The sequence below is a fragment of the Scyliorhinus canicula genome, chromosome 5 (genome assembly GCF_902713615.1).
Source record: "Scyliorhinus canicula chromosome 5, sScyCan1.1, whole genome shotgun sequence".
Lineage (NCBI taxonomy): Eukaryota > Metazoa > Chordata > Chondrichthyes > Carcharhiniformes > Scyliorhinidae > Scyliorhinus > Scyliorhinus canicula.
This window is the reverse complement of record NC_052150.1, coordinates 121,165,953-121,299,977: the sequence shown is the minus strand read 5'-3', so window position 1 is coordinate 121,299,977 and position 134,025 is coordinate 121,165,953. Positions and strand designations below refer to the sequence as shown.

Here is a 134,025-nt window from a genome sequence, read left to right as displayed (position 1 = left end):
ATTGCCGGGGGGGGGGGGGGGGGGCAGGGGAGGCTGTGTGAATCTCGCCCCGCCGCTCCAACGCTGGCTGCCGAATTCCCTGGCGCTGGTGTTCGGATGGGGGTGGGGATCGCACCGCACCGGTTGGGGGCTGTTGGCAGCGGACCCCCGGCAATTCTCCGGGCCCCAATGGGCCGAGCAGCCACCCATTTCCAGACAGTCACACCGGCGTGAAATGGACATGGTTCATCCCGGTGGGACCTGGCTTGTCGGCCATCTAGCGGGGTCCTCGGGGAGGCGCGGGAGCATCCGGCCCCGGGGGGGACCACCATGGTGGCCTCGCCTGCGATTGGGGCCCACCGATCTGCGGGCTGGCCTGTGCCGTGGGGGCATGTGCCAGAACACATGGCAGTCCTGCACATGCAGCAACTTGTGCCGACCGATGGCAGCCCTTTGGCACCAGTTGGTGCGGCGCCAACTCCTCCAGTGCCGGCTTAGCCCCGGAAGTGCAGAGGATTCCACAACTTCCGGGCAGCCCGACGCCGGAGTGGTTCACACCGCTCTTGGCATCGTTACGGGAGAATCCCGGCCCAGTTCTCTGAAATTCTGATAAAAGAAAAAGGCGCTAAAACACACCTCAAGGCCGACTACGTTCAGAGAAATGCGCATTTCGGCTGGCAACCATAATGCTCATGCGCATACCCAACCCCTACATGCGTACTTCAACAAACAACGCAATTTAGATGAAGACCGTTCTGTGCATGCGCGAAAACAATTTGCGCATGATGAAAGCAACATCATGACGTGTGAACATTGTGGACATGCCCACCCACATACCCAGCAATTCAAAAAATTTTCCCCAAGTGTTGCAAACAGAATCACTTTGCTGTTCAATGTAAAACTGCACTAAAAGTGACACTTTAAATCTTCAAAATAATGAAGACACTCATGAATATACGAAGTGTTAATACAAATGCAGACACCTGCAAAATTGACAACACTAATAATGATATAGATGCTCATAGTCTAGAAGGTTCCTTCTTTGTGGGAATTATTGAGAAGTTCCACACAGCTGTGAAGAACACTTCCAATCCACAAATAGAACAATCGATTAACACGGAACCTCAGATGAGCGAGGCTTTTGGATCTCAGTACAGAGAGGCTGACCCACCCCGGAGATTAGTTGGAGGAACATAACAGAATCTCTGGCCTCGAAAGGGGGCTGTTGCAGGTGAGAGCATAAGGCTCCATGATAAGCCCTAGTCATTGTCACGATGCGTTTTATATTTGGCAGATTACTGCCTCTTGTAGGAGATGAGGCATAGCTGCTCAAAGTGAAGCCTGCAATTAGCATGACAACATGCAAACCTAGAGGGTACCCTCCTTCTCCCATTTCACAGTCCTACACACTTATTCTTGATAGATAAACTTCCCATGCAAGAAGGAATAGAAATTCAATAGAGCTTGACCCCTTGGTCCAAAACAGTGCTGCCTGCATTTGGGGTTCCACTCACAATTCAGTTGTGCTTCACCAAATGAGAGGCTCTTCATTTCTCATGAGGCAGTAATGAAGCCCATTTCTGAGATCCCACTCTGTCCTTGCAGCCTTGCCTCTCATGGAACCCCAACCAGTAACCTCACAGTCGCCTCCAGGGCTGACCCTCAGTATTCAACTCCTCCCACCCACTTTCCAACTCCCAATATGGACGGGCACTCAGTCAGCGCTGATTTTGTCCCAATCCCAGCAAGGAGGACACAGGGGGTTATGCTTGTATGCCAACATCCAGAACCCCTTAAAGCAAGGGGCCCCCCAAAGTGAATGTAAGGGAAGGAATGTTAGTGACCCCTCCCCAGCCCCGGCCACGAGTTGAACATATCTGTGTCCCCCTACATCCTCTCCGGTGCACCCTGAGTAGCGAAGAGCCTGGCGAATGCCTAGTAGCACAGAGGTTAGCACTGTTGCTTCACAACACTAGGGTCCCACGTTTGATTCCCGGCTTGGGTCACTGTCAGTGCGGAGTCTGAACGTTCTCCCCTTGTCTGCCTGATTTCCTCCCGGTGCTCCAGTTTCCTCCCACAATTCCCGAAAGACGTGCTTGTTAGGTGAATTTAACATTCTGAATTCTCCCTCAGTGTACCTGAACAGGCGCCAGAGTGTGGCGACGAAGGGGTTTCATAGTAACTTCATTGCAGTTTCATGTAAACCTACTTGTGACACTAATAAAGATTATTATTAGAACCTTGGCTGCCTGGCTTTTCACCTCTGATATCACCTTTGGAGGTGAGGCCACCAGGTTAACATTTGTGTAGACCTGTTGTAAATGGCCCTGGCATGTCGTCATGCCGGTGCCCGGTGAATATTCCGTGAGGGCAGAAGGTCTGGGGAGAGTGCTCGCTATTGACATGCTAATATATGCAAATGAGAGTCCTTGGCTCCCACAGCACGATTCACACTACTTCATCGGAGATTTGGGGGGGGGGGGTGCAAAAATTGAAAACCCCAATCACATCGGAGAGAATCGCGTTTTTCATTAGCTGTTCCTTCTCTTCAAGCAGTGCTGCAAAGTAGTTTGAAAAGCCCTTAATAGTCTATTTAAATGTAAGTCTTTCTTTCTGCAACAGCATCCATATTTGATGTGTGATTTATGAATTTAAACAAATTAAGCATTTTAAGAATTTTGAAATGAACTGCTGAGAAAGTTCTCAATTTTTTGTTGCAGGCCAACTTTCCTGCGCACTTTTATGCCTTATGACGTCCCCACTCCTTTCCTGTGTACATCACCATGGGCAGAGGGCAGAACAAGGTACCACCATGCCATCTCGGACACCCGGACATCAGCCAGATCCATAGTGTTCTGCAGGGATTTGGTTTAGTTGTCGGAGACAGTCGGTGATGACAGATAGCTGATTTAGTAACTGGAAGCCAGTGTCTAGTGGCATACTACAGGGAACCGTTCTTAGAATTTTTTAGAATTTTTCTTTTTTACAGTGCAGATGGAGGCCATTCGGCCCGAGTCTGCACCGGCGCCCGGAAAAAGCACCCCATCTAAGGTCAACACCTCCACCCTATTCCCATAACCCAACACTAAGGGCAATTTTGGTCACTAAGGGTAATTTATCATGGCCAATCCACCTAACCTGCACATTTTTGGACTGTAGGAGGAAACCGGAGCACCCGGAGGAAACCCACACACACACGGGGAGGATGTGCAGACTCCGCACAGACAGTAACCCAAGCCAGAATCGAACCTGGGACCACAGCTGTGAAGCGATTGTGCTATCCACAATGCTACCGTTCTGGGTCCCCTATTATTGATAATTTATATAAATGACATAGATGACGTGAAGGGTAAGATCAGTAAGTTTTCGGATGACACAATGATTGGCCGGGTGTTTAACAGTGAGGTTGAGTGTCTTGAGTTACAGGAAGAAACAGACGGGATGGTCAAATGGGCAGGGAAGTAGCAGATGTAATTTAACACTGTAAAGTGTGAGGTAATACATTTTGGAAGGAGAAATTTGACAAGGAAATATTTTAATAATAATCTTCATTCGTATCACAAGTAGGCTTACAGTAACACTGCAATTAAGTTACTGTGAATGGTATGACACTGGGAAGTTCCGGAGAACAAAGGGACCTTGACATATTTGTCCATAGATCTCTGAAGGCGGGAGGGCAGGTTAATAGGGTGGGGAAAAAGGCATAAGGGACACTTGCCATGATCAATTGAGGCATAGCTTACAAAAGCAGGGAGGTCACGTTGGAATTGTATAAAACTTTGGTGAGGCCACAGCTGTAGTACTGTGTGTAATTCTGGTCACCTCATTATAGGAAGGATGTGATTGCACTGGATGGGCTGCAGAGGAGATTCATCAGGATGCTGCCTGGGATGGAACATTAAAGTTATGAAGGGAGGTCGGTTGACTTGGGCTTCTTTCATTGGAGCAGAGAAGACTGAGGGGGCGACATAATTTAGGTGTACAAGATTATGAGGGGCATGGACAGGGTGGTGGGGGAGGCGACCGAACCCCCATCCTGCACCACCTGTCAGCATCCATAATGGCCGCCATGGCTGGGTGCCCTGGACACGAAGGCTACCAGCCACCCACCATTGTGCTGCATGCGTCCGACTGTCTAACACTGTGCGTTTTCTGTCTTCCCTGCCACCACCTCCTCCCCCGTCCCCTCCCCCAACCCAGGAGAAGTCAGCGAAAACTGGAGGAGGACTGCCAAACCAGCGGCCACTCACTTCAACTGAGCAGCGGGCACGAGACCTGACCGGTGGGCCCAGGGAGAGGGTGCACCCTAGGCAGAGGTCGGCATCAGGCAGACAAGTGAAGCACCAACCGTACAACCCGGACACCATTTCGAGGATTCCAGAATCGAGCTAGCCTTTTCTCTTGAACCATTGACCTTTAACCTTTTGGCAGAATTCCTCTCTTTTAGAAAGAGTAATTATGATACCTTCATACTCTACACTATATGTTACTCACCTTTGGCTCAGCCAAATAGTCTTGTTGCTTATTGAAGAAACTTGGGCATTGAGTAGTCCTTCTAAGATTCATAGGGAAAGCACATGTTTGGCTGTATAGTTAGCTAGATAAATCATTTAAATAGATGGTGTGACCAGTTGAGTATTGAAACTGGAGAGAGACAATGCATTCCTCCCATCTGTCAGAACAAGTAAAACAACCTGGATGTTGTCAGGGCCCGTAGCCTTTGTTGCATCCAGTGCCTTCAGCCTTCAGATATCACATGGAGTGAATAGATAGAAGATTTGATTTGGTCAATAAAATGCTGCAAAAAAAAACCGAAGTTATGATTTATGCTTAAACTTTCAAGCAAGGGATTAATTTAGGATATAATATTTGTTTCTATAACTTTGGGAATGACAAATGTAAGAATTGTATGGGTGTTCAATGAAAATGTAAACAGGATAGTCTTTCTTCAGAAAGCGTATGAACTGGAAAGATGGATGAGTACAATTAAAGAAATTTCGTAGGTTAGGGCAATTTTTCCGGGTTGCAATTAGCGTTCGGAATCCTACATAAGAAGTTAAGAAATAGGAGCAGGAGCAGGAGGAGACTATTTTGCCCCTTGAGTCTGCTCTGCCATTCAATAAGTTTATGGTGGATCGATTTGAGGTTTTTAATCCACTTTCTGACCTGCCCCAACATCTGTCCAACTCAGCCGTGACTTTGACTTTGTTGTATTGAAAGATCCAACAGATGTGGCAAGACTACATTGAAACACCAGCCATAATGGTAGAACATATTAGTGCAATTTAGAGATGCTTGTATCTAAAATAATCTGGGTTGAAGAGGAGAAAATTGAGCTAAAAAGTACTTTTTCTCTTTCAGAGAATAAGCAACTGGTACATTTGGATGGAAGATTGGTCAAAATTATGATTTATAGATGTTTTGAGAAATAGTTTTGGAAAGTAATTATTGCTGGAGAGGCAATACAACTAATGTTTATGTCTAGAACTTTGTGACCAGATCATTGTGTTCACACACTGTATTAACTTCTCAGAGGAAGACACTACCTGTACTATTCTGATTTTATAATATGTTAAAGACAGAATTGTCTATTTTTTAAACAAAGATTTTCAAATATTACCAAAAGTTTTTGTCACAAGATCTGCATAGTTATTCTGTCTGTCTAAATATGATCAACTGACATAATCAAAAATGGTATTGTGTTAATAATATGTGAAGATAATTTTACTCAACTCAAAATATCTACTATTAGTGATTTCTCTCAATGCCGAGATGATCATAGCATCAGAGAATGCAGCAACTCAAGAAGAGGACATCCGGTCCATCATGCTTGTGTTGACTCTTTTATTATGATCCCGGACCAGACCCCAACAGTGGCTAGGATACTGGACAGAAACCCCAATATTTTATTTTTGTAAGACTATGAGGAAAGAATACTTCGCTCCAGGCATGGTTTCATGAAAAATAGGGGCATGGTATATTTAAAACAAACTGTAGTACTAACGCAATATTAAAAGATCTTAAACAGTGCTAATCAATATAGTGAATACAGGGTCACAATAACCCTTAACTACTATCTTTACTCCTACTCTACAATCAAAATGATCTGAGCTCTCAATCCATTGCTATCTACAATTAACACTCAGGAATATTTGAGAGATGTCTGGATACTCTTTTGACACTGTTTTAAAGAAAATAACTGAATCCTGTCAGAACCATGCAGAAACTCTGTCTGTGCTCTTTTTGAAGATGCTGTTCAGCTTGTTTCAGCTCACCTTCTACCCAAACCACTCTGAATTGCTTGGAAAGACTTCTAATTTGTCTACAGACATACCTTTAACTGAACTACAATGAGAGCACAATGCTTGGCTTCTGCTCACAGCTTCATCTCGAACTCAACTAAACCTTGGTTTTCTGCAAAGTCTTGTGACTGAACTGCAGTGGGAGCAGATGTTTCACTTTTGCTCAAATCTCCAGCTAACACTCAACTAAACAGTTTTTCTGTAAAATGCCTGATACCTTAGTTATTTCTGATGAATTATATAATCTTACCAAGCTAAAATCTAATTAACTCCACGGGGAATCCCCTTAATCCAAACACAACTCCATTCGCCCAAGCTTTTATGATGGCCTAATTCCTACACTGGCTCACAAAACCTTTCAAACCAAGATTCTTTAAAAACACTCCTGTAACAGTCATACACAAACTAACCCAGGTTCTTTTCTGAACAGATATATGAATGGGTGGGGAACAGAGAGAAGTAGACCTTGGAAAATAGGAAACAGGTTTAGATAAAGGATCTGGATCGGCGCAGGCTGGGAGGGCCAAAGGGCCTGTTCCTGTGCTGTAATTTTCTTTGTTCTTCTTTGTTCTTTGTTTAACCCTTAATACCTATCATGCAACATATCTGATATTCCTACATTTGTCACAGTTAAACAGCATCTTTAATGTAATAAAACATATCAAAGTGCTTCACAGGAGCTTAATCTGCCACAATATTATGATGAGCTACATAAAGGGCTGGTTTAGCACAGTGGGCTAAGACAGCTGGCTTGTAGTGCAGAACAAGACCAGCAGCATGGGTTGAATTCCCGTTCCAGCCTCCCCGAACAAGCACCGGAATGTGGTGACTAGCGGCTTTTCACAGTAAATTCATTGAAGCCTACTTGTGACAATAAGCTATTATTATTAGTAGTAGGCCAGATGACAAAATAATTGTTCCAAATTAGGATGGTGCGTGGCTTGGGAAGGCATTTACAGGTGGTGATGTTCCCATTATCCGTGTTCTTGTCCTTCTAGGGGTTAGAGATCATGGCTTTGGAAAGTGTTGTTGAAGTAGCCTCGGTGAGTTGCTACAGTGCATCTCGTAGATGGTACACACTGCTGCTACTGTGCGTCAATGGTGGAGGGAGTGGATGTTGAAGGTGGTGGATGGGTGCTAATCCGAGGAAGAGGAAGAATCGGCAGTCCGGGAGGATGGGAGAGGAGTCAGGCAGGAATGGGGCTCAGTCTGGGAGACAGCTCAGTCCAAGAGGGGGTGAGTCAATGGTAGGTCAATTTGGGAATGGGGGTATCGGACCTGGTCGCACTGGGAGTGGTTATTGGGTCAGGCCAGGAAGGGGGGGCGGGGGGGATTGAATAGGAGTGGGATGGCCAAGGGGGAATCAGTCAGCAGGGTGGGGGCCGGATCAAGTGTAGTGTGGTCCCCTGGGGACCCATGCAGGGTGTCCGTGCAAGGTTGGGCTGAGTGTTTAGTTACTCCAAAGTTAGAAGTTTTTTTTCCCCTCTAATTCTTTCAGAGTAACTATCTGGGTAAAACTGGCAGAATAATATGACAATTGTCCAGAGGAATTAGCACGTCTGGGCAATTACCGGGTAAACTCTTACATAGAAACCTCCCATGGCGATTCCCAGTGCATCATAGGGGTAACCCCCAAATGGGACACTGGGGAGGTTGGATGGTTTGGGTACAGTCAAGTTCTAAATTGGTTCATGACTGAGAGAGGTGGACCCAGGTTTGGGCAAAATGTGCATGTCGGGAGGGGAGGGAGCAGTGAGTTTAAGGCCAAAATATTCTCTGTGAGAGGAGGAAGTTGAGGGACAACATGATATTGAGGCCTGAATTATTGCCCCTGGGTTCAGACTGTACAGATGGGAAACTCCCCGTCTCTACAAACTTGACCTGAAGAAAGTGCCCAGAGCATCAGATTTTCTTTCTTAAAAAGCTACGTTTTCTGGGATTTATATGACAAATGAACCCAAAGGCAGTTAGGTGCAGAGCTGGGCTGGCCGGAAGGCCTGACTCAGCACTCTGACAATGTGTCAAAGTTTTAAAACAAAACATTAACCTTCCTCCACCCTGCCCCTCTCAAACCACACACACACACTCCCTATGCCAACCTAAGCCACTTCATGCCCCCCACCCACCCCATGGCACCTCATACTGTCTATGCCAACATATGCACCTGTATCAATCTGTATGGCCCTTTACATCCCCATACAAACTTAGTTCTAACCATTTGCCTTTACATAGATCATGCTAATTCACAAAGTATCTACCATGGGTAGGACGTGGGAGCAAAACCTCAGGCCAATATATCAGGTTTTACCAAGACTCCCTCCTCCCAGAGAACATTTTGGCCTTCAGCCCACCCCTTATGTTATTTATTGTTAACCAGCAGAATTTATGGCGATTTGGAATTCGGAGAAGTCGGATTGGTTGGAGCAATGCAGGTTGAGGAAGTGGGAGATGCAAAACAGACACTGCAGTGTTTTCACTGGCAGGAAGGTGTCATTACAGATTGGCAAGTCCCAATTAGCATTAATAATGTGGATGTTGGAATTAATAACAGATAAAGTTAACATAAAAATGTTAAGAACAAAATTTGAAACCAAGTAACACTTTTTCAACATCCATCAGGTATTTTGATGGTAAGTTTTCTTTAATATAAATTCTGTCTGGTTTGTAGTTGGGAGCGAGATATTTTTAATTTGAACAAGAACAAAGAACAAAGAAAATTACAGCACAGGAACAGGCCCTTCGGCCCTCCCAGCCTGTGCCAATCCAGATCCTTTGTCTAAACCTGTTGCCTTTTCCAAGGATCTACTTCCCTCTGTTCCCCACCCGTTCATATATCTGTCCAGATGCATCTTAAATGATGCTATCGTGCCGGCCTCTACCGCCTCCGCTGGCAAAGCATTCCAGGCACCCACAACCCTCTGCGTAAAAAACTTTCCACGCACATCTCCCTTAAACTTTCCCCCTCTCACCTTGAAATCGTGACCCCTTGTAATTGACACCCCCACTCTTGGAAAAAGCTTGTTGCTAGCCACCCTGTCCATACCTCAATCAGGTCCCCCTTCAAACCTCCCGCTTTACAACGAAAACAATCCTAATCTACTCAACCTTTCTTCATAGCTAGCACCCTCCATACCAGGCAACATCTTGGTGAACCTCCTCTGCACCTTCTCTAAAGCATCCACATCCTTCTGGTAATGTGGCAACCAGAACTGCACGCCGTATTCCAAATGTGGCCTAACCAAAGTCCTATACAACTGTAACATGACCTGCCGACTCTTGTACTCAATACCCCATCCGATGAAGGCAAGCATGCTGTATGCCTTCTTGACCACTCTATCGACCTGCATTGCCACCTTCAGGGTACAATGGACCTGAACTCGCAGATCTCTCTGTACATCAATTTTCCCCAGGACTCTTCCATTGACCATATAGTCCGCTCTTGAATTAGATCTTCCAAAATGCATCACCTCGCATTTGCCTGGAATGAACTCCATCTGCCATTTCTCTGCCCAACTCTCCAATCTATCTATATTTTGCTGTATTCTCTGACAGTCCTCCTCGTTATCTGCAACTCCACCAATCTTAGTATCATTGGCAACCTTGCTCATCAGGCCACCTATACCTTCGTCCAGATCATTTATGTATATCACAAACAATAGTGGTCCGAGCACGGATCCCTGTGGAACACCACTAGTCACCTTTCTCCATTTTGAGACACTCCCTTTCACCACTACTCTGTCTCCTGTTGCCCAGCCAGTTCTTTATCCATCCAGCCAGTACACCCTGAATCCCATACGACTTCACTTTTTCCATCAACCGGCCATGGGAAACTTTATTAAACGCCTTACTGAAGTCCATGCATATGACATCTATAGCCCTTCCCTCATCAATTAACTTTGTCACTTCCTCAAGACATGGCCTTCCCTGCACAAAACCATGCTGCCTATCACTGATAAGTCTATTTTCTTCCAAATGTGAATAGATCCTATCCCTCAGTATCTTCTCCAACAGTTTGCTTACCAGTTTTTATGCTTCTTGGGGGAAGCTGCAAAACCAATGTCAACACCCTCCCCCGGTGCTGTATAATTTACAGAATATAACACAGTCTGTATCAGTATAATCCAATAATTGAGTTTATTTTGCACATGCCTTATGAACAAAGTCTACATTAATGAAAATAAATTCCCTCTTTCATTCCATTTCTGTATCATGTGACTGTATCATGTGACTGTAACACCTTTGCATTGAAGCTGTCAGGTGAGGAGGGGTCGAATGGCTCCCCTGATTTCCATTTGACCACACATTTTTATTTGAAAAGTATGTACTCGCCAATTAAGGGGCCACTTAACTGTTTACATGCTATGATCATAAAATATAACAAAGCAGCAGGTTTTCTTGAGTTTAACGAAGAGGTTAGTTTTATTATATTTAAACCTAAGTACAATAATAAAATATACACCGACCTTCACAAAAAAATACAAATCACGGAGTGGAGAAGGATAGGTTGCCCAAATTAGAGTCCATAAAACAGTAAAGGAATATACAGTTTGTAATTTGGTGAGTTGGTTGACTTCAGGTTGAATTCTTGATGCTTAAAGACGAAGACGGCAGAGTTGATTTTTGTTCTGGAGGTAGTAGATCTGGGTTGAATTCTTTTTAAAAAGTCACTATCTGTCGAAGGGCATCCTTGGATGATTATAGTCAACAAACAAGTCTCAATGTTTACCAGGCAGTTTCGAGAAAGGAAAGAGGCAGGCAGGACTAACCCTACTTAGAGCTTCTCCATAAGCAGTTCGTCCTCAGTTCTGCTGAGAAAACATAATCTTATGGCATTGTCATGTGACCTTCCTTTTCTAACTGGCAGGTGGATTTAAAAAATACATTGCCCATGTATTTGAGGTGGCTTGATTAGTTTGTGATGTGGAGATGCCAGTGGTGAACTGCGGTGGACAAAGTAAGAGGTCTTACCACACCAGGTTAAAGTCCAACAGGTTTGTTTGGAATCATAGCTTTCAGAGCCCTAAACAAGCCTCCTAACAAACCTGTTGGACTTTAACTTGGTGTTGTAAGTAAGACCTCTTATTGATTAACTTAAGTCTGGAAGCTAATTTAGCCAGAGTTCTGTCATGTGAGAGTACCTTTAAGAAATGAATGTTTAAGCAATGTACCTTTAAGAAATGGAACAGCTCATATTACTGAAGTGATGTAAGAGGATGGGGGGAGCTGAGCTGAGCTGACTTCTGTTTTTTGGTTTCAGTTTTGAGGAAAAGAGCTTGGGTGTGTCTGTGTTTGCAGTGAGCTGGATCTGCTGTGATCTCTGCCATGAAAGACTATCTCTGAATTATTTGGATGATTTAAGCTCATAATAGTAATGTCTTTAACCTGATGTGTTCCTGTTTAAAGATGTTAAGTCTCTTGGATGTTTAAAGGAACAACTGAAGCATTATTTAGTGTTGTATTATTTTCGGGGTTATCTTTGAAGTAAGGGGCGTTAAGTGATCCAATATTTATTTAAAAGGTTAAGTTGAATTCATGGAATAAACATTGTTTTGTGTTTAAAAACCCACGTGTCCATAATTGTAATACCACACCTGTAGAACAAGCCGTGTGCTTCAAAATCAACAATACATTAAAAGGGAGAGGTTGGTTGAACTCCATGATACATTTTGGGTTTCTGAAAACACCTCTCCGCTAACAGTTCCATTGTCCAAGTGATTAGTCTCAATAGCCTGTGTCCAACAGTTGAATACCTCATGGATACATGTCATGTTTATAAGACAGGAGATGCAAGTCATTCACACACCCCTGTACTCATTGTCTTTGATGGATTTTGCACACAGACCGACTGCACTAATGAATTGTAAAGGGCAACATATAGTAATCCAAATTGGGGTTAGCCATTTTGTGCTGACCGTTCAAGTCACTTTAGTCTCTGCGCCTTTAAAAAGTCTTTTTAAATGTTCAAAGTTTCTAGACAATGGATTAAATATCATTTGGCATAAAACACATCTTCATAATAGCATCTTAAGTCATGAGAGTGCATGGAAATATTTATTTGTGAAATAATTATTTTAAAAAATCTTTCTGTGTGGAGCCCACAACAAAATCCTTAAAATACTATAATTATTTTAAATGTTCATAACTTGGGGCATCCAAAAGTGCTTTACAACCAGTAAAATGCTTTTGGAGTGTAGTAACTGTTGTCAGGTCGGTAATGATGCACCCAGTGTGCTTCCAATAAACTCCCAGAAACAACATGATAATGACCAAATTGTTGTTTTTATTTTATTGGTTGAGGAACAAATGTTAGCCAGGGCATTGGGTTGAACTCTTGTCATATGCTATTTATGTGAAAAATAAATGAAATCAAACTTTTGCCACAGAAGAATTCCTGAAACAATTCTGCAACACAATAAATTTATAATAGCTAATTACAAACTTTACTAAAGTCACCTTTCCAAAACTGAGGTTTATAAAAATGTTTGTCCATCGATGCTTGTGAAATCACCTTTACTTCCACGATCCTTTTGGAAAAATAAAGAAATGGGCATTTCAGTAGCAGTTCAATAGATTTAGCAAGCACTGTGTTTGTTCTGTTTTCACAATAACAAGCAAATACATTGCTACATAGACCTGTCAACATCCGTGAAAGTGTCTGAGTAACATAGACTTTGAACTCATTTACATTCAATTTAGCAGGTTGAAAGGCATTTTTTTTTAAAAAAACGAACTGCATCAAAACAGGTTAAACTTTAAACTCAAAATGCACATGTCTCACTCCATTTAGTTGCAATCGAGGTTTTGCAATATATGATTTACCAGATTTTCATTAAAATGCATAGCATGTTTAAACCACCATCTCCTAAAGTGTGGGTCCCATTCAGCTATTGGCAACCGCAGTGTAAATCTGCCAGAGTTGCAATGTTAAGAATATTTTTTTAAAGCAGGTATGCCCTGCTGTCAGATTTAGTAAATTTACCAGATTACATTGGGATTGTTGCTACTTTTGGAATGAGCATTGCAAATTGCCTGTATGCACAAAAGCAGTTTAGTTCAACGCATAAGAGAATCACCTACCTCATATTAAGTTGATCTTTTCTCTACACCCGAGCTGTGACTGTAACATTACATTCTGGAGTCTCCTTCCCTTATGTACGGTATGTGTTGTCTGTGTAGCATGCAAGAAACAATACTTTCCACTGTATGTGTAGTGGGCAGCACGGTAGCACAAGTGGATAGCACTGTGGCTTCACAACGCCAGGGTCCCAGGTTCGATTCCCTGCTGGGTCACTGTCTGTGAGGAGTCTGCTTGTTCTCCCAGTGTCTGCGTGGGTTTCCTCCGGTTTCCTCCCACAGTCCAAAGACGTGCAGGTTAGGTGGATTGGTCATGATAAATTGCCCTTAGTGTCCAAAAAGGTTAGGAGGGGTTATTGGGTTACGGGGATAGTTTGGAAGTGGGGGCTTAAGTGGGTCAGTGCAGACTCGATGAGCCGAATGGCCTCCTTCTGCACTGTATGTTCTATGTTCTAATACATGTGACAATAATAAATCAAATCAAAGCAAAACCAATGTAGTTGTTTTTATGTTGTAGTTTTGATCTCAGGAGAGCATGTTTCTCATTTATTTTGTAATCGGCAGTCAGTTTTTTGTATTTTCTCGTTGGTCTGTGAACTCCAACATGTGGTTACTCAGCAGTGTGGCTGTGCCAAGTTGCTAGAATTTAGACTACATCTACATATTGGCAGCAAGATGCCAATGCTGGTCTTAACATCAAATTCAACTTGCTCAAGCAAAAAAACACAGCCCAATTTCCACCCTGTTGTGTCAAAGTTGGAAGAATGTTTTGTGTATACCATAAAACTACTGCTGGAAGGCACTGCTTACTGAAACTCATGACAACCTCCATGCAGACCGTTCTAGCTGTCTGTCGGGTCAAAATAATTTTTTTCCACAAGTCTAAACCATTTATAATAATAATGTTTATTGTCACAAGTAGGGGCTTTTCACAGTAACTTCATTGAAGCCTATTTGTGACAGTAAGCAATTATTATTATTAAGTAGACTTACATTAACACTGCAATGAAGTTACTGTGAAAAGCTCCTTGTCGTCACAGTCCGGCGCCTGTTCGGGTACACGGAGGGAGAATTCAGAACGTCCAATTCACCGAACAGCATGGGCAGGATTCTCTCACCCCGGAGCCAGGCTGGTGAAGCGCCGGGACTGGCGCGCATCGTGCCACGCTACCCCAACGCCAGTCCGTTGATTCGCTGGAGAGCGGAGAATCGGCGCTGGTCGCGGGCTGCTCGATTCTCGGCCCGGGATGGGCCATGCGGCCCCGCAAAAAAAGACGAGTCCCGCCGGCGCCGTTCACACCTGCTCTTACCCGGCGGGACCTCAGCGTGGACGCATCCGGGCGCGGCCTGGTGGGGGGCCTCCGCTGAGGCCTGGCCTGCGATCGGAGCCTATCGATCGGCGGGCCAGCCTCTTGGGCTGGGGGCCTCTTTTGTTCCGCGCCGGCCCCTGTAGCCCTACGCCATGTTGAGTCGGGGCCGGTACAGAGAAGGGAGCCACTGCGCATGCGCGCCGGTCCTCCTGTGCATGCGCACATTGCCGCCAGTCCCACTGCACATGCGCAGACCCGTTGAGCCCATCTGACACTGGTGATCAGCAGGTGCAGCGTGCTGGTCCCCTCTAGGGGTCAGAATTGCTGCTCCTGAGGCCATGGTGATGCCGTCGAGAAATGCGACGGCATTTATGATGGCGTAAACACTTAGCCTCAGGATCAGAGAATCCTGCCCCTTGTCTTTCAGCACTTGTGGAAGGAAACCGGAGCACTCAGAGGAAACCCACACAGACACATGGAGAAAGTGCAGACTCCTCAGACAGTGACGCAAGCCGGGAATCAAACCTGGGACCCTGGCGCTGTGAACTAGTTGTGGGAGATTCATGGATTAAAAACAGCTGCTCAAGAATATTATGAAAGTAGCTCTTGACCCTCGAATATGTCCAGGGACAAAGATTATGAATATACATTTTTAACACTGAAATAACGTTAGTTTCAATGGTGCAAATAACAAGTCGTAATGTCGGTGCCTGTTCCTGTCTCACTTCTTTCAGATGCATTTTCACTGAACTAAACCCTAGCACAGGGGCAGGAACTCTCCCCTGCCGTAGTGCCAAACGTTGCAAAGTTCCTCTCCTCACGGCCTGGTTCCTTAGGATGATGTCCCAAACCCTGATCTAAGTTCATGCAGTGAGCCTGATGAGACCAGCAATTCACAAAACACGTGATTGGAAGTGAACAGTGGTTTTAATAATCAATCAACTGAGCCTGCCTGCGACGAGATGAATTGGCAGCAGGCTCACGACTGCAGAGCTTTATACTTCCGGTTAGTGGAAGGAGCCATGGGCGGAGCCAAGGGTGGAGCCCAGTACAAACTCCTCATCTCACCCTATGGGCAGAGCCGCGCAACGGCTCGTATAGAGAGCCCACAAGGACACAATACATATAATAGAACACAGTGTGAATTACTAGATTTATAATTCGCCACATTCACCGCCTGTAAAAAAAATTAAGTCCGGCGGGGCTGATGGGTCTACAAATTGAGCCGGTCCAACGGCCGAGTCATCCTTTGGGATCGACGAAGCACCGGGGTTGCAGCCTCTTCGGGTGGCTGGGTGATGACGGTTGATGAGGGTACGATAGTGGACTCCGGGGGTGATTCGGTCCGAACTTCGTACCCGACTGGTTCGACGGGCGACAGGGAGCACCGGAAACCTAGAGGCGCGGGGGCGCGGAGCACGGGCAGTGAACTTGTAGGTGCGGGGGTGCAGGGCGCCGGAGGGTTGTGTGGGGTGTAGTGTGAGGGGTACCTCGACGGCAGCGGTGGTGGAGTTGGATCCTGCAGGTGCCAGGTCCCGGAGGGAAAGTGTCCTGACGGCCGTCAGGGTATTCGATGAAAGCGTATTGGGGGTTCGAGTGGAGTAGGAGCACTCTTTCTACGAGTGGGTCAGTTTTGTGTGCCCGGATGTGCTTCCGGAGGAGAACCGGGCCTGGTGGCTTCAACCAAGCTGGGAGCGAAACCCCTATGGTAGTGCTCCTAGCAAAAACAAATAGCCGTTCGTGAGGGGTCTGGTTGGTAGCTGTGCATAGGAGGGACCTAATTGAATGGAGCGCGTCGGGGAGGACCTCCTGCCAATGGGAGGTCGGGAGATTCCTGGACTGGAGGGTCAGTAGGACGGTCTTCCAGACCGTCGCATTCTCCCTCTCTACCTGCCCGTTCCCCCTGGGGTTGTAGCTGGTAGTCCTGCTCGAGGCAATGCCCTTGTCGAGCAGGTACTGACGCAGCTCGTCGCTCATGAAGGATGAACCCCGGTCGCTGTGCACGTAGCTGGGGAAACCGAACAGGGTGAAGATAGTGTGCAGGGCTCTGATGACTGTGTGGGAGGTCATATCGGGGCCGGGATAGCAAAGGGGAAGCGGGAGAACTCGTCAACGACGTTCAGGAAGTACACATTCCTATTGGTCGAGGGGAGTGGCCCTTTGAAATCGATGCTCAGGCGTTCAAAGGGCTGGGAGGCCTTTACCAGGTGGACCCTGTCTGGTGTATAGAAGTGCGGTTTGCACTCCGCGGATCGGGCAATCCCTGGTGATGGCTTTTACCTCCTCGGTGGAGAAAGGCAGATTTCGGGCTTTGATGTAGTGGGCGAGCCGGGTGACCCCCGGGTAGGAGAGGTCATTGTGGATAGCTTTCAGGCGGTCGTCTTGCGCAATGGCGCACGTGCTGCGGGACAGGGCATCAGGGGGCTCGTTGAGCTTCCCCGGTCGATACATAATATCGTACTTGTAAGTGGAGAGTTCGATCCTCCACCGCAGGATTTTATCATTTTTAATTTTGCCCCTTTGTGAGTTGTTAAACATGAAGGCAACCGATCTTTGGTCGGTGATGAGGGTGAACCTCCTACCTGTGAGGTAGTGCCTCCAGTGTCGTATAGCTTCCACGATGGCTTGTGCTTCCTTTTCGACTGAGGAGTGTCGAAGTTCCGAAGCGGAGAGGGTCCGGGAGAAAAGGTGACTGGTCTCCCTGCCTGATTTAGTGTGGCTGCGAGAGCGACCTCTGAGGCATCGGTCTCTACCTGGAAAGGGACGGATTCATCCACCGCCCGCATGGCCGCTTTGGCGATGTCCTCCTTGATGCAGGTGAAGGCCTGACGAGCCTCATCTGACAGAGGAAAGAGTGTGGCCTTAAATAGTGGGCGGGCTCTGTCCGCATACTGAGGGACCCACTGGCCATAATACAAGAAGAATCCCAGGCACCTTTTGAGGGCCCTGGGACAATGAGGGAGAGGGAGTTGTATACGGTCCGGGTCGGGGCCCAGGACTCTGTTTTCCACGACATAGCCGAGGATGGCTAGCCTGGTCGTGCGGAAAACGCATTTCTCCGTGTTATACGTGAGGTTGAGTTTCTGGGCAGTCTGGAGAAATCGATGGAGGTTAGCGTCGTGGTCCTACTGATCATGGTGACGTTGTCCAAGTACGGAAACGTGGCCCGCAGCCCGTACTGGTCCACCATTCAGTCCATTGCTCGTTGGAACACCGAGACCCCATTCGTGACGCCAAAGGGAACCCGGAAGAAATGGAAGAGGCGGCCATCTGCCTCGAACGCCGTGTAGTGGCGGTCCTCCGGGCGGATTGGGAGCTGGTGGTATGCAGACTTCAGATCCACCGTTGAGAAAATGCGGTACTGGGCGATCTGATTCACCATGTCTGCAATCCTGGGGAGGGAGTACGCATCGAGGGGCGTGAACCGATTAATGGTTTGGCTATAATCCACTACCATTCGGGATTTTCCCCCGGTCTTGACGACCATCACCTGAGCTCTCCAGAGGCTATTACTGGCCTCTATGATCCCCTCACGTAGGAGCCTATGGACCTTGGTTCTGATAAACACCCTGTCCTGCAGGCTGCACCGCCTGCTGCGAGTGGCTACGGGTTTGCAGTCCGGAGTGAGATTAGCAAAGAGTGGAGGGGGGTCGATTTTTAGCGTCGCTAGACTGCAGATAGTGAGTGGAGGTATGGGCCCACCGAAGCTGAATATGAGGCTTTTGAGGTTGCACTGGACGTCGAGTCCCAGTAAGAGTGCGGAGCAGAGTTCGGGGAGTATGTATAGCTGGAAGTTTGATTAGCTGGCGCTCTGAATCATTAGGGTCGCGACGGTGCGCCCTTGGAGGTGAACAGAGTGTGAGCCCGAAGCGAGGGAGATAGTTTGCCGTGCAGGGAAAATAGGGAGCGAACAGCGTCTTACCAGATCTGGGTGTACAAAGCTCTCGGTGCTCCTGGAGTCAAAGAGGCACGGTGTACTGTACCCGTTGATTTTAACGGTCATCATAGAGTTGAGGAGGTGCTTTGGACGCGACTGGTCCACCGTGACCGCGCTGAGTTGCGGGTAGTCGGCGGCTCGATCAGCTGTGCTGGAGTGGTCCCGTGATGACTGTCCGCTGAGGTCGTAGTCGTCGAGGTGAGTTTCAGAGGTTGAAGAGGATGGATCCCAAGATGGCCGCCCCCGTGGATCGCACGTGGCGGGCAGCGAGGAAGATGGCACTCAAGATGGCGGCCCCCATGAGTCGCACGTGGCCGGCCGCGTGGAGGAGGATTGCCAAGATGGCGGCCCCCATGAGTCGCACGTGTCGGGTGGGGGCGGAGTCAGCATATAGGCTGCAGCATTTCGGGGCCTGCGGGTCTGCGGGTTTGGGAAGCGAGTGCTCTGGGCTGCGGGAGAGTTTGGAGTGGTGGATTTCTTCGCCAGGCAGACCCGGGCATAATGTCCTTTGCGACCGCAGCTGCTGCTGTCGCGTTGCGGGCCGAGCAGTGCTGCTGTGGGTGTTGGGGATGCCCACAAAAATGGCACACTGGGGCTGCGTAGTGGGTGGGTAGCCGCGCGGCGCAGGCCTGGGGCAGTCGCTGGTCGGGGGGCCAGGATGGGGTCGCTTGGTCCGCGGGGAACGAGGTGAGGCTGCTGAATGAGACCTCCATGGTTGTAGCTAACTCTACAGGGCCCCTTTTTCAAGCAACCGCTGGCGCACATAGTTTGACCTGAGCCCTGCCACGTATACATCTTGGACAGTGAGCTCCATATGCTGGGTGGCTGATACAGCTTGATAATTTCAGTCCTGAGCTAAGGCTTTTAAATCGCGCAGGAATTCGTCCAGCGACTCCGCGGGGCGCTGGCGGCGGGTCGTAAAAATGTGGCGCGCGTAGACCTCGTTGATAGGCCTCACGTACATTCGATCAAGCATGGCCAGGGCCTCCGTATACGAGGAAGTACTATTAAGTTGAGTAGAGATACGGTGGCTCACCCTTGCGTGCAGTAGGCTGAGTTTCTGCTCCTCCGTAGTTTCTGAAGTGCTTGATTCAGCCAGGTAGGCCTTGAAACATCGGAGCCAGTGTAGAAAGATTTCTTTCGCCTCTGCAGCCTGCAGGTCGAGTTCTAGTCGGTCAGGTTTGAGGGTTGACTCCATAGTAGTTTTCTTCAAGTTTCCTAAGACTATTAAATTGATGAGACCATCAATTCACAAGACATGTGATTGGAAGTGAACAGTGGTTTTAATCGTCTGACAACTGAGCCAGCCTGCGACGTGATGAACTGGCAGCAGGCTCACGACTGCAGAGTTTTATACTTCCGGTCAGTGGGAGGAGCCATGGGCGGAGCCAACGGTGGAGCCCAGTACAAACTCCTCGGGCGCGATTCTCCGCTGCCCACGCCGATTGGGAGAATAGCGGGAGGGCCTCCTGGCATTTTTCACGCCCTCCTGCTATTCTCCACCCCCTTGCCTGACCCACGTCACGTTTTTTACGGCGAGCGGCGATTCTCCGCTGCCGATGGGCCGAGCGGCCAGGCCTTTACGCCAGTTTTTTCATGGCAACAAACACATTTTGGGGCATCCAGAGGCCCTTTTGGGGCGGGAGCACCACCGTTGTGCTCGGGAGGGGACAGGCCCGCGAACGGTGCCCACCGATCGTCGGGACCTGCGTCCAAAAGGGACGCACTATTTCCCCTCCGCCGCCGGACAAGATCAAGCCGCCACATCTTGTCGGGCGGCGGAGGAGAAATGCGGAACCGCGCATGCGCGGGTTCCGTCAATGGGGTGATGACGTCACCCGCGCACGCGTGGGTTGGAGTCGGCCGTGTGTCATCTTGCCGCGCGGCCTTAACGACGGTCGTTAAGGCCGCGACGCCGTGATTCCCGGGGTCCCGCTCCTTGCCCCGATGGTGAGGAGAATCGGGTCCCGGGAACGGGCATGAAGGCTGCCGTGAAACACGGCCAGTTTCACGGCAGCCTTTACGACTCTCCGCATTTGCGGACAATCTCGCCCCTCATCTCCCCCTATGGGCAGAACCGCGCAACAGCTCGTATACAGAGCCCACAAGGACACAATACATATTATAGAACACAGTGTGAATTACTAGGTTAATTCACCACAGAGCCCACCCTCTATCTGCATTAATACCAGCAAATGGAGTGACTGTCACCCCAAATCACAGTTTCCCAGCACCAACCAAATCCCTCTCCAGTCCCCCCCGCCTGCGCTCACCCCAGTCTCTCTGTGCTGGGCTCCACTCCCGTCTCTCTGTACTGATTCCTGTCTCTCTTCACTCATCCCTGGCTCTCTGCACTGACCCTACCTCTTTGCACACACCCCGTCCCTCTGCAACGACCCTGTCCCCCTGTCTCTCACTCTCTCTCTCTCTGCACTGACCCTGTCTCTCTCTCTGCACTGACCCTGTCTCTCTCTCTCTCTCTGCACTGACCCTGTCACTCTCTCTGCACTGACCCTGTCTCTCTCTCTCTCTCTCTCTGCACTGACCCTGTCACTCTCTCTCTCTCTCTGCACTGACCCTGCCACTCTCTCTGCACTAACCCTGTCTCTCTCTCTCTGCACTGACCCTGCCACTCTCTCTCTGCACTGACCCTGCCACTCTCTCTCTGCACTGACCCTGTCACTCTCTCTCTCTGCACTGACCCTGTCTCTCTCTCTCTCTGCACTGACACTTCTGCTCCTTCCTCCCTGTCTCACGGTCTGCGCATGCCCATTCGCCGGCACCATGGCCTCCAGCTGCTCCCGAGTGTTTATCCGGAGCCGGAGCCCTTTTCCTGGGTTCTGGTCGCGTTGCTACTCCGCGAATGCTGCCAGGGAAACAATTCCGATCTACACTCAGGAGCATTCCAGCTTGAGGGAGTCCCTCCGAAAGGTACCGGGGACGGGAGGAATGTGGCAGCGAGTGGGGGTGGGGGGTGTGGGTGTGGGTGTGGGGGGGTGGGTGTGGGGGGGTGTGTGGGGGGGTGGGGGGGTGGTGGGTGGTGGGGGGGTGGGGGGGTTGGTGAGGGGGGGGTGGGTGGTGAGGGGGGGTGGTGGTGGTGGTGAGGGGGGTGGGGAGGGGGGTGAGGGGGGTGGGGAGGGGGGTGGGGGTGGTGGTGAGGGGGGGTGGTGGTGGTGGTGGTGAGGGGGGTGGTGGTGGTGAGGGGGGTGGTGGTGGTGAGGGGGGTGGTGGTGGTGAGGGGGTGGTGGTGGTGAGGGGGGGGGTGGCGGTGGTGAGGGGGGTGGCGGTGGTGAGGGGTGGCGGTGGTGAGGGGTGGTGGTGGTGAGGGGGGGTGGTGGTGGTGAGGGGGGGGTGGTGGTGGTGGTGGTGGTGAGGGGGGGTGGTGGTGAGGGGGGGTGGTGGTGAGGGGGGGTGGTGGTGGTGGTGAGGGGGGGTGGTGGTGGTGGTGAGGGGGGGGGGGTGGTGGTGGTGAGGGGGGTGGTGAGGGGGGGTGGTGAGGGGGGGTGGTGGTGGTGGTGGTGAGGGGGGGTGGTGGTGGTGGTGAGGGGGGTGGTGGTGGTGGTGAGGGGGGGTGGTGGTGGTGGTGAGGGGGGGTGGTGGTGGTGGTGGTGAGGGGGGGTGGTGGTGGTGGTGGTGAGGGGGGGTGGTGGTGGTGGTGGTGGTGAGGGGGGGTGGTGGTGGTGGTGAGGGGGGGGTGGTGGTGGTGGTGAGGGGGGGTGGTGGTGGTGGTGAGGGGGGGTGGTGGTGGGGGGGAGGGGGGGTGGGGGTGGTGGTGGTGAGGGGGGGTGGTGGTGGTGGTGGTGAGGGGGGGTGGTGGTGGTGGTGGTGAGGGGGGTGGTGGTGGTGGTGAGGGGGGGTGGTGGTGGTGGTGGTGAGGGGGGGTGGTGGTGGTGGTGGTGAGGGGGGGTGGTGGTGGTGGTGGTGAGGGGGGGTGGTGGTGGTGGTGGTGAGGGGGGGTGGTGGTGGTGGGGGGGGTGGTGGTGGTGGTGAGGGGGGGTGGTGGTGGTGGTGGTGGTGAGGGGGGGTGGTGGTGGTGGTGGTGAGGGGGGGTGGTGGTGAGGGGGGGGGTGGCGGTGGTGAGGGGGGGGTGGCGGTGGTGGTGGTGGTGAGGGGGGGTGGTGGTGGTGAGGGGGGGTGGTGGTGGTGAGGGGGGGTGGTGGTGGTGGTGGTGAGGGGGGGGGGTGGTGGTGGTGGTGAGGGGGGGGTGGTGGTGGTGGTGGTGAGGGGGGTGGTGGTGGTGGTAAGGGGGGGTGGTGGTGGTGGTGAGGGGGGGTGGTGGTGGTGGTGAGGGGGGGTGGTGGTGGTGGTGGTGGTGAGGGGGGGTGGTGGTGGTGGTGGTGGTGAGGGGGGTGGTGGTGGTGGTGGTGGTGAGGGGGGGTGGTGGTGGTGGTGGTGGTGAGGGGGGGTGGTGGTGGTGAGGGGGGGGTGGTGGTGGTGAGGGGGGGTGGTGGTGGTGAGGGGTGGTGGTGGTGAGGGGGGGTGATGGTGGTGGTGGTGAGGGGGGGGTGGTGGTGGTGGTGGTGAGGGGGGGTGGTGGTGGTGAGGGGGGGTGGTGGTGGTGGTGGTGGGGGGGGTGGTGGTGGTGGTGGTGGTGGTGGTGGGGGTGGTGGTGGTGGTGGTGGTGGGGGTGGTGGTGGTGGTGGTGGTGAGGGGGGGGTGGTGGTGGTGGTGGTGGTGATGGGGGGTGGTGGTGGTGGTGGTGGTGGGGGGGGTGGTGGTGGTGGTGGTGGTGAGGGGGGTGGTGGTGGTGGTGGTGGTGGTGAGGGGGGGTGGTGGTGGTGGTGGTGAGGGGGGGTGGTGGTGGTGAGGGGGGGTGGTGGTGGTGGTGAGGGGGGTGGTGGTGGTGGTGGTGAGGGGGGGGTGGGGGTGGTGAGGGGGGGTGGTGGTGGTGGTGAGGGGGGTGGTGAGGGGGGTGGGGGTGGTGGTGAGGGGGGTGGTGGTGAGGGGGGTGAGGGGGGTGGTGGTGGTGAGGGGGGTGAGGGGGGTGGTGGTGGTGAGGGGGGTGGTGGTGGTGAGGGGGGGTGGTGGTGGGTGAGGGGGTGTGGTGGTGAGGGGGTGGTGGAGGTGGTGAGGGGGGTGTGGCGGTGGTGAGGGGGGGTGTGGTGGTGGTGAGGGGGGGGTGGTGGCGGGGGTGTGGTGAGGGGGGGTGGCGGTGGTGAGGGGGGCGGGTGGCTGGTGGTGAGGGGGGGGTGGCGGGTGGTGAGGGGGGGTGGCGGGTGGTGAGGGGGGGGTGGCGGTGGTGAGGGGGGGGTGGCGGTGGTGAGGGGGGGGGGGCGGTGGTGGTGGTGGTGAGGGGGGGGGTTGGTGGGTGAGGGGGGTGGTGGTGGTGAGGGGGGGTGGTGGTGGTGAGGGGGGTGGTGGTGGTGAGGGGGGGTGGTGGTGGTGAGGGGGGGTGTGGTGGTGGTGAGGGGGGGTGGTGGTGGTGAGGGGGGTGGTGGTGGTGGTGGTGGTGAGGGGGGGTGGTGTGGTGAGGTGGGTGGTGGGGGGTGGGGTGGTGGTGGTGGTGGTGAGGGGGGGTGGTGGTGGTGAGGGGGTGGTGGTGGTGGTGAGGGGGTGGTGGTGGTGGTGAGGGGGGGGGTGGTGGTGGTGAGGGGGGGGTGGTGGTGGTGAGGGGGGTGGTGGTGGTGAGGGGGGGTGGTGGTGGTGGTGAGGGGTGGTGGTGGTGGTGAGGGTGGGTGGTGGTGGTGGTGAGGGGGGTGGTGAGGGGGGGTGGGGGTGGTGAGGGGGGGTGGGGGTGGTGAGGGGGGGGGTGGGGGTGGTGAGGGGGGGGGTGGGGGTGGTGAGGGGGGGGTGGGGGGTGGTGAGGGGAGGGGGTGGGGATGGTGAGGGGGGGGATGGGGGTGGTGAGGGGGGGGTGGGGGGGTGGGGGTGGTGGTGAGGGGGGTGGGGGTGGTGGTGAGGGGGGGGTGGTGGTGAGGGGGGTGGTGGTGAGGGGGGTGGTGGTGAGGGGGGGTGGTGGTGAGGGGGGTGGTGGTGAGGGGGGGTGGTGGTGAGGGGGGGTGGTGGTGAGGGGGGGTGGTGGTGAGGGGTGGTGGTGGTGAGGGGTGGTGGTGGTGAGGGGGGTGGTGGTGGTGGTGGTGAGGGGGGGTGGTGGTGGTGGTGAGGGGGTGGTGGTGGTGGTGAGGGGGGTGGTGGTGGTGGTGAGGGGGGTGGTGGTGGTGGTGGTGAGGGGGTGGTGGTGGTGAGGGGTGGTGGTGGTGAGGGGGGTGGTGGTGGTGAGGGGGGGTGGTGGTGGTGAGGGGGGGTGGTGGTGGTGGTGAGGGGGGGGGTGGTGGTGGTGAGGGGGGGGTGGTGGTGGTGAGGGGGGGGTGGTGGTGGTGAGGGGGGGGTGGTGGTGGTGAGGGGGGGGTGGTGGTGGTGAGGGGGGGGGTGGTGGTGGTGAGGGGGGTGGCGGCGGTGGTGAGGGGGGGTGGCGGTGGTGAGGGGGGGTGGCGGTGGTGAGGGGGGTGGTGGTGGTGGTGAGGGGGGGTGGTGAGGGGGGTGGTGGTGGTGAGGGGGTGGTGGTGAGGGGGGTGGTGGTGGTGAGGGGGGGTGGTGGTGGTGAGGGGGGTGGTGGTGGTGAGGGGGGGTGGTGGTGGTGAGGGGGGGTGGTGGTGGTGAGGGGGGTGGTGGTGGTGAGGGGGGGTGGTGGTGGTGAGGGGGGGGTGGTGGTGGTGAGGGGGGGTGGTGGTGGTGAGGGGGGTGGTGGTGGTGAGGGGGGTGGTGGTGGTGAGGGGGGTGGTGGTGGTGAGGGGGGGTGGTGGTGGTGAGGGGGGGGTGGTGGTGGTGAGGGGGGGGTGGTGGTGGTGAGGGGGGGGTGGTGAGGGGGGGGTGGTGGTGGTGGTGAGGGGGGGTGGTGAGGGGGGGGTGGTGGTGGTGGTGAGGGGGTGGTGGTGAGGGGGGGTGGTGGTGGTGGTGAGGGGGGTGGTGGTGGTGAGGGGGGGTGGTGGTGGTGGTGAGGGGGGGTGGTGGTGGTGGTGAGGGGGTGGTGGTGGTGGTGAGGGGGTGGTGGTGGTGTTGAGGGGGGGTGGTGGTGGTGGAGGGGGGGTGGTGGAGGGGGGGTGGTGGTGGTGGTGAGGGGGTGGTGGTGGTGGTGAGGGGGTGGTGGTGGTGGTGAGGGGGTGGTGGTGGTGGTGAGGGGGGGTTGTGGTGAGGGGTGGTGGTGGTGGTGGTGGTGAGGGGGGGGGGTGGTGGTGAGGGAGGGGGGGTGGTGGTGGTGAGGGAGGGGGGGGGGGTGGTGGTGAGGGAGGGGGGGTGGTGGTGGTGAGGGAGGGGGGGTGGTGGTGGAGAGGGAGTGTGGGGGTGGTGGTGGTGAGGGAGGGGGGGTGGTGGTGGTGAGGGAGGGGGGGTGGTGGTGGTGAGGGAGGGGGGGTGGTGGTGGTGAGGGAGGGGGGGTGGTGGTGGTGAGGGGGGGGGGGGTGGTGGTGGTGAGGGAGGGGGGGGGGTGGTGGTGAGGGAGGGGGGGTGGTGGTGGTGAGGGGGGGGGGGTGGTGGTGGTGAGGGAGGGGGGTGGTGGTGGTGAGGGAGGGGGGTGGTGGTGGTGAGGGAGGGGGGGTGGTGGTGGTGAGGGGGGGGGGGTGGTGGTGGTGAGGGAGGGGGGGTGGTGGTGGTGAGGGAGGGGGGGTGGTGGTGGTGAGGGAGGGGGGGTGGTGGTGGTGAGGGAGGGGGGGTGGTGGTGGTGAGGGAGGGGGGTGGTGGTGGTGAGGGAGGGGGGGTGGTGGTGGTGAGGGAGGGGGGGTGGTGGTGGGGAGGGGGGGGTGGTGGTGGTGAGGGGGGGTGTGGTGGTGAGGGTGGTGGTAAGGGAGGGAGGGGTGGTGGTGGTGGGGAGGGGGGGTGGGGTGGTGGTGATGGGGGGGGGGTGGTGGTGAGGGGGGGTGGTGGTGTTGGTGGTGAGGGGGGGTGGTGGTGGTGGTGAGGGGGGGTGGTGGTGAGGGGGGTGGTGGTAGTGGTGAGGGGGGTTGGTGGTAGTGGTGAGGGGGGTTGGTGGTAGTGGTGAGGGGGGTGGGTGGTGGTGGTGAGGGGGGTGGTGGTGGTGGTGAGGGAGGGGGGGTGGTGGTGGTGAGGGAGGGGGGTGGTGGTGGTGAGGGAGGGGGGTGGTGGTGGTGAGGGAGGGGGGGTGGTGGTGGTGGGGAGGGGGGTTGGGCGGTGCGGTGTGGTGGTGGGGAGGGGGGTCGGGCGGTGTGGTGGTGGGGAGGGGGCGGGCGGTGTGGTGGTGGGGAGGGGGCGGGCGGTGTGTGGTGTGGTGGGGAGGGGGCGAGCGGTGTGGTGGTGGGGAAGGGAGGCGGTGTGGTGGTGGGGAGGGGGGAGTGTTATTGTGGTGGGGAGGGGGGGCGGTGTGGTGTGGTGGTGGGGGGGAGGGTGGTGGTGGTGAGTGGATGGCAGAGAGGCAGGCCCCGAGTGGGTGGGAGACAGGAGAGTTAATCCTTCCGCCTTTATGCTGGGTGGCACAGTGGTTAGCACTACCCTCTCACCTTTAAAGATTTGTGTACATATATCTCCAGGTGCTCGAGGTGTTTGAGGCAGCCCAAATGTGTGGCGGATTCCTGTTTAAACCCATCCTGTTCGGATGGAATTCCACACCGTCCCATGTCCCAAAACCTTCATTGGGAATTGTGGCCCCTAATTTGTGCTGTTTATAGAAAGTTCCTCAGTGCTTTCTGTTCTGCACGGAGGGATTTCCTGAGTGGGCTGCTGCTGCACACTCTTCACTTCCTCACCCTCGGTAAGAAGTCTTCCAACACCAGGTTAAAGTCCAATAGGTTTGTTTCAAACACTAGCTTTCGGAGTGCAGCTCCTTCCTCAGGTGAATCATTCACCTGAGGGAGGAGCAGTGCTCTGAATGCTAGTGTTTGAAACAAACCTGTTGGACTTTAACCTGGTGTTGGAAGACTTCTTACTGTGCTCACCCCAGTCCAACGCCGGCATCTCCACATCATTCCTCACCCATATCAGCTGTCTGATAACCTTGTGGTATTGTGTCCCGCCGTTTAGAGGTGGTGGGGTTTGGCGGTGGCAGGAGTCCCCAGTGAAGGTCTTGTGGCATTGAGTCCGTTTTCTGTGTTTATAAATTGTGCAAGGTTGCAGCCCAGTTTTTGGTTATTTGAAGGACTGATTTGGTTGCACTTCTGACCCAAGCTCCTGATCCTTGGCCCTCCAATGTAGAGGGGGACAGGAGAGAAGAGAATTTCCTTGTATTTGTTGAGTATCCTTTAAAGTTTTTGTAACAGTGCCCCTTTAATGGCATGTTAATTGCTTAATAAGTTCATTTTGTTCACTCGTTACTCAAAGGAGTATACCCCCAGGTCCTGCATCCTCTTTAGAATTGTACCCTTTATATTGTATCTTCCTGTTGGTATTACCAAAATGAATCATTCCATTAGACTTCTACTGCCACTTCTCCAACCATTCCTCCAGCCTATATATATCTTGTCTGAAAAGGAACCTATTCACCACTACTCAGTTTCCTGTCATTCAACCAATTTTGTATCCATGTTGCTCTGGTGGGTGTTAAACTTTTATCACTGGAGCATTAATTCAGCACCTGCATTACTATTCCAGTAACATAACCACTATGCTACCTATTTCATTTGTATCCATGTTGTTACTGTCCCTATTCCATGGGCTGTAACTTTGCCACATAACAGGTTTGTTAACAATGTAGCAAATGCCTCCTGCAAGTCCACATATACCACATCAACGCATTACCCTCATCAATGCTCATCAAAAATGCTTAAGCAGTTTGCTAAATATTATTTTCTTTCCTGATTAATCCACCTTTGTCCAAGTGACTGTTAATTGTCATTTCTAAAAGATTTCTCACCACCAAGGTTAAACTAATTGGTCTGTAGTTGGTGAATTTATGCTTGCAGTTTATTTTGAACAGAGGTGTAATATTTGCAATTTTCCGATTTTCTGGCACTATCTCTGATTCCAAGGAGAATTAGAATGCTATGGTCTGGTTCCAAAGTTTTTACCCTTGCTTCTATCAGTATCCTTGGATTTCAACTTGTCCAGCTGATTTATCCAGTTAGCCTATCTATTACCTACACTTTATTAACTTTTAGTCATAGCAGTGTCTCAAATACCTTGTTTTTCAGTAAGACATGAGGAGTATTTTTTAGTTTCTTAAAGACAATTGCAAAGTTCTCATTTAGTCTCCAGCCAAGCCTTTATGCACTGACCCCTTTTAGGTCCCTAATCGATCCTATTCCTTTCACAACCCTTTTAGTATTTATATGCCTGCAGAAGATTTTTGCATTCACTTTTATCTTGGCTGCCAGTGTCTTCTCATGTTCTCTCTTTCCTTCTCTTAATCTTTCATCACTTCCCCTCTGGACCATTTATATGGTTTTTGGGAACAGTTACTCACACATATGGCCTTTTGGGAACAGTTTACTGACGCTTCATTTTAAGAAACCTTTGGGAAGGGAGCGCTTTAGTTGGAGTTTCAGAAAGTAGGATTAAAAAGGTCTGCCATGAATTGTGAAGTACAGGGTAAAGGGAATATACAGAAAGCCAGAGGACTGGAAGAAATGAGATTAGAGTTGGGTGGGATGAGACCATAGCAGGATTGTTTTGATTTTAATTTACATGTGTTGGAGGGCAGAGAAGCAATATTAGTAATGGATCAGTAGGATTTATTATCAGACAAATGTCAGTTTTGGTATTTTGGACAATTTAAAATTGATAGCTAGTGGAGGTCAGATGGCTGATGGGGAGGCATTCGATAAATTGAGTCAAGAGATGATTGAAAGTTTCAGTGGCCACGAGGATGATAAGTTGGAAAGATTGGGCTTTTTCCACTAGAGTTTATAACAGTGAGGGCAACTTAGAGTCAGAGGTTTACAGCATGGAAACAGGCCCTTCGGGTGACACGGTAGCACAGTGGTTAGCATTGTTGCTTCACAGCGCCAGGGTGTCGGGTCCGATTCCCGGCTTAAGTCACTGTCTATGTGGAGTCTGCACGTTCTCCCCGTGTCAGCGTGGATTTCCTCCGGGTGCTCCGGTTTCCTCCCACAAGTCCCGAAATACGTGCTTGTTAGGTGAATTGGACCTTCTGAATTCTCCTTCAGTGTAACCGAACAGCGCCAGAGTGTGGCGACCAGGGGCTTTTCACAGTATCTTCATTGCAGATTTATTGTGAACCTTCTTGTGACAATAATAAAGATTATTATTGTCCATGCCGCCCAGTTTTAACCACTAAGCTAGTCCCAATTCCCACATTTGGCCCATATCCCTCTACACCCATCCTACCCATATAATTATCTAAATTATTTTTAAAAGACAAAATTGTACCCACCTCTACCAATGCCTCTGGCAGTTTGTTCCAGACGCTCATCACCCTCTGGAAAATATTGCCCCTCTGGTCACTTTTATATCTCTCCCCTCTCACCTTAAACCATAGTTTTAGACTCCCCTACCTTTGGGAAAAGGTGTTGACTATCTACCTTATCTATGCCCCTCAATATTTTACAGACCTCTGTAAGTTTACCCCTAAGCCTCCTAAGGTCAGGGATAAAAGGCCCAGTCTATCCAGCCTCTCCTTATAACTTAAACCATCAAGTCCTGGTAGCATCCTAGTAAATCTTTTCTGAACAATTTCTAGTTTAATAATCTCATTTCTATAATAGGGTGACCAGAACTGTACACAGTACTTGATTGAAGAATATAAAATCCTGAATGGTATTGACAAGGTAGATGTTGAAAGGATGTTTCCTCTTGTGGGTGATGCCAGAACTAGGGGCACAGTTTTATAAAAATCTGGGGTCACTCTTACAGGAGAGAGATGAGGAGAGTTTTCTTCTGAGGGCTGTGTGACTTTTGAACTCATTGCCTCAAGGTGGTGGAAGTGGGCTCATTGAATACTTTTAACACAGAGGTAGTTAGATTTTTGTTTGCTACCCTTCATTCACCAGCCATTTTTTAAACAGGTCACAGGTCAGCAGGTTACTTTCATTTCCCTGTTTTTCTAGTTTAACTAAAAGTCTGTTATGAGGAATCTTGGAGAATGCTCACTGGAAGTCCACAGCATTAATATTAGTAAACATTTACTTATCCATTGATTTTTATTTTGAAGAACTGGCCAAAGTAATCAGGCTCATTGGGCACAAATTAACTATTACGGATCACAGGAACATAGGATTCGGGAGCAGAAGTCGACTATTCAGCCCTTTGAGGTTGCTCTGCAATTTAGTACGATCATGGCTGATTCTGGTTGGGTCCCAACTCTACTTTCCTGTCTAAATCTTTTCTTATCCAAGGAAATCAGTCCTCAGTTCTCCAATCTATGTACATAACTGAAGTTCCTCATCCCTAGAACCATCTTGTAAATCTTTTCTGCACTCTCGTTAATGCCTTAACATCTTTCCTAAAGTGTGGTGTCCACAACTGGGTGCAAAATCTATGCTGCCTTTCAATTTTCAAGATGTGCAGTCATCCTATCCTCAGTTCTAGAGTCTAGTTATTTGCGGACAGCCTATTAAAGTGTCTGTTTTGCCACTTACACTTTTTAAAAAAGCATAGTAACATGTGCAATTTCCTGTGTTGATAGAGCTTTGGGAAATTATAGTCAGGACATTGGCAATGTCTCCTGTTCTAACTTTAAAACCCTGGGATGGATCTGTCCTGGGGCTTTGTCACTCTTTAGTACCACTGTTTTCTTCATTATTATTTAGTTCAGGTAACTTTTGCTTTTGGTGTGTCCTTTATTGATGCTTACTGTGCTATAAATACTGGCACTTAACCTCTGATCCCCAGGGGGTCGTACCTGGGAGATTTTCCGGGTTCTTCATGTAACTGAATTCTTTATCCCTGCAGTTTCATGAAGTGTTTCATTGACCCAGCTCGCTAAGTTTCTTGAATCATCAAATAATTCTAAATTAATACAGCACAGAGGGCACTCTCTACCCCATTGTGTCTATGCTGGCTGTTTGGTAGAGCTAACCCTAATTCTTTCCTGTGTGATCTCTTCCCCCCCCCCCCCCCCCCCCTCCATTTTCTTGAATATGACTATAAAATCTGCTTCCGCTATCTTTCCAGGTCACAACTGCTCATCGTGTAAAGGGAACGTTTCTCCATGTTGCCTTTTAAATCTGGATTCTCTGATTGTCAATATTCCTGCCACTGAAAAAGGATTACCCATGTTCAGTGGATCATAGAATTTACAGTGCAGAAGGAGGCCCATCGAGTCTGCACCGGTAGAGTACCCCACTTAAATCCACACCTCCATCCTATCCCCATAATCCCACCTAACCTTTTTGGACACTAAGGGTAATTTATCATGGCCAATCCACTTGATCTTTGGACTGTGGGAGGAAACTGGAGCACCCGGAGGAAACCCACGCAGACATGGGGAGAATGTGCAGACTCTACACAGACAGTGACCCAAGCCGGGAATCGAACCCGAGACCCTGGTGCTGTGAAGCCATAGTGCTACCCACTGTGCTACCGTGCTGCCCTATGTACCGCCGGCCGAAATGGGATGGATTCAGAACAGATACCATCGGGCTAAATGGGATGGATTCAGAACAGATTTAACAACTCCAGACTGGTCATCCATGAGGCGCTGTGCGCCATCAGCAGCAGCAGAATGGTACTCGGCCACAATCTGTAACTTCATGGCCCAGCATATCACCAAGCCTTTGGATCAACCCTGGTTCAAAGAAGAGTGCAGCAGGGCATGCCAGGAGCAAAAAATAAGTTGTCAACTTGGTGAAGCTGCAACACAGGACTATTTGCATGCCAAACAACATTAGCAGCAAGTGATAGACAGAACAAAGCGATCCTACAACCAACGGATCAGATCTAAGCTCTGCAGTCCTGCCACATCCAGAATGGTGAGAGACAAATAAACAACTCGCTGGAGGAGGAAGCTCCACAAATGTCCCCATCCAATTACCGCCCTATCAGTCTACTCTCAATCATCAGTAAGGTGATGGAAAGGTCATCAACAGTATTATCAAGCCCCACTTACTTAGCAATAACCTGTTCATGGACACTCAGCTTGGGTTCCGCCAGGGTCTCACAGCTCCTGACCTCATTACAACCAGTGGTGAGTTGAGAGTGACTGCACTTGACATCAAGGCAGCATTTGATCGACTATGGCATCGAAGCCCTAACAAAACTAGAGTTAATGAGAATGAAGATGAAAATTTTCCAGTGGTTGGAGTCCTGCCTAGCACAAAGGAAGATGGTTGTGGTGGATGGAAATCCATCATCTCGGTCCCGTGACAGCTCTGCATGTGTTCCTCTTGGACGCAACCATCTTCAGTTGTTTCAATGACCTTCCTTCTGACATAAGGTCAGATGTAGGGATGCTCCCTGGTGATTGCAAAATGTTTAGCACCATTTGCAACACCTTGGACACAAGCAGTCCAGGTGTAAATGCAGCAAAACCTGGACAATCTCCAGGATTGGGCTGACAAGTGGCAAGTAACATTTGTGCCACACCCAAGTGCCAGGCAATGACCATCTCCAATAAGAGAATCAAACCATCACACCTTGGCATTCAATGGTATTGCCATCACTGAATCTCCTCCTGTCAACATCCTGGGGGTTACCATTGATGACAAACTGAACTGGACTGGTCATATAAATATGGTGGCTACAGGAGAGGTCAGAGGTTAGGAATCCTGCGGCAAGACAACCCAAAGCCTGTCCACCATCTACAAAGTACTGCGTGTGATGGAATACTCTCCACTTGCCTGGATTAATGCAGCTCCAACAACACTCAAAAAGCTCAACATCACCCAGGACAAAGCGACCTGCTTGATTAGCACCCTTCCATAAACATTAACTTCCTCCCCACTGGAGCACAGTCGCAGTAGCGTATAAAATATACAATAGTAATTTTCAAACCCAGGGTTACGACCAGTGGATGGATGTCAGGAAAGCTGTGGGGCCATGTGTTTCAGCATTCTGATCGCAGGACGTAGCGCCTAACGGCGCAACCAGCTTTTAAAAATGCCGGCCACAACCGGCTTTCAGAATGCCAGCCATTCGCTCATGCGTGCCCCCTTAGCAGTGCGCAGGTCCGGAGCCCAGAGGGGCAGAACACTTCCTCCTGACGTCAGCGCACTGACCCAGGAGCAGATTAGTGTTTAAAATCACTGGAGTCTTCCTGCCTGGAGCGGCGGCAGAGAGCAGGTCCCGTTCTACATATGCTGGCGACATCACGTGCTCTAGGCGTGATAGAGATTCCTCCATTTAGCAGCTGCTAGCAGTGCTGGTGTGAGCACCCCCTCAACACACTGTGCAGAGTACTCCGGCCCAATCGGCATGCTAAAAATGCTAACTTGGCACATTGGCTGTACCAACCTGGTACCTGGCAGTGCCACCCCTGGGCACATTGACAGTTTCAGATTGGTACCCAGGTGGCACTCAGGGTGCCATCCTGTCAAGAGGGCAAGCGCAGGGTGTGATGCAGTGGTTAGCACTGCTGCCTCACACCGCTGAAGTCCTGGGTTCTATCCCGGTCCTGGGTCACTGTCCGTGAGGAGTTTGCACATTCTCTGTGTCTGCATGGGTCTCACCCCCACAACCCAAAGATTTGCAGGGTAAGTGGATTGGCCACGCTAAATTGCCCCTTAATTGGAAAAAGAAATAAGTAAATAGAGAGGACAAGCACCTGGGGGCCTCCGATTCCTTGGGAGACCCCCAACGAGTGCCATTCCAACTGGTTCCTGTTTGTGGAGATCAGTACTGAACGGTGCTCACGCGAGGTCTCCGAGGCGAATGGGATAGATACCAACACCTCGGGTGCCTCGGGAAACTGCATATTAAAGTGAGACTAGCTGTCTTGCTCTAATATGCAGATTTGTCAGAAAGTGATACCGCCCACAATGGATGGGGGATGCACTGCGATGGGCTGTGGGGGTGGGGGGGGGGGGGGGGGGGGGGGGGAGAGGGGGGGAGAGACCCCCTTCTAGTGAGTTCATGCTTGGGGGAGTTCGGGTGTCGCGTTGGGAGCTCAAGAGATTGGAACGCCATTTAAAAATGGTGTCCCGATCTTGCACGGCACTGAGGAGTTCCGGCAAGCGGAGCTCCTCAGTGCAGAAAGTGAAGCTGAGTGCGCCCTCTGGTGCGGGTTCCTCGCTGAGGCCCTGTATCTAACCGATGGGCATTAGATAGCAGGGTGTTTCTCCACTCGGAGCACCAGGAAACACACAGCTAAAGGCGGTTTGCTATCGGACTCTGATGTTAGCTATGATTTTTCAATTGGTGAACAATGCCAAGTGTACTGAGAAGTACAGTAACAACCAATTTAAGATGATCAGCCTGGCTCGCAATACATTTCACTTGCGCTTGCTAGAAGCTACATATATTCATACGCAGGGACCTGCCCTCTGCAGGAAAAAGGAATATGCCCAGGTTTTTCATATTTTTGAATAAATGGGGGAAAAAAGCTTCCTTGTGCGTTTACCATGGCAATGGCTTGACCAATTAGAGCCAATTTGCCAACCAATCAGCACCACTATTCTCAAGCAGTTTAAATTTTTGTTCCTTTTGAAGTTTGACTGAATGCAAGATGAAAAGCTTTGAGAGCGAGTCTCCTCGGCAATATTTAACTTCAGTACCTCCAAGAGGCTAACTTTTAATTGAAAATAAATAACAACAGTAAGTGAGAAAACCTCAGCAGGTCTGACAGCATTTATAGAAGAGTTAAAATTTCATGTCCAATATGACTTCATTTGAACATCTTTGTGACTTTCCTAACCTTGAATACCACTGATCTGGCATGCTTAATGTTGATTCTACTACCACATCTCTTTCTGCTTCATCTTTAGTTATTTCCGCATATCCCTTGATAAACGTGTTGCATCCTTTTTCCTGCCATTGTGAAACTTGCGTTTATCTGTATTGAATTTCAGCTGGCACTCATTTGTGTAGCCTGTGACCTATCTTTATGGCAACAATGTTGTCCCAGTTTAATCCTGTATATGTCAAGTATAAATAATACTATGCTGAAGAATTTCAGCTTATTTCACTGACGCACAGGGAGTTGTTTTGACTATTCCTAGTCATTTGATTTTTTTTTTGTAGTGTTGCCTTTTCCTGTGGCTCTGCTCTAACTACGGCAATCAGTGAGTTTGCCCTCCTTTTTTTTGGTGTCTATATTCTAATGCTCAGAGTCGCCAGGTATCAAATGATACCACCACAAGGTTCAACCGGCTATCGATGAAAGAGCCAAACACCAGTTAGTTAGCTAGTTCAAGGTCAAGGGCACTTTATTTACACACAAATAGTCATGCAACATAAACACTACTATTTAACTACACCTATCGACCAAGACAACCTGTACTTAACTTCAGGCACCCGGCTTAGGTCAGAGGAATAGTTGCCGCTGTTCGATTCTGGATCTATTGAGTCTATAGAAGTAACTGCTGCTCAGCTAGGCTCATCCGTCTGGTAGCGGGTGTTGACTTTGGACTTGCTTCTGGTGGTGCTGTACCTGGAAACAGATGTAGCCGGTGCGCCAGGTCCAAGAGAGGACGAACACTTGGTGGACTCTCTTATTATGCTTGGGGGTTTTTGCGCTCTTTTGGGCAGTCCTTCAGTTTGGACCCCACTAATTGGGTGATCCCCGATCACTATGTTCGATTTCTAACCAATAAATGGGCGGGGATCTGGATGGCTGGGCATGTCCCAAGCGGTCACTGACCCTGTTGTTTACACTTCCCTAGAACAGCGAGTGGTGCCAAAATGTCTGGGACTGTACCAGTCCTTTGTTTTGGTGGAGATGGGCCATCAAATGCCATTCGGCCCATCAAAATGCTAATTGGTCGGTGTTTCGATACCGTCTGGACTCTTCACTCGCAAATATACATTTCAGGCTCTGAGCCTGCCTGAATCTTCCTTTGTCCATTTTACCCGCTGGGCTTTGCGCGTTTCTCTGTCCCTAGTTGTAAGTGGCCATCCCAGATGGCTACAGTAGGAATTTTCACCACTTGTAACAGTACTTTTTAGAAATCTTACTTTTATTAAAAACTGCTGGTTGTCTTTTTCCATGCATCACTGTTTGGCTTGGCAAGTACCATAAACTATAGTGCAGCTGATCTGGAGAAGTTATCGAATAAAACAGACAGTGTCAGGGATCTGCTAAAGACAGTTGGAACTGAACATGTGACCAAAGTGCATTTTATCTTTGTTTATGTTAACTGAGTTCCTTCCTGTGTTGTCCAGAGATGAAATGAAAAAGGTATTGTTCTGATGCTAATATGTTTCATGAAATAAAGATGTGGCAGCTTATGAATAATAGGAGACTATTATCCACTTTGTAATTTGCAGTGCTTAACTGTTTAAGTTACGCAAGTAGTAAATTCCCACTAGACAAATTAGCATTGTCTGTTATCAACCATTTCCTTTTGCTGCACTTGTTGGCCACAAGCAGAATTAATTGCTTTTTTATTTTTGTTATTATGCCCTTTTGGACTTGATGTACTTAGCTAAGATTTACAGCACAAAAGTGTTGATTGAAAAAGCCTATTCCCATAATTCTTTTTTTTTTCATGAGGCTAAATGTCAAAAGTAAAGGAAGATGATTGCAGTTGGATGAAATCCTGCTGTTTGATATTTTAAATGATCAGGTGTTAACCGAGTCTTTTTGTTGCTAAATCACATTTTTTTGATTCTTAATATAGCATTTTTTATGTCCCTGAAGTATTAGAAAGCTCATTCCATAACAATTTTTTAAAATGTAAAATCCTGTTAAAAATCTGAGATCTCCGGTGTGGCAACTTTCTGCTACGCTTGATTACAGCACTTATTTTGCTGACAGGAGTGCATGCAACAGATGTTTCCTATTTGAGATTTTAAACTTTGCGCGAAATCTTATTGACCTGTGTTTGGAGACGGAGGGTATTTAATCAGGCAGGAGGTTGGAGGGTGAGGAACCTGCCACCTTCCTGGCCCAACCCAATTAGGTCCACGGTGGGAAGGCTGTGCATGATCATGAGCCGCCTTCCTGCCCTGGTGTCAATTGAGGTATTTGTATGGGCAATTAATACCCACATAAGGACCTCACCTTACTGCTGCTAACATTAACCCCATTGCACACAGGGAGTTGGCCTTTAATGGAGCATGACATTTGCAGGGTTACTTGTGGTCTGCTGGCGGGATGGGTGTGCCCCTTTTGGAAAGGCACTCAGTTACTGATTGAGAATCATAGAATCTGCAGTGCAGAAGGAGCCCATTCGGCCCATCGAGTCTCCGCCGGCCATTGGAAAGAGCACTCTACTTAAGCCCACACCTCCACCCTATTCCCGTAACCCAGTAACTCCAGCTAACCTTTTGGACACTAAGGGGCAATTTAGCATGGCCAATCCACCAAATCCACACAATTTTGGACTGTGGGATGAAACCGGAGCACTCGGAGGGAGCACTCGGAGGAAACCCACGCAGACACTGGGAGAAAGTGCAAACTCCACACACTGACCCAAGGCCGGAATTTAACCAGGGACCCTGGAGCTGTGAGGCAGCAATGCTAACCACTGCCACTGTGCCGACCACTGAGGCACACTGAGAATCACCCCTGCCCTTGCTGCTGACTCCTCCTGCAGACCCCGTCCCCCATAACCCCGATCCCTTGAAAACACTCTTACCTGTGGTCTGGATCACTCCTTTATCCTGGGTCCTCAGTGCTGTCATTCCAGCAGCAACTGGTACCTCCTCAGTGATGTTGCTGAGCAAAAGAGCTGCTGGACAAGCAGAAGTTGACAGCTCTCAGCGGCAAGGCTTTCTGTCTCCAGGGGTAGGATCGCTGGTGCCCTCTCAATTACCTGATTGGCTCATGATTTGGTGGAGTCAGCGGTGATCTCTCACCGACTTTTCCAGCTGGCTTGTTTCCACAAGATTCTACTGGTGTCTCTAATCTCCAAGTAAATGTCAAAATATAATTTGTTCCATTTTAGATATGGTCCAAATTATGAAACCAGGTATTTTGCATTCCTTGTGTACCAAGTGATGCATTAATTTGTAAACTCTGGATTTTTGTATTTAGAACAAAATAGAAATGGCATACATCATTGTAAAAAATTATAATTTCACAAATGGGAATAACATTTCCATAAAATGGTAGATGTATTCAAAATTACTTGTGACAACTCTTGTGAGAAACTTTTTTTTAGTGGAATGAATTATCCTTGGAATCTATGTAAATCAACCCATCATTCTGTAACCTTTTTTCTATTATGAGGTTTTGTGACAACATTACTATGCAAACTTGGAAGGCTGCAATTACAACAGTTGCTTTTAATAATTATACATTATTTAGATGAACTATTAAGAGTGGTCTTACCACATGAGCTGCTGTAAAGAGAGAAAATTGAAAGCTGAAAATGGGGGGGGGGAAAGGGGATGCGAAGTGGCAGTAAAATTTTACTTTGCCTGTGGTATAAATGGATGTTAACACTGCGCACCATTATACATCCCGAATGGTTTTAATTATCCATTGGTAATGATGGAGTCAGTTTTGTGCTTCTGCCAAAATATTTCACACCCATAGAATTATCCGATTTTCGGCACTGGAGACCACTTGGCCCATTATGTCTATCCCAACTCAATATCAGATTTGCCAACAAAAAGCAGGACAAATCCAATCCAGCCAATTGCTGCCTCATCAGTCTACTCTCGATCGTCAGCAAAGTTATGGAAGGTTGTTCTCCTTGTGCCGCTATCAGCACCCTTCTTAGCCTTAATCACTCCCATTTACATTCCTTTTGTCTTTCTGTCCACGACATCGTTGTCAATGTCCACCTATCACTGGCCCTCTATCCAGCCCCACCACCTCCAAACAGTATAAATCTGATCCTATTTCCGGTTCTCCAGCTTTGGCAAAGAGTCATCCAGACTCAAAACATTAGTTCCCTTCTCTCTCCACAGATGCTGTCAGACCTGCTGTGATTGTCCAGGATTCATTGTCTTTTGTTATGGAAGGTTTTGTTGACAGTGCCATGAAGTGACACTTACCAATAACCTGTCCACTGATGTAACTTTGGGCTCCAAAAAGACCACTTGATTCCAGACCTCATTATCGCCGTGGTCCAAATATGGAAAGAAAGCTAAACACCAGAGGTGAAGTGAGACTGACTGCCATTTTGAAGAAGGTAGCATTTGACAGGGAATGACATCAAGAAGACCCAGTAAAATTGGCATAAATAGGAAACTCTGTATGAGCTAGAGTCATACCTAGCACAAAGAAAGGTGGCTGTGGCTGTTAGAGGCAAATCATTTCAAGCCTTGAATTTCACTACAGAAGTTCTTCAGGCCTGAGGCCTATTATCATTTTCATCTACTTCAGCATTCACCGTGCCTCTATCATAAAGCTAGATGTAGAGATGTTTGTTGATGTAAAAACAGAAAATACTGGATAAACTCAGCAGGTCTGGTAGCATCTGTGGGGAGGGAAACAGAGTTAAGATTTTGAATCTGTTACAGATTCCTGGTCAGCTCTCAACAGTGGCTAAGAGGCTGAACCAGAGCCATAACTTTTAAAAATGCTCTGTAAAATTCGATTTATTCCAGGCGGGATAATATGAAAAATAGGGCTTGGTTATTTTATTAACAAACTTTATTAAAAGACAATATTTAAACTTCAACCTGAACAATAACTGATTGCATACAGTTTCTTAACCTTAACACACGAGTTCTCATTAAACAACTGTAACAGAACATGCAGCTCTCATGCCACTTTCACAGGCAGACAAAGGCAATATTTGCACTTAGAAAACAATTTTTCTTGTAGGACATCTGTTCTAAACTCCTTTTCCAAAGCCTGCCTCGGTGGAAACTTTTCTGTCCTTGGTCTATTTCCAAAGATAGAAATGTGATGAACTATATACTTGCAGAGGGGGTGAGGTAAAATGGAAAGTCAGTGATAGGTCAGAGTTAAGGAGAGATTGACAAATATGTCAAGGACATGAGTCTAAGAGGTTGTAATAGTGTCATTAGGGACTGAATAGTAGCAAAGGTAGAATACCAGAATGTGTTAATAGGAGAACCGAGGTCAGTGTTCAGTGGGAGCAAAACTGAACACGGGATAGTCATTTGTTAATGATTGCATTCACAAATCCTCAGATCATGAAGTGTGTGCTTGCAAGAAGACTTGTATATCATTCTGGCTTGGGCTGAGAAGTGGCAAGTAACATTTGTGCTGTACAAATGCCAGGCAATGACGGTCTTTAATAAGAGAGTCTAACCACCTCCCCTTCAAGTGGTAGGCATTACTATAACTGAATCTTTTCACCATTAATATCCATTAATCTGTGACCAGAAACTTAACTGGATCAGCTCCCTCAAACACTGGCTACAAGGACACATCAAGCTGGGTATTCTGCCTGACTTCCCAAAGCCTGAACACCCATCTACGTGGTATAATTCTGGAATGTGGTTGAAGATGCCCCACTTCAATGGATACTGCTCCAACAATATTCAAGAATTTGAGCCCATCCAGGGAAAAGCAGCCCTTGTGATTGCCAGTACGCCAACCACCTTAAACATTTACTACCTCGACGACTGGCACACCGTTGCTGCAGTATATATCATTTACAAGAAGCATGGCAGAATCACACCGAGCCTTCTTCTGAAATCACCGTTCAAATCCTGGACCTCTACTGTTGAGAAGAAAAAGGACAACAGGTGCATGGGAACACCACCATCTGCAAGTTCCCTTCCAACTCAACATCCTGGCTTTGAAATGTAACACTGTTTCTTCGTCATTGGGTCAGAATTCTGAACTCCCTACCAAAAACACTTGTGTGTGTACCTGCACCACATGCACTCCAGCAGTTCAAGAAGGTGTTTAAGTTTGGGCAATAAATGATAGCGACGTCCGCATCTCATGAATAAAAAATTAATTAAAAAATGTCTTATTTAAGTACGACTTCCATCTACCTTTCAATACATTTATTATTTCCTCTGAAATGTTAATTGACCGGACTTCAATTGTGACTTGTAGGAACACCTTTCATTCACTATCATCTGAAAACATTTTTTTAACTTTATGCTTCATCTGCCAATTTTAAATTCATATCTATCTTATTACCAGTTCTTTGACCAACAAGAATACTTTTTCACTATTATCTCTGTCAGACCTCTGGTGTAAATATAAATATGTCCCTTGGATGTTATATGCACCACTGAATATATTCTACATTTCCCAAGGCTTTCTACAGAACTAATAGCTTCACATCCCAGATATTAGCTTAGTAAATCCAGAGGGCAGCACGGTGGCGCAGTGGTTAGCATTACTGCCTCACGGCGCCGAGGTCCTAGGTTCGATTCTGGGTCACTATCCATAGGAAGTTTGCACATTCTCTCCATGTTACATAGAACATACAGTGCAGAAGGAGGCCATTCGGCCAATTGAGTCTTCACCGACCCACTTTAAGCCCTCACTTTCCCCCTATCCCCGTAACCCAATAACCCCTCCTAAACCTTTTGGTCACTAAGGGCAATATATCATGGCCAATCCATCTAACCTGCACGTCTTTGGACTGTGGGAGGAAACCGGAGCACCTGGAGGAAACCCATGCAGACACAGGGAAAACGTGCAGACGCGGCACAGACAGTGACCCAGCGGGGAATTGAACCTGGGACCCTGGCGCTGTTAAGCCACAGTGCTGCCCAACGCGTGTTTGCGTGGGTTTCGCTCCCACAACCCAAAGATGTGCAGGGTAGGTGGATTGCCATGCTAAATTGCCCCTTAATTGCTAAACCCGAGACATTACACTTGTAGTGTCCCCCACCCTTCCTCCACCTCTAACCTAAGGGGTTGAGTGAATATCAGGTAAGCTCTTCCTTTCTTTTTCTTGTTTTATCTAGAGGGGATGGCAGGGAAGGCAGTACAATGTTCCTCCTGCAGAATGTTTGAGGTGAGGGACGCCGTCAATGTCCCTGCTGATTTCATCTGTGGGACGTGCACACGTGCTCCTCAGAAACCGTGTTAGGGAACTGGAGCTGGATGAACTTCGGATCATTCGGGAGGCAGAGGTGGTCATAGATAGAAGCTTCAGGGATGTAGTTACTCCAAAGAATAAAGATAGATGGGTGACGGTGAGAGGGGCTGGGAGGAAGCAGTCAGTACAGGGATCCTCTGTGGTCGTTCCCCTTAGTAACAAGTATACCGCTTTGGATACTGGTGGGGGGGGGACTTACCAGGGGTAAGCCATGGGGTACAGGTCTCTGGCACAGACTCTGTCCCTGTTGCTCATAAGGGAAGGGGGGAGAGGAGTAGAGCATTAGTCATTGGAGACTCCATAGTTAGGGGGGATAGATAGGAGATGCTGTGGGAACGAGAGAAACTGGCGGTTGGTGTGTTGCCTCCCAGGTGCCAGGGTCCGCGATTTCTCGGATCGTGTTTTCAGGATCCTTAAGGGGGAGGCGGAGCAGCCCCAAGTCGTGGTCCACATAGGTACCAACGACATAGGTAGGAAAAGGGATAGGGTGTAAGGCAGGAATTCAGGGAGCTAGGGTGGAAACTTAGATCTAGGACAAACAGAGTTATTATCTCTGGGTTGTTACCTGTGCCATGTGCTAGCGCGACGAGGAATAGGGAGAGAGAGCAGCTAAACACGTGGCTACAGGGATGGTGCAGGAGGGAGGGTTTCAGATTCCTGGATAATTGGGGCTCATTCTGGGGTAGGTGGGATCTCTACAAACAGGATGATCTACAGCTGGACCAGAGGGGTACCAATATCCTGGGGGGGAAATTTGCTAATGCTCTTCGGGAGGGTTTAAACTAGTTCAGTAGGGGATTGGGAACCTGAATTGTAGCTCCAGTATACAGGAGGTTGAGAGTAGTGAGGTCATGAGTAAGGTTTCAAAGTTGCAGGAGTGAACCGGCAGGCAGGAAGGTGGTTTAAAGTGTGTCTACTTCAATGCCAGGAGCATCCGGAATAAGGTGGGTGAACTTGCAGCATGGGTTGGTACCTGGGACTTCGATATTGTGGCCATTTCGGAGACATGGATTGAGCAGGGACAGGAATGGTTGTTGCAGATGCCGGGGTTTAGATATTTCAGTAAGCTCAGGGAAGGTGGTTAAAGAGGGGGAGGGATGGCATTGTTAGTCAAGGACAGTATTACGGTGGCAGAAAGGACGTTTGATGAGGACCTGTCTACTGAGGTAGTATGGGCTAAGGTTAAAAACAGGAAAGGAGAGGTCACCCTGTTGAGGGTTTTCTATAGGCCTCCAAAAGGTTCCAGAGATGTAGAGGAAAGGATTGCAAAGATGATTCTGGATAGGAGCGAAAGTAACAGGGTAGTTGTTATGGGGGACTTTAACTTTCCCAATATTGACTGAAAACGCTATAGTTAGAGTACTTTAGATGGGTCCGTTTTTGTCCAATGTGTGCAGGAGGGTTTCCTGACACAGTAGATAGGCCAACGCGAGGCGAGGCCATATTGGATTTGGTACTGGGTAATGAACCAGGACAGGTGTTCGATTTGGAGGTAGGTGAGCACTTTGGTGATAGTGAGCAGAATTCGATTACGTTTACTTTAGTGATGGAAAGGGATAGGTATATACCGCAGGGCAAGAGTTATATCTGGGGGAAAGGCAATTATGATGCGATGAGGCAAGACTTGGGATGCATTGAATGGGGAGGGAAACTGCAGCATATGGGCACAATTGAAATGTGCAGCTTGTTCAAGGAACAGCGTCTGCATGCTCTTGATAAGGATGTACCTGTCAGGCAGGGAGGAAGTGGTTGAGCGAGGGAACCGTGGGTTACTAAAGTAGTTGAAACACTTGTCAAGAGGCGTGAAGGTTCAGTTGGGGCGCTCGAGAGTTACAAGTTAGCTAGGATGGACCCAAAGAGAGCTAAGAGGAGGGGACATGAGAAGTCTTTGGCAAGTAGGATCAAGGATAACCCTAAAGCTTTCTATAGATATGTCAGGAATAAAAATTACTAGGGCAAGAGTAGGGCCAGTCAAAGACAGTAGTGGGAAGTTGTGCGTGGAGTCCGAAGAGATAGGAGAGGTGCTAAATGAATATTTTTCATCAGTATTCACACAGGAAAAAGACAATGTTGTCGAGGAGAATACTGAGATACAGGCTACTAGACTAGAAGGGCTTGAGGTTCATAAGGAGGAGTTGTTCGCAATTCTGGAAAGTGAGAAAATAGATAAGTCCCCTGGGCCGGATGGGATTTATCCTAGGATTCTCTGGGAAGCTAGGGAGGAGATTGCTGGGCCTTTGGCTTTGATCTTTATGTCATCATTATCTACAGGAATAGTGCCAGAAGACTGGAGGATAGCAAATGTTGTCCCCTTGTTCAAGAAGGGGAGTAGAGGCAACCTTGGTAACTATAGACCAGTGCGCCTTACTTCTGTTGGGGCAAAGTCTTGGAAAGGTTTATAAGAGGATGTATAATCATCTGGAAAGGAATAATTCAATTAGAAATAGTCAACACAGTTTTGTGAAAGGTAGGCCGTGGCTCACAAACCTTATTGAGTTCTTTGAGAAGGTGACCAAACAGGTGGATGAGGGTAAAGCAGTTGATGTGTATATGGATTTCAGTAAAGCATTTGTTAAGGTTCCCCACGGTAGGCTTTTGCAGAAAATACGGAGGCGTGGGATTCAGGGTGATTTAGCAGTTTGGATCAGAAATTGACTAGCTGGAAGAAGACAAAGGGTGGTGGCTGATGGGAAATGTTCAGCCTGGAGTCCAGTTACTAGTGGTGTACCACAACAATCTGTTTTGGGGCCACTGCTGTTTGTCGTTTTTATAAATTACCTGGAGGAGGGCGTAGAAGGATGGGTGAGTAAATTTGCAGATGACACTAAAGTCGGTGGAGTTGTGGACAGTGCGGAAGGATGTTACAAGTTACAGAGGGAAATAGATAAACTGCAGAGCTGGGCTGAGAGGTGGCAAATGGAGTTTAATGCAGAAAGTGTGAGGTGATTCATTTTGGAAGAAACAACAGGAAGACAGAGTACTGGACTAATGGTAAGATTCTTGGTAGTGTGGATGAGCAGAGCGATCTCGGTGTCCATGTACATAGATCCCTGAAAGTTGCCACCCAGGTTGAGAGGTTTGTTACGAAGGCGTACTTTGTGTTAGCTTTTATTGGTAGAGGGATTGAGTTTCGGAGACACGAGGTCATGTTGCAGCTGTACAAAACTCTGGTGCTGCCGCATTTGGAGTATTGCGTGCAATTCTGGTTGCTGCATTATAGGAAGGATGTGGAAGCATTGGAAAGGGTGCAGAGGAGATTTACCAGGATTTTGCCTGGTATGGAGGGAAGATCTTATGAGGGAAGGCTGAGGGACTTGAGGCTGTTTTCGTTAGAGAGAAGAAGGTTAAGAGGTGACTTAATTGAGGCATACAAGATGATCGGAGGATTAGATAGGGTGGACAGTGAGAGCCTTTTTCCTCGGATGGTGATGTCTCGCACGAGGGGACATAGCTTTAAATTGAGGGGAGATAGATATGGGACAGATGTCAGAGGTAGGTTCTTTACCTCTGTTTGCACTGAGTGCTGAGCTTGTGGCATTTGAGTGCTACAGTGAGAGTTTGGTGACTGAGGGAGTATAAGGGTTATTTAAAGTCTAGTATTTCTTTTATTTAGTTAATTAACTTAAAAGTTGCTGTTTGGTCTATAAGAAGGTGAATTTTGAATCAGGTTTAAACAAGGTTCTACTTGGACTTACTTGCAGCTGGAGCTTGTTAATTAGTTAATTGCATTAGGCCAGTTTTTAGAAGCTAGAGTCACAGTATAAATAGGGGCTAGATACAGTGCAGACTTTGTTTGCACTGAGTGCTGAGCTTGTGGCATTTGAGTGCTACAGTGAGAGTTTGGTGACTGAGGGAGTTAGGTGAGGAGGGAGTAAGGTGCTCCTGACATTTAATTTCATATATTTATCAAAGAGCGTAAAGGGAGCCAGGAGTTTAGAGTACAGCTGACTGGAAGTAGAGTCGGAGGGCGGAGGTCCAGTTGGTCCACGGGGCAGCTAATTCTGTAAAGTAAGAGGGGATGGAGGCTAGGGCAGTTGCATGCTCCTCCTGTAGGATGTGGGTGGTGAGGGATACCACTGGTGTCCCCGCTGACTATACCTGCGGGAAGTGCACCCAACTCCAGCTCCTCAGAGACCGTGTTAAGGTACTGGAGCTGGAGCTGGATGAACTTCGGATCATCCGGGAGGCAGAGGGGGTCATAGAGAAGAGTTACAGGGAGGTAGCCACACCAAAGGTACTGGACAAGAGTAGTTGGGTTACAGTCAGGGGAAAGAAAACTAACAGGCAGACAGTGCAGGGATCCCTCGTGGCCATTCCCATTCAAAACAAGTATACCGTTTTGGATGCTGTTGGGGGGGATGACCTACCGGGGGAAGGCCCCAGCGGCCAGGTCTCTGGCACTGAGTCTGGCTCTGGGGCTCAGAAGGGAAGGGGGGAGCATAGAAAAGCAATAGTAATAGGAGATTCAATGGTTAGGGGAATAGATAGGAGATTCTGTGGTCGCGAGCGAGACTCCCGAAAGGTATGTTGCCTCCCGGGTGCCAGGGCCAGGGATGTCTCTGATCGTGTCTTCAGGATCCTGAAGGGGGAGGGTGAGCAGCCAGAAGTCGTGGTGCACATTGGTACCAACGATGTAGGTAGGAAAAAGGGTGTGGAGGTAATAAACAAGTTTAGGGAGTTAGGCTGGAAGTTAAGGGCCAGGACAGACAGAGTTGTCATCTCTGGTTTGTTGCCGGTGCCACGTGATAGCGAGGCTAGGAATAGGGAGAGAGTGCAGTTGAACACGTGGCTGCAGGAATGGTGTAGGAGGGAGGGCTTCAGGTATTTGGATAATTGGAGCGCATTCTGGGGAAGGTGGGACCTGTACAAGCAGGACGGGTTGCATCTGAACCAGAGGGGCACCAATATCCTGGGGGGGAGGTTTTCTAGTACTCTTCGGGAGGGTTTAAACTAATTTGGCAGGGGAATGGGAACCGGATCTGTAGTCCAGCAACTAAGGTAGACGATAGTCAGGACGCCAAAGCACGTAGTGATGCAGTGGGGAAGGTAACAATGACAAAGGAGAGTACTTGCAGGCAAGGAGATGGGTTGAAGTGTGTATACTTTAATGCAAGAAGCATCAGGAATAAGGTGGGTGAACTTAATGCATGGATCGGTACTTGGGACTACGATGTGGTGGCCATCACGGAAACTTGGATAGAAGAGGGGCAGAAATGGTTGTTGGAGGTCCCTGGTTATAGATGTTTCAACAAGATTAGGGAGGATGGTAAAAGAGGTGGGGGGGTGGCATTGTTAATTAGAGATAGTATAACAGCTGCAGAAAGACAGTTCGAGGGGGATCTGCCTACTGAGGTAATATGGGTTGAAGTTAGAAATAGGAAAGGAGCAGTCACCTTGTTGGGAGTGTTCTATAGGCCCCCCAATAGCAGCAGAGATGTGGAGGAACAGATTGGGAAACAGATTCTGGAAAGGTGCAGAAGTCACAGGGTAGTAGTCATGGGCGACTTCAACTTCCCAAACATTGAGTAGAAACTCTTTAGATCAAATAGTTTGGATGGGGTAGTGTTTGTGCAGTGTGTCCAGGAAGCTTTTCTAACACAGTATGTAGATTGTCCGACCAGAGGGGAGGCCATATTGGATTTAGTACTTGGTAATGAACCAGGGCAGGTGATAGATTTGTTAGTGGGGGAGCATTTTGGAGGTAGTGACCACAATTCTGTGACCTTGACTTTAGTAATGGAGAGGGATAGGTGCGAGCAACAGGGCAAGGTTTATAATTGGGGGAAGGGTAAATACAATGCTGTCAGACAAGAATTGAAGTGCAGAAGTTGGGAACATAGGCTGTCAGGGAAGGACACAAGTGAAATGTGGAACTTGTTCAAGGATCAGGTACTGCGTGTCTTTGATATGTATGTCCCTGTCAGGCAGGGAAGAGATGGTCGAGTGAGGGAACCATGGTTGACAAGAGAGGTTGAATGTCTTGTTAAGAGGAAGAAGGAGACTTATGTAAGGCTGAAGAAACAAGGTTCAGACAGGGCACTGGAGGGATACAAGATAGCCAGGAGGGAACTGAAGAAAGGGATTAGGAGAGCTAAGAGAGGGCATGAAAAATCTTTGGCGGGTAGGATCAAGGAAAACCCCAAGGCCTTTTACACATACGTGAGAAATATGAGAATGACTAGAGTGAGAGTAGGTCCGATTAAGGACAGTAGCGGGAGATTGTGTATTGAGTCTGAAGAGATAGGAGAGGTCTTGAACAAGTATTTTTCTTCAGTATTTACAAATGAGAGGGGCCATATTGTTGGAGAGGACAGCGTGAAGCAGACTGATAAGCTTGAGGAGATACTTGTCAGGAAGGAAGATGTGTTGCGCGTTTTGAAAAACTTGAGGATAGACAAGTCCCCCGGGCCTGACGGGATATATCCAAGGATTCTATGGGAAGCAAGAAATGAAATTGCAGAGCCGTTGGCAATGATCTTTTCATCCTCGCTGTCAACAGGGGTGGTACCAGAGGATTGGAGAGTGGCGAATGTCGTGCCCCTGTTCAAAAAAGGGAATAGGGATAACCCTGGGAATTACAGGCCAGTTAGTCTTACTTCGGTGGTAGGCAAAGTAATGGAAAGGGTACTGAGGGATAGGATTTCTGAGCATCTGGAAAGGCATTGCTTGATTAGGGATAGTCAGCACGGATTTGTGAGGGGTAGGTCTTGCCTTACAAGTCTTATTGAATTCTTTGAGGAGGTGACCAAGCATGTGGATGAAGGTAAAGCAGTGGATGTAGTGTACATGGATTTTAGTAAGGCATTTGATAAGGTTCCCCATGGTAGGCTTATGCAGAAAGTAAGGAGGCATGGGATAGTGGGAAATTTGGCCAGTTGGATAACAAACTGGCTAACCGATAGAAGACAGAGAGTTGTGGTGGATGGCAAATATTCAGCCTGGAGCCCAGTTATCAGTGGCGTACCGCAGGGATCAGTTCTGGGTCCTCTGCTGTTTGTGATTTTCATTAACGACTTGGATGAGGGAGTTGAAGGGTGGGTCAGTAAATTTGCAGATGATACGAAGATTGGTGGAGTTGTGGATAGTGAGGAGGGCTGTTGTCGGCTTCAAAGAGACATAGATAGAATGCAGAGCTGGGCTGAGAAGTGGCAGATGGAGTTTAACCCTGACAAGTGTGAGGTTGTCCATTTTGGAAGGACAAATCTGAATGCGGAATACAGGGTTAATGGTAGGGTTCTTGGCAATGTGGAGGAGCAGAGAGATCTTGGGGTCTATGTTCATTGTTCTTTGAAAGTTGCCACTCAAGTGGATAGAGCTGTGAAGAAGGCCTATGGTGTGCTAGCGTTCATTAGCAGAGGGATTGAATTTAAGAGCCGTGAGGTGATGATGCAGCTGTACAAAACCTTGGTCAGGCCACATTTGGAGTACTGTGTGCAGTTCTGGTCACCTCATTTTAGGAAGGATGTGGAAGCTTTGGAAAAGGTGCAGAGGAGATTTACCAGGATGTTGCCTGGAATGGAGAGTAGGTCATACGAGGAAAGATTGAGGGTGCTGGGCCTTTTCTCATTGGAACGGAGAAGGATGAGGGGCGACTTGATAGAGGTTTATAAGATGATCAGGGGAATAGATAGAGTAGATAGTCAGAGACTTTTTCCCCGGGTGGAACACACCATTACAAGGGGACATAAATTTAAGATAAATGGTGGAAGATATAGAGGGGATGTCAGAGGTAGGTTCTTTACCCAGAGAGTAGTGGGGGCATGGAATGCACTGCCTGTGGTAGTAGTTGAGTCGGAAAATTTATGGACCTTCAAACGGCTATTGGATAGGTACTTGGATTAGGGTAGAATAAGGGAGTGTAGGTTAACTTCTTAAGGGCAGCACGGTAGCATTGTGGATAGCACAATTGCTTCACAGCTCCAGGGTCCCAAGTTCGATTTCGACTTGGGTCACTGTCTGTGTGGAGTCTGCACATCCTCCCCGTGACTGCGTGGGTTTCCTCCGGGTACTCCGGTTTCCTCCCACAGTCCAAAGATGTGCAGGTTGGGTGGATTGGCCATGACAAATTGTCCAAAATTCTATGATTAACCTAGGACAAAAGTTTGGCGCAACATCGTGGGCCGAAGGGCCTGTTCTGTGCTGTATTTCTCTATCTATCTATCTTTACGCAGAGAGTAGTAAGAGCGTGGAATGTTCTGCCTGCAACAGTAGTGGACTCGCCAACACTAAGGGCATTTAAATGGTCATTGGATAAACATATGGATGATAAGGGAATAGTGTAGATGGGCTTTAGAGTGGTCGGCGCAACATCGAGGGCCAAAGGGCCTGTACTGCGCTGTAATGTTCTATGTTCTTAATTGGGAAAAAATGAATTGGGTACTCTAAAAATTTTTTAAAAAGCTTATTAAATCTGTGGTACAGCTTTACAATGACTCTAATTATCTTTTTGTAAGGGGAGGGCCCAGAAAGTGCACATTGTGCTCCCAGCTATGGCCTAACTTATTTATTCCATAGAAGTTCTCAGAGTCAGTTGTGATTCGCTGGAACATTCTTGTCACCGAGTCAGACAGGCTTTGGATTCGAGACCCACTCCAGAGATTAGAGCACATAAATGATGTCTGATACATCAATGAGTATTTTGCAGGTGCTGACTTTCAGATGGGATGTTAAACAGTGGCCAAAACTGCTACCTTAGTGGAGCGTCAGAGACCCGATGGCCCTTATTTAAAGGCCAAGTCAGTTCTTCATGATAGTGTCTTGCCCCATATTTATCCCTCAATTAACATCACTTAAAAAAACAGATAATTTCACTGCTGCGATGAGGCCTGGCGGTGTGCAATTTAACTGCTGCATTTCCTACACCTTAAAAGTGGGTGTAAAACGATTTGTGATGTCTTGAATCTGTGAAAAGGAGCTAATTAAACATGTGTTTATGTTGTCCTTGCACTCATATAATTCTCAGAACCAGATTCATCTGTTCTATTGTTTTTTCCACATGAAAATGCAACTTGTAAAAATTCCTGCAACAGCAATTCTGAGTAATTCTGTACCTTGACCTTATTGACAACTTACAATATAGATTATGGGTAGGCTGCTGACTGCCCACTTTAAACCTGATGCCCTGGGTTGTATAGGTGGCCCACCAGCCACCTGCCTGGGTGCTCTCTGGCCCCAGCCCACCCATTAACTGTATGGGTGCTACAGCACAACCTGTGCCATCTCTTCACCCCGATTAGTGTGTGTGTATGTGGGCAGTACTGTTTAAGCGGGGCTGCAGCTTGTCAGCTCTGCGAATGTCCATCACGGACCCTGCAATTCCGTTTTTTTTGGGTTTCGATGGTGTTCCACGCGGCATCGGTGTTATCCTCTCACCAGTAACAGAATCAGTGTGGGTTTGGCCCCGATTTTTCTGACGTGAAAGTCCACGGATTCTCCATTGGTGTCAGCACTTAGACGCAGAAATGGAGAATCCAGCACCATAATTTCATTTTTTGTTCTCTTTCTCACATATTACTTTTATCTACGTTGACTTCTGTTTGTCCTGTATTCTCATCTTTTACAGTTGTCTTTGATTTGTCACATGCTGAGTTTGTTTTGCTAACAATTTTCAATATTCAAAATTATTTATTGTATATGTAGTGAATAGTCTAAGCACAGTTCCTTTAGCACCCTGTTCGCTGTATCTTGCTGCACTGAACTCATCCCTTTACTCCTACTCTTTGTGTTGCATTCTTCACTGCTGTCACCTTTATACTACAGACTTTAATCTTTGCAAAACGCCTCTGATGTGCACTTTGTGAATTACATTATTGAAACTTCAAATAGATTATCTCCACTACACTCATGTAGTGCAGGGCGGCGCGGTGATGCAGTGGTTAGCATTGCTGCCTCATGGCGCTGAGGACCTGGGTTCAATCTCGGCCCCGGGTCACTGTGTGGTGTTTGCACATTCCCTGTGTCTGCGTGGGTCTCACCTCACTCCCACAACTCAAAGATGTGCAGGGTAGGTGGATTGGCCATGCTAAATTGCCCCTTAATTAGAAAGAAAGGAATTGGGTACTCTGACTTTATTTTTTTTTAAACATTCATGTAGTGTATATGTTTGGTCATGACCTCAAACGAAATTAGTCATGCCCTTTACAAGTCTGTGTTCATGATTCATTTTTTATACATTCATTATCCATTGTTACAGCAATTAACAGTTTTCCAATAACGTGAGCCTGAGTAGTTTATAAACACCATCAGTGACTATTACATCAACAAAAATGATTTATCTTTCTTTAAGAAATGTGTACATGTGAGGAAAAGAATCAGCAAAATGTGAAAAGTGGAACTGCTTCTAAACATGCTATAAAGTGGGGGGAAAAGGGGCTTGCACTTGTGCCTTTCACAACCACAGAGCCCCCAAATCACTTTACTGCCAATAAAGTATTTTTGAAGTATGTTCACTATTATCATTTGGAAAATACCTCAGCTAACTGTACACAGCAAGCTCCTAAATTGTGCTATTGACTAGGTAATTTATTTTTCTGATATTGATTGGTGGTGAATATGGTCCAGGACAATGGGAATAACTCCCCAGCTCCTAGTCAATATAGCGGCACTAGGTCTTTTTATATCTACCTGAGTGTAGCTGAGACCTCACTCAACACCTCACATGAAAGGAGACGACGTCTGTGGGTGGCACTGCTGTCTCACAGCACCAGGGACCCTGGTTTGATTTCGACCTTGCGTGACTGTGTTGAGTTTGCACTTCTCCCGATTTCTGCGTGGGTTTCCTCAGGGTGTTCCAGTTTCCTGCCACAGTCCAAAGATGTGTAGATTAGGTGTGTTGGCTATGCCAAATTGCCCGTTTCTAAAGGTTAGATGGGGTTATGGTGCTAGAGATTACTACCTCCCTCAGTATTGCATGAGGAAGTGTCAGCCTTGGTTTTTGTGAACCCTTAGCTTCTGAATCTGAGTCTACAGTGCCATGGCTGCAATTAGTATTTCTGTAGTGTATGAACAGTTCTTTAAAAAGACCTTACTCCAATGATGCAGAAGCAAAAGATTTCATGTGTTGGAAATCTGAATAAAAACAGAAAATGCCAGGAATACTTAGCAAGTCTAGCAACACCCGTGGCGAGAGAAACCAAGTTAATGCTACAGAATCATGAACACAGCCCAATCGTCACGCAAACCCGCCTCCCATCCATTGACTCTGCCTACACCTCCCGTTGCCTTGGGAAAGCGGGCAGCATAATCAAAGACCCCTGCCACCCAAGTTATTCTCTCTTCCAACCTCTTCCATCGGGCGGGAGGTACAAAGGTCGGAGAATACGCAACCGATTCAAAAACAGCTTCTTCCCTGCTGTTACCAAACTCCTGAATGACCCTCTTATGGACTTAACTGATCTCTCCGGGCATCTTCTCTACTATGTAGCACTACACTCTGTATGCTTCACCTGATGTCTATGTATTTTATCGTATGTCCTATGTTTTTCATGTATGGAACGATATGCCTGGACTGTATGCAGAACAATACTTTTCACTGTGCCTTGGTACACGTGACAATAAATCTAAAGCTTGTCTGTGACCATTTCTCAAAACCAGTAATTACAGTCAGTTTAGTCAATGAAAGCTTTTAGAAATTAACATTTGGGATAAGTTTAAGCCATTTGGAAAAATTAGGACTAATTAAGAAAATATTAAGAATTTGTAGATCAAATTGATGAGGATAATGTGGCTGATGTAGCGTACAAGGACTTTCAAACGGCATTTGATAAAGTCCCAGACGAGTTAGCAAAGCTATGGTTCATGCAATAAAAGGGACAGTAATAGCATTATGCACATTAGGTTTATTAATATAAAGCAGAAAAAGCATGGGTCTTGATGCTAACCTCTCTTGCACAGTGTACCTTCATCCAGTCTGAAAAAAACTGGTCATTATTACTATTGTGTTCCTGTCACTCAGCAAAACACCAACTGTCCTTTTTAGTCCATGATTTAATGCTGATATTGCTGGTTTTACTCTTCCAGATAATATTTGCAATTTTCCAGCTGCCACTCCACCCCCTTTAAGATTTATGGGATTCACCTGTTTCCAATAACTCCCTAATTGTAAATCCCACCAGGTTCTACAGACTTAACCACATGGTAAGAATGAACATTTTAGCTGGTGAATTCAGAATGTTAAACATTTGAAAAGGTAACGAGTCAAAAAGATTAAAAGCAGTGTCAATTAAAAGTAATGAGCAGTAAGAGGAGAAAGCTTAACCTTACCAATCTCACCACCCTTCTGAGACCAGAGCGTAAAGTGAAGTCTCCGAGAATGCGGATAACTTGCTAACCCAAGATGGCTTCTCGAGACTTTTCTTTTATACCTCAAGGATACTGTGCCCAGTTAATTATTTTTTCCAATTAAGGGGCAATTTAGCGTGGCCAATCCACTTACCCTATACATCTTTGGGTTGTGGGGGCGAAACCCTTGCAAACACGGGAAGAATGTGCAAACTCCACACGGACAGTGACCCAGAGCTGGGATCGAACCTGGGACCTCAGCGCCGTGAGGCAGCAGGCTAACCTCACTGTGCCACTGTTCTACCTCCTCAAGAATATTGTAAACCCAACTTAATTAGGTTGTTAGAAATAACCAATAGGTCCAAAATTTGTCAGTAGTGAAACAAGAGCCAGCCCATCGATTATAGCTAATTACATACATTGTCTTTTTTTTTTAAACGCATTTTATTCAAACTTGTCTCAAAGGAGGTTTACAGCAAATAAACACCCCAGGAAACATTCTTCCCAACAATCAACCATACAGATTTTTCTCCTTTTTCAACCCCCCACCCTCCTGCGATGAACAGCTCCTCAAATACGGTCACAAACATCCCCCACCTTTTCTCAAACTCCCCTGCTGAACCCCTTAACTCATACTTTATCTTCTCTAACTGCAGGAAGTCATACAGGTCACCCAACCATGGTGCTACCCCTGGTGGTGATGCCGACCGCCACTCCAGCAAAATTTGTCGCCGTGCAATCAGAGAGGCGCAGGCCAAGACATCGGCCTTCCTCTTCTCCATGAGCTCCGGCTTCTCTGAAACCCCAAATATCACCACCAAAGGGTCCGGGTCCATCTCCATCTCCACTATCCTGGTTAAGACCGCGAACACTCCCGCCCAAAATCTTCCCAATTTTTCACAACTCCAAAACATATACACATGATTCGCTGGCCCCGCCCACACCTCGCACACTCATCTGTTACCGCCTGAAAGAACCCACTCATTCTCGCCCGAGTCATATGCACCCTGTGCACCACCTTAAACTGTATCAGGCTCATCCTTGCACAAGAGGAGGTCCCGTTTACCCTTCTCAGTGCCTCACACCATTCTCCCCAATTGATCTCCATTCACAACTCCGCCTCCCATTTCTCCTTGATCTTCATCACCCGCTCGCCTCCCTGCTCCCCCAGCTACTTGTATATATCCCCAATTCTTCCCTCCCCTTCCACATCCGGAAGCAGCAGTCGCTCCAGTAGGGTGTATCCCGGCAATCTAGGGAACCCCTTCCAGACCTTTCGTGCAAAGTCCATAACCTGTAGATACCTGAACTCACTACCCCTCGGCAGCTCTACCCTCTCCCTTAGCTCCTCCAGACAGGTGAACCCTTCCTCCAAATACAAATCCCTCACCTTGACCAGTCCCACTTCCCTCCACCTCCTGTATACACTATCCATACCCCCCGGCTCAAACCCATGATCTTCGCACAGCGGCATTAGCACCGACATCCCTTCCACCCTAAAATGCCTCCTCAGCTGATTCCATATCTTCACCGTGGACTGCACCACTGGACTCCCTGAATACCTACTTGGAGCCATTGGCAATGCTGCCGTCACCATAGCTCTCAAACTAGACCCTTTACAAGATTCCTCCTCCATCATAACCCACTCTACCCTTTCTCCTTCCCACCACCGCCGCACCTTGTCCGCATTTGCCGCCCAATAATAATGAAGCATGTTTGGCAACGCCAACCCCCCCCTGCTGCCTCTCCCTCTGTAGCAGGGTCCTCCCCACCCTCGGCACCTTCCCCGCCCATACAAAGTCAGAGATGATTGTGTCCACTTCTGAAAAAAGGCCTTTGGTATAAAGATTGGGAGAGCCTGAAAGGTACACAAGAACCTCGGCAGAATATTTATTTTCACCAATTGGACCCTCCCCACCAATGTTAAGTACAGTGTATCCCACCTCTTAAGATCCTCCCTGGCCTCCTCCACCGGCTTTGTTAAGTTCCACTTCTGGACCCCCGTCCATTCCCTCGCTACCTGAATCCCCAAGTACCTAAACCTATCCCTCACTACCGTAAATGGCATCCCCCCTAAATTAGCCCGCTGTGCCACTCATTTACTGGGAATACCTCACTTTTCCCTACATTCAGCTTGTAACCTGAGAACCCTCCAAACTTCCCCAACAGGCCCATAATTACATACATTCTCTTAACCATGGCTCCTCTTAGACTAATTCAAGGTGAGCGACATAGCTGAAGTGTTCAATAATAATTACTGGTTAACATAACTGGCATTTATAATTGAGACGTTGTGAGCAAAGCCCTATTCATTTCTTCAGTCAAGGTTAACAAAAGTACATGTTATCTTTCCAGCCTGAATTGGGAAGGCAGCACTTTACGATTCTCGTGACTTAATTATGAAGTGGTTATCATAAAATTTGTAATATTTTTATGTTGCAAGTAATATTACCAGCCTTACTAATGCATTTATTGGTTGTTTTTGAATAATGCAGTCACTGGTTTCGTTCTTGAAATAGCTTCGTAGCACAAAATGGCTTCTGACCATGTTAAATCTATGCTGGTAAATAACATTGATTCAAACACTCTGAGGCAAGCTATCAATGATAGTCATGCTAAAACTATGATTTTGAAACTACCAACCACCTCCCATCCCACTACCTAAGGAGGATGTGCCTCTGCAATTTTCATCCTTCTCTCCGTATCCTCAGTTGCATCTAATCTGTTCCTGGTGACTTTTCAACTTTAGGTATAACCACCCTACCTAATATTCTTAACAAATTTTTGCCCATCCAGTGTATGCCACTTCCTTTTCCTTGTCTTTCACTGTGGCTTGGGAAGCAACCCCTTCTTTCCTAAGGATGGATGCCAAGTACTGATTTAATATTCAGCCATGCCCCCTGCCTCCATGTGTAAGTCTCCTTTTGGGTCCCTAATTATCCCCCCCCCCTCCTCTTTTTACCACCATTTTACTATTTATATGCCGAGAGACGACTGTTCCAGTCTCTTTTCATACTTTCTCTTCTCTTTCTCATTTCCATTTTGAAGCTTCCATATTCAGCCTAGTGCTCAATTGTATCATATGCCTGTTAAGGCTTAGTCCAATGATTGGGCTTGGAACTGAAAACACAGTTTCTCTAATGGTTTTCTTTCTCAAATTGTGCTTACTTTGAAGATTAACAATTACAAAAGGTGATTTAAAATGTCTTCACTACTAAGATGTAGGTATGATTTTCAGTGAGTGATTTTAATATGATTATCACAAATTGCAAGATGGTTTGTCACTTTATTTATTTTTCCTGCTTTCAAATGTCTCCATATATTCTCTTTAACTATACCTTCAGCACAGCACCCCCACCACACTCCACCCACAGCTTTTCAATAATCCCTTGTTTTGGTTCTCTCAGCCTTGCAATGTGATTTGAGGTGTCCTTCAGTATATGAAGAGCTCTCAAGTGGTTATTAGAAAAAGTGTTTCACATATAATGAATGTTGACATTTTTGAGCTACTATAATGTCATAATGTAATTGCACAATTATTTTGCTATTTAAAAGTCAGCAGGTACTAGCATCGGTTTCAAAAAGAATACATTGCTAGTACTCAAGGTTAAATTAATTAGCTTGGAAAGCTATTTAGGTCATACTAAATGGATATATAGGTTTTAAATGACTATTCTGCTTAATGGATTAGTCTTGACAAGCTTGTCAGTGGATAGCATGTTCCATATCAACAATATGACTGATTGAAGGTAAAAGCAGATTGATATGGCAGTAAGACCACCGCATTATTAAAGGCAAAGATTAATTTAAAGCTTTTTCTTTTTGGTTTAGAACTATGTCCAGTTACTGTAAGAACATGTAAACAAGTATGCCCATTCCAAGTTCATACCTGTATTTGAATGTATCTCATTTTCTATATGAGGGTTTATCAGTCACCGTATTCAGCTGTAATTTGAGATTCATGCATGCCACCTACAGGTATTGGAACTGTTTAAGAAAGATCTTGCCTACTTCCAAGTCCTGTTATTGCTCAACCTGTTTCTCTTGTATCCTGTTTTTTTTCCTCCCTTCTTTTAACTGGTTTGTCTTGTAACTTGTCTGTTAGCTCACCCTTTATTCTCTCACACACTCTTTGGTCTCACAGTTGTGGCCTCTCGTCAACTCTTATGAACACTGTATGGACAGAATTAACATAGAATCAAGCTCCTTCTGCTAAACGCCCAGTTCCTCACGTGAAAGATCAGTTTGAAACTCCTTAGTCAAATGGAAATGGAAGCATTTTTGTACTTTTCATATGTTGAACACAAGTTTGATCTGATACAAATCCATAAGGACAGTAGTGAGTTAAAATAAGTGACCACTTATGATGCAGCCAAAATAACACAGTGATACTCTGAACCACTGAATGGTTTCCTTTTTACATTCATGCCTACTGCCAGCTTGTTAGCTTTTCACCTTGTTAGCATTTTGAGAGTTTATGTTTGTGTTTGCTGTCAAAAATCAACGTGATCCAGGCTTCTCTTCTCTTCTTTGTTCATACCCAAGTTCCTGCTCCCCAACTATCACCCGAGACGTTTCCATCTCCATACTGAGCTCCAATTGCTGCAGCACCTCTTTTGCAATGTTGATTGTCCAGCCAATGTGTATTGTCATCAGGAAATCAAATGCAAACATGAGTTTTGGTTAAAAGTGAACAGTGGCCAGTATCTTGGGGAGATTTGTCAGCATTAATTGAGGAGGAATGGGAAGAGTGAGAGCACTCTGAGCACCTGTGGGGCCCCAACTTTTAGCGTCATCGAAAGTCTAACCTGCCTTCTGACCCCGGACTCCAAAGTGTGAGTCAAACTGGTGGCACATGGTTAGCACTGCTGCCTCATAGCGCCACAGACCTGTGTTCAATTCCGGCCTTGGGTCACTGTCTGTGTGGAGTTTTCATTTTCTCCCTTTGTCTGTATGGGCTTCCTCCGGGTGTTCCGATTCCCTCCCACAGTCCAAAGATGTGCAGGCTAAGTGGATTGGCCGTGATAAATTGCCCCTTAGTGTCCAAAAGGATGTGTACGTTAGATAAAGGGGTTAATGGGATATGGCAGGGGAATGAGTTTAGGTGAAGTACTGTTTCAGAGGGTTGGTGCAGACTCGATGGGCCGAATGGGTTTCTTCTGCATTGTAGAGATTCTAGGATTCTATGATAATCGTGTTGACTAAAGATAGGGCAACAGTGTTTTTTAATAGGCTCATCACTCTTGCCACTGCTACTCTTACTATTGCACAGTATCTTCTGAAGTGTGATTTCGATTTTTTTTTTTTTTTGTCTGTCTTATTGTTATTCTTGATCACCTATACTTTGTTAAATCCTTAGTTCTCGGTTATATTACCCGTTGTAACTCTTAAATACATATTTTCCTTTTGATTTATTTAATACTAATTACTCTTATTGACCATGGTTGCATCATTCCAGAGACATCTCTTTTGACCTTTGTGGATATGTGCAAATATGCCCATGGGTATTGTCATGTGAGAGTACCTGCAAGAACTGGGTGTTTATTAAATGGCTGTAGTGGATTTACCTTTAAGAAATTAGTATTTATCGAATAGCTGCTGTGATGTCAGAGTGTGGGTGGAGCTGGACTGGCTGTCTTTCACTTTTGCTTTGAACAAAAGCTGGTGTGAGTCTGTGGGTTTTTAGTTTTGTATTGAGAGCTGGATAGCTGCAGGAAAAGCAAGCAGCTGTCGAAGGATCTCTGCAATCTAAAGACTGTCTCCAGACCATTTGGGTGATTTCAAAGTGATAACTGCTTTCAATAGAGACTTTAAACCTGATCTCGGTGTTAAAAAGGGTCTTTTGTCTTATGGATGTTGCAAGAAAAGATTAAAGGTTACTTATAGAATATTGTATCTGTGGGGATGATAGTTGTTAAGATGTTTACTGTGGAGTGGACTTCCGGTGGCGGCTATGGAGGAGTAGGTCGCACATTTGGTGGCTCCCGCTCTGGTCGGACTTTTGGACCTTTCCCTCGGACTTTTTTTCCGGTTTTAAACAGAAAATTTCTAGGTTGAGGTAGCTGGGCACTGTTTCCTCGCATTGGTTTATGGGAAAAAAGGATCAGAAGTGTGCAAAAGGGCAGAAACAAGAAGCCAGTAGCGAGCTTTGTTGAAGCTGCAACAGGAAACGGTATGGCCGAGGGGCGGACCCCTGGGGTGGCAGCGCAGCGACCAAAGGACCCAAGATGTTTACTGTGGGTTTATAAAGTGTTAACTGGTTTCATAAATAAACATTGTTTTAATTTAAAAGTACTTTAACTCTCTGTTGCACCACACCTGTAAAAGTAGGCCCCTGTGTTCCCCATAACCACAATCTATTAAAAGTTGTGGGTCAGGTGAACTCCATGATGCACTTTGGGGTTCTCTATACCCTGGCCCATAACAGTATGAGCAGTGTAACTAGATTGTGAATATGTTAGTAATCACAACGTAATAGGGAGAAAAGAAGGACTGCCAAGGTTGTTTTCCTTCTAACTAAAAACCTATTCTCTGGAATAACTTCAGTAATTTTTCTTATTGAGGTTTAAGATCCAAACTTTACCTCAGAAACTGTTTACCTTCTCGGGAAACTGTAACACACAAGTTTAAGCATAAGGAGATCTGGGCCTAGCAGGGGATCTGGCGAGATCTGGGTCTAGCAGGGGATCTGGCTAATCTGAAAGGGAACAGATTTATTTAGGATTCTCCTGGAAAAGAGGCTATGCCGCTAGTACAGCTCTATGGGACCATTCACGGAGCACTCCATATGCCAATGTGGCTCTGCCTGTGAATTCACCATTCAGTGAGTTGATTTAAGTTCTGCCACTGTGCAGAGATAGTTCCTTGCATGGATAAAAATAAGACTTTTGGGCTAATTGTTCTGTTTAATATTGTGTCTTCACTTGCTATCTAGAACATGAGATAACTACGAATAACATTCCCTTCCCTTATCTGGAAAAGTAGAGGAGGTAACATTGCTAAGCTTAACCTGGGAAATATCAAGTTATGTTGCTGAAAAACACATGACCAGTATTTTCCATTCAGTAACTTGGTGTCAGTGAAGACTTCTGTGCACATTCACAAAGAACAAAGAGAAGAAAGAACCTGTATCCCCTTGTAATTGACACTTCCACCCTTGGAAAAAGCCTCTGACTATCCACCCTGTTTATGCCTCTCATAATATGTAGACCTTATCAGGTCTCCCCTCTGCCTCTGTCTTTCCAGTGAAAACAATCCTAATTTATTCAACCTCTCTTCATAGCCAACACCCTCAAGACCAGGCAACATCCTGGTGAACCTTCTTTGCAGTCTCTCCAAAGCTTCCACGTACTTCTGATAATGTGACCAGAACTGCACGCGATACTCCAAATGCGGCCTAGGTTTTATGTAGCTGCAACATGATTTCTCAACTCTTATACTCAATGGAGGCAAGCATGCCATATGCCTTCGTAATCACCTTGGCCACCTGTGTTGCTACTTTTCGGGAACTGTGGACCCGCACACTCACATTCCTTTGTATGTTAATCTTCTGAAGGGTTCTGTCATTTACAGTATAATTCATATCTAGATTTGGTCTTCCAAAATGCATCACCTCACATTTGTCCAGATTAAACTCCATCTGCCATTTCTGTGCCCATGTTTCCAATCTATCTGTATCCTGTTGTATTCGCTGACAATTCACGGCATTATCAGCAACTCTGCCAATCTTCATGCCACCTGCAAACTTACTAATCAGACCACCCACATTTTCCTCCAGATCATTTATATATACTACAAACAACCGTGGTCCCAGCACTGATCCCTGCGGCTCACCAGTAGCTACAAATCTCTATTCTGAAAAACACCCTTCCACCACTACTCTCTCTCTTCTTTAACCAACCAGTTCTGTGTCCATTTAGTGGGAGTTCTCATAGTGCCATATTCATATTGTTTGCCTTCACAAAGCATTAGAGAGGAGTGAAGACGAAAGATCTGTGGTCCTTAAAATCCACACGCTACATTTGCCCTGACAGAGTTTGAGAGGGCCAGTGGTGTGTGACATTATTAGGAGAAATTGCATTTGCACGGGGCCACTAGTATCATTATAGGTACATTTTAGTTTGCCTGTTTACCTCTTAGCCAGGGAGGTATGCCAAGTGTCTTCCATTTGAGAAGAAGCCATGGCCCTCTCTGCAGTCCTTTGGTGGTCGATCCAAAATTTTCAATAAAATCCTCTTGTGCTTGGGGGTTCCATCACTCCACCTTTTGGATCCTTCACAAAAGAAGGCCCAATTGCACTAACCGGAGGCAGCATGCTTCACCTTTGTCAGGCTGCAGCCTTCAGTGATACGCCAGTCTCTTCTGAGCCTGATGAGAACTGAAGAGAGTCTCTGGCCTTTGCTCATTAGCCTTATCTCCGCTTCATTAGCTTTGTAGAAGGCTTCGCTCCAATTTTTAAATGGTCGACTGGGAAGTAAATCGGGCTATCATTTTCTTTTAAATAACTTTAGATTTCTCGTGTTACTGAGGATGGTCAATTGCCATGGATGTTTTACCAGTACATTAAGATCAAGGAAATAACTAAGGAAAGGATTAGGGCCTATCAGAGATGTACATGGTCACTTGTGCATTGATGCAGAAGATGTGGGCAGGGTTCTCAATGCGTGCTTTGTCTCAGTCTTCACCAGGGAGAGGGATGATGCACGCATTCTGGTTAAAGACCAGTAATGTGAAATATTAGATACAGTAAATATTATGAGCGAGGAAGTACCGGAGGGACTGACATCCTTGAAGACAGATAAATTCGCGGGAGCTGGATGGATTGTATCCTAGTCTGTTAAAGGAAGCCAAGGAGAAAATAGCGGATGCTCTGATGATCATGTTCTGATCCACACTAGATACAAGCGAGGCACCAGAAAACTGGAGGTCTAGTAAAATTGTACCATTGTTTAATAAGGGTTACTCCAGAAAATGATGGGCTGGTGGTGGTGGTCAAATTTATTGAAATTAATTTTGAGGATAAACCGACACTTAAAAGGCGTGGATTGATCATGGATAGTCAGCATTGTTTTGTTAGGAAACGATTGTGTGTTGCTAACTTTTTGAGGAAGTAAAAAGATGGAGTGATGAGGGTAGTGCAGTGGATGTTGCCTGCACAGATTTTAGTAAGGCATTTGACAAGGTTCCACATGGCAGACTGGTCAGTAAAGTGTAATCCCATGGGCTACAGGGGAATAAGAACAAACAAAAGAACAGCACAGGAACAAGTCCTTCGGCCCTCCAAGCCTGTGCTTTGTGGCGAGTTAGATCCAAAATTAGTCCAGTGACAGGATACAAAGGTGGTCTTTGTGAATGGCAAGCAGCTTCCGATGGCATTCCACACAGCCCTTTCTGTTTGTTTTATATATAAATGACTTGGATTTGAAAGTGGAGGCATGATTGAGATATTTGCAGATGGCATAAAAATTGGCCGTGTAGTTGATAATGAAGAGGATAGCTGTTGTCTCCAGAGTGATCTCAATGGTTTAGTTGAGTGGGTGGAGAAGTGGCAAATGTAATTTAATTCTGAGATGTGTTCATTTGGGGAGGGCAATGTGAGGGAATATACAATCAACAGGAGAATATTGAGAGAAGAGTAAGTGAAAGACCTTGTCCACAGATCCTTGAAGATGGTAGGACAGGTGGATAAGATGGTAAATAAAGCATATGGAATGCTTTCCTTTATTGGACAAGATATTGAATACAAGAGCAAGGATGCAATGTTGGAGTTGTATAAAATGCTGGTTAGGCATTCTGAAATTTTGTGAACAGTTATGGTCACATTACGGGAAGGACGTAGTTGCTCATAGTTGCTCTGGAAAGAATACAGAGGATGTTTACGGAAATGTTGCCAGGGTTTGGACATTGCAGCTATGAGGGAAGATTGGGTAGGCTAGATTTTCCTTCAAACGGAGGAGGCTGAGGGTTGATCTAATTGAGGTGTACAAAATTGAGAGGCCTGGATAGAGTAGACAGGAAAGACCTGTTTCTCCCAGTGGAGAGGTCAATTACCAAGGGGCGTATATTTAAGGTGATTGGTAGAAGAATTAGAGGGGACAAGAAGAAAACCGTTTTCACCCAGAGGGATGGTGGGAGTCTGGTATTCACTGCTCGAATTGGTGGCTGAGACAGAAATGCTCAGCTCAATTAACAATTTGAGCTATACCTGAAATGTTGTAACCCTCAAGGCTATGGATCAGATGCTGGAAAGTGGGATTAAAATAATAGGCTAGTTTTCTCTTATTGGTCGGTGCAGATATGATGGGCCGTAATGTTCCTGTCACACTGTGATGAGGTGATATATCTCTTGCGAGGCAGCCCTTTCATTTTTTACTCTTCCCATCACCAAAGCCCAGTCACTTGAGTAATGTTGGGAATCAGGAACACAGCATTCCTGACCTCCAACATCAGATGACCTATCCCTATTAATTTATTATTTGCATATAGCTGTGTTCTTCAAACATTTTTTCCGGGATCCATTTTTACCAACCGGCCAACCTTTGGGACTCAACCCAGCCGAACCTCGCGACCCACACTGGCTGACCTTCGCGACCCACCATTTTCTCTTGCCTTGTTTGCTGCTGACAAAAATGGAGGAAATGGTGTTGACTCCCTTTGGCCCTCGTACACGCTGCTCCAATGGAACCTGTTGGATGAAGGTGAAACCTTCCGGTGTCAGAAAGTATGGAGTCTCCATCTGTCCAAAGTTCTGCATTTTTTTTCCCTGTAAAATTTTATCAAATAAAACTCCCCCGAACTTATAAAAAAAAAACAATAAAATGAATAAAATAAATGAAAAAAATAAAAATTAAATGAATAAAATAAATAAAAAACCCAAAACTTGTAAAACAGAAAGCTGCGACCGTTTTAAAATAAAAGTGGCCGCACTGCGCATGTGTGCCCGATAATCGGCGCGCATGTGCCTAGTTTTGCGCATGCGCGCCTATTTTCGGGCACGCACCAGAACTGCGGCTGCATTTTTTTTACATGTTCGTGGCCACTTTGAAGGCTGCTTGCAGCCGGCGTTATTAACAGCCGGCTGTTGCGAGCAGATTTGCGCAATCGGGAGCACCACGACGGACGGCTCCGTGACCCTCCCGACACCCGCCCGCGATCCACCCGGGGTCGCGTCCCCGAGTTTGACAATGCCTGGCATATAGTATCTACCACGCTGCTGATGAAAAATACTGGGAGTAATGGTGAGGGAACAGGTGAACGGTTTCCCTCCACATTTCCCACCTGCCATAAAACTAATCCAAGATGGATCTTTAGGAAATTTAGGTCATGGAACTTTAAATCAGCCAATGCCTGCAGGTAAGGAGAAGGTAGCCTCCTAATCTTTAAAATAATTCCAACTTCTACAATTAGATGAAGCTTTTGTGTAACTCGTGACCTCTACAACTGCTTAAGATGCTTATATCTAATCTAATTACAGTCCAAAACTACATCAGACTAAATGCTTTTAGAAAGCTAATCACTTTAACACCAGGACTGCTGCAACACTAGTAGCATAAATGTATTCAGGCCAGAGAATCTTAGGAGGACCCTATGTCTCGGATTTGTACTTACTGATTGGCCAGGTTTTGTAAACCGTACATAATTTGAAACAAAGTTCTCAATTAAATATTCAATATCTCTCCATAGCTGGATTGTACTGATCCTTCAAATTATATGAAAATTGTTCCACAAACATAATCTATATGGTAATTTATTGTGAAGCTGATACATTAGGTATTTGGACTTTCACAAAGGATTTGATACGGTACCACATGGCAGGTTGGTTAGCAAATTAGAAATGTTTGGGATTGATGGGTCCTTGGCAGCATGGATTAGAAATTGGCTAAGAGATAGGAAACAGAGGATAGGTATAGATGGGCATTTCTCAAATTGGCGATGAGTTGAAAGTGAGTTCAATGTTGGGACCTTAGCTTTTTTCTGATTTATACATGTGATTTAGCGATGGGCAGAAACTCTAAATTTGCAGATGATACTAAGCTAGGCAGAATAGTGAATTGTGAGGATGACGTTGAGCGACTTCAGAGGGATACTGACAAGTTGGCCAAATGGGCAGACACCTGGCAGATGAATTTCAGTTTGGAGAAATGTGAGATTATACATTTTGGTAGAAGAAATGTGGGGAGACAACATGGGCTCAATGGTACAATTTTGAGAGACAGGAGCCGAAGGACCTCGGGGATCAAGTGCTTAATTATCTGAAGGAGCCAGTTGAAACTTTATAAATTTATAAATAGAGGTGTGGAGTATAAAAGCAAGGAAGTGATGCTACACCTCTACAAATCATTGGTCAGACCACATTTGAAATATTGTGTTCAGTTTGGGGTACCTTATTTGTGGAAGGATGTTAAAGCCCTAGAGAGAGTGTGCAGAAGAGGTTATGAGAACTATATCAGGAATGAAGAATTTTAGATACATGGAAAGATTGGGCTTGGGCTCCTCAGAACAGAGAAAATCAAGAGAGGAACTTTTTAAGGTATTCAAAATGATGAACAATTTTGATCAGGAAAAGATGGATATTCTGTTTCCACTGGTTGGTGTGTCTGACTAGAGGTCAAAATTTCAAGGTGGTCAGCAAGAGAGCTAGAAGTGAGATGAGGGGAAACCTGTTTACTCAGATTTGCTGGGATTTGGACTGCGCTGCCTGGAAGAGTGGTGGTGGGGTGGGTGGGAAATGGATTCCATCTGAAGTTTCAAAAGAGTTGGATATATATTTGAAAGTGATGGGTTTATGGGGCTGGGAAATGGGGCTAGCTAGACAGCTCTTTTGGGAGTCAGTTCAGACATTATGGGCCGAATGGCTGCCTCCTATGCTGTAAAATGCTTCTATGATCAAGTGTTGCTTTGTTGTTGTGGGTGCATAGCTCCATGTTGTTAAATATTGAATCATCCTCATAATATGGGAAGCAAATACTTTGTGACATTAAACATTCCCTCCACCCAGCCACCCTGGATTTTATTTAAATTGGTACTAAAGCCTATCGTGCTGTCAGGGCACACCTATGGCAGTGCCTTTTTTGAACAGATATAGGAAACTGGTTAAATAACAATTGATTTTTTACTCCTTTGTGACATTGCTAAAGTTCACTACTTTGGCCTCCATAGGTCAATGAGCTCCAAACTGTTTGACAAAATAAAAATGGCAGTGAATGAGTTTCCAACATTAACTCTCCACTCACAACTGGTGTTCAAACCCCTGACGCTGATTCTTATGATGTCCCGTCACATTACATTCGAAACACTCGGAACACGACAAATAGAATTAAATTCTCTGATCTTCCTGTTGGATGATGCAGGCAACATAAAACGCATATAGAGCACTGGATCCGGCAATGCCATGTTGGAAATGCCATTATGCATCAAATAAGGAAAGTGAAGTGGGCCTGGCCATTTTTATTTAACTGAAGCAATATTTATACGTTATAAAATCTTACTGAGTCATCCTTGTTGAAAGATGCTGATTAAAGCTTATTGGTTTTAATTTTAACAGATAATTGAGAAGAACATTATTCCTTTTGTCGATAAATGGGAAGAAGCGGGAGCATTCCCAGCCCATAGAATCTTCAAAATCCTTGGACAAGCCGGCTTCCTGGGTATTAACAAGCCAATAGGTAACTCACATTTATGATTTTATAATTAGAATTCTGGTATATTTCTGCACAAAAAATGGTTTAATATCATAATAGTTTAGAATTTCTTTGGCAAGGGGGTAAGAAAAGCAAATAAAATATAGAGCTGTTCACATTATTTCCATCCCTCACCACTGCTTTTAATCGACTGACAGCTGGTGGGCTTGCCATTTGAAGAGCAGGTCAAACAAACCCATGTATGATTGCTTGTGGGCTCCTGGGGGTGGGGGTTCCTAAATCAAATGGTCCAGCAGAAAGCGATGGGCCAGCTAAGAGCCCCACTTGCCCTTGTTGGTAAACCCCCTCTGCCCTGCCCACTCTCCCTGCCATCACTCGCGTGTGTCCTGGGATACACCAACGATAGTAGGCCTTGGGTGGGTAAGCTACTGGCAGCAACCAACTCCCCTGTGGAATTCAAGAGGCCAGCAGCTATGGGCAGACTGGACTTCTGTCCCCGGGGTCCTTGATCCCAGGGAAGGTTCACTGCTGTTCAGTTAAATGCTGTCTCTCCAGCCAATGGATGAGACTTCCAACACCACTATTAAATATTACCCATCGTCTTTCTTTCCTCTCTGAATTTCTTGCTGGAGTAGTGTTTTCCAGCTGTTCTTTTGAGGACTCATTGGAAGCAAATTAATCTAACTGCAGACTACTTATGTTTTATGGTGAGGTTGTGGGAAATATTTTGCAGCCTATCCCTAGTTGATCATACCTCTCCATTCACCTGAGGAAGGAGCTGCGCTCCGAAAGCTCGTGTTTGAAACAAACCTATTGGACTTTAACCTGGTGTTGTAAGACTTCTTACTGTGCTCACCCCAGTCCAACGCCGGCATCTCCACATCATGGCTCTTTTCTTGAACCCCTGCAGTGGGAGCACTCTCAAAATAGGGCGTTCCAAGGGCGGCGCGGTGGTTAGCACTCCGCCTCACGGCGCCGAGGTCCCAGGTTCAATCGTGATTCTGGGTCACTGTCCGTGTAGAGTTTGCATGCTCTCCCTGTGTTTGCGTGGATTTTGCCCCCACAATCCAAAGATGTGCAGGGTAGGTGAATTGGGCATGCTAAATTGTTCCTTAATTGGAAAAAATGAATTGGGTACTCTAAATTTATTTATTTTTTTAAAATAGGGAGTTCCAAAATATTGACCCACATGAAGGAGCTGCAATGTGGGATCAAGTTAGAACGGTGTGGAACTTAAAGGCTTCTTGGAAGTGATGATTATCATAGAATTTACAGTGCAGAAGGAGGCCATTCGGCCCATCGAGTCTGCACTGGCTCTTGGAAAGAGCACCGTACCCAAGGTCAACACCTCCACCCTATCCCATAACCCAGTAACCCCACCCAACACTAAGGGCAATTTTGGACACTAAGGGCAATTTATCATGGCAATCCACCTAACCTGCACATCTTTGGACTGTGGGAGGAAACTGGAGCACCCGGAGGAAACCCACGCACACACGGGGAGGATGTGCAGACTCTGCACAGACAGTGACCCAAGCCGGAATCGAACCTGGGATCCTGGAGCTGTGAAGCAATGGTGCTATCCACAATGCTACCGTGCTGCCCCATCGCTTTCTGCTGGACCATTTGATTTAGGAACCCCCACCCCCAGGAGCCCACAATTATTGTGATGTAATCACAATATTTTGCTCTCATCCTTGGTCAAGGTTGCACAGAAGAGAAGTGTTGTCAAAGTAATCTTGATGAGTTGCTATAATAACTTGTAATTATATGCTGTCTTTAACATTTTGTAAAATGTTCAAAAGCAGTTCACAGGAGCTTTTATCAAATTAAACCCGACTCCAAGCATGAAGATATTAGGGCAGATGAAAAAATCTCATCAAAGTGGCAAGTTTTAAAGAGCATCTTTAATGGGAGAGGATAAATAGAGAAAGGAAGAGATATAGGCCGGGGATTGCGGAGCTTAGAGCTACAGTGCTTTCTGTATACTGATCTTGTACTGCAGCTACTTTGTACCTTTTTTTAAATAAATTTAAGAGTACCTGTTTTTCTCCCCCAATTAAGGGGCAATTTAACATGGCCAATTCACCTACTTGCACATCTTTGGGTTGTGGGAGTGAGACCCACACAGACACATTGGGAGAATGTGCAAACTCCACACTGACAATGATCCAGGGCTGGGATCGAACCTGGGACCTCGGTGCTGTGAGGAAGCAGTGCTAATCGCTGGGCCACTACTTTGCATCTTTGGGGTTAAATATTGAGTCTGATGGACAGTGGTTCAGTCAAGCGAACTGCAGAGTCCTGGATGTGTTGAGCTTCTATATTTTTATCACAGTTTCACCTACTAAATGAGTTTGTGCTTTTTATCACATATCTGACAAAACTTTGAAATGGTGAGGAGCCTTTGAGGCATCAGGAGGTGGGTCACATGTTGCAAAGTTAAGAACAACAATGCAATTCATGTAGTATACCACTTAAGGTGTTCCAAAGTTCTTTACGACTGTTAAGAAAACATTGGCAGTTTTAAGGTATTGGTAAACATTAGAAATAAGGTATAGTTTTAAGTGGGTTTAATTTAATGTTTCTGACCTTGGAAGGGTAAAACCTATAGTTAGATTCATGCTGGACAAAGGTGTATTAAGTTCCAAGTGTGTTTCTATTGTGTATCGAGAGGGCTAAGGCATAAAGAATATACAAACCAGCAGTGGTTGCTTAGCAACTGGGGCCTTGTAAGGTACAGAAGCTTTTATGCCTTGGCTTTGGTAATTTGATTGCCTTTGGAGATCAGTAGTGAGAGAGAAGACAACTCTCCCAGCTCTGCTGGAGGCAGTGGTTTTGCGAAGGTGAAAGATGGAGCATCTCTCTCAGCCTTGCTAGTGGAAAAAACATACTATGGAGTAATGGTTAAGAAAAAAGATGCTGGAAATTTAAAGTCCAGCTGGTTAAGGAAACTAGGAGAAATAAAGACGTGACCGAGAAGTCTGGAGTTAGTGAACGGAGGAGATCAGTGTTCAGAAGAATTCAAGGAAGAATAAACAACGTGTTCTGAGTTAAAGAAACAATTGCAGTAACCAGATTTAAAGTGGGACACCAGCCTTCAAAGTTAAATCAAACATCTGATGCAATTTTAATACAATCTGGGAATCAAGACTTAAAGCAACTGTGAGCAGTCTGCACAGCAGTCAAGACAAAGAAATCATAAAGGGGTTGGCATAAAATTTTGGACTGGATTTGCTGTTAAAAGCAGAGAGCAAGCTTTGTTTAAAAATGTCATTTGCAAAACCTGGTCTGGAGTTCGGATTGCAAACCACAAAGGGCAAGTATAATTACGAGAAAATTAGTATGCTTTTGGGAGTGGAGTTTGGAAACTCTCTCGTGACAATCTTCTGGTGGGATTTTGAGGAGACATCCACAAACATTCACTTCGGGTTCAGAGTGGAGAGTGTATTTGCCCACAATCATATGGTGTGCTTAAAAGGGACTTTGTGTTAACGTGGTCATTGTAGATTAAGATGTACTTGTAATTCGTGTTAATCTTGAAACCTGTCTATAATTGTTCAGCTAAGGCTTGTGTCATCCAATTTTTTAATGTTTGATAAAGGTATTTTTCTTTTAAAATGAATTAGAGGCCCTGTGACTGTTCCTCCACGTTTTATTTTTTTTTTAAAGTTACGGTCTTTTGAGCCATGTCTGCTGTACGCATTTTCAGAACTGCTGACAATCTGTTAAGGGAAGTTTCTGTTTCCAAAAGTGTTCTCCATTTTATTTTAAAATTTACTGATTTCTCCAAGAGTAAACTGTTCTTAATTTTGACCAAATTGCCATATTAGTAGACTTTAAGGAAAACGAATCACCAAATGTATCTATTGGCTTCTGCATTCTGACTCTTGGGTTTACTTAAGCTCTGTCCCCTGCCGTTTCTGAACACAGTGTTGGACATGTAATAACTAGATCTTGGGCTCCGCAACTTCCTATGGTCTTACCTTTTGCACAATATTACGTTATTCTTTTCAGTCATTTGTTTCAACAGATCTATTAAGGTAGAGGCTGAAAACATTTGGATGTTGCTGCAACGCCCAGTTTGTCAAAATTGAATATTTCAATCCTGATTGCCAACTACGCAGTCGTGTCAGTTGCTCACAGACCTCAACTGTTTAACAAAAACTCCCAATTACCGGCGAAACAAAATCCAAGTTTGTCTGTTAGCATCCCCTCTATCGCTAGATTACCCAAGAAAATTTTGAGATTATTCGGACCACTGTGCTTCCAAAGACAGCCTTGCTGTCACAGCTTCTTTGCGTGGTCGTGCACATCTAAAGTCAGTTAGAGACACCCAGAGAGAGGAGGAACAGAGAAAGTAACAAATGACAGATTATATTTCTGGTTTCATTGACCAAGTTTCAATTTCCAGGTCATCAGAAACCATCCAACCAAATTAATTTCTGATCAGCATAGTCATGTCTGACTGATATGTGACTCCTGTCTGAAAGCCACATAATTGATTCTTCCTTGCTCAGTTAGGATCGAATGACAAATGGTTTAGTGAGTGACATCTGCACGAATACCCACTGTGGTAACATTAACTCAAACTTGATATTATGTGGCTCCACAGATTAATTGCATGTATGTTAAAAGCAAATTACTGCGGATGCTGGAATCTGAAACAAAAACAGAAAATGATGGAAAATCTCAGGTCTGTCAGCATCTGTGGAGAAACAACAGAGCTGACGCTTCGAATCTGGATGACTCTCCATCGAGAAGCCAAATGTTTATCTCCGTTCTCTCTCCACAGATGCTGTCAGACCTGCTGAGATTTTCCAGCATCTTGCCCAGTGGGCAGCACGGTAGCACCGTGGCTTCACAACGCCAGGGTCCCAGGTTTGATTCCCAGCTGGGGTCACTGTGTGTGCGGAGTCTGCATGTTCTCCCCGTGTCTGCGTGGGTTTCCTCTGGGTGCTCCGGTTTCCTCCCACAGTCCAAAGACGTGCAGGTTAGGGGGATTGGCCATGATAAATTGCCCTTAGTGTCCAAAAAGGTTAGGAGGGGTTATTGGGTTAAGGGGATAGGGTAGAAGCGAGGGCTTAAGTGGGTCGGTGCAGACTCAATGGGCCGAATGGCCTCCTTCTGCACTGTATGTTCTATGTTCTTCTGTTTTTGCTACATGTATGTGACTGATTCACCACATGTGAGTAATGAGCATATTGAACAAAACTAGATTAAGTGGGAAGTTTACAAATATTTTCACCCAAAGGGCAATGGCAGTCTGGAATGCACTGCCTGAAAGATTGATCGAGGCAGAAGCTTTCATTGCACTTAAAAAGGCCCCTTGGACAGGCCCATGAGATTCTGTAACTGACCAAGAACTGGAAGATGAGATGAGACTGGATAACACTTTTCGGCAGGTACAGACACAGTGGTTGAGTAGCTGTTCTTGTGCTGTAAATCTATTGTTTAGGAAAATGCAGGTAATGATCAGAATAAAATTACTATTATCATAAAGAATGTGGCAAGTTTATGCAAAATTAAGTAAATGGATTACATAAACTAGGACTAGAAATGTAAAAATAGCATATGGAAATAAATAGATAACAAAGTTTTGCAGAACAAAAAATTGAGCTTGGAGAATGGACAGCATTTAATTATTTATTATCTTGAAAGGCATGTGGAATGATGCAAAACCATAAATATTAAACTGAATAATAAGTGATCTTGCAGCAGTGGTTATGTTGTTGCCCAGCATAACCAAACGAAATTAATTCTTTTATTGTCTAAATTTACTTTTTAAACATTGTAGTGGCAAAAAAAGTCTTGTTGACAGTTAACAATGAAAATTGATTTAAACATCTTTCGGAAATATTAGTGTTGCTTGGAGCCATAACAGGAGCCATAACAAATTCCACTAGAAAGACAAGTGTGTGTACACCATGGAAAATATTTATCATTGCTGATGGCACGGAGCAAAATGGGAATGGAGAGGTCATCCGAAGTCTAGGTAGAGATTTATCTTACTGGTTCTACAGTCATGCCAGGAAAAAATTCTAATCTGTTCTTAACAATCAAAACATGTAGTATTTTAATTGGATGCATTTTATAAAATACAACCATTGTAATTCTTGATAGGAATACTCCATGCTAGCTATTATTTTAATTTCTTATTTTTGTTTAGTTAAGCTTTTGAGGTCTTTTCACAAAGGTGTTGATTCTCAAATTTTCAGTGGTTAGCCAAAATGTTGAATGCTCATTTGTTCATTTATTTTTGTTATTTTGCAGATGAGAAGAGGGGAGTTAAGAGAAGGCTAATAGGCAATGTTCCTATGTTCAACACACAATAAAATCCTTGAAATAATTCTTCCTATCCCTTGACAAAACACATCAGCGGGATTCTCTATCGACGGGATCCTCACCTCCGCTGATTTCCCGACGACATGGGTGGCCCACAATGGGAAACTCCATTGGCCGGCTGCTGGGACGTACGATCCTACTGCCGGCGGGAGCATACCACGCCACAAAATGAGACTGGCGGGACAGAGAATCCCACCCAATATCTATAATATAGGCTAAGTATGATCATCATAATCTGCTCCATGTTGCACAACTTGGAGTAAGTGAAGGATGAGCCATCTGCAACCAAAATATGCCAGAAGATAATTCTGTTAAAGTATTGTTACAAGCAGCAAGAATGATATGGTAGCTTCTCATTCCATCATCAGTTAGGAGCTGATGCTGGTATTGTAAGGGCCCTTCCTGTAGATTCCTTATTTCCCCATTTTTTTGCTGTTATCATTTTGATCCATGGATGCTTAATAGACATGTATCTCTGAGTCAAGCAGCAGACAGAATGAGGAATTCAAGAGTTACATTGTATATGGTGCTGCTAGCTATGGACAGAAGAGCCCAGACTTTCCAGCATCTGAGATACGGGGTGGGACTTGGATCGATTGATTGGCTGGTAGCCAATCAAATACCCAAAAGGCTGTGTTCTGCCTGGTAAAAGGTTATAATTGTATCCTGCCTGAGTGGGGTGATTTCCAGAGACTTGTGTGAAGCAGAGTTGAGACCTGGACTCACAGACAAGGACTTCTTTCCATCCCGTCCCATCCCCCATTTCCATCCTCCTATCTACCCGTGGGTCCTGTGTGCAGTCGAGGTGCCCCCTAGCTTTTGCCCCGTAGCACACTTGGTATGTCTGTCCTATCCAACTTTTTCTTACCCTGAGTTGGTCCTTCTCCCTCAGGTGTGTCTCTTGCAGGAAGACTGTCGGCCCTCAGCTTTTTCAGATGGGTTTCTCTCTGCCCCCCCTTGCAGGATCAGCCATACTTACCGTATGGATGTTCCCTTGCACTCTGGGCTTTCCCTTTGTTTGGGGCTGTCCAAGATGGCTGCCGTTGATTCCTTTGTTCCAACTGTCGCCATTTGCAACCTGTTGTAACCAGCATTCCACCCTGTGTCCGCCTACACCACTTGGACTGAAACAGTTCAAGAAGGAAGCTCTCAAGGACAACTAGGGATGGGCAATAAATGTCCAGAATGTTTATCTTACCTTACAACTTCCGTTATTCAGTTCTGTTATTTTTTATAGTCTTGTTATCCCTCAACAGTACAGCTAATTATTGGACTTGGATGGCCTCTGTGTCCATCTAGTGTTTTGTCCTGCTTCTAACTTTCTTTGTTTCTCTTTTTTATTTTATTTTTCATTTTCCGTCACTTGTTTCCAGATGCTTTCTCGTATGCTGTCTAATTCATTCTCCCTGCATGAATCTAAACAATGAATTTCTGCAATATATTTGACTGTGGTCGACTTTACAACTGAATGCAATCCAATGCTCACCCAAAGTCCACATTTTTTCAAAGCTGTGGTTAGAAGCATGAGTACTGGCTGATTTTCCTTTACCTTTGCTGTTATGAAATGTGTATTCAGTGTGAGGGGCATAAGCAATGCGGCATTGAAAACTTTTCTTTTTGGACACCCAGTGTCAGCATCTCGCACTTTCTGCATCCATTGCCCTGATGCTGTACACGACTTGTGTTGAGGATGTATGTACATATAAGAAATGTTGCTTATGAAAATCTCTTAATATTAACAACTAATTTGTGAAAGATTAAAAACAGATTTGTAAAATCAGTAAGTAATTCAATGTATCCTCCCATAGTATTGCAAAAGTCATGGGCCCTGAAAATATTCGAATAATAGTATGGAAGACTTGTGCTTGGGAACTTGCTGTAGCCCTTATCAAACTGTTCCAGAACAGTTGCACAAATTTTGCAGTCGAGTATCCCGCATTTGGGGACATCGCAGGTGTCAGCACACCCGAAGTGCAATGGACTAGCCTCGTCCTGGGCGAACCACCTTCAGCACCAACAAAGTGGAAAATCACCCAGGTATGTCCTGCGCACACAAAGCAGGACAAAGCCAACCCAGCCAATTACTGCCCCATCAGTCTAGTCTTGTTCATCAGTGAAGCAGTGGAAGGGGTTGTTAACAGTGCTAGCAAGCAGCACTTGCTTAGCAATGACCGACTCACTGATGCTCAGTTTGGGGTCTGCCAGGACCACTCGGCTCCTGAACTAATTGCAGCCTTAATTCAAACATGGACCAAAGTGTTGACCTCCAGATGAGGTGGGAGTGACTGCTCTTGATGTCAAGGCCACATTTGACCGAGTGCAGCATCGAGGATCCCAGCAAAACTGGAGTCAATGGGAATCGAGGAAAACTCTCTGTTGATTGGAGTCATACCTAGCACAAAGGAAGATAGTTATGGTTGTTAAGGTCAATGATTTTCAGCTGCTTCATCAATGACCTTCCATCATTAAAGTCAGAAGCGAGGATGTTTGCTGATGATTGCACAATGTTCAGCACCATTTGTGACTCCTCAGATAATGAAGCAGTCCACGTCCAAATGCAGCAAGACCTGGACGATATTCAGGTTTGGGCTGACAAGTGGCAAATAACATTCATGCCAGGCAATGACCATCCCCAGCAAGGGAGAATCTATCACCCCTTGACATTCAGGGCATTATCTTCGCTAAATCCCCCTACTATCAACATTCTGGGGGTTACCATTGACCAGAAACTTAACTGGACTAGCCATATAAATACTATGGTTACATCTGCAGCCTCTTCCAGGAAGATCTGCTCCCTCTTGTACGTGGTGGCATGCAAAGTAACTGTTAGAACAGGTCGGAGGCTAGGTACCCTGCCAAACAAATAAGTGATGTGGTATGTGAATTACAGTGCCAATGAGATGCTGGTCACAGTGAATGCTTACTCTTCGTCCAACACTCCGTGACACCATGCCACATTGCCAATGCTGTATTTTGGGAAGGGAGGGAATATTTTCATGCTATTTTTCTTAAATGGAAAATATTGGCGAGGTAACTTCTACTAAAAGTGAAAATATACTCTTAGTTAATTTGAAACTCATTTGAACTCTGGAGGTTAAGGTTTTACTTTGTTTGTGTTTTGATTCCTGTAGAGCATAGAACAGACATTAGGAAGTTCCTAATATTTAGAATTTTGTTCTTCCAAGTTCCAGGAATTGTGACAACTGGAGAGAGAAACTGTTGATTAGCTCTTAACCTATCATTCCCAATGTGTGTTTGGCAGACTGTTTCCTGACAAATTAAATGAAAATATTCATTTCTGTACAGCTGAATCGGAAAATGAGAAATACACATTCTTTTTCCAAAACATTATTTCAAAAATGACAAAAACAATTGCATAATTCAATAACTTTATGCAAAGTTGGTGACAATGCACTAAGGAATTCTAACCTCCCAAGACTGTAGGTGTTTTGGGGGGTGGTTGGTGTTAGTGGTCAAGGTGGGTGAAAATTTGTGATTTTTAGAAAAGGAACACAACCCAGCTCCAGTGTGCCCACTTCTGGTTTTGAGGGCTGCACATTTGTTTGCTTGTGAGAAATCCAAAAGCCGGAGTTGGCAATTTAGTACTTGGATGCTTGAGAGTGCTATTTGCTCAGTTATTTTTAACTTGGCTCCCCTGAGCAGCATCAGGGAAAGGTAGGCAGGTTTAAACAGCAGTTGAGATGGGTATTTAAACTTGCGATGGTCCATCTGAATAAAAACGTATTGCAGCTGGTTTCTCCATTCCCTCTGGCATGTGTTTGGCAGAGGGTGCTTGTATAAAGCTGCATCCGCACAAGCTTTTGAGTGTTTTAAATTGACAAGATCAGGATGGGCAGCAACTTGGATGTATTTATAACAGCATATCAGAAGAGGGAGACCAACAGCATTCCCGGTAGCACCAACGCACTGTGCTGGGATCAACACATACAGATCAGGGATCGAGGTGGCAGAAGGCACCACCCATGCACTGTTTGCAGACTGGGTCTTTGACCTGTCCGAGAGTAGTGTTTTTACGTCATATTGTGATAGACATCTGCAGCCTCTTCCAGGAAGATCTGCTCCCTCTTGTACTTGGTGGCATGCAAAGTAACTGAAAGTCGTCATCACCCTAAACATAGTGCTGCTGGTTCCTTCCAGATGCTACTGGTAACCTAATCTGGATATCCCAGTCCATTGTACATAAATGCAGAAGCATGTGCCTGATGGCTAGTTTGATAATTACGTACATTTCCTCTGTGATGTCGGCCAGAATGAACATGCAGGAGTGTTTGGCTACGTTGCTGGATCCCCACAGGCATGGCTGACAATGAGGATAATAGCAATTGACTGCAACAGGGCAAAGATAGGCTAGCTGAATGGGCAGACAGGTAGTAGATTGAATTCGGTGATGCATTGTGGCAAAGGGATAGGGATAGAAACACACACTAATGTTTCATTTTTAAGCGGTGTACAGGGATAGAGGGACATCAGAGTTCATGTGCATAGACGTTTGAAGGTGGCAAAAGTGTGTTGAGAGAGTAGTTAGCAAAGCATAAAGGATAATTGCGTTGGCTTTCGCTCCGAGGTATGGAGTACAAAAACAGGAAAGTTTATGCTGAACCTGTATAGAGCTCCAGAATATTGTGCCCAATTCTGACAACGAAGCTTTAGAAATAATGTAAGGGCCTTTGAGAGAGTCCAGATGAGATTTACCAGGGCTACGGGAATTTGGCTACAAATTTAGCCGACCGGAAATGGAGAGTACGACTAAATGGGCCTTTTTCGAAGTGACGTGCAGTGACTCTTGGGGCCCTGCAGAGATCAGTGTTTGGGCCCTAGCTATTCACAATATACATCAATGATTTGGATGAGGGAACCAAAGGAAATATTTCCAAGTTTGTAAATGACATGAAACTTTGTGGGGATGTAAGTGATGAGGAAGATGTTAAGAGACATTGTTGCTAACCACCATGGCCTCACGGTAGCATGGTGGTTAGCAACAATGCTTCACAGCTCCAGGGTCCCAGGTTCGATTCCCGGCTGGGTCACTGTCTGTGTGGAGTCTGCACGTCCTCCCTGTGTGTGCGTGGGTTTCCTCCAGGTGCTCCGGTTTCCTCCCACAGTCCAAAGATGTGCGGGTTAGGTGGATTGGCCATGCTAAATTGCCCGTAGTGTAAGGTTAATGGGGGGATTGTTGGGTTACAGGTATACGGGTTACGTGGGTTTAAGTAGGGTGATCATTGCTCGGCACAACATCGAGGGCCGAAGGGCCTGTTCTGTGCTGTACTGTTCTATGTTCTATGTAAAGGTGATTTAGGCAAGTTGAGTGAGTGGGCGTCTAGTTGGAAAATGCAGTATAACGCAGATAACTCTTATCCACTTCGGATGGAGAAATAGAATGGGAGGGTATTATTTAAATAGTAGATTTGGAAGTGTTGATGTACAAAGGGACCGGGGTGTCCTGGTGTACCAGCCACTGAAAGCAATTGCTTAAGCATGCAGGTGCAGCAAGTTAGGAACGCAAATGGTATGTTGGTCTTCATTGCAAGAAGACTTGAGTACAAGAGCAAGGATGCCTTGCTTGCAGCTGTAAGGTATTGGTTAGAACACACCTGGAGTGTTGTGTGCAGTTTTAGTCTCTTTATCTAAGAAAGGATATACTTGCCAAAGAGGGAGCGTAGCGACGTTCACCAGATTCCTGGGATGTCACATGAGAAGAGTTTGGGTTGACTGGGCCTGTATTCACTGAGATGAATGAGAGAGGATCTCATTGAACTGTATAAAACTCTCTGACAAGACTGGACAAACTGTATGCAGGGATGTTGTTTCCTTTGACTGGGGAGTTTAGAACAAGGGAGGAGTGGCATAGTGGCATTGTCACTGGAGTGATAATCCAGAGACCAAGGTTACCCGGGTTCCAATTCCATCAGGGCAGATGGTGAAATTTGAATTCAACAAAAATCTGGAATTAAAGATCCATGAAACTATTACCGATTGTCGTAAAAACCCATCTGGTTCACTAATGTCCTTTAGGGAATGAAATCTGTCATCCTTACCTGGTCTGGCCAACATGTGATTCCCGCAATGCGGTTGACTCTTAAATACCCTCGGAGATGGGCAATAATTGCTGATCCAGCCAGCGACACCCACATCCCGTGAACAAATAAAGAAAAGAAAGGAGGTTATAGTTTCAGGGTATAGGATCGGCCATTTAGGACTGAGATGAGGTGAAATGTCATCACTCACAGGGTGGTGAACCTGTGGAATTCTCTACCACAGAATGCTGTAGGGCCAAATCACTGAAAATATTTTAGAAGGAAATAGATTTCTAAATTCTGAAGGTGTCTAGGGGTATAGGGAGAGCACTGGAGTATGGTGTTGGGATAGAAGATAAGTCATGATCATGTTGAATGGCAGAGCAGGCTTGGAGGGCCGAATGGCCTACTCCTATTTACTATGTCTATGTTCGGTTAGAGAAGCTGGAGTTGTTCTTGCAACAGAAGGGATTGAGGAGTATGACCGGTTTAGAGTATGACAGATTTGAAGAGTACGATGGGTTTAGTTAAGGTAGACAAAGACAACCTTTCCATTAGATGACAACACAAGGACTAGAGGACACAGATTTAAGGTTTCATTTCATTTTCATTTCATTTTTACATTTCATCCACTTTCATGCCGTAATCGGGCCCGGCGCCAGTCCGGCGATTCTTCGGGCACCAAAAATCGACGTGACCATGGAGTATGCCATGCCGCTGGAGGACATTGCCAGAGGCCCGCCCAGCAATCCTCCGGTCCCGACCGGCCGAGTTCCCGACAACGTGGAACTAATCATCTATTGCTGGTCGGGATGCTCGTGTAGTGGGCGAATCAGAGACCGGGGATGCCTTATAGGCAGCTGCTGGAGGCCACCGCCATGCCCAGGCATGGACTCCGAACCGGAAGTGCGGGGGCAGCTAAAGCTGTGAGATATACTCCAGGTCCCTGCTATCCCCCTGCAGGGCATGGAATTAGTTCAACTTTTTAATAGGAATTTCGGGAGTAAAATCCTACCGTTGTTACGCCTGCATGGGGACGTCTCATTGGGAGAATATGGATAGGTGCCGAGAATCGTTGGGTGAGTGGATAGTCTGGTCGGGGCCAGAAGATGAGTCTGCATGAGGGAGGGATATTACGGTGGTACAGTGGTTAGCACTGCAGCATCACAGCTCCAGTAACCCGGGTTCAATTCCGGTCTCAGGTGATTGTGTGAAATTTGCACGTTCTCCCAGTGTCTGCATGGGTTTCCTCCGGATACTCTGGTTTCTTCCCACAGTCCAAAGATATGCAGGTTAGGTGATTGATCATGATAAATTGCCCCTTAGTGTCCAAAAGGTTAGGTGAGGTTGTGGGGATAGGGTGGAGGTTTGAGCTTAAGTAGGATGCTCGTTCCAAGGGCTGGTGTAGACTCGATGGCCTGCACTGTAAATTCTATGATCAGGTCAGGGGTGGTTAGTGAGTAGCTAGGTTTAGTTTCGGAGTTGGCTAATCCGAGGTAATCTGATCTGGTCGAGAGGGTAGTCAAGACCGGTTAGGGGTTGTGAGGTTGGTGGGGTAATTATGTGGTTGGGTCAGGTCTGGGGAATAGCCATAACAGACCTGGGATGTAGTCGAGATGTCCTGGTTGTAGGTGGAGGTCAGGGTACAGTCTGGCCCAGTTAGGGAACATGGATGGCTGAGGGATAGTCGAGGGGTCAGCTGTTAGTTGGGTGGAACTAACTAGTTGGGAGGCTTCAGAACCGGAAGTGCTGGGGGCCGTATCGGCAGCTAGAGCTACAAGCTCTACGCTGCCACCATGCTAGCCCCCAGCAAAACGGGGAATCGGTGGTCGTTTTGCGCCAGTTTTCCTGGCGTAAAACACCAGTGTTTTTATGCCGGCATGGGGACACAGTCTCCAAAACGGAGAATCCAGCCCATGTTCTCCTGCTGGAGGAGAATTGCAACTGATTTACGATCTCCCTGGGAACGCAACTCATGAAGCAATTCCGTATTCTTTGTCATGCAAAGTTATTCATGGTGATGAATATGAGTGATTCCCTCGGGAATCCTACTATCGGGCTGCCATTTTAAGCGGGCGGCCCGATAGCAAAGTCCTGCGGCCTGCCACCCGGTATTGCAAAGCAGCCTCCCACCCCTAGATTGTCTGGATGCCCCCTTCCTCCAAGTATGGGGGTGAACCGTCCCCACTCCCCCATCCTCCAGGGACACCTCTCTCTTAATAGGGAAACTTGTCCCAGGAACTCAATGAATAGGGAGATCCCGGGACTCCCTAGCACGGTGGTGAGCATTGGTGCTTCACAGCGCCAGGGTCCCAGGTTCGATTCCCAGCTTGGGTCACTGTCTGTGTGGGGTCTGCACGGTCTCCCCTTGTCTGTGTGGGTTTCTTCCGGGTGCTCGGGTTTCCTCCCACAATAGGTACTTTAGACATTCTGAAATCTCCCTCCGTGTACCCGTACAGGCGCCGGAATGTGGTGACTCGGGGCTTTTCACAGTGACTTCATTGCAGTCTTAAAGTAAGTCTACGTGTGCCAATAAAGATTTTTTTTTAAATGAAGAAGAAACCCTCCACAGAGGCCCCTTAACTGAAGGAACCCCCAACAAAGACCTCCTAACTAACGGGATTCCCCGTCCTCCCCCACCTGGAGGCTCCATGTGTCCATTCCTCGAAGGAGAACAGCTGTGACCTGTGTTTTAATCCTCAGCCATTCGCTGCAAGTCATTCATTCCTTTCTCGTAGTGGGCTGTGATTGAGAGCTTCCAGAAACCAGCTGTAACCTTGAATCATTCATCTCCCTTCATGGATGAGTGACTAGGTGCTAATACTCCAATTTTTATAAACATCAAAGAGTGGTAAGTGCATTGCAATCAAACGTCAAACGATTGAGTGCTTGGAATGCACTTGCTTCTCTTCAATGTGGTTAATGTTTGTAAAACATTTAGGGGGCAGGTAATGTATTGTGGAGGAGGGTTGGCCCTCGGATGGACTTTGGGGGCAACTCCCCTAAGGAGTTACACCCTTGGCCCACCACGAGGACCACCACATCATGGCCAAGATGGTAAATACCAGAAGTGATTCGTGCCCATGTAATTGCTGGCCCAAGGGACTGAAGAATCACAGAGGGATCCCTATTTTTCCTCTGGCCGATTCTCCATTCTTTTGGGAAACGGGCTTCACATATCCAGGGATGGAAAATCCAACCCTCGTATCTCTGCAGCCATTTATTTTAAGACTGTCAAGTGCAGGAGACTTGTCAATCCTTAGTCTCATTTGTTTACCTAGTAGTTTTTGTCTGGTCATAAAGATTGTTTAAATTATTCCCTTTCTGTTGCCCTTCTGTTATTCTTGACTATTCTTGGGAAGCCTTTTGTCTCTTCTTCCATGAAGGCAAATGTAAAATACTTGTTCAAAGTCTGACATTTATTTGTTTCCCATTATTAATTCCCCATACTTATTTAGAGGGACAAATGATAGCTTTAGCTTATCTTTTTATATACGTGCAGAAACTCTTCCTGTTTGTGCTTATATTTCTTGCTAGTTTACTCATACTCTCATTTATCCCTCAATTATTTTTGGTCATTCTTTGCTGCGATTTGAAGTTTCCCCGATCTTAGAATTTAGAATTCCTACAGTGCAGGACTAAGCCATTCAGCCCATCCAGTCTACACCAACTCTCTGACAGAGCACCCTACACCGACCCACCCCCTCACCCTATCCCTGTAACACCACCTATCCTACACATCCTTGGACACTAGGTGACAATTTTGACTCTCGGTGACATCGTTGGACTCTGGGGGAAAACCGGCCCAGTGGAAACCCATGCAGACACTGGGAAAACGTGCAAACTCTATACAGACAGTCACCCAAGGCCAGAATTGAACCCAGATCCCTGGCGCTGTAAGGCAGCAGTTCTAAGCAGTGAGGAAACAGTGCTTCTTAACCTGCTACTAGTCTTTGCGGTAAGTGCACCTTGGGCAGGATTCTGCATTCAGGAGACCATGTTCTCCCGCCAGAACTGAATTTGCTGGGAGCACAAATCAGGAAGCGATTTTAAATCCTTAACAGTGGCCTCCATTTTGAGCGGGGATCCCAAGAGTGAGATCCGGAGGCTAAACTCCGCCCCCACCTTACTCTCCTTACTCTCATCTACGGCAAGAACCTCAGACCTGTTGACTAGTGAAGGAGCTGAGGCTCCTGCAGTGCTTCCTTCTGTGTCCTTAAACCTGCATCATTGGTTGTCATACTTTCCTGCCCCTGACTGCAAACTAAATTTGATTGTACTTCCTCCAGATCGGAGAGGTTCCGATAGAGTTGGTGGTGTGCTTGTTTGTAGCCTGCTGGATCTGGATGAAACACCGTGCTCCTAGCCCACAAGCAGTGCGGGAAAGAGTCTTCATGGATTCGCCTCTCTCATCTCCTTTACCCTGCCAGATTTACTGAGGCTTCAGAAATCCAACAACCTCTGGTTTAAAAATGGACTTAAAATAAAAGCAGACCTCATTACAATATTTAAATGACCAACCCTTTCCTGCAAGCAGCTCGCTTATCCTCCCTTGTCCATTATAAGTAAAAATGAATGTAATCAAAGAGACTTTGGTTCCTGTTCCAGATGTATTGTGTTTTAACCTCTGATATAAGCCCCTACCCACCCATTCTTTTGGTAGTTAATGTTAAAATCAATATGTTGGCCTTCAGCCCATTGATACTGTTGAAATACTTTTTGTTTCTTTTCCCAGAATATGGCGGACTTGGTTTGGATTTCAGCTACAATATAGCAGTGGCAGAAGAACTGGGAAACATACCGTGCGGTGGGATTCCCATGGCAATCGGCGTCCAGACTGATATGGCGACACCAGCTCTAGCCAGGTATTGACTGTTTTGTCAGGTTGGCAGGTATATTTGGTAAAGGAAAATCCAGAGTGCTATCCAAAGTTAAGATGGAGCTAATAATTTGTTGACATAATTTTACAAAGTAACAGTATTGTCTGAGGTTTGACCTTTCCCTAGTGCTTAAATGTAATTATAAATATTCCATTCAATTGAAATCCCAAATGTGCCCACAAATAATCATGTAGAAGCATAGGGCTGGATTTGCCTGATCCTAGGTCCTGAGGTGCAGCCCTTCTCCCCATCATCCTAATGTTGGCACAGTTTGCTGAGACAGGGCATGTATGCATTCATTGTGGTCTCCCGGTGGGAATTTCAAGCATGTGGGTGGGGGGGGGGGGGGCGGGCGGGCGGGCAGGCAGGCAGTTACAAGGGAGCTTCTGATGGAGGCGCCTTGCCAACCACCATCCGGGGTCCAACTCCAATCATTGTCAGGCTTCCCCTGCACCAGCTTAAAACTTCAGTTTAGACAGGAAATGCTCCATAAATGGCTAATAATTAGCTACTCAAGGACCTTAATTGGGGCAAGGGCAGGTGAACCATCCAAGGCCTCGCCAGCCCCAGCTGAGGTCAGAGTCGGCAGAAACCAAGTGGAAGCCAATTCCTTCTATTTCAGGCTGCCACTCCCACCCTGCCTAAAAACCCGCTGGCAGAGAAGCATGAAATTCTTGCCAGTGACTCATGGGTCCCTAATGTTATTCTATTAGGGAGTGATAGCAGTCAAAAATGTATGCTCCCTCCCTCCAATGGGAGCAGGCAGCCAGATGGCATAAAATAGATGGCGTGGCAGGTAGTGACTTGACCATTAGCTACCCACTGCTGATATTTTACCAGTGGTGGGCGATGTGGCAGATGGCCTGGCTGCCCTTGGGCTCATTGAGGCTCTTAATTGGCCAGTTCATGTTCTTCCTGAGAGGGCCAATGACCCCACAATGCCCCAGTTGGATTTGAAGAGCTGTCAGACATTGTTTGGTGGTAGTCCCACCTCCAAGATGGAGGCAGGCCCTGACTTTTAAGCAGACCTCTCTGTAGGTATCAAAGGAAAGTTGCCATCCCACTCCTCAGTACCTTCAGGCAGTTGGTTCCAGATTAATTTAGAAAGATCATGTTATATGCTAATGTGGTTGGGAAGTGTTGCAGGCACCCAAGTAACAAGGTTATTATTTTTATGAAATAATATAAGTAATGCACTTTCGACAAGATCCTTCCACATCACACAGGCAGCTGCATTCACATGTTCGGTGGGGAGGTGGTGGCGTTGTGGCATTGTCACTGGATTATGAGACCCATGGTAATGCTCTGGGGACCCGGTTTGAATCCCACCATGGCAGATGGTAAAATTTGAAATCAATAAAAATCTGGATCATGAAACCATAGCCAGTTGTTTTAGAAACCCATCTGGTTCACTAACGTCCTTTTAGGGAAATAAATCTGCCACTCTTACCTGATCTGGCTTATATGCATCTCCAGACTCTGAAATGGTCCAAGAAGCTACTCAATTCAAGGGCAATTAGGAATGGGCAACAAGTGCTGGCCCAGCCAGGGACGCCCACATCCCACACAAAAAATATGTGCCTCCAGAACTAAGAGTGCCATTATTTCCCCTCTTCTTTCATCTGTTGGTAGATTCAAATTGCACTTGTGATGTGGACCTTATAGACTTTTTGGACTCTAGAATTGGCTGAAGTTAAGGTCCTATTGGTACTTTTGATTTTTGTTTGGTATAAGTAATACTCGACCCATTGCGTGATTGAGCAGAAATGTACTATGTACAATAGAGAATTTAATTATGAATTGCATTACACAAGTCCTTGGGTAGAAGGTATGACATTCCACATTCCTAATTCATCCTCTTTCACCCTTCAGTTCCTTGCTGTTGAATCTTCTACACCGAGCGTGATCCCAAACTTCTTGGTTAATACCCAAAAACAGGAACTTGCAGCAGAATGTGTACAATCACATCTCCCATATTCTCTCTAACCATACTGGCGATACGTACATGTCCAGTCACAGGGAGTTCCTGGGCCACTCTTGCCTCTGTCCAACATCTCATCAAAATCTCCAAATCACAGAATTGACTGGACCATTTGACCCAGGTCTCGGTTAATGACTGTCTTGCAAACCTTTAAACAAAGGCCTACTAACTGCAGTCAATCTCTAAGCACCGTATTCTTCACAAATTTAACTAAAGGAATTAATGTAACTATGGCCTATCAAACGAATAAATCAGTTGTAATCCACCATGGCTCTATTATAAACCAATCGGAGGTTATGGATTGGAATGACAATGGAATACTTGTTAGTTTGGAAAAGGATACTGTCAATTGTTGCAGTTTGAGGCAAATCGAATGTTCTCGGCAAGACTGCAATTTTAAGTTATTTGTCTGTTTTTCCTAAAAACTTTGATTTCCTAGTCTTTATTTTGCAGATGCCATCTCTGTGCATTCTCATGGTCTTTAATTTGTTGCAGTTCCTTAAATGTTGCTTTGCACCTAGACCTTTGCCCTTCTCAATTTTTTCTGGGACTGATTTGGTATAAATGTTCTTATTTCTGGCACTATTTTGTCTTTGCCTTTCCTAATGATATTCAAATGCGCTAACATCAGGATTTCGGGCAGGATCATTATCTCGATCTGCAGAGACAGCTGAGGCTACACCCTGCTTCACTTCCGCCAAAAGAGTAGGAGGCCAAGATTTCCACTGAAATCATTTTGATTTATTCTACCAACAGCCGTGTTTGTGAAAGATAAAGTTGCACATCATTTTACCAAAGATTCGTGCTAAGTCCCATGAAAGCAAAATGTTCTTTCTTGGTGAACATGTTAAACTAGCCTAATGTCCCATTCTTTATTTCTTGCAGAAAAACACAACAATTCTTTGTTTAATTTAGATCAAGCCTCTGCACCTTGTAGAGTAATCTAAAAATGTTCACGAGGAGTAAGAAAGTAGTGACGATCATTAAAAACTTGGTATTCCTTTCCCAGATTTGGGTCAGATGAACTGAGACGTCAATTCCTCGTACCTACCATTGCTGGGGACATGGTAGCCTGTTTGGGAATCAGTGAAATTGGAGCTGGATCTGATGTTGCAAGTACATGACATATATTTATAAGGAAAATAAATGTGAAACCCAAGTCTGTACAAACAATTTGATAAATTAAGCCATTGTAGAATAAGGACAAATCAATTTCCAAAATTAGCGGTTTGGACTTGACAACACCCTGTTGGGCTTACTTTTGGCAGACCAGTGGGGGACATATAAAATATAATGGGTGGTTAGCTCACTGTCTTCTCGTCCACACTACCCCCTCTCCATAACATGGTATGTGGGCAAGTGCTGAAATTGGCAGTCTCCCCATCATTTTGAAAAAACCTTTAACAACCAATTTGAGTTTTTATCAAGCACAAATGACCCGAATGTTACCCTTCCCACATCAGAATATCTTGGCGTGGGCAGTCATTTGGAGGAGAAGGGACAATACATGTTTTGCAAGTGCCCAGTGCACCACAGGGCTCTTCCCTGCATGGCCTCCAAAGCAAATACCCGTGTCTCCTTCCATAAAAGCCTGGGATGTATCTTAGTCCAGTATCGATTATTCTCAAGTCCTGCTTGCAGTCCCAGAGGTGGTGCTGTTCGAATTGCTAGAACTGCTAATCAGATAGGCCAGCAGTTCCTGAGTGTAGGACTCCTTTCCTTTGAGGATTGGAGGTCCTACTGTCTATTTGCAAGGCCACCTGCAAGATGTTATTGCTCCAGGGTGGCCTTTTTTAAAGTGGATTAGTTTGGAACTAATATTTGTAATAGGTGGTGGTAGGTGCGTGAGAATTACACCCCCCCCCCCCCCTTCAAATTGAACCCCAGTCCTCGCAGCGCAATAAGCACTTGCTTGTCTGGGTACTTTGAGTTCCCAGAGCCAGTGATTGTTTTAGTTGTCAGTGACGGGCAGTTACTAATATGAAAACAGTTTGTTTTTTTCATTAATGATTACACTGGTTAAGTATAAATTGTCACAATGTCAGTTTTCAAGTCTGGTGCTCAACTAGGTTTTCGGCAGGACAGGTGGAAAATGGAAAAATTTAAGTTAAAATAAAAATGATCAAAAAGTGACTCAGAAAAAAGTAGGTACATTGGGTTTGAGCACCTAGTGGCCAGGAAGTATAGATAGCACTGGATTAAAGCAAATTACTGCGGATGCTGGAATCTGAAACCAAAAAGAAAATGCTGGAAAATCTCAGCAGGTCTGGCAGCTTCTGTAGGGAGAGAAAAGAGCTAACGTTTCGAGTCCAGATGACCCTTTGTCAAAGCTAAAGACAGAGAAAGTGGGAAATATTTATACTGTGGAGTGAGAATGAATGATGAGTCATAGCCACAGAAACCCAGGGAAACTGGGTGCTAATAGCCACACAAACCAAGGGGAAAGAATGCTAATGGCAGTCCCCAGAGAACAAAAGATGTGAAAGGCCAAACTGCAGAGCAACTAACATCAGAGGGTGAACTGTGACAGATGTAGAGGTGGGGACTCATCTTTCATTCACACTCCACAGTAGAAATACTTCCCACTTTCTCTGTCTTTAGCTTTGACAAAGGGTCATCTGGATTCAAAACGTTAGCTCTTTTCTCTCCTTACAGATGCTGCCAGACCTGCTGAGATTTTCCAGTGTAGATAGCAGCTCATATCACTTGCAAGATCAGTGTGTCACCCTTATAAAAATTGCAGCCAAAATTATAGGCTGAATGTTACATCTCTGAACAGTTTGTTCATCCAGGTACTATTCTGCTCTGGAGAATTCTGAACTTGTATTCATTCAGCAGCAATTTTTCTAATTTGAAATGTAAAAGTGATTCAAATATGGACTTTCCATATTTTTCAACAAAGTTAAAATGTGTACAGGATCTTCAATTACAACCAAAATGAATGGTGTGGCGTCAGGAAATCAGGAAGGTGGAGATTTGAAACTTAAGCTCCAAAATTTGTTAAATGAGCAGCGGAGGTTCAGAGCTTGGGGTGGGAAGACGAGGGTAGGGCCCCTGAGGCGCAACATTTCTTTGTGTGCCTCAAAGGAGTTCTTTTTCTGACCCCTGAAAGAAACCATGAAAAGTTTTTTAAAAATTAAAACTTAGCTGAACCTCTTTTGGATATGCTACGCTAGGTATCACAATCAGACAAAAGTGTGCGTCTTACATCGCCTGAGGTGAAAAATTGTGCCATAGGAGTCCAACTTTTACATATGAATGCGGCCACTCACTTGCCTATGGTTGATATCTTTTTTTAACTGCCAAAATCAATGTCTCTAAAATGGTGGTGAGCATGAATGCTTCAAGAATGCAGGAATAGCACCTGGGCCCTTCAAATTTTTCAAGACAAGTAAATAAGAAAATAGAAAATAGTAAAACATAAGGCAAATAGAAATGGGATTGAAGAAAGATTAAGGGTTAAAATAGGACAAATGGAATTGTTACTTTTTTTAAATTCTTTTGCAGGATGTGGGTGTTGCTGGCTAGGCCAGCATTTCTGCCCCATCCCTAATTGCTCTTGACAAGGTGATTAATTGAGAAAGTGTGGACGGCATGGTAGTACAGTGGTTAGCACTGTTGCTTCACAGCTCCAGGGTCACAGGTTTAATTCCCGGCTTTTGTCACTGTCTGTGTGCAGTTTGCACGTTCTCCCCGTGTCTGCGTGGGTTTCATCTGGGTGTTCTGGTTTCCACCCACATACCCTGAAAGACGTGCTTGGGTGAATTGAGCATCCTGAATTCTCCCTCTTGTGTACCCGAACAGGTGCCGGAGTGTGGCGACTAGGGGCTTTTCATAGTAACTGCATTACAGTGTTAATGTAAGCTTACTTGTAACAATGAAAGATTATTATTCGAAACATATTTTTATTTTATAAGAGCAATATAGCAATAAAGCTGCTCTTGATATCACAGATTTATTACTGCAACATTATTGCTCTGATCAGTTTCACAGTACATCAGGTGAAAATAAGCATCTGTTGGGCCATAAATCACTTATTCATAATCGGCAGATATTTCTACAAATTCTCTTGTCCGATTTAATGTACAGTTTTTTTTTATAAATTTAGAGTACCCAATTCTTTTTTCCAATTAAGGGGCAATTTAGAATGGCCAATCTACCTATCCTGCACATCTTTGGGCTGTGGGGGTGAAACCCACGCAGACACGGGGAGAATGTGCAAACTCCACACGGACAGTGACCCAGGGCCGGGATTCGAACCCGGGTCCTCAGCGCCGTAGGCAGCAATGCTAACCACTGTGCCACCGTGCTGCCCCATGTACAGTTTTTATTTTAATTGGATGATATCCCTTCACAATACAAAGTTGGACAAATAATTAACTGTTTTCTGCCAAATGCAGCATTTATTAGAGAGCCAGTAATGAGACCTGGCTGGAATATTTGTTCCTTTCGATCAGAAAGGGCCGTTCGACCCATCAAGTCTGCTTCATCATTCAATGAGCTCATGCCGGTCTGAAAATGTCCTCAACTTCACTTGCCTGTCTTATCCCAATAACCCTTGATTCCCTCACCAAATCAAAAAATCTGTCTATCCCAGCCTTGAACATACTTAACAGCTCAGCCCCTACAGTTCTGTGTGATAATGAATTCCACAGATTACCCTCTGAAAGAGGAAATTCCTCCTTATCCCGGTCTTAAATGGACGACCTCGTTCTCTGATTTATGCCCTCTGGTCCGAGGCTCTCCCACATCTTCTCAGCATCTACCCTGTAAAGCCCCCTGAGAATCCCATATGTCGGAATAAGGTTGCCCCTCATTCTTCTAAACTCCAGTGAGCACAGGCCCAACCTACTTAACCTCTCCTCATAAAAAATAATCCCCCATTCCCAAGATCAACATAGTGAAACTTCTCTAGACTGCCTCTAATGTCCAGTATTCCAGGTGTGGTTTAACTCATGCTTTGTACAGTTTTAGCAGGACTACCCTATTTTGGCATTTGTTCCCTTTGAAGTAAAGGCCAACATTCCAATTACCTGCTGAACCTGTATGCTACCTTTTTGTCATTTATGTATAAGGACCCCAAATCCCTCTGTGCTGCAGGTTTCTGCAATTTTTCTCCATTTCAATAATATTCTGCTCCTTTATTCTTCCTACCAAAGTGCATAACTTCATATTTTGCTACATTATATTCCATCTGCCAAGTTTTTGCCCATTCACCTAACCTGTCTGTATCCCTCTGTAGACTCTTAGTGTCATCCTCACCACTTGCCTTCCTACTTATTTTTGTCTCCTCCGCAAACTTGGTAATTGTGCATTCATTTCCCTTGTGCAAGAAATTAATATATATTGTAAATAATTGTGGCCCCAGCATGGATGTGGCACTAGTTACAGGTTGCCATCCTGAAAATGCCCCTTATTCCAACTCTCGTCTATCAGTTTGCCAATGCTCTAGCCATGCTAATAGACACATATTTGCAGGAAACGCATTCTTGTTGCATATTACAGTCAGGATAACGAAGCACACTTGCCTGACTCTTCAATGGACTCCTTCAGGCCAAGGATAGTGGCTGTTGGGAAGGGACCTAACATAGAGGATATATTGTGAGGTTTGGGTATAGACTCTAATTCCTCCTCCTCAGTTTTGTGATTGCCCTTTGGCCACTCTTCATTCAGGAAATCATTGCTGAACTCCTTGTTGAAATGGTTTGTGACTGCTGTCAGCTCTTCATCCTGCCCTTCCTCACCTAATACACTGGAGGTTATTGAGGCTCCATCGTCCAGAGTATCTCCAATTTTAATCTCTAAAATGTTTTGGATCACTATGCTTTGTGGATTGTGTTATCTTTTATATCTTGAGAAAATGGTCCATCTTTGCAGATATCGAGACCAACGCTGTCAAGAACGGAGATGACTACATAATAAATGGAGGGAAAATGTGGATAACTAATGGTTGTCAAGCTGACTGGATGTGTCTTTTAGCAAACACTGGTGATGGCCCAGTTCATAAAAGCAAATCTCTCATATGTCTGCCCATGAAATTACCAGGTAAGAATTAGAGTGAATCTAAAATATGGACTGACCTGAGAGGTTTGTGGAAGATCCTAGTGCCACATCTGCTAACAAATCAATAGATATCAGAGGAAATCTGTGAAACATTGACTCCCATACATTCAATGTGAATTCAGCTCCTCGACTCTGCTTAATTGCTGAATTCTGGTAGATTTATTAGAAAGTAAATGGAGTATGTGAAATTAGTTTAATTGAAGACCAATAATAGCCACTTAAAGTGCTTGTCATTCTTTTTTTTAAATTTAGAGTATCCAATTCATTTTTTCCAATTAAGGGGCAGTTTAGTGTGGCCAATCCACCTACCCTGCACATCTTTTGAGCTGTGGGGGCAAAACCCTCGCAGACACGGGGAGAATGTGCAAACTCCACACAGACAGTGACCCAGAGCCGGATCGAACCTGGGACCTCGGCGCCGTGAGTCAGCAGGGCTAATCCACTGCGCCACCGTGCTGCCCAGTGCTTGTCATTCTTATGGGTTGCACTCACTAAAAGATTTCAGTGTAATAAAATGTGCCCTGCTACATGATATCAGGCAGCTGCTATTTTATAGCAAAGATAAACTACACTGAGATTGCACAATGTGGCGATAAATCATTCAAAACAAGTCTTTAAAATATTTTTCACCCATTTTTTTCTTCAGCAACTGAAATTTCTCATGTTTAAAATAAATAAGTCCAAAAGTTGCACATTTAGTAGTGTTATTAAATGTATTCCTGGGCTTGATATTTTTGCCCAAAGTTATAATCTTCTGATCTAAATTTGAATGCTACAGTTTAAGCATGGACAATTTCCTAGGATGCATCAGCATTACCCAGTCAGCTGTACTGACGGAACATTGTTTCTCTCCTTTCTAGCTTTCAATGTTTGCAGCTTTTGTGTTTTCGATAAACTTTAGAATGTGTGTATGATGAGGGGAGAGAGACTGAGGGCAGGGAATGGGCAAGTGAAGGGTAGGAAAAGGCTTGTTAATATTCATTCAATTTTTAAAATCTGTTCTACTTTGAAGCTAACTGTTCATCCACTGTTTTGTTGAGTTAGGAAATATGGTTGTGAATTCCTGATAGCAGTGAGACAGAGAAAGATAAGCAACTGCTTTCCTCATTTTAATCTGAATTTTTAAAAAAATAAGTAAATTTAGCATTTGAAGGAACTGTAACGGGAATGATGGGAATGAGAGGAAAATAGGGCAATAGTGAGGGCTATTCGTACTGGCAAACGTGAGTGAGGTAGGGGTAGATTTGTGAAACTTTAGGGTGAGATGAAAGACTAGAGTAAGAATGAGGGGTGGATAGAAAACTTAATTAATGGTTCGCTGAAAAGGGATTGGAATTTACATAGAATTTACAGTGCAGAAGGAAGCCATTCAGCCCATCGAGTCTGCACCGGCTCTTGGAAAGAGCACCCTACCCAAGGTCAACATCTCCGCCCTATCCCCATAACCCAGTAACCCCACCCAACACTAAGGGCAATTTTGGACACTAAGGGCAATTTATCATGGCCAATCCACCTAACCTGCACATCTTTGGACTGTGGGAGGAAATCGGAGCACCCGGAGGAAACCCACGCACACACAGGGAGGATGTGCAGACTCCACACAGACAGTGACCCAAGCCGGAATCGAACCAGGGACCCTGGAGCTGTGAAGCGATTGTGCTATCCACGATGCTACCGTGCTGCCCGAATAGTGATGAGGATGTGGTTGTGGTAAAAAGGGCAGTAGATAATGGAAAGCAAACGAGATGCGGAGGAGATAATATGAAAAATCGGAAGAGGTCTAATGATTAAGAGAGATTTAAGGGAAACTTGGCTGGAAGGGCCACGCTTTCCACATAACCCCACCTCCGATGCAGCCTGCATCCATTTGTGGCTCCTTATCTGGTCACATCATTCAATACCACTCCCTACCTGTGAGTGGTCAGAGGATTGAGGGAGTTTTTGTTGTTGAGAAAGGTGCCTGGGTTGAGCCTTCTATCATTCAAAAGACAGTGACATCAGCAATGAAGCACTTCTTCAACACTGCACTGAAATGTCAGCCGAGGTCCTGTCCCCATGTTTATAGAGGGACTTAAAAGTCATAACCTTGTTATTGACTGATGGTAGACTAGTCCTTAGTACTTTATTTCTATTGTTTGTCTTTATTGTTTGTATTTATTGAAGGAAACATTTCTGTTGAGAATAGGAAATTTAATTCAGTATTGTTAATTAGTTAACCATATGAATTACATTTTTAGGAATCCAAGTCGCTAAAAAGATCGATAAGTTGGGCATGAGGTCATCAGATACGGCACAGATATTTTTTGAAGACGTAAGGGTTCCAAGAAAATATCTCATTGGGGAAGAAGGGATGGGCTTCACCTATCAGATGTTGCAATTCCAGGAGGAGCGCCTGTGGGCAGTTGCAGCAAGTAAGTAATTTCTACTGTAGGTGAGCCATATGTTACGCAAAAAACAAAACATTGCTTAGTCTCCTAGGAATGGACAAAAAAATCCAGGGGCTGGAATAAATGTAGGCCATCGTTGTTGGAAGCATGGCAGCCAGGCCCACTTAATCAAGTAAGTAACCACACACCAGTTTCTCGACGGCAGGAAAACCTTCCAAAATTAAGTTGGAGGCAAGAACAGGCGTATGAAAGAAACTTGCCCACTCGCAGCAAGTTGTCAGTTAGGCTAATTATTGAGCCAATTGACACCAAATATCCCTGAGCCCACCAGAATTTAGTGGTGGATCAGGGATTACTCCAGAGGTGTAGGACGTGTAGAGAAGCTATTGAAGGAGATGCTCTGGTTATGATTAAATAGCTAAATGTGAAACTAATTTGAGGACAGCCCTACTGAGTGGGACAAAAGGGAGTGGATGATAGAATGGTGGACCAAAGTCTGCAGAAAGATTGTGGATAGATGATGTGTCCAAGTAAACAAATATTACTTGAATAGCGTTATAAAAACATTATCCTCTTAAAAACTCATAAGTAGTCAAAATAAACAAGCTCACATTTCTCCTTGACAGTTTGTGAAAAGATGTTACTGAGCAGGATCTATTGAAGCCATTGAACACAGCCAGAAGCTCAGCTATCTATCAGTTCTGACGCAGCCAAACAGATGGCTGAATTTTGTCACTTTACTAAAAGCTCAGCCATCTATCAAAGCTAGGTTGGCATTGCTGCCTCACAGCGCCAGGGACCCAGGTTCAATTCCAGCCTTGGGTGACTGAGTGGCGTTTGCACTTTCTTCCCATGTCTACATGGGTTTCTTCCGGGTGCTCCAACTTCCTCCCACAGTCTTAACGATGTGCAGCTTAGATTGATTTGGCCATGCAAATTGTCCCTTTGTGTCCAAAAGGTTGGGTGGAGTTACTGGATTGCGGGGATAGGATGTGGGCGTGGGCCTAGGTAGAGTACTCTTTACAAGAATGGTGCAGACTCAATGGGCCTGATGGCCTCTTTCTGCACTGTAGGGATTCTGTGAAAGCTTTCAAAAATCCAAACAGTTGAACTTCAATGAGAAAATTAAAATATGAAGGAACCTTTACACAACCAGGTCTGTATTTCAATACTACAATGTGGAATAGCATTTTTTACCAATGCATTTAAATATTTTTCCACTTTCACAGTGCTATTCTTTCCCTTTATAATGACCATTTACCTTTTCAAACAAAGCGCTATGATCAATCACTTTCGTAAAAAATGCATAATTTGTGCTGCAACATTTCATTATAACAAGTAGCGTAGACAACATAATTTGTCCTTGGCTTGCAGCCATTTCCCACCTCTAAACCATGGTTCATGACATTGTGCTGGTATGATTCAGGTCACCTACCAAAGCCAAGCCTTCTTCATCAAAGTTGTGCAAGTTTGGAAATGCCCATTTGTGCTGTAGTGCAGGCAATATTGGAACAGCAGAACGCAGATCCCCTTATCTGCACAGTATCTACTGGCATTGAGAATGGAGTGGACGGGAATCCTGCGTTCTGGTCCCCCCTCCCATTTTTAAACTATGCCTGATGCACTTTGGTCCCAAGTTGGAACAGATAAGTCTGGCCCAATGTGTTTCTGTTTCAATGTGTAATATCATTGTGCACAATTAACACTTGTGCAAAAATGTTATTTTTCTCTTTGCAGTGTTGGCTCCAATGCAAAACATCATACAGGAAACAATTGAATATGCACGGCAACGAAAAGTCTTTGGCCAATCAGTCTTACACAACCAGACAGTGCACTTCCGTCTTGCCGAACTCGAGACGGAGATTGAACTTGTTCGTTCTCTCCTTTATCGCTGTGTCGGTAAGAAGCTTTCATTAACTGATCATTTTCAAAATCAAACATTTTTATAATTTCAAGATAAGTAGGATTGCTTCATTGGAATCTGCTGGAATGTAGCCACATACACTACCCATTGGATGCAGGAGTGGAAATTCACAGGCAGGAGTTACCACTGGGTGCCTACAAGATTAATCCCAGGCAGTCAGGGTGAAGGTGATTGAGGGAGGGGAAGGAGCTCAGAATAATCATTGGGATATAAGCTACATATTTAATGAAGACCCTGCCAGCTTGTGGCCAGTGTCTTGTTAAGCTGATCAACTGAACCGATTACCTAATGGAAAGCAGCAGAATGATGGATAAATTGTTCCCTTTGTTTTATCTGCATTCCTAGCCCAGTTTCGTCCAATGCATGGGAGTGTTAAAAATGCGGGCTGTACCTGATACAGGTGGCGGTAACATAATTCACTATGCTAAATGTGATAGAATTTGAACAAGTTTCTTGTGCGTCCAAGAGGTGCTGTGGGCCATGAGTAGCAGCAGAATTGTACTCAACCGCGATCTGTAACATCATGGCCTGACATATCCATCACTCTATCATTACCACCAAGCCAGAGGATCAACCCTGGTTCAATGAAAAGTGCAGGAAGGCATGCCAGGACCAACATCAGACATGCCATAAAATGAGGTGTCAATCCGGTGAAGCTACAGCACAGAAGTACATGCATGTCAAACAGCATAAGCAGGAAGCAATAGACATAGCTAAGTGATTCCACTTAAGCTCTGAAGTCCTGCCATATCCAATTAAACATTAGACAATTAAACAACTCACCAGAGGAGGAGTCTCCACAAATATCCCCATCCTCAATGATGGAGGAGTCCAACACATCTGTGCAAAAGACAAGGCTGAAGCATTCGCAATGATCTTCAGCCAGCCAGAAGTGCTGAGTGGATGATCCATCTCGGTCACCAGCATCACAGATGTCAATCTTCAACCAATTTGACTCACTCCACATGATATCAAGAAATGGCTGATGGCACTGGATACATAGAAACATACATAGAAAATAGAAGCAAGAAGGGGTCATTCGGCCCTTTGAGACTGCTCCACCATTCATTATGATCATAGCTGATCACCAAGTTCAATATACCTCCCGATCCTGCCTTCCCCTATATCCCTTCATCCCAAGAGCTATATCTAATTCCTTCATGAAATTACACACTATTTTCACCTCAATTACTTTTGTGACAGTGAATTCCAGATTCACCACTCTCTGGGTGAAGACATTTTTCTTCACCTCAGTCCCAATAGGTTTACCTGTTATCCTCAAACTATGACCCTTACTTCTGGACTCCCCACCATCAGGAACATTCTTTTTGAATCTACCTGGTCTAATCCTGTTAGATAATCCCCTCTCACTCTTCTGAATTCCAATGAATATAATCCTAACCGATTTGGTCTCTCCTCGTACGACAGACCCACCATCCCAGCAATCAGCCTGATAAACTTTCACTGCACTTGCTCCATAGCAAGAATATCCTTCGTCGGATAAGGACACCAAAACTGCACACAACTGCAAAGGCTATGGGTCCTGACAATATTCCAGCAATAGTACTGAAGACGCGTGCTCCAGAATATGCTGCACCCCCAGCCAAGCTGTTCCAGTACAGCTATAACATTGGCATCTACCCAGTAATGTGAAAAATTGCCCAGGTATATCCTGTACACAAAAACAGGACAGATCCAACCCAGCCAAATACCGCCCTATCAGTATATCCTTGATCAGCAAAGTGATTGAACTTGCCATCAACAGTGCTATCAAGTGGCACCTACTCACCAATAACCTGCTCACAGATTCCGCTAGTGCCACTCGCCTACTGACCTCATTACAGACTTGGTTCAATCATGGACAAAAGAGCTGAATGACAGGTGAAGCGAGAATGAATGCCCTTGAAATTAAAGCAGCATTTGACTGTGTATGGTATCAAGTAGCCCTCGCAAAGTGAAGTGAAACAGTGTAATGCAGTTCGTTCTTGTTTAAAAAAAAACAAGAGTGGCATGACAGGAAAATGAGCAGAGACAGGGCAAGAATAATAAAGAGCAAGGCTGAGATGGAGCCGGGAGATAAAGTGGAGCCCGGAGCATAAAGTGTGAGAAAGAGTGAGACTGAGAGCAGAGCCGGGAGGATAAAAGAGCTTGAGAAAGAGTGAGAGTGGAGTGCTACCCAGGATTCAAAAGTGACTTGGGGCAAGTGGAACCAGCTGATTGGGTGAGTACAGTCGGGTAAGTAATATTTTTAGCACTTGTAGTTTGTACACACCCCTGTCTGCATCAATGGCCCCAAGGTGGAGATGGTTAACAGCTTCAAATTCCTAGGTGTGCATATCACCAACAATCTGTCCTGGTCTACCCACTGTGATGCTACGACCAAGGAAGCACAACAGCGCCTATACTTCCTCAGGTAAATAGTGAAATTTGGCATGTCCACATTGACTCTGCCAGGTTTTAACAAATTGACCAGAAAGCATCCTATCTGGCTGCGTCGCAGTCTGGTATGTCTGCCCAATACCATAAGAAACTACAGATTTCACAGTTACTTCATTGCAGTGTTAATGTAAGCCTACCTGTGACAATAACCGTGAACACAGCCCAGTCCATCGCGTGAACCCACCTCCCATCCATTGACTCTGTCTATACCTCCCATTGCCTTGGGAAAGCAGGTCACATAATCAAAGACCCCTCACACCCGAGGTATTCTGTCTTCAAACCTCTTCCATCAGGCAAGAGATCCAAAAGTCTGAGAACACGCACTAACAGATTCAAAAACAGCTTCTTCCCCACAGTTGCCAGACTCCTGAATAACCCTCTAATGTACTGAAATGATCCCTCCATGCATCTTCTTTACTGAGTAGTACTGCACTCCCGATGTTTCACCCGATGGTTGTGTCTTATGTATTTACATTGCGTATCTATTGCATATCCTGTTTTTTTTCATGTATGGAACATTCTGTCTGGATTGTACACAGAACAATACTTTTCACTGTACCTTTGTACACGTGACAATAAACCTAAATCCAATCCAATTATAACATGAGAAAAAAAAATTCTAATATAGTGAGTTACAATAAATCTCAAAATTGATGCCAGTCACAGCTACATGGCATGACATCACTATTGTTCAAATCAATTAATTTGATCTGGGGGACCTGTCACTATCAGTCTCTATGGAATCTGCACAGAGTGACCACAAAGAAACAGTAGGTAGGATACGAAACTGGGTTTAATGAGATACGCAATTTCTCTATTCCACTCCCCGAAGGGTTCTACCGTCCTGGCCTTCATTTAGACCGCGGTCTTTATACTAAGCAGACTCCCCTTGTTAAGAGGCCGCCCCATTCCATTATCTGGGAAGTTCGTACTTGGCTGAGGTCACTGGAAACCTGATGGGCCATACCCTGTGACCTCCATGAGAGTTGTAACCATCTCAAACTCTGCTGGCAAACAGTGGCAATGTTATGATATTAATTTGTTGCAAAGAATAACACACATTGAGGTTTGTCCAAGGCAGTAGTATTTCAGGGGGTTGAGATATTATTGTACTAAGCATTACCTTGCAGTTTATGTTGTCATGGTAAACCCTTCAACTACCAGCCCCCACTGCACTACCTGCAAATATGATACTACCTTCAAACACAAACTTTGTGTCAGGCTATGTTCATAGAAGATTTACTTTTAAGTTTCGTTATAGTTTAAATTTATATCTTCTTATTCAGCTCAATATATTCAAGGAAATGATGCAACAAAATTAGCCTCAATGGCAAAATTGAAGGCAGGCCGCCTGGTTCGTAAGGTAGCTGACAGCTGTCTCCAGTTCTGGGGAGGAATGGGTTTTACTAACGAAGTGCTGGTGAGCAGACTGTACAGGTGAGTAAGATTAAAGGATACATACATGAACTGAGTTTAACTGCAAATATGTTTTCTTCACGTTTTAAATGCAACACATTAGCTATATAATTCAATCTGGAATCCATTAAAATAGATATTCAGCAATTGACATGTTGTGAAGTTACATCCAGTTAAATAAGGGGCAGGATTCTCCGTTCCACTAGCCCTGTTTTCAGGAGTGGCGCGCCCCCACCGGCAGTGGGTTTCTCCATTCCTGCAGCTGGCCAATGGGGTTTCCCATCCCACACCATCAAGAAACTAGCGGGCATGGATGTGCTGCCGGCGACATGGAGGATCCTGCCCATGGAGAATCCCGCAGTAGGTTTCTAATCATATGGTATGTTTATCGGGAAAATTTTGCTGCGCTGTGTAGGTGCAGGAAATAATCACTGTGATCAGATGACCTAGTGCGCAAACCTAGAAAATCTTTATCTCGAAATACAATCTAATCCTTTCTCAAATTTATGCATTTGAGGTAATTGTGGATCTAATAAAATTTTGGTATCTCATTGACTCAGTCTCACAAACCTAGAAGGTTCCACATTTGATCATGGTTTTGTGTTGATTTAGCAGATCTCAGAGGGCATGAAAAGAACTTTAGCTGCCTTCAGCATCCCTGGGGTTAAGGAAGGGAAATTTGGTCAGAATTGATCGCTAACCAGTATCGTTTGCTTTAAGCCCTTGGATAACAAATTTGGTTTTGTAAGCCACTGGACTTCAAACCTTTTCTTAGACTTATTAATAAGAATTACTTACGGGAATAGCCAATTGATAAATAACTATTTGAATGAGGTCATGATAAAATTTCAAATTCAGTTTGAGGGCGATAAACTAGATACCCATACTCATGTTCTGGAGTTACAAAAGGTAATTATATTAGCATGAGGATAGATTTGGCCCCAGTGGATTGATCAGGAAGATTAAAAGGTAGGACAGTTGATGAGCAGTGGCCATTGTTTAAGGCGATATTCAATTTATCCCAACTAGAACTGGAGGCAGGAAGGGAGGAGGCTAATGTAGCACCGCTGTTTAAGAAGGGAGGGAGGCAGAAGACAGGAAATTATAGGCCGGTTAGCCTGATTTCGGACTTGGTAAGATTTTGGAGTCCGTTATTAAAGATGAGATCTCAAAGTACTTGGAAGTGTATGATAAAATAGGACTGAGTCAGTACAACTTTGTCAAAGGGAGGTCATGTCTGACAAAGAGTTCTTTGAGGAGAAGGAAGTTAGACAAAGGCGAACCAGCTGATGTGATTTATTTAGATTTCCAGAAGGCCTTTGACAAGATGCGGCATAGGAGATTGTTAAATAAGTTAAGAGCCCATGGTGTTAAGAGCCCATGGTGTTGAGGGTAAGATGCTGGCATGGATAGACGATTAGCTGACTGGCAGAAGGCAGAGAATGAAGATACAGGGGTATTTTTCAACATGGCAGCCAGTGACTAGTGGTGTGCTTTTCACAATATGCATTAATGATCTGGAAGAGGAACTGAAGGCACTGTTGCTAAGTTTGCAGATGATACAAAGATCTGTAGAGGTACAGGTAGTATTGAGGAAGCAAGGGGGCTGCAGAAGGATTTGGACAGGTTAGGAGAGTGGGCAATGAAGTGGAAAATTAAATACAATGTGGAAAAGTATGAGGTTATGCACTTTGGAAGGAGGAATTTAGGCATAGACTGTTTTCTAAATGAGAAATGCTTAGGACATCAGAAGCACAAAGGGACTTGGGAGTCTTATTCATGATTCTCTTAAGGTTAACGTGCAGGTTCAGTCGGCAGTTAAGAAGGCAAATGCAATGTTAGCATTCATGTCGATAGGGCTAGAGTACAAGACCAGGAATGTACTTCTGAGGCTCTATAAGGGTCTGGTCAGACCCCACTTGGAGTATCGTGAATAGTTTTGGCCTAATTCTGCTCCTCTGTCCTATGGTCTTATATTCCAGAGAGGAAGAAGGAATGTAACAGGGGAGCAAGGAAGTTAAGATTAAAATAAAGACAAAAACAGAGGCATACCAGATTGCACAGGCCAGTGGTAGACTGTTGGGAAACTTTGAAGATCAACAACGGGTTACTAAAAAAGTAATAAAAAGAGCAAAGGTAAATTCTGAAAGAAATCTAACACAAAATATAAAAAAGGATAGCAAAAGCTTCTACAAGTATATAAAAGGGAAGAGAGTAGCTAAAGTGAATGTTGGTCCCTTGGCAGATGAGACTAGAGAGTTAGTAGTGGGGAACACAGAAATGGCGGAGATGTTAAATCAATGCTTTGCCTCCGTTTTCGCGGTGGAGGACACAAGTACCATGCCAATAGCCACAGCTAATTCAGAGGTAATAGAAAGGGAGGAACCTGGAAAAATCATCATCAATTGTGGGCAGCACGGTAGCATGGTGGTTAGCATAAATGCTTCACAGCTCCAGGGTCCCAGGTTCGATTCCCGGCTGGGTCACTGTCTGTGTGGAGTCTGCACGTCCTCCCCCTGTGTGCGTGGGTTTCCTCCGGGTGCTCCGGTTTCCTCCCACAGTCCAAAGATGTGCGGGTTAGGTGGATTGGCCATGCTAAATTGCCCGTAGTGTCCTAAAATGTAAGGTTAAGGGGGGGGGGGGGTTGTTGGGTTACGGATATAGGGTGGATATGTGGGTTTGAGTAGGGTGATCATGGCTCGGCACAACATCGAGGGCCGAAGGGCCTGTTCTGTGCTGTACTGTTCTATGTTCTATGTAATACCAAACTATGTGAATTGAAGATGGAAAATTCCCAGCACTTATCAGCAAAGGTTGTTGATCCATTGGTTTTAATATTCCAAAATTCCCTTGTACAGGAAAGGTTCCAATGGATTGGCAAGATGTAACTAGTGGGGGTGCCACAGGGTTCAGTCCTCGGGCCCCAACTACTTACAATATATATTAATGACTTGAATGTAGGATTAGAAGCTGCTATAGCCAAATATGCAGATGACACTAAAATTGGTGGGACAGTAAGTTGCAGTGGAAGTAAGAAATTTAAAGATGGGTATAGCTAGGATAAGTGAGTGGACCAAAATTTGGCAAATTGAATTTAAAGTAGATAAATGTGAGGCTATCCATTTTGGTTGGAAAAATGAAAAGGCAACATATTCTCTCAATGGAGAGAAACTTCAGAATGCTTTGGTGCAGAGGGTGTCCTTTTGCATGAATCTCAGAAAACTGATATTCAGGTAATAAGGAAGGGAAATTTAATCTTGGCCTTCATAGCTAAAGGGATAGAGCATAAAAGTAAGGTAGTATTGCTGCAACTGTGTAAGGCATTGGTGAGACGGAGGAGGGATGTGGTTGCATTGAGGTATATAAGATGATAAATGGTATTGACAAAATAGATGGAGAGCGAATGCTTCTCTTGTGGGACAATCTAGCACGTGAGGCCATAGTTTTAGATAAGGGGCAGCAGATTTAAAACAGAAATGAGAAATTACTTCTCACAAAGGACCGTGAATCTGTGGAATTTCTTACCGTAGAGTGCGGTGGATGCCAGGACATTGAGTAAATTTGAGAAGAGAGACAGATTTTTAATTAGTAATGGGTTAAAGGGTTATGGAGAATGAGCAGGAAAGTGGAGTTGGGCCCGAGGGGAGATCATGGAATGGTCGAACAGGCTCGAGTTGCCGACTCCTGCTCCTTGTTCTTATGAATGAAGTACCAGAGAATGGCCAGCACCCTTTGTCATGTCACACAAACCTATGAAATTCTAAACACCTTGCGAAAGAGAAGATGGGAGGGGGGGTTTGCAATTTTTTAAAAAACATACTGGTGCTTTTTCAGTAATAATCAAATAGCATGTGATTTTAAAAATACGTATATTCAAAAGAGGTTAACATAAATCATTTAGTAAAACAGAAGATGTTGAAAATTACCAGAAATCATTTTTAAAAATTGAGTATTAGCGATTTTTCCTTCAGGGTTTCGATTGAGTTTGATACCATCCTTGTCCTTAAATGCTGGTCTTTTCTTGGTAACTTAGAAGCAAATTTCCTTTTTTAAAAAGATATCATTAAAATGTATTTTAAAGAACATACACTGAGCACAGAATACCTGTTAATTAATTTTACTCAAAAGTCTGGAATTATTTTGTCTGATTACTTTTTCAGAACAAAATGTGCTGGGAAGTATTTTGGAAGAGGGTTAAGTGGTTTCTTGATTGTGGCATTATTAGGTTCCAAGAAATGTCCATCTGACCTGGAGTTGCCATGGAGGTGACCAGCTAAGAAGCATAGGGTAAATAGAAAGCTGTTTGCAGCAGAGATGTTTTCGGTCGGTTTTTCCTGTAAGGCAATTCAGAATATTAAGAATTGGTGCAAAGAGAGAATAGGCCAGGTTTTCTCTGAATGGAACAGCTTCATGTTTGGCTGTATTAGAACAGATCCTGGTGTCGAAGGAGGCCCCTCAGGTTAGAGCAGGGACAGTGCTGGAAAGCGCAGAACACTGAAGACAGGGAGAGTGAGGGATTATGGATTGGATAATACCCATTGCTGTTGAAGTGGTACCAGAGCCCTCCAGACTGTATAAAGGTTTCAGAGAAGGGAGTCTCGGGATTACACGTCATCAGCTCTGATAACCTTCATGAGAGAGGGTTCGTAGATGTGTGCATTGTGTTGGTGTCTGTGCCCAGGAACTTTGGATGAAATGCAGTTGCTGGTGAATGAGACTCGATGTTTAAAACAGATGGAAGCGAAGTGAAAGATCTTCAAAGTGAAGGAGGAGTTTGAAAGACTGTGACTGCATGTTGCCCATATTTGTGTGGGAAGTAATATGAGTGCTTGTAACCAGATGAGGCATATTTTTATTTCATTGACTATTTAAATTGAAGTTGACCATTTTATTTGAAATATTCTTCACCTATTAAATGTTTGAATTATGTTGATTCTAGTTGGTTTGTTATAGTAAAATCATTACCAGGGTCTGTCAGTGCAGACTCGATGGGCCAAATGGCCTCCTTCTGCACTGTAAATTCTATGATTCTAAAAAATCTTATCCAACGGTTTTCTTTCCATTGGTATCGTGAGGATTCTTTCCTTTTTAAAAACAATATCGGTCTGTGCAGGGATCATAATACTCTTGAAACATTGGGCATTGCAGCATGCAATTTGCCAAATACAATTAAACGTAAGGATTATATCTCTCTATATGAGGTCAATGAATGATTCTCTTTTCTTATTTTATCCTTGAGGGATATGAGGTTGATGTCAATAGGAGCAGGTGCGGATGAAGTCATGCTCTCCATCATATGCAAGTACATGGGGACTCTTCCTGGAAATAAATGACTGATTCGAGCAACATAAAATTCATCACCAGGGTCAAGAATATTTGCATTAATTGCTTTTGGTGCTTTCATGACATATTTGGAAAATGATAACATACAGAAACATATCTACCTTTGTGGATATCTACTGCCTTTCTATGTTTTAATTATTTTGTCTTGGAGAAATCTTTATTGTCAGATGACCTAAAATAATCTGCCATTCGTTTAAAAGCATGGAAGTATTTTGGAAGCTTAATGATGAATGATTATTTTAATTTTTATTTCCGTACTGGTTGAATATCTGAGCAAACAAAAGTACTCTTACCCAGCTCCCAATATTTATAATTCTGTCTCTATGTGCAATTAAAGCTACGTAATCAAATTTTCCCAATTAGAAAATATATGCGATTTTGTACTCTGACTTGCCGCATTTCATGCCTCCTTCTGTGATGTGGCTGAACAAGAATGATAGTTTAGTATTATCAGCTTTAGTATTAGGAAGCTTGAAATAGCACAAGTTTCAAGCTGTGTTAAAAAAAAATCTAACAGAAAATACTCACCTCAAACTTTTATACCATTCAAATCAGTTTTCTTGCACACCAGATTTTTCAGAAACCTACTGTTCAGACATTAAAATCATGAATCTTTGACTCAAATGTTATTGCTAAAGTAAGAATATGGCTAAAGTTAAACCCATTAAATCATTGATAAAATGTTTTTTGAGTACAGTGCAAGCAAATGTTTTGGAGGGTCAGCACTTTAGGTTACTTGCTAAAATTTACTATTAATAGTTTAAATTCTTACTTTAATGCCTTAAAACCAGTTTGGTTAGCCTGGTGATTATTACACATGATTTTATGTAATATCACACGTTTGTCACATTACACATCATTTTGCTATGTATAAATGTTTGATCACTCATGATATGTTCACAATCAAAAATTGTGCAAGTGAAATTGCAGCAATGAATGGAATCGCCATCATTCAACCAATAAAAAGATAAATATATGCACAATACAATAAAATCTTGTTTACTTCCCTGGTGTAGATAGCAATAAATAAATCGTAATCCTTGATATTATTCAATAATGTTTGCTTCTTTCTTTATTTACAAGCAACAAATCCACATAAAGGAAGACATTAATTTAAAATAGTCATGTGTGCAATCTCACCTTTGTGGCAAGTAAAGAATTGGTATGAATAAGAAGATTACTTTTGGTTTTGAACTCGGTAGTTAAAAAAATGATTCTTTCGAAAACTAAAATCCATATGCAATTTCAGGTTGATTGAACAAAACTGTATAATTTATTTTGCATTCTACTGGATTTGATATTGAACTCGCTAGTTTAACTTGCTTCTAGTTCACTATTCAGCCTCTGTGCTGTACATAAGTGATTTGTTAACCTGATTGGTGAAGGAGACACAAAGTTGTTTGCCCTGGTCACACTCGTCTCCGTTTCTTTTGAGAGGGTGCTGCACCATTTGGAACAGGGAAAAAGTGCGTAGAAAATATATTGGAAAAATATACTGGGTGACATTCGTTCTCTTCTTACAGTAAATTCTGACCACTTGATTAAACACAGTTAAGCTCACGGCGCTAATGACCCGGGTTCGATCCCAGCTCCGGATCACTTACCGGGTGGAGTTTGCACATTCTCCTCATGTTTGCGTGGGTCTCACCCCTACAACTCAAAAGATGTGCAGGCTAGGTGGATTGGCCTTTAACTGGAAAAAAAATTGGGTACTGTAAATTTATGAACAAAAAATAAACGCAGTTAATGAAAATATATAACTCGATTCCCTCCGTTGTTTAAATAAAGTTTACTGAGGTTGAAACAAATTATAATCCAATTTTGTGTGTACAGCCAACAGTGTGTCCCTGAGCTGGAAGACTTGAGTCTCGCACTAAATCAGGCCGTCAGTCTAATTTGAATACTTAGGGCAGCTACCTCTGGAGACAGCTTGACCATTTTCAAAGGATTAGAGAAAAGGGAAACAAGTAATTTTCAGGTAAATTCTGAGAGAGAGCTGAAAGTGGAGCAGCAATAGCCCTCGGAAAGCTCAGGAGCCAGGAAGAGAATCCTGCACCTGGCTGCACATTAAACTAGAAAGAAGAATACTTTTTTTGGTGACTGGTGTATATTTTATAGCTTGGACCTATGTAAAGATGCCACTAGTTTGTATGTGTCTAATAGACCTTATTAAATGTCTTTAAAATGTCGACTCCATGATTCAACTCTGGCTTCCAGCTTTCTCTACAGTTTTTTTTTATTTTTTATTTTTCTCGAGCCCATAGCCAGGTTTAAACAATCAAATACAGTATGCATCAATAGTAGATAGACTCGCAGAGGTTTCCTCCCACAAGTCCCAAGAGATGTGCTTGTTTGGTGATTTGGACATTCTGAATTCTCCCTCTGTGTACCCAAACAGGCGCTGGAATGTGGCGGTTATTATTGGTGTTATTATTGGGAAACAAAGCAACAAATGAAATTTAATAAGAGCCTAGCTCCTGATGCTGAGTCAGGAAGTAGGCACCACTTTTGCTTCCTAGTCAGATGCTGTAACGCACGCAATCACAATCCAAATTTTAAGTGCCTACGATGGATACATTTCCCATGTGCAATCATGCGACGAGACCTGTGTCAACAGTCTGTGTCCTCTTCAGCTACTCAAGGTCAGCGTTGAAACAAGGTGATAGTAAAATAAAAATTGAACGGTTTTGAGGGCAGAGTGGTGGCATGGGAGTTGAGACACTGTTATGGTATGGACATGTTCAGAGATATCAACATATTTTTTCACTTCACTATTGTGTGTATTTGTCAGGGTGCCCTCCTTTGAAGAACATATTGCACTGTCATGCCTCGTGCTTGGCAGTGGTTTCTGACTGAAGGGGACTGAGGGACATCTCACTGTGAAGGCAAATACATGGTGCGGTGTTAGAGGTGATTTACTGGACGGTAAGGTATGTGGAATGGCAATGCAACATAGCTGCACGTGCAGCATCTGCTGACCTCGGCATAAATAACTTGCCAAGCAGTTTGGCTGAGCTCACAAGAAGTCAGTTCATGCAGTCATTGGCCTTAACAATCCGGGCAAGAAGCAAAGAAATGGCTCATGATGGTTTCATTGACTGAGTTTTAGTGCAAAGGTGGTATCTTCAGGGGAGTAATTTATTTTCATCCCCTGTGAGAACAGTTCACTCTTCTTGGTCTTCCAGCGGGACATGTGAAGTGCAGATGGAGGCTGGCAGAGATGAGCACACAATCAGAAAAGGCAGAGGTTTGCAGGTGGCAAAAGATAGGTAAGTGAATCACTTGGTCAAAACGATTGACGATAAGGTTGACAACCCTGGAATGTCTCTGATGGTCCTGCCATCTAGGTGAGATCTGTTGTCCTCCTATTCCTGCCCATAATCCTCAAAGGAAGAGGTTAGCAGCTTCAGAACGGCACAGTGATTGGAACTGCTGCCTCGCAGCGCAAGGTTCCTGGATTCAATTTCTGCCTTTGGTGACTGTGTGGAATTTGCATGTTCTCCCCATGTCTGCATGGGTTTTCTCCCACAATCCAAAGATGTGCAGGTTAGATGGGGTTGCGGGGCTACAGCGAGGAAGTGGGCCTAGGTAGGGTGCTCCCACTGAGGGTTGGTGCACCAGGGACATGTAGGCCAAATGGGCTCCTTCACTGTAGGGATTCAATGATTCCTTTGTCTTTGATTGACAATTATTCTCCCCTTTGCAATGCCACTGTGCAAGCTTTTAGTTACCATCCTATTATATAAATTCGAGGCTTTGTGATTTGTTATGAGCAGGTGAGGAGGAGTAAATTGGCTCCCTCTATTTAGCCTCCTCGATTGATCACAACAAAGGTGTAAGTTTCTTTTTCATGAGTATATGTCTTCTCAGAATTCAAATGTGTTTAACACTTAAAGCTGTGAACAAGCAAATAAGGTTTTCTTCGGTTATGAACAAAGAACAATACAGCACAGGAACAGGCCCTTCGGCCCTCCAAGCCTGTACCGGCCATGATGCCACCCTTGGCCAAAACCCTAAACAACAAAAAAAGAGAACAATAATAAAAATATGACACCAAGCATTCGGCCCTCATGCAGCCATTCAAGCGTGCGCACATGCACGGGTGACACAGATAAGTGAAGTTAAGAGTCCAGTTATAGTTAAAAGAATATAAGACTGTCCTTTGTCCTCGAAGTGTAAGTAGTTTGTTCTACATCATTTCAAATTGCAAAATTTCTTGCCTGTTTGAAGTTTCCCAATTTGCACTGATGGACAGTTTCACCCTTCTAAAGCAGTCGATTATTTAATCAGCTATTTCAGTGTAATCACAGTTAACATGATCATTAAGTGCATAAAATTTAATTTTTTTAATAACAATTCATAGCTATCTATTCATTCCATAACTGGTCTGTGTTGGTATTTATACTCCATGCAGGCCTTCTCTCATTGTACTTCACCTAACCATATCTATAAATGTCATGTTGCCTCGTAGATACTGTTGCACGTTTTACTATGGGCGTAAAACGCGTTTATTGGAGTGTATTAACACGCCTCCGAGTTCGACGTGTGCTTAACACTGCTAGGCTCTGTTCTATGTAATTATTCAGCTCTGGAGTCGCCAGTTGCCGTATAGGCAACGTCACAAGTATTCCAAGGTCAAGTTCAAAGTAATAAAGACGATACACCGATTAGTCAAGTTCAAACGATCAATATTTATTATACAGTTAATAATAAATACTCATGCACACACTAAGAGACTAAGCTACAACTAAACATAAGCAAACAGAATACTTATCTAACAGGAACAGGCAAGGTCAGAGAACGAGGCCTTCGTCCTGGTTTTGTCTGCAGCCTTCAGCAAGCGTTCTGGCACTTGGGAGTCTAGCGGGCTTGGATCGCGTAGCGAGCGTTGAACTTACGGTTTCGGCGGCTGGTGCTCAACGGCTGGAGTCAGGATACCAGGTGTCAGTCGGAGCCGGAGCACGGGTTTAACAGACCGGATAACACGAGGTCCCTATCTTTTATAGGGGTTCCGTTGTCCTTCCCTCTTCTCGGGCGGGCTCTACCTATTGGATCAATTCCTTATCGACACTGGATTAATTCCCCAATGCGAGGGGGTCTCCGTGATGGAGGGGGCGTTTCTTATGTCCTTTTGTTTGGAGGTTTCTGGTGCCTCGATGTCTGGGTCTTGATTGGAATGTGTCCATTCAGAACCAAATGTATCTATTGTGTGGGTGTTCAAGTCTGATGGCCTCATTAGTATGCAAAGCGTTTTGCCATTTGCACCTAGCTAAGGTCTTTTCACCTGAGCCCAAACTGGTTTCTGCTGCTGCAGAATGCAAACTGCTCTTTGCAGACTGCTGTTCTGGCTGAACTGTCTGTTTCTCAGCAGCCTTCCATTTTAGTTTGGCTCAGTGTCCATTTTGCGTGGCCAGCATGGCTACATTCCCTCCTTGTGATCCTCACAATCATACTATTGTGAAGGATCACCTATGTACTTTGCCTTCCTTGTGTTCTGACCTCTTGCCAGTTCCTGTTCTACTCTGTTCTAAACTATGGGAAGAAGAGAAAAAAAATTTTAACTAACATTTCTACTTGGCCCTATGTCAAAAGGGACATGCATTACTACAATTGGGAACCTCTACCTATCACTATTAACCTTAACCTTAACTTAAACATTTAATCACTCTAAAACCTTAACCATTCACACCACAACATCACACTTCCCAACTCGGCAGTCGAGTATGGAACAATATAATACATGGCTGAATTTTATTTACAGAGTGTTGTAATCAGTGAGGGGTTGAGGGGTTTGGTGGAATCCGAAGATGGGGGATTGAACTCTATAGATGGGTGAGGTGCTGGAACGAGAGGCTCTCCTCTTCCATTTCCTCAACCTGAGGGTCTGCACTAGGATGATGAGGATCGCGATCACCAACAGTGATTCGATTATGTAGGACATGGAGTACCACGTCATGAATTTAGTACACCAGGTCTGAACCTCGCTGATCAGAGCTGAGCACTGGGGGTTTGTTGTACTAACATTTACGGTGGGGGTTGTGGGGGAAACGTGTCTTGTTTCCACACATATACATATGACATTAAACAGTAATAAGTGGGCTTCCATCATCTTTGCTGTTCTTCTTCTTTCTCTTCCTTCTTCCTCCGGTATTGACAATCCTGGCTTCGACCTCTGTCTCGTCCTTTGAAACCTTTGGGATCAAGCACAGTATCTGTCAATACACAGTTTAAGACCTTTACTTGTTAGTGCATCTGTCTTTCAAAACCCAATTGACCCTTTAAAATGACTGGCTAAGTCACACCCTGTGACTCCCCTCATTTTTTTTTTTTCAAAAAGCGAATTTAAAGACCAGCATGCACCTAACAATCCTTCCTTCTGCGAGCCGTCTCGCAGGCTTTGCTGATTTACCATCCGAATGTTCCCGGATGTAAATAGCATGTGGGATGGTGGCCGAAGGGCTACCTAACCTAAAATGAAAACAAACTTGGAAATAAACATCCGAATGAGTTGCGTATGGGCCGCTACGGGTACGAGTTGGATGGGATCCCCGGGTAGGGCGTGCTGTGCCATACCCGAGCTTGGCTGACCAAGGGTTGGTTCTCAGACAGGGCGGGTCCTCAGTGCCGTTTGTCCGCTGCCTGAGTAACCTGGAAAGAAACGGGTACGAATGTGTTTACCATGACTTGCAGCCTCTATTTCGCCGAATAGAGGGGCACCTAAAAAAAAACCAAGGGAGCCAAGATGCTCCAACTGAGGACATCACTGAAGTTCTCAGAGATATCTGCGGACAAGCTATTTGGCGTGTGGCCTTACAACTTTGGAAAAGATCTCCAATCAAACCGAAGTTCTCAAAAGTTTCGGCAGACAAGCTAACGTGTATGTGAGGTGGTCACAATCTTTTCAGCTGAAAAGAAGATGTCCATCCTCCAGCTGAAACATTTACATTGCTGAAAACAAACAAACATAAAACGAAGACAAACATACGTGCAGGTTCCATCAGAAAGGACATCGTTTCCCTCAAACGATTCCTATCTTACATCATCTGGACACCTCACTTTGATTCTGCCTCTGTGAACAGGGTCACAAAGGGGTTGCCGTGTCGGGAGTCAGACACCGTGTCGTCCTGCTCTCCCGGATCCCACACCCTTGTGTGGATCAGGCATGCTATTTTGGAGTTGTGTGACCGGGGGTCACTTTCATCATTGCGGACAAGTCTGTAGGAATTGTCCCTGTGCCATTGTGTAGTGTCGAGTGTGTTGTCGGGGTAGTCGGGGTCGGGTGGTGGTTCTGGGTATTTGAGGTAGGTGACTTCCATGGGGTCACTGGAGTCGGGGTCGTAGTTGGTGCAGTGTGGGCTGTATGGCTGTGTGCTGTCGCTGTCTTCAGAGTCAGTGTCTGTCCTACTGTCTCTGCTGTGGCAGCTTGTGGGCGTGTCGGGGCGTGGTCTGTAGTGGTCTGTGGGCGGAGTCGTGGGCGAGTCCGTTGATGAACTGGTCTGTGAGGGGGATGGTGGAAAAGTGTCTCTGGTGGGCGGGGTGGAGTGTTCTGCTGCATCCAGCAGGACATGGTGAGCATGGTTGGCCTGTGTTCCATATGCCTTTAACTGGTTTATATGGAACCACGCGGTCTTTCCATTAGGATACTTTATCCTGTAAACGGAGGGGCTAATTTTGTCCGAAATTGAGTAGGGACCGGAATATTTTGGAGCCAAAAAACTGCTGGGGTTATAAACAGATAACATTACCTGTTGCCCAACCTGGAATTCTGTGGTGTGTACGGTCTTATTGAAACAGGCAGTACGTTGCTGTCGGCGTTTCCCTAGCTGGACTGCGGCTGCGATCTGTGCAGACCTCACAGTCTCAACTAGTTCTTTAACTGCCTTTTCATGTGTGAGGGCCGTCACTTCGGGGCTTGTCATGTCCAGTCCTGAAAGGAATTCTGTACCTTTCATAGGGCGTCCGGTCATGAGTGTGTGTGGTGTGTATCCTGTCGATGTGGAGACAGTGTTCCTTATGAACATAAGTGCAAATGGGAGCACTGAATCCCATGTGGAATTGTTCTCTTGAACCATTTTCCTAAGGGTAGTTTTTAGGGTCCGATTCATGCGCTCCACAATCCCGCTGGACTGTGGATGATACGCAATGTGGAAGTTCTGTTTGATTCCGAATATTGTCAGGACGTTCCTCATGACCCGTCCTGTAAAGTGAGATCCCTGGTCCGAATCGATACTTCGGGGTAAACCCCATCTCGTGAAGATGTGGTGGGTCAGGATCTTTGCAGCTGTCTTTGCTGTATTTGTTCGTGAGGGAAATGCCTCTACCCACTTGGTAAAGGTATCTATCACCACCAGAACGTATTTATAGCCATTCCGACAAGGGGGCAATGGACCTATAAAGTCGATCTGGAGGTTTGTCCAAGGGCCGTTAACTGGGCGAGTATGCCGAAGTTGTGCTTTCTTAGAATACCGCTCCGGGTTATTCTGAGCACAAATCAGGCAATTCTCTATGTAGTGCGTTACATCATTCCTGAGATTAGGCCACCAACAGAGTTGCCTGAGGTGCCTCGTTGTTGCATCAATTCCCTGATGCCCGTGTCCGTCATGGAACAAGGCAATCATCTGATTCCTGTCCTGCTGTGGGACCACATAAAGTTGGTCCTTAATGATCACACCCTCATGTGTGGTCAGTGCGTGTTTAAAGTGCTCGTAAGCAGGCACAAAGTTTCCCTTGAAAACCTCCCTGAGGTCTCCGTCCTGTTTTTGTGCTGCCACGAGATCTTTAATATCAGTCTGTGAGACTTGGACTGCGCTCACAGGGGCGCTAGCTGGTGCGCTAGCTGGGGGGGTCCATAAGTGTCCTCTCCTGGAACCTGCCTTAGCCAATGCGTCGGCTTTTACATTCCCAGGGGGTGATGACCTATGGTGGCTTCTTACTTTTATTATGCCGAAGGTCCTGTCCTTCGCTTTTGCTAAAATATGCTGGAGTAGAGGGGCTGATGGAAGGGGTTTTCCGTCTGCGGAGACAAAACCTCGTGTCCTCCACAGGGGCAGAAAATCTGTCAGGCTATTGCAGACATATAAGCTGTCTGAATATATGTCTGCTGGGCTGGGGAAAGAATCGGGGTGGTCCACTATGTACGCTATGGCTGCTAGCTCTGCTGCCTGCGCGCCTAAGTGACCTGGTAACTTAAGAGCTATCTCTTCGAGAGCGCGCCCCTGCGCGTCCTCTACATAGATGCCGCATCCTGTGATACGCTCACCATTTAAAACTGTGGAGGAACCGTCTACATAAATCCTCAAGGGTCCACACGTGTCTGTGGGCTGGGGGCTTTGTTTCGGGTTCCCTATCTTCCTGGGGGGTGTTTTGGCTAAAAAGGGTCCTGTGTTATGCAGGGGAGCTACAATTTCACAGTCATGGGGCTGTCCGGGGTATTGGAGGTTGTCTGCTAAGTATGTGTGGGTGCGTGTCCGTTTCACTGTAATGTCCCGTCCTTGTAAAAGTAGGGTCCACCTAGCTGCCCTAATCTGGCTAACTGAACCGTCCTTCAGTCGACCGTCTAGGAGTAACTGTGTGGGTGTGTGTTCGGTCAGAATAGTAATGGGGTTGAGTCCGGTGATGTATGAGAAATACTGCACTGCCCAGAAGACAGCAAGGAGGTGCCTCTCACAGGCTGAAAATCCTTGTTCTACCGGGTCTAGCAGTCGGGAGGCATAAGCCACTGGTCTTAGCTGCTCGTGCCGTTCTTGAAGCAACACGGCCGAGAGGGTTAGATCTGTGCTAGCTACCTCGATTGCGTACGGTGAAAGTTGGTCGGGGACTAGCAGCGCGGGTGCTGCACTAAGGGCTCGTTTCAACTCTTCCACAGCGCCTGTATGCTGCGGAAGCCATTCCCAGGGGGCTCCTTTCTTAAGGAGGTCTGAAAGTGGGGCGGCTTTTGTCGCGAATCCGTCGATGTGGTTCCGACAATAGCCAACCAGTCCTAAAAACGACCGGAGGGCTGATACATTCTGGGGAAGGGGCAATTTGACAATCGAATCAATTCTTTTGAATTCGATTTCGCGTTTGCCGTGCGTGATGACTGATCCCAAATACATCACTTTACTTTCCAATATTTGGGCCTTTTTCGGGTTAACTTTACAGCCAATTTCAGTTAAGAGTTCCAGGAGTTCGGCCAGAAGCGAAATGTGCTCTGCCTTTGTGTCTGTCTGCAGTAGTAGGTCGTCTACATACTGTACCAGACAATCGGGTCGGGAAAATTTCTCTAATCCACTTGCCAGCTGTCGGTGGAAAATGGAGGGTGAATTGTGGAATCCTTGTGGGAGGCATGTCCACGTGTACTGCTGAGTCTTAAAAGTGAATGCGAATTTGTATTGGCACGCTTTTGCCAATGGTATTGACCAGAATCCATTACTGATGTCCAATACCGTGAAGTACTTGGCGTTGAGACCCTGCTTGAGCATGGTCTCGGGACTAGTAGCTACCGTTGGGGCTACTGCGGGGGTTACTTTGTTGAGTTCCCGATAATCGATGGTCAGACGCCAGGATCCATCGGGCTTCCTCACTGGCCAAATAGGGGCATTGTTGGTGGAGGCTACCGTTCTCAGTACACCTTGGTCCAACAAGCTGCCTATAACCTTTCCTATTTCCACCTCTGCCTCGAGGGGAAATCTATACTGCTTTTGCGGTCGGGGGTCCTGTCCGGTAACATGAACTTGTCCAGTCATTCTGCCACAGTCATGACGGTGACTTGCAAATGCTGTCCTGTGTTTGTTTAGTAGGGCCTTAATTTGTCTGTCGGTGTGGAGTGTAGTCAGGTCGAATGAGTACTCTCCCACTGCGCTAATCCGATTAGCGTAGTCTCCTACTGTGAGGGTGGCTGGGGCTCTGTCTGATCTAGCCATTCGCCAGACACACTGGTTCACTGGGTCGAACGACAAGCTGTGTGTGTTCATAAAATCTATCCCCAGGATGTGTTCTGCTGTCCTGGGAAGATTTACTAGAACTACGGGGTGCCTTGTGCTAATGTTCCCTAGCTGGATCGCTACGGGTGCTGTGATATGTCCCTGCTGCGAGTGTCCGGTGAACCCGCTAAGTGTGATGGTGGAGGTGGTCGGCCACGTGTCTGCGTGTGCCGTGGTTGTGGAGTTAATGGTGGTGCGGGATCCTCCTGTGTCCCACAGTAACTCTATGGGCTTCCCTTTGACTTTTGCCGTGACTACGGGCCTCCCTGATGAGTCCCATAGTGTGTCACAGACCCAAGTGGGGGAGCCCGAACACCGTCAGTTCGTCTCGTCCACATTGGTGGGTCCTGACTGTACTGCTACATTGTGGATTGGTTTTGCCTTGTTGCGGTTCAGAGTGCCTGTCTGCTGGCCTCTCTGAGATCGCTGGGGTGCTTGGCACTCTTTTGCCCAATGCCCTAACTGTCCACAGTTATAGCATTCCTGTCCTTTCTGTTGAGGGCTGCTTTTGCCTTCATTTACCCATGCGGGCTTCTGGTGCTCTCTGACTGCTTGGATATCTGCAGCAGCCTGAGCCTCTTCTGGGGATCTAACGTTTCCTTTTGCCTGAAGCGATTGCTCCCAAGCGCGGGACAATCTTTTCAGGACCCATTTTTCGTTATGGGCCTCTTCTGAGGGGTCGTAATTATTGCAAGCGCTCTGTCCTGCTTCTGTTGCGTGTGAGATAATTGTGCGCGTCCACTTAACCATGTTTTCGCGGGTTAAATGCGCTCTATCTAGCTGTCCGAAAACTGCGCTGAAATGAATCCACAGCCTTCCTGCGAATGCTGTGGGGTGTTCGGATCTCTTCTGCCTGCACTTATTCAATCCTTCTACGGGGTCACCTCTATTGTACCCGATGGCATCTAAAATGGCAGTGTGCATCTCCTCTAGGCTGCCTCCTGCCACGTTCTGTGGATCGGGGAGGGCTGCCACTACACTCTGGTCTAAGCTCAGCACGGTGAGCTTAACCTGCTCTCTCTCATCCAGGCCGTACATGGTAGCCTGCTGTTTTACTTTTGCGAAAAACTGGTGGGGGTCTGCGGTGGGGAGGAACGGAGTGATCTTTTCACAAGCGTCCCTTAGCTGGGTTACTGTTAAAGGGGTGGTGTAAGTTATGTCTGGGGCGCCTTCTGATTCGGCTTTCCTCTGTGTGGTTACGGGATTCATGGGTGCGGTTATGGTCTGAGCTGTGGGGGGTTGGGGTGCCTGTCGTTTCTGCTGAGCTGCGGGCGCACATGTTCCCTGAACATAACGCTGCGCTGTCTCGCTTAATTCCTGCCAATCTGGGGCATTTTCCCCATCTAACTGAGCTCCAAAGGTGCTTTGGAAGCCATTCTGCACCGAAAGCAGAGATTGCAGTTCCGCAATCTGTTTCCTGCATTTCGCGTGGTCAACTGTGCTTTGTCTTTGTTCGGTCGTTGCAGCATGGAGTGCTCTCAAAGCTGCTTTGAGATCGGAACATTGCCTCTGCAATGCCTCCACCTGCTTTTCCGATTCCTGTCTTATCAGAACGGCACGTTGCACGTCCTGATAGGCTTTCTCATACTGGGTCTGGGAACTGTTCAGATGAGCTAGACAAGACTGGTGAGCCCTCTTGGCATCATCCACCTCTCTACCCTTCTCTGCCAACTTCCCTTTAAGATCCAGGTTTTCTTTCTCGATGTCCCTGACATCGACCTTACTCATTCGGTTCCTTTCCTCTAAATCTGTCCGGAGCGTCCTGATGACCTCCTCTGCGCCTCGCAACTGTGCCAAGCAGGACACAATCGCCATCGGCTTGCGTGCTTTACCTAAACTCTTTTTGTGTATTTGAGAGAGGTTCTCCCACCAAGTATGACCTATACTTCCGGGACCTGTCTCCTCATTTGCACAAAACTCTTTCCAAAGGGGCCATCCCTTTCCCTGCAGATATTTGCGGAGTTCCAGCTCCCACGTGGGACACTGGCCTACTCTGCTACTGCTGCTGGTCGCTGCGACCACAAACCTTTCTGGGTCCATCAGACGTTCCATTGCCTGCATGGCCATTTCCTCTGACTCTCTTTTTATAATTTGGAACAGGGGGTTGCTGGGGTGGTGTTTTGAAAAAAGGGTACGGCTTACGCTATTTTCCGATCACAAAACTACCGAAAGTTTGTCGCAACAAAAAGCTTTCAGTTTTACCTTACAGCCCTGTTAGTACGCATGCACTAAAACACACTTCCGAATTTCGCTTATTATTTTGAACACCTTGAATACTTGTGATCTCTTTCTTTCTCTGCAATTTGGAGTTCTAATTCAAATTTCAGGGTCCTGGACACTGTGGTGTTTCCACTTACAACAGGGTCCCGGCGGATGTCGCCACTAAATGTTGCACGTTTTACTATGGGCGTAAAACGCGTTTATTGGAGTGTATTAACACGCCTCCGAGTTCGACGTGTGCTTAACACTGCTAGGCTCTGTTCTATGTAATTATTCAGCTCTGGAGTCGCCAGTTGCCGTATAGGCAACGTCACAAGTATTCCAAGGTCAAGTTCAAAGTAATAAAGACGATACACCGATTAGTCAAGTTCAAACGATCAATATTTATTATACAGTTAATAATAAATACTCATGCACACACTAAGAGACTAAGCTACAACTAAACATAAGCAAACAGAATACTTATCTAACAGGAACAGGCAAGGTCAGAGAACGAGGCCTTCGTCCTGGTTTTGTCTGCAGCCTTCAGCAAGCGTTCTGGCACTTGGGAGTCTAGCGGGCTTGGATCGCGTAGCGAGCGTTGAACTTACGGTTTCGGCGGCTGGTGCTCAACGGCTGGAGTCAGGATACCAGGTGTCAGTCGGAGCCGGAGCACGGGTTTAACAGACCGGATAACACGAGGTCCCTATCTTTTATAGGGGTTCCGTTGTCCTTCCCTCTTCTCGGGCGGGCTCTACCTATTGGATCAATTCCTTATTGATACTGGATTAATTCCCCAATGCGAGGGGGTCTCCGTGATGGAGGGGGCGTTTCTTATGTCCTTTTGTTTGGAGGTTTCTGGTGCCTCGATGTCTGGGTCTTGATTGGAATGTGTCCATTCAGAACCAAATGTATCTATTGTGTGGGTGTTCAAGTCTGATGGCCTCATTAGTATGCAAAGCGTTTTGCCATTTGCACCTAGCTAAGGTCTTTTCACCTGAGCCCAAACTGGTTTCTGCTGCTGCAGAATGCAAACTGCTCTTTGCAGACTGCTGTTCTGGCTGAACTGTCTGTTTCTCAGCAGCCTTCCATTTTAGTTTGGCTCAGTGTCCATTTTGCGTGGCCAGCATGGCTACAATACTGATGTTTGAGATGTAGAGGTTCTGGACTGTCAGTATAAATAATGGGAACATAATGGTGGTCTAATTTATTTTGGGGCGTTCGCCATTGAAAGAAGCGATGAATCCGTAACGCATCACTATCTGAACCTCTGATTTCCCCATTTGGTAACAACTATCTGCCAGTGTTTTTCCCCATTTTACTCTGTCATCCCACTTTCATGGGTCTCGACAGCAATGTCATTGACTAGGCAACACGCACTCTGATCTTTACTCAAGTTTAGGTGGGAATACAGTAAAACCATTTGCAGTCCAAGTATCGCAAGTCTTGCTTCAGTATCCTGAAAAAAATCTGAGATCCACGGGCTTAAATAACCCCAGAAGGGTTGTTTAGATTAAATTGGCCGGGATTCTCCAATGTTCTCCTGCCGGAAGTGAATTGGAACTGATCTGTGAAATCAGGAAGCAATTCACTATCCTTCACCATGCAAAGTTATGCATGACGAGGATTACGAGATTATCCTGCTATCAGGCCTCCATTTTGAGCGGGCAGCCTAATAGTGAGGTCCCACTGCAGGCCAGCATTCCCCCCCCCTCCCCCCCGACCTATGCATTGCAAAGTAGTCCCCAACCCACTAACCCCTGCATCGCAAGGCCAACCCCCCCCGCCGCCACAAGACCCACTTATTTGATAGCAATGGTTGATGTTAGTAAACATTGTAGTCAGAGCACTACAGAGTGACAGAACCATGAAAAAGATGAATGAGGCCAGGCTGACAGCTGTGTTTGTGGAAGCATTAAATCACAGCCGCTAAGGGAAATGAATTAATTGTTCACGGCTCAAGATTCTGAGGCATTTAAACATAGGTCACTGTTTTACTCTTGCCAGGAATTGACATATGGGGCAGGATTTTCTCAACCCACGCCGGGCCGAAGAATCGCCGGGCCGGGCACTAATCGCGCGTGCCGTCCTGATGCCGGTCCGCCAATTCTACGGAGAGTGGAGAATCGCCGCCATTGGCACCGGCGTGGCACCATTCACGGGCCGCATATCCGGTGATTCTTCGCCTGGGATGGGGCGAGTGGCCGCAAAAAAAATCTGTGTCCCGCTGGCGCCGTCCACGCGCGGTCTTTCCCGGCGGGACCTCAGCATGCATCTATCCAGGGGCGACCTGGTTGGGGTGGGGGGTGGGGGGGGGGGGGGGCCCTCTGCTACGGCCTAGCCCGCGATCAGGGCCTATTGATCAGCGGGACGGCCTCTCAGGCTGAGGACCTCTTTTGCTCCGCGCCGGCCCCTGTAGTTCTATACCACGTTGCTTTGGGGCTGGTGCGGAGAAGGGAGCCACCGTGCATGCATGTAACCGTGTCAGTCACACTGCACATGCGCGCATTGGCGGCGGTCGCAGTGCACATGCGCAGACCCGCAGTGCCCATTTGACGCCGGCATCAACAGCTGGAGCGGTATGGGTCGCACCAGTGCCGTACTGGCTGACAGAGGGGCTTGGAATCGCTGCTCCTGTTGACGCCATCGTGAGAATCCCGCCCATGGCGCTTCCTCTGTCTGAGCCAGTAGCTGTTTGCCCAGCTGAGTGTTACTTATTTTTAATAAATTTAGAGTATCCAATTAGTTTGCTTTTCTCCAATTAAGGGGCAAGTTAGCTTTGCCAATCCACCTACCCTGCACATCTTTTTCGGTTGTGGGGGTAAGACCCACGCAAACATGGGGAGAATATGCAAATTCCACACGGAGAGTGACTTGGGGCCGGGATAGAACCTGTGTCCTAGGCACCGTGAGCAGCAGTGCTAACCACTGGCACCGTACTGCCACCCAGGTGTGTGTTACAACAGTACTTCTTTTCACTTGCCCCTGTCTGGACTGTTCTCTAGCTTTCAGAAAGGGGATTCTTAGGAAGGGGTGGGGGATATTCAGGGATCTCGGGGTGGTAGGGTCTTCAGGGCTCCTCTGGGAGTTCTCTCTATTTATGGGGTGTCTTGGGGGCTGGGGGTTGGGCTGGGAAGATCTTGCATTATGGGGAAGTTGGCCCTCAGATGGACTTTGGGGGCAGCTCCCTTCAGGAGTTACCCTCTTGCTCCACCACGAGGTGCCGGAGCATTGCAAACGGGCGGCAATCTCAAAAAAACATTTTTCAATTACGGGGCAATTTGGCATAGCCAATCCACCTACCCTGCACATCTTTGGGTTGTGGGATTGAGACCTGCGCAGACACTGGGAGAATGACTGGGATCGGGATCGAAACAGGGTCCTCGGCACCATGAGGCAGCAGTGCTAACCACTGCTCCACCATGCCACCCTTCCAATCCCATTTTCACCACAGATGCCTGATTCTATGCCAGATCAGGAACCCCGCTACCGGTGGCAGGCTGCAGAGAATTAAGGCCATTGTTGCTAGAAGGGCCATTCTTCCACTTATTGGTGAATTGTGCTATTGGACCCTGCTCTCACCATTATTAATGTGGTTAGCTTGTATGCTCGGCCAGAAATGTAACTCTTTCACTGGGGGAGAAATTAACTACTGCAAGATGGAATAGCAACTTGCATTTATACAGTGCCTTTAACATAAATCCATAAGACATTGGAGCAAAATTAGGCCATTTGGCCCATCGAGTCCGCTCCGCCATTCAATCATGGCTGATATTTTTCTCATCCCCATTCTCCTGCCTTCTCCCCATAACCCCTGATCCCCTTATTGATCAAGAACCTATCTATCTCTGTTTTAAAGACACTCTGATTTGGCCTCCACCGTCATGGACATGGAACCAAAATAGGACAAAATAGAGTAGGTGATCAAAAGCTTGACTATTGGTTTTAAGGATGATTTTCAACGGGTCAAGGCTGGTGTAGAAGCAGAGAGGTTTAGGGGAAGAATTAGAGTGTGGCACTAAAGAGAGGTTGATAGGGGAAAGCCGAAGTGAGGCAAGACATTCAACAAAAACATCAGGATCAGGAGTCGGCCATTCGATAAGACCATGGTTGATCTGTTGGGCCACAGATGACCCACTGAGAATATATTTGTCCTCATCTCCATCTTAAATTGGAAACCTCTTGTTTTGAAATGGTGTCCCCATTTCTAAATGCCCTCAAACGGGAAACATGCTCTTAACATCTAATCTGTCAATTCCTTTCAGAATTTTATATGTTTCAATGAATTTGCCTCTTAATCTTCTAATCTCTAATTAGTATGCACTAAATCTGCGTAATCTTTCTTCATAAATTTAAACCAGGCATTGTCAAACTCGGGGACGCAACTCGCGGGTGGGTGTCGGGAGCCGTCCGTCGCGGCACTCCCGATCACGCAAAACTGCGCGCAACAGCCGGCTGTTAATAACGCCGGCTGCAAGCAGCCTTCAAAATGGCCGCGAACATGTAAAAGAAATGCGGCCGCACTGCGCATGTCTGCCAGATCAAAACTATGTGCATGTGCACCGATGATCGGGCACGCATACGTAGTGTGGACCCTTTTTTTTTAAACGGTCGCAGCTTTTTGCTTTACAAGTTCCGGAATGTTGTATTCATTTTATTTTTATTTTTTCTTCCAAGTTCGGGGGGTTTTTATTTGATATAATTTCACAGGAAAAAAATGCAGAACTTTGGACAGATGGAGACTTCATACTTTCCGATACCGGAAGGCTTCACCTTCATCCAACAGGTTCCATTAGAGGAGCGTGTACGAGGGCCAAAGTAACCCAAAACCATTTCCTCCATTTTTGTCAGCAGCAAACAAGGTAAGAGAAAATGGTGGGTCGCGCAGGTCAGCTGGCAAAGGCCGCGAACGTCGGCTGGTGTGGCTCGCAAAGAACGGTCGGCATGGGCCGTGAAGATCAGCCGCCGTGGGACGCGGAGGTCGGCCGGCGTGGGTCACGAAGGTTGGCCGGTTCGTAAAAATGGGTCCCCAGAAATTTTTTTTGAAAAACACTGGTTTAGACCCTTCATGCCAGTAATCAATTTAGTGAACCTTCTTTGAATTATCTCCAGTACAAGTATATCCCTCCTTAAATAAGGAGACTACAACTCTATGCAATTCTCTAGTTGATCTCACTCATGCCCTGTTTAGTTGTAACTAGACTTCCCTGCTTTTGTACTTCAACCCCTTGCAATAACGGTCAATATTTCACTTGCCTTGGAGATGTCTGTCTGCCTTCAGTCGACTGGCCAACACACCAGTCAACAGTGGTAGGTGGCGGCTGCAGTAGAAACATTGGCGCAAAACCTGTTCTGCATTGCTGCAGGAAATAGTAGAGGTACTTGCTGGCATCCATCACTGCCAACACTAGCAGGGCATCTCGCGCTCACTGCAACTATTCTTGACCTCAAGGTGGAATTCAGGGGCCCTCAAGGAGGAATTCAGGAGGATCATCTTGTGCACACCCCGGGACTATCTCCGAAGGGACTTTGAGAGTGTCCCACCCATCCGAATCCCCTCTTCCTACGACCTCATCGCCTCCAGTTCCACAGGCCAAGGAGGGTAGCACTGCCAGACAGCAGGTCTCCTGCAGTGTTTTAAGAATCAATCCAGCCACTGCTGACCCCAGGAGACCAAATCGATACCGTCGTCAACATCTTTGAATTGTCTGTCATAGAGTTTGGAAAGATCCCTGGACCCTGTCTGTACCCATCCAAGGCATCAATCTACCAAATCCAAATAGAACTGACTTCTTTTGGACTTATTCTATTCTCCCACTTCATAACTGATGTGCGTTTGTGTGTGTGTATGCGAGAGTCCGCATGTTTGTATAATTTTAATTTAAATTGGATGTTAACTATTATCTTTCCTTTTTGAAAACAAATTGACAAGAAATAGGTCACAGCACATAAACAATTAAACACTCATGAAATTTGGCAAGTATGCCTTTCAAAAAAGAACTGTTGCATCAAGCGAGGAATGGGAAGTGGGGGGGGGGGGGGGGGGGGGGGGACATTCTACCTCTTCTCCAATGGAGCTTCTGGACAGCTACAAAGTTCCCTGTTGGGGAATTGAACCCGTCACCCGAATGACAGGCAGGGATACTCCCACTATACTAAGGAATTCTACCCCTTCTCACCTGATTGTAACACTCCTGTTTACCTCCTCTTACCTTATTTTCCAGCACACTGTAGCCAACTTTGTCTTCACACATTTATAATTACCATTGTTTAATTTTAAGGCAGTTTCAGATTCAAGTTCCTCACCCTCAAACTGAATATGAAATGATTCCATGTTACGATCATTCTTGCCTGGAGGATCCTTTACTATGAGATTGTTAATTAATCCAGTCCCAACACGCATCTTTAGGTCTAAGATAGCTTGTTTCTAGGTTGGGTCCAGAATGCATTGTTCTAAGAAACTCCTGAATACACTCTATGACTTCAACCTCAAGGTTACCTTTGCCAATTTGATTAATCCAATCTAGAAAATAAAAATCGCTCATACTTATTTGAGTACCTTCCTTACAGCCCCTTGTTATTTATTTACCCATAGTATATTCCACAATGTAGCTATTGTTAGAGGACTATAAAATACTCCCACCAGTTGTATTCTATGGATCCCCTGGTCATGAAGATATGCATAGAACATGTATGTTTAACTAGAACATGTATTATTAAACACGTGGGCAGGTAACCAACAGACCTTTGTACAAACAAAACTATTTAAGTTCCTTGAGTGCTACTATAAAATGCGACCGTCCTACTTCCTGTCCTGCTACCAATTGCTGGGCTGGTCAGTCACCTGATGTATATCTGGCTCCACCTACTGGCTGGAGGTCATAATTGTACTGAGGATCAGCTTTATGCATATCACCACACCAGAGACCTTTTCTCTTGCTATTTCTTATCTCCACTCAAACAGTTTCTACATCATGATCCTCTGAGCGAAGATCATTTCTGACTATAATACTGATCTCATACTTTATTATCAGAGCTAAACTACTTCCTTTTCTTCTTCCCTATCTTTCCAAAATTTCCAATATCCTTGGCTAATCAGTAACCTGTCTTGGTTAATTTTCAACCACATCTCTGTAATAACTATCATATCATACCCATTTCAATTTGTGCTATCAAGACATGTATCTTGTTAGAAATGCTGTGAGCATTTAGATAAAGAGTCTTTGATTCATTTTACAATTTTCCCTACTCTGACTCTATTTGCTGGTACACTCATTTTTATACACTGTCCCTTTCTGAATATAATTATTCATATTGCTGCCCTTGTCCTCTACCTTTAACTTTCTAAATCTCCCCTTATGTAGATCCTCACACATTATATAGTGTAGTCACCGGAGTTGGCCATTCCCTCAATACAAAATGGAGGAACGCAAAGCTTGCAGGGTAAAATGGACAAAGTTTGCAGCACAAGCAGGCTGCAACAAGCCACTGTGTATTCTGTCTGCTAAGAGAGCAGACAGCACCGAAACGAACATTCCGCATACTAATGAAGCAATCTCCAGGACAGTTAGCATAGTGATGGAACGATCCCAGGGACAAAGGACACAAATAGGGAAGTGATTGCAACATTGTATGGGAAGCCAGACACCCCGGCACCAGTGGGGTTCGAAGACAAAGCACCTGAAGGCCCGCCCAGTAGCCGAGGGACAGCCTTCGTATTGGGGGGGGATTCAAACAAATCGATTGGGAAGAGACCCAATCGATCCCCAGCAGATAGAGGGTCTGCCCAAAAGGGCGGGAAGCCCTGGGACCTATAAAAGACAGGTCCCAAACTCAGTTTGTTCTTCTTGACCAGCCCTCCTCTCTTGACCAGCCCTCTCGACCAGCCTTTACCGAAGAAGACCTTGACCGAGAGAGAGGAGAGGTTCGGACAGCAGCCGCCAGCAAGTAAGTGTCTCACAACGTTCGCTACCAGAGATAGACACTCCTGGTCCCTTTTAGCCCGTACCAACCTGAAGTCTGCGGACCCAGTGCAGAGCAAGAGGCTATTGTCCCCTGATCCGGCAGTTCCTTATTCAGGTAAGTATTGGTCTATCTAGTGGTAGGAATAGTTTAGTCATCTTAGCGTGTGCATGAGTAGTTTATAATTGTATTATAATAAACTCATTTGTTTGAACTTACTAATTGGTGTATGGTTTTATTGCTTTGAACTTGACCTTGAAACTTGTGGCGGTATCTTAACGATACCTGGCGACTCCAAAGCTAAGTAACGAAACAGAGCCAAATCGAGTGTTAAGCACACTCACCCAGAACGAGCAACATTTAGTGGCGACATCTGACGGGACTCGACTAGAAGTGGCCCCCCCACTCCGAGAGAACCCAGAAATTTGATTTTAAATCCTTTTGGGAAAAGGAAAAACCACAAGTGTTCAAGTAGTTCAAACCAATAATCATAATTCGGAAGTGTGTTTTTTGCATGCGTAACTAACAGGGTTGTAAGGTAAAACTGAGACATTTTTGTTGCGACAAACTGTCGGGAGTTTTATAATTCGGAACATAGCGAAAGCCGTACCCGTATTTTATAAGCATTTCCTTATTATCTCTCGTTCCAAATTAAAAGAGAGCATAGGAGAGAAAGAAATGGCCATGCAGGCAATGGAACGCCTCATGAACCCAGAGCAGTTTGTGGTCGCAGCGACCAACAGCAGCAGAGTAGGTCAGTGTCCCGTGTGGGAGCTGGAACTTAGGAAGAACCTCAAAGGGAAAGGATGGCCCCTTTGGAGTGAGTTTTGTGTGAATGAGGAGACAGGTCCCGGGAGTATAGGACATACTTGGTGGGAGAACCTATCTCAAATTCATAAAAAGAGTTTAGGTAAAGCACGTAAGCCGATGGCAATTGTGTCCTGCTTGGCACAATTGCGAGGCACAGAGGAGGTCGTCAGGACGCTCCGAGCAGAGTTAGAGGAGAAGAACCGAATGAGCAAAGTGGATGTCAGGGACATCGAAAAGGAGAATCTAGGTTTAAGGCAACAGCTGGTAGGTGAGGATAGAGAGGTGGATGATGCCAAGAGGGCACACCAGTCTTGTCTAGCCCAACTGAGCAGTTCCCAAGTTCAATATGAAAAGGCCTATCAAGATGTGCAGCATGCAGTCTTGGTAAGAGAAGAAGCAGAAAAGCAGGTAGAGACACTAAAGAAGCAGTGTAGCGACCTAAAGGCAGCTTTAAGGGCACTCCATGCTGCCACCACTGAACAAAGGCAAAGCACCGTAGACCACGCTAAATGTAGGAAGCAGATTGCGCAGCTGCAATCTCTGCTTTCTGTGCAGAATGGCTTCCAAGAGACATTTGGGACCCAGTTAGATGAAGAAAATGCCCCAGATTGGCAGGAGTTGAGTGAAACAGCGCTGCGCTATGTTCAGGGAACATGTGCGCCAGCAGCGCAACAGAAAAGGAAGGCGCCCCAACCCCCCACAGATCAGATAGCACCCGCACCTATGAACCCAGTCACCACCCAAAGAAAAGCAACCACAGAAGGCGCACCCGAGATCACGTACACCACCCCCTTAACCGTAACACAACTAAGGGACGCGTGTGAGAAAATCACCCTGTTCCTCCCCACTGCAGACCCCCACCAATTCTTCGCACGAGTGAAACAGCAGGCGACCATGTACGGCCTGGATGAGCAAGAGCAGGTGAAACTCACAGTTTTGAGTTTAGACTCATCAGTAGTAACAGCCCTCCCCGAACCACAGAACGTTGGAGGAGGCACCCTCGAAGAGATGCATACAGCTATTTTAGACGCGATAGGGTACAATAGAGGAGACCCAGTCGAAGGTCTAAATAAGTGTAGGCAGAAACGGACCGAGCACCCCACAGCATTCGCAGGAAGGCTGTGGATTCACTTCACTGCCGTTTTTGGTGATTTAGACCGCGCACGTTTAACCCGAGATAATATGGTTAAATGGACCCGCACAACGTCAAGGGACTGAATGGGCCGGTTAAGAGGGCGCGGGAGTTCGCGCACTTGTGGGCCCTGAGTGCGGACGCAATTATGTTGCAGGAGACACATCTGAAAGTGTCGGACCAGACCAGGCTAAGGAAGGGATGGATTAGCCAGGTTTTCCACTCGGACTTGGACTCGAAGTCCAGAGGGGTGGCAATCATGATTAACAAGCGTGTGTAATTTGAGGCAGAGGGCATATCTGCAGACAGGGGGGGGGCAGATACCTGATGGTACGGGACAGACTGGAGGGGAGAAGAGTGGTGCTGGTGAATACATATGCCCCGAACTGGGATGACGTGGACTTCATTAAAAGAGTGCTGGGGAAGATCCCGGACCTGGATTCTCGCAGGCTAATAATGGGAGGGGACTTTAACATGGTCCTTGACCCGACTTTGGATCGGTCGTGTCCCAGAACGGGTAGACTCTCAGCAATGGCAAGGGAGCTGAAAGGGTTTATGGAGCAAATGGGGGCAGTGGACCCCTGGAGAGATAGACAGCCAACAGGAAGGGGCTACTCGTTTTACTCGCACGTCCATAAAGTATATTCCAGGATAGATTTCTTTGTACTAAGCAGGGACTGTATGGGGGAGGTAAAGAACACTGAATACTCAGCAATTACCATTTCAGACCATGCAGTTGGGGGGAGCTGCAGTTCGGGGGAGCGAGCTATCAACGCCCGCAATGGAGACTAGATGTGGGACTGCTGTCGGAGGAGGGGATCTGCGAGAGGCTTCGGAAATGTATAAAAAATTACCTGCAGGTGAATGACACTGGGGAGGTCTCAGCGGCGACCTTGTGGGAGGCGCTAAAGGCAGTAGTGCAGGGGGAGCTGATTTCAATTGGGGCCCACAGAGCCAAGGCAGACCGGGCAGAGATGGATACATTGGTCAGGGAAATGGGTCGGATAGATGAAGAGCACGCGGAGTCCCCGGGGGAGGTTTTACTCGGAGAGGCAGAGACTACAGGCGGAACTGGGGGCACTATCCATGAGCAGGGCCGTGGAACAGCTTAGGAAGGCGAGGGGAGTGGTGTACGAGCATGGGGAAAAGGCTAGCAGACTGTTAGCGCAGCAACTCAGGAGGAGGGAGGCGACCAGGGAAATAGGTAGAGTGAGGGACGAGGTGGGGCGCAAAGTGGAGGACCCGGCAGAATTGAATAGGGTATTCCGGGACTTCTATCGTAAGCTGTATACTTCGGAGCCGCCGGAAGAACCGGAGGGGATGAAAAGGTTTCTGGACGGGTTAACATTCCCAACAGTTGGTGGGGGGCGAGTGGAAGAGCTGGGGGCCCCGATTAGAGTAGAGGAGGTATTGGGGGGCCTTAAGGCTATGCAGTCGGGGAAGTCCCCGGGGCTGGATGGATACCCAGTAGAGTTTTATAGGAAGTTCTCTGAGCTGGTGGGCCCGGTCTTGGCGAGGGTTTTCAATGAGGCAAGGGACAGAGGGACCCTGCCGACAATGTCACAAGCCACCATATCTCTGATATTGAAGCGGGGTAAAGACCTGGAGGCGTGCGGGTCCTACAGGCCAATCTCCCTGATTAATATAGACGCCAAGCTCCTGGCAAAGGTACTGGCGGGTAGAATGGAGGACTGTGTACCGAAGGTGATTGGGGAGGATCAAACGGGGTTCGTGAAAGGTAGGCAGCTGGCGGCCAATCTGAGGAGATTGCTCAATGTGATAATGATGCCCCCGGCGGGTAGAGAGGTGGAGGTAGTGGTGGCAATGGACGCCGAGAAGGCCTTTGACCGGGTGGAGTGGGACTATCTATGGGAGGTGCTCGGACGGTTTGGGTTCGGGGAGGGATTGGTGGATTGGATCAAATTATTATATCAGGCCCCGAGGGCCAGCGTCAGGACCAACAGAGAAGTGTCGGAGTACTTTAGGTTGTACCGAGGGACCAGACAGGGCTGCCGGCTCTCCCCGCCTGCTGTTTGCGCTGGCCATAGAGCCGCTGGCGATTACGCTGAGAGCCGCAGAGGGTTGGAAGGGGATGGTGAGGGGTGGGGTTGAACACAGGGTTTCTCTTTATGCAGACGACCTGCTCCTGTACGTGTCGGACCCAGTGGCCGGGATGGGAACTATACTGGGAATGCTGAGGAAGTTCGGCCAGTTCTCAGGATACAAATTAAATACGGTCAAGACTGAAATGTTTGTGGTCCAGGCAAGGGGCCAGGAGAACAGATTGAGAGGGCTACCGTTTAGGCTGGTTGAGGAAAATTTCCGGTATTTGGGAATCCAGGTGGCACGAGACTGGGACAGGCTGCATAAGTTAAATTTGGCCAGGGTGGTGGAGCAAATGAAGGGAGAGTTTCGGAGATGGGATGCACTCCCGCTGTCGCTGGCAGGGAGGGTGCAGACTGTAAAGATGACAATCCTCCCTCGATTTTTGTTTATTTTTCAGTGCCTCCCGATCTTTATCCCACAGTCCTTCTTCAAAAGAGTTAAGGGGCTGATCATGAGCTTTGTCTGGGCGGGAAAATCCCCACGGGTGAAGAAGGCGATGTTGGAGAGGAACCGCAGTGAGGGAGGGCTGGCTTTGCCGAGTCTGATCAATTATTACTGGACGGCCAACATCGCTATGATAAGGAAGTGGATGGTGGGTACGGGGTCTATTTGGGAGCGGGTGGAGGCAGCTTTGTGCAGGGGCTCCAGCTTGGAAGCCCTGGTCACGGCTCCTCTACCGCTGCCGCCGGCCAAGTACACCACCAGCCCGGTAGTGGTGGCGACCCTGCGGATATGGGGCCAGTGGAGGAGGCATGTGGGGGAGATGGGGGTGTCTGTCTGGGCGCCAATCTGCGACAACCATCGGTTTTCCCCCGGCAGTATGGATGGGGGGTTCCGAGTATGGCGGCGAGCAGGGGCGGGAAGGGTGGGTGATATGTTCCTGGAAGGGAGCTTCGCGAGTTTGAGGAGCTTGGAGGAGAAATTTGGGTTGGTAAGGGGAAATGATTTTAGATCATTAACTGTAATGATTTTACAGTTGCGGGACTTTGTTCGTAGACAGGTCCCATCTTTCCCGTGCCTCCCGCCAATGGGGATCCTCGACAGAATAGTCTCTAGGAGGGAAGAAGGGGAGGGCAGAGTCTCGGGTATATATAAGGTGCTCATGAGGGAGGAAGGGTCCCAGACAGAGGAACTGAAACTTAAATGGGAGGAAGAGCTAGGCGGGGAAATGGAGGATGGGCAGTGGGCAGAGGCCCTGAGTAGGGTAAATTCGACCGCGACATGTGCTAGGCTCGGGCTGATCCAATTTAAGGTCGTTCACCGGGCCCATATGACGGTGGCTCGGATGAGCAAATTTTTCGGGATAGAGGACAAATGCGCTAGGTGCGCGGGAGGACCAGCGAACCATGTTCACATGTTTTGGGCATGCCCTAAGCTGAGGGGGTACTGGGAGGGATTTGCGGGGGTCATGTCCCAGGTGCTAAAAACAAGGGTGGTGATGAGTCCAGGGGTGGCAATGTTTGGGGTTTTGGAAGACCCGGGCGTCCAGGGGGAGAAAGAGGCCGATGTGTTGGCCTTTGCTTCCCTGATAGCCCGGCGACGAATATTATTGGCGTGGAGGGACTCAAAGCCCCCGAAGACTGAGTGGTGG

At 46.3% G+C, this 134,025-nt stretch overlaps 1 protein-coding gene, 1 long non-coding RNA gene and 1 pseudogene across 4 annotated transcripts; 1 reads left to right on the top strand and 2 right to left on the bottom strand.

The window, feature by feature from the left end:
* Nucleotides 1-12,541: 12,541 nt before the first annotated feature.
* On the bottom strand, nt 12,542-54,156 carry LOC119966221. 3 transcript variants are annotated; one of them, XR_005460698.1, is made up of 2 exons: nt 53,156-54,156; nt 12,542-12,805 (listed from the first exon to the last, which is right to left on the bottom strand). It is a non-coding gene; the product is annotated as an uncharacterized LOC119966221 (long non-coding RNA). The 3 variants fall into 3 exon arrangements; XR_005460699.1 differs by lacking the exon at nt 53,156-54,156 and adding an exon at nt 38,180-38,438; XR_005460697.1 differs by lacking the exon at nt 53,156-54,156 and adding an exon at nt 19,639-19,733.
* Nucleotides 21,319-108,318, top strand: zgc:85777 (uncharacterized protein LOC405871 homolog). The gene is made up of 9 exons (XM_038797563.1): nt 21,319-21,533; nt 68,355-68,475; nt 85,567-85,696; nt 88,702-88,808; nt 93,570-93,737; nt 95,993-96,166; nt 97,880-98,041; nt 101,792-101,942; nt 107,161-108,318. Exons 1-9 carry the CDS (start codon nt 21,387-21,389, stop codon nt 107,252-107,254), a joined length of 1,254 nt encoding a protein of 417 aa, XP_038653491.1. The 5' UTR covers nt 21,319-21,386; the 3' UTR covers nt 107,255-108,318.
* On the bottom strand, nt 76,688-76,841 carry LOC119966694 (annotated as a pseudogene).
* Nucleotides 108,319-134,025: the final 25,707 nt, after the last annotated feature.

Bases quoted from the DNA above. Each gene is read 5' to 3' on its own strand.
- zgc:85777 (XM_038797563.1), top strand. From the start codon at position 21,387: ATGGCCTCCAGCTGCTCCCGAGTGTTTATCCGGAGCCGGAGCCCTTTT. The intron at 85,697-88,701 runs GTATTGACTGTT...TTCCTTTCCCAG, and splicing joins GCGACACCAGCTCTAGCCAG to ATTTGGGTCAGATGAACTGA. The intron at 98,042-101,791 runs GTAAGAAGCTTT...CTTCTTATTCAG, and splicing joins TCTCCTTTATCGCTGTGTCG to CTCAATATATTCAAGGAAAT.